Source organism: Coregonus clupeaformis, chromosome 31 (assembly GCF_020615455.1).
Source record: "Coregonus clupeaformis isolate EN_2021a chromosome 31, ASM2061545v1, whole genome shotgun sequence".
In the NCBI taxonomy this organism is placed as follows: domain Eukaryota; kingdom Metazoa; phylum Chordata; class Actinopteri; order Salmoniformes; family Salmonidae; genus Coregonus; species Coregonus clupeaformis.
This window is the reverse complement of record NC_059222.1, coordinates 28,788,224-28,910,119: the sequence shown is the minus strand read 5'-3', so window position 1 is coordinate 28,910,119 and position 121,896 is coordinate 28,788,224. Positions and strand designations below refer to the sequence as shown.

The 121,896-nt window shown below is 43.9% G+C and overlaps 1 protein-coding gene and 1 non-coding gene across 7 annotated transcripts; one reads left to right on the top strand and one right to left on the bottom strand.

The window, feature by feature from the left end:
- Positions 1–4,351: 4,351 nt before the first annotated feature.
- On the bottom strand, positions 4,352–86,969 carry LOC121547421 (protein shisa-6). Of its 6 annotated transcripts, XM_041858697.1 has the most exons (10): positions 86,885–86,969; positions 85,385–86,391; positions 81,169–81,329; positions 75,934–76,035; positions 33,329–33,367; positions 20,627–20,686; positions 18,107–18,127; positions 12,489–12,641; positions 6,579–6,682; positions 4,352–6,452 (listed from the first exon to the last, which is right to left on the bottom strand). In XM_041858697.1, the coding sequence occupies exons 2-10, from the start codon at positions 85,915–85,917 to the stop codon at positions 5,604–5,606; spliced, it is 2,022 nt and encodes a 673-aa protein (XP_041714631.1). In that variant the 5' UTR covers positions 85,918–86,391; positions 86,885–86,969; the 3' UTR covers positions 4,352–5,603. The 6 variants fall into 6 exon arrangements, with proteins under 6 accessions (XP_041714631.1, XP_041714632.1, XP_041714633.1 ...); XM_041858698.1 differs by lacking the exon at positions 18,107–18,127; XM_041858699.1 differs by lacking the exon at positions 33,329–33,367.
- On the top strand, positions 8,929–9,004 carry trnas-uga. Its single transcript has one exon. It is a non-coding gene; the product is annotated as a tRNA-Ser (tRNA).
- Positions 86,970–121,896: the final 34,927 nt, after the last annotated feature.

The window sequence follows — 121,896 nt, the reverse complement described above, 5'->3', positions numbered from 1 at the left end:
AACAGCGCCTCTTCAACCTCAGGAGGCTGAAGAAATTAGGCTTGGCCCCTAAGACCCCCACAAACCTTTACAGATGCACCATTGAGAGCATCCTGTCGGGCTGTATCACCGCCTGGTACGGCAACTGCACCGCCCACAACCGCAGGGCTCTCCAGAGGGTGGTGCGGTCTGCCCAACGCATCACCGGTGGCACACTGCCTGCCCTCCAGGACACCTACAGCACCCGATGTCACAGGAAGGCCAAAAAGATAATCAAGGGCATCAACCACCCGAGCCACGACCTGTTCAGCCCGCTATCATCCAGAAGCGAGGTCAGTACAGGTGTGTCATTCGCATGAGAAAGAGACGGAGATATCGTGGACGTAGGTCATGGTGCCTTATAAGGATCCGACGGCAAGCGAGTAAACTGCCTCTTCCATCAATCCTATTAGCCAATGTTCAATCATTTGAGAATAAATTGGATGACCTAAGATTACGATTATCCTACCAACGGGACATTAAAAACTGTAATATATTATGTTTCACCGAGTCGTGGCTGAACGATGACATGGAGAACATACAGCTAGCGGACTATACGCTACATCGGCAGGATAGAACTGCTGACTCCGGTAAGACAAGGGGTGTTCGTCTGTATATATTTGTAAACAACAAACTGGTGCACAAAATCAAATACTAAGGAAGTCTCAAGGTTTTGCTCGCCTGAGGTAAAATATTTTATGATAAGCTGTAGACCACACTATTTACCAAGAGTTTTCATCTATATTTTTCATAGCTGTCTATTTACCACCACAAACCAATGCTGGCATTAAGATTGCACTGAATGAGCTGTATAAGGCCATAAGTGAACAGGAAAACGCTCATCCAGAGGCAGCGCTCCTAGTGGCCGGGGACTTTAATGCAGGGAAACTTAAATCAGTTCTACCTCATTTCTACCAGCATGTTAAATGTGCAACTAGAGGAAAAAAAACTCTAGACCACCTTTACTCCACACACAGAGACACATACAAAGGTCTCCCTCGCCCTCCATTTGGCAAATCTGACCATAACTCTATCCTCCTGATTCCTGCTTATAAGCAAAAACTAAAGCAGGAAGAACCAGTGACTCGGTTAATACAAAAGTGGTCAGATGATGCAGATGCTAAGCTACAGGACTGTTTTGCTAGCACAGACTGGAACATGTTCCGGGATTCTTCAGATAGCATTGAGGAGTACACCACATCAGTCACTGGCTTCATCAATAAGTGCATCGATGACGTCGTCCCCACAGTGACCGTACGTACATACCCCAACCAGAAGCCATGGATTACAGGCAACATCCGCACTGAGCTAAAGGGTAGAGCTGCCGCTTTCAAGGAGCGGGACTCTAACCCGGACGCTTATAAGAAATCCCGCTATGCCCTCCGACGAACCATCAAACAGGCAAAGAGTCAATACAGGACTAAGATTGAATCGTACTACACCGGCTCTAACGCTCATCGGATGTGGCAGGGCTTGAAAACTATTACAGACTACAAAGGGAAGCACAGCCGCCAGCTGCCCAGTGACACAAGACTTCCAGACGAGCTAAACCACTTCTATGCTCGCTTCGAGGCAAACAACACTGAATCATGCATGAGAGCACCAGCTGTTCCGGATGACTATGTGATGACGCTCTCCGTAGCCAATGTGAGTAAGACTTTTAAACAGGTCAACATTCACAAGGCCGCAGACGGATTACCAGGACGTGTACTCCGAGCATGTGCTGACCAACTGGCAAGTGTCTTCACTGACATTTTCAACATGTCCCTGACTGAGTCTGAAATACCAACATGTTTCAAGCAGACCACCATAGTCCCAGTGCCCAAGGACACTAAGATAACCTGCCTAAATGACTACCGACCCGTAGCACTGACGTCTGTAGCCATGAAGTGCTTTGAAAGGCTGGTCATGGCTCACATCAACACCATTATCCCAGAAACCCTAGACCCACTCCAATTTGCATACCGCCCCAACAGATCCACAGATGATGCAATCTCTATTGCACTCCACACTGCCCTTTCCCACCTGGACAAGAGGAACACCTACGTGAGAATGCTATTCATTGACTACAGCTCAGCATTCAACACCATAGTGCCCCCAAAGCTCATCACTAATAATAATAATAATAATAATAATAATAATAATAATAATAATACTAAGCTAAGCTAAGGATCCTGGGACTAAACACCTCCCTCTGCAACTGGATCCTGGACTTCCTGACGGGCCGCCCCCAGGTGGTAAGGGTAGGTAACAACACATCTGCCACACTGATCCTCAACACGGGGGCCCCTCAGGGGTGCATGCTCAGTCCGTCCTGTACTCCCTGTTCACCCATGACTGCATGGCCAGGCACGACTCCAACACCATCATTAAGTTTGCCGACGACACAACAGTGGTAGGCCTGATCACTGACAACGATGAGACCGCCTATAGGGAGGAGGTCAGAGACCTGGCCGTGTGGTGCCAGGATAACAACCTCTCCCTCAAAGTGACCAAGACAAAAGAGATGATTGTGGACTACAAAAAAAAGAGGACTGAGCACGCCCCCATTCTCATCGACAGGGCTGTAGTGGAACAGGTTGAGAGCTTCAAGTTCCTTGGTGTCCACATCACCAACAAACTAGCATGGTCCAAACACACCAAGACAGTCGTGAAGAGGGCACGACAAAGCCTATTCCCCCTCAGGAGACTGAAAAGATTTGGCATGGGTCCTCAGATCCTCAAAATATTCTACAGCTGCACCATCGAGAGCATCCTGACTGGTTGCATCACCGCCTTGTATGGCAACTGCTCGGCCTCCGACTGCAAGGTACTACAGAGGGTAGTGCGTACGGCCCATTACATCACTGAGGCCAAGCTTCCTGCCATCCAGGACCTCTATACCAGGCGGTGTCAGAGGAAGGCCCTCAAAATTGTCAAAGACTCCAGCCACCCTAGTCATAGACTGTTCTCTCTGCTACCGCACGGCAAGCAGTACCGGAGTGCCAAGTCTAGGTCCAAAAGACTCTCAACAGCTTCTACCCCCAAGCCATAAGACTCCTGAACTGCTAATCATGGCTACCCGGACTATTTGCACTGCCCCCCACCCCCACCCCATCTTTTAACTCTACCCACATGTACATATTACATCAACTACCTCAACTAGCAGGTGCCCCCCGCACATTGACTCTGCACCGGTACCCCCCCTGTATATATAGCCTCCCTACTGTTATTTTATTTTACTTCTGCTCTGTTTTTCTCAACACTTTTTTGTTGTTGTTTTATTTTACTTTTTTCTTAGAAAATAAATGCATTGTTGGTTAAGGGCTGTAAGTAAGCATTTCACTGTAATGTCTACACCTGTTGTATTCGGCGCATGTGGCCAATAAAATTTGATTTGATTTTTGATTTGATCAAAGCTGGGACCAAGAGACTGAAAAACAACTTCTATTTCAAGGCCATCAGACTGTTAAATAGCCATCACTAGCCGGCCTCCACCCAGTACCCTTCCCTGAACTTAGTCACTGTCACTAGCCGGCTATCACCCGGTTACTCAACCCTGCACCTTAGAGGCTGCTGCCCTATGTACACAGACATATAATCACTGATCACTTTAATAATGGAACACTGGTCACTTTAATAATGTTTATATACTGTTTTACTCATTTCATATGTATATACTGTATTCTAGTCAATGCCATCCTATTCAACTATTGCTGTGTATATACTATTCTATCCTACGTATTCTACAGGAATACGAATTATTCTATCCACATACTGTCCATAATGTGTATAAATCCCATATATATTTATACTCTGGACTCCGACGTTGCTCGTCCTAATATTTATATATTTCTTAATTCCATTCTTTTACTTTTAGATTTGTGTGTTGGAGCTAAGAACACAAGCATTTCGCTACTCCCGCAATAACATCTGCTAAATATGTGTATGCAACCAATCAAATGTGATTTTATTATGATAGGGATAGGTGTGACCCCCGCTGAGAAAAACAAGATCACGGTGGCGTGTAAAACAAATTAATCCCACCTCTAATTTGTGTTCGCTTTAACTAATGAAACACTGAATGTTTTTTCACATTTTGATTATTCTATGAGATATCACTTGATTGAATATGTACAGGCAAGTAAAGGCTACAGTCTTCTAATCTTTCTCATGTGTAAGTGTATGAAAACCCCACCTTCAGCTCTCACTCACAGCCCTTTCAAACCCCTGCAGGTATTGATTGGTCATACTGTATGTCAGCTGTACCAACTTACAATTCTATGATTGACATATGCCATTTTTCATACACATCAACAAACAGAGCACAAATATAGTCGTTTCAGAAGTGTTGTCTGTTTAAAAAAATATGGATGGTTTATTTGACCCTACTGCAACAAGCATATAATCCGTCACCATGTTGTCCAACTTCTCAAATTAGTCAATGGAACACAGTTTACATCCAAATATGAACAGTGGTATATTTTCTTATCAACACATTCATTCACTTCTCATTCTACAAACATAGTTGAAAAGACACACGTTATAGTATTCATTTATCCTGTCAAATACTTGGTTAAGTGGGTTTTCTAGTCTGAACTGATCACGAAACAGTGGTGGTTTATAACTTGTTCAGAATCTACTGAAAACATTAGACAGTCTAATACAAAAGCCAACCAGTATGGACTGGTCCATAATACTGCCTCTAGAATTATAGCTTATTTACAATCATCTATGAGCTAGCCATCACCAAACAAACTTATGAAATAAAAAACTACTGAACAGAAACAGAGAATCTCATTAATTGATTGTGCTTTTTAACCCACAAAAAACAATTATTCATAAAAAAAAAAGATATATCAGACTGAGGCGCCAATAAAAGTGCTAGTAACATTAGTTTTGATTTATTTTAAGATCTCTCTACAGCTATGCGTAAGACTGGAGTTATAAACGGTACTTTTTTATATTTATATATTTATAAAGTTATTACAGGGCCATCCCGGTTTCATCACCCGTGGTTGTGTTGTCGTGTCTTTCAACAACAGATGTCATGGAGACATCGATTGGATCAGTCCTTTTACCATGCAAAGCCCTTTGGAGTTGCAGTAGAAGTTCAAAGAAGAAGAGATTTGTATCGGACGGTTGGACAGAGGCTGCCTGAGCCTCGGTATTCTCATATAATCCATGTCCCCTCATATGAATCACATCCCAATTGTGTAGGACAAGGGGAGCTGGTGCTTAGGGCATAACGGGAATAACAGTAGAGTAGTTTGCCAATTTCACAGCACACTACCACAGCTGATCCATGTTTATCTGGAGTCAGTCTTTATGGAGTTTGTGTCTACTGAAGAACTCCAGTCTATTACAGTACAGTACTTGGTTCTGGTGAAGTCCGGAAAGGCAAAGAGATGAGGGTATACCTTTTCATTGACTTAGCAGGAAACTAAGCTACAGAGTGTGATTTCCCACCTTACAAACATAGTCAGTCTCTTCCCTTCCCTTTCACCCCACAAACATACTCCTTCTCATACTAGCGATTAGCTGTTAGCGAGTTAGCATTACCAGTTGCCTCACTACCAAGCTAGCCGTTAGCGTGCTAGCTAGCGTTAAACAGTCACTTCGGTCTTGCTGCCTGTGCGATAGTGCTGCTGCTGCTGCTGTTGCTGGTGGTGCTGTTGGGGGATGTAGTGGAGCTGCTCCACAGTGTGGGTCCTTCTAGAGGCAAACTGCTGCCTCTTATTAGTCGTGTGGTTCATGGCTAGTGTGTTGGAGTGTCCCCCTGGTCCTGGTCCTGCTCCGCCCCCCGCTCCTGCGTTGTTCGAGGCACTGGGATGGGAGTGCATTTTGGTCATCTTGTAGCGGTCCATGAGTGGCGTCGTCGGCATGAACACGTCCGGGTGCGAGATGGCGTGCGACATCAACTTGTCGTTGTTGCCCCGGAAACCACCGGACACACTGCCGACTACACCGCGCTTCAGCGACATCATCATTTTGTCCGGCGAGATCAGAGGATCCTGAGATAGCAGGCGGTCTTGGGAGTACAAGCGGTCTTGCGAGTAGAGGCGGTCTTGGGAGAAGTGCCGGTCTTTAGGGTACATGTGGTCTTGTGATTGTAATAGCCTATCCTTGGAGTACATGCGGTCCTTGGAGTACAGCCGGTCCTGGGACATCAAGCGGTCCTGAGGAAGCAGGCGTTCCTCGGACCTCAGCCTCTCGGCAGACAGTAGCTGCTCATCAGACAGGATTCGTCCTCCATGCTCGGTCATCCCCATCCCGTAGGAGATGCTGTAGTCTTGCTGGGGGCCTCGGTGTGGGGACAGGACCCGGTCCTGGGACATGGCCCTCTGGACTCGGGGAGGCCTCTGTCTCCTGGGGGCCTGCTGGGCCTGGGGCTGCTGGGGTGGGGCCTGGGCCACCTGGGGCTGGGGGGGCTGGCTCTGGAGCTGCTGCTGCTGCTGGAGGAATGGATGAAAATACAGTCAACTCCTGATAAATTCAATGGCTTGGGACTTTTGTAAATGCATGCACTAAACAGCCACCACTGCATAAATAAAATGCAGATTTATACGTAGATACAGTACTTGTTCCTGGTTCATTTTGATGACGTGTAAGGGCAGGGTGCTTCTGGCTGCCAGGTCAGGGAGGTGACGCTTGCGGGTGTAGTAGTCGTCGACATCTTTATCCGCTGTGGAGAGACGGAGAGGGAGACGGAAGAGGTGGATTAGGAGAGAGAAAGAGGGAGGGAGAAGGTAGAGAGAGAGTAGGAGGGAAAGAGAGAAAAGGGAAGTAAAGGAAATAGAATAGAGGGTCTGAAGGTTGCTCCGAGAATATGACAATTCTGGCCCCATCTATGATTCTACTGGCATTTCTGGCGTTGCGTAAAAGTCTGTTAACAAACAGTGTCATACTGCGGAATGTCATACACAAAGGCTAATTGAAATGACGATAGATCACATTACATGGATGAAAATTCATCTGCACGTTCATGTATTATCAAACCAAACATGGATAGAGGTTGTGTACAAGTACAGGTCTAGAGATATGTACATGCCTCCAGATTGTCTTGGCAGGATGTGTGATATCACACCCTCACACCTTGTATGTGTTATAAAGGAGACTCACTGGGAACCATGCTTCAACCATTAGTCATACGTACGGATTTGACATAGTCAGACACACACAATCACATGCGCTACACACACACACACACACACACACACAGACACATACACACAGATGTACACACACACACACACACAAACATCCAGTCAAAAAATATATAAAAACATAATATGTTTTATGGTCACATAATATGTTTTATGGTCACATAGGTGCAGTGAAATGTTTTGTTTTACAGGGTCAGGCATAGTAGTACGGCACCCCTGGGGCAAATTAGGGTTAAGTACCTTGCTCAAGGGCACATCGGCAGATTCTTCACCTTGTCGGCTCCAGTATTAGAAAACACGGTTCCTAGCCCAACGTTCTAACCGCTAGGCTACCTGCCGCCCATGACTAAGTAAAGCTGCTGCAGAAATGATATATATAGAAAAAATGGAAACCTTTAAAGTTCACGCCCAAAAATACAAACGTCACTGGACAGTTGTCTTCCTTGGAGTCTGTTCTTTTTCACTTTGGCTTTGAATGTTTTACTGCTAAAGTGAGATGGAGATGAACTTTAATAACATGAATCCGTTAATAATATTAATTATTCATGAATTAATAATAAAACACCTCTCCAGAATCCAGAGAACAAGAATACACCATTGTAGAATATATCCAGCTGCGTCAATTATGGTCACAAGGCTTCTAATACACCTCAGGCTGATCACTCCTTTCACACAAATGTCAATTATGACAGGGCGCTAAAAGGGGATTAGCTAAAGCGTATTACCAGATGAATAACAAAAATATACATATATATAAAATATATATAGGCTTTTAATTGGCATGAAATATATGTGTGTTATTTAAGAAATTAGTCTGAATCGGTTAAATATACATCTCACTAATGAATAAAAGAGCAAAGAAAAGAAAGATGTCATCATTAATTCTCTAAAGCTGTTTTTTTTAGATTAGTGAAAAATGTAATGCGTTTTAATTCCCTATTGGGAAGAAGGCAAAAACTCTTCTGAAAAAGGAATGAATTAATAACTTATGATATGTACTGTGCAGAGACACTGTATGCTTTACTTTCAATTTATACATCAATTTATATTAATTAGTAGACGCTGAGATTTGCCATTTCATTTTTCCAATAAAGGAAATGTGGCTCTATCTCGCCTCTGGCTCTATCCTACATTATCTATCAGTAGAAAGATGCCTTTTGGCTATTTGCTGTTGCAAATGATTTGCTTTGGAAAAAGATTAAAACAGCTAGGCCGGCATTGCCTGAGGACAGTTTCAAGTTTTAACATGGCGGCAGAGATTATTCTATGGCTTTGACTGGATTGTGGGACTCGACACAATAAAAACTGTTAAACAAATCAGCTTTCCAGAATACCAACAACAACAACATTCACCATGCATTTTGTAACATTACTTATTGAGACAATTTCCCAAGCACTGACATTTCCCAAGCAATGACATAGCATGTTCCAATCAATATGCAGTCCGATTTCTATTGGACATTAACAAGCACAAGAGACACCTGAGACTGGCACATGTATAACGATTTTGACCCACTCTAGAGATAGCTAGCACTGATGGGATCAATTGTAGACTCAGATCCTTCACTTTGGAATACATTTTATGGATTTCAAGTCTCCCCATTAGACCCTGTAAACTCGATAGGTGCTTTTTTTTTGGTTGAATAGATCTCGCATTTGTGTGTGTGTGTGCGCTGTATGTTGACTGAAAAATAATAAAAATCCACTACAGAAGTTTTAGCAGCACCGACTTTGAGTTGTACAATAGATTCAGATCGCTCCCGTTGGTCCCGTGTGGCTCAGTTGGTAGAGCATGGTGCTTGAAATGCCAAGGTTGTGGGTTCAATTCCCACAGGGGACCAGTATGAAAATGTATGCACTCACTACTGTAAGTGACTCTGGATAAGACCATCTGCTAAATTACTCAAATGTAAGTAGGACAGCAATGATGCAATTCCACAAGCCTTAAGGAATATTTGCGTTCCCCTCAATATGAAGAGATGAAGCCAGTGTAGTACACTGAATCAATACATAGCACAGAGCTTAATGCCGTTAAATGCTCACACTGAGAAATGGTGGCTGCTGCTTTTCTAAAGAGAAATCTTTAAGGGGAGAGAGTGACTGTGTGGTGTATTGGAATGGAATACCAGTGACTCACGGTTTTGAGGAGCTGAATGAAATGTGTATTTTTAATTGTCTGTGCCCTCTCATCCAGACACACTGTGCGCTTTCTGGAGTGAATGCTGATACACAGGCACTGAATATTAGGACCCTTTCAGAGAAAGATAACTTAACCTTTATTTTTAAGTATCCTACCAATAGCCTTTAGCCGTATCCTTATTATATTCCTCCTCTGTTCCTCTGGTGATGTAGAGGTTAACCCAGGCCCTGTAACCCACAGTATCATTCCTACTCCCCAGGCACTATCATTTGTTGACTTCTGTAACCGTAAAAGCCTTGGTTTCTTGCATGTTAACATCAGAAGGCTAATCTAGATAGAACTGCCAAAGGGGGCGGAGTTGCAATCTACTGTAGAGATAGCCTGCAGAGTTCTATCATACTATCCAGGTCTGTGCCCAAACAGTTTGAGCTTCTACTTAAAAAATCAACCTTTCCAGAAATAAGTCTCTCACTGTTGCCGCTTGCTACAGACCCCTCTCAGCCCCCAGCTGTGCCCTGGACACCATATGTGAATTGATTGCACCCCATCTATCCTCAGAGTTCGTACTGCTTGGTGACCTAAACTGGGATATGCTTAACACCCCGGCCGTCCTACAATCTAAACTAGATGCCCTCAATCTCACACAAATGATCAAGGAACCTACCAGGTACAACCCTAAATCCGTAAACATGGGCATCCTCATAGATATTCATCCTGACTAATTTACCCTCTAAATACACCTCCGCTGTCTTCAACCAGGATCTCAGCGATCACTGCCTCATTGCCTGCGTCCGTAATGGGTTCGCGGTCAAACGACCACCCCTCAAACACTTTAGCGAGCAGGCCTTTCTAATTGACCTGGCCCGGGTATCCTGGATGGATACTGACCTCATTCCGTCAGTAGAGGATGCCTGGTTGTTCTTTAAAAGTGCTTTCCTCTCCATCTTAAATAAGCATGCCCCATTCAAAAAATGCAGAACTAAGAACAGATATAGCCCCTGGTTCACCCCAGACTTGACTGCCCTTGACCAGCACAAAAACATCCTGTGGCGTACTGCATTAGCATCGAACAGCCCCCACAATATGCAACTTTTCAGGGAAGTCAGGAACCAATATACACAATCAGTTAGGAAAGCAAAGGCTAGCTTTTTCAAACAGAAATTTGCATCCTGTAGCACTAACTCCAAAAAGTTTTGGGACACTGTAAAGTTCATGGAGAATAAGAGCACCTCCTCCTAGCTGGCCACTGCACTGAGGCTAGGAAACACTGTCACCACCGATGAATCTACGATAATCGAGAGTTTCAACAAGCATTTTGCTACGGCTGGCCATGCTTTCCACCTGGCTACCCCTACCCCGGCCACCAGCTCTGCACCCTCCGCTGCAACTTGCCCATGCCCCCTCCCCGCTTCTCCTTCACCCAAATTCAGACAGCTGATGTTCTGAAAGAGCTGCAAAATCTGGACCCCTACAAATCAGCTGGGCTAGACAATCTGGACCCTTTCTTTCTAAAATTAGCCACCGAAATTGTCGCAACCCCTATTACCAGCCTGTTCAACCTCTCTTTCGTATCGTCTGAGATCCCCAGAGATTGGAAAGCTGCTGCGGTCATCCCCCTCTTCAAATCGGAGGGCCTGTTGTCTGGACCTCTGGCAGTCTCTATGGGGGTGCCACAGGGTTAAATTCTCGGGCCGACTCTATTCTCTGTGTATATCAATGATGTCGCTCTTGCTGCTGGTGACTCTCAGATCCACCTCTACGCAGACGACACCATTTTGTATACATGTGGCCCTTCATTGGACACTGTGTTAACAAACCTCCAAACGAGCTTCAATGCCATACAACACTCCTTCCGTAGCCTCCAACTTTGTAAAACTAAATGCATGCTCTTCAATCAAACGCTGCTTGCACCCTCCCGCCCGACTAGAATCACTACTCTCGGCGGGTCTGACTTAGATTATGTGGACAGCTACAAATACCTAGGTGTCTGGTTAGACCATAAACTCTCCTTCCAGACTCACATTAAGCATCTCCAATCCAAAGTTAAATCTAGAATCGGCTTCCTATTTCGCAACAAAGCCTCCTTCACTCATGCTGCCAAACGTGCCCTCGTAAAACTGACTATCCTACCGATCCTTGAGTTCGGCGATGTCATTTTCAAAATAGCCTCCAACACTCTACTCAGCAAATTGGATGTAGTCTATCACAGTGCCATCCGTTTTGTCACCAAAGCCCCATATACTACCCACCATTGTGACCTGTACGCTCTTGTTGGCTGGCCCTCACTACATATTCGTCGCCAAACCCATTGGCTCCAGGTCATCTATAAATCACTGCTAGGCAAATCCCTGCCTTATCTTAGCTCATTGGTCACCATAGCAACACCCACCCGTAGTATGCGCTCCAACAGGTATATCTCACTGGTCATCCCCAAAGCCAACACCTCCTTTGGCCGCCATTCCTTCCAGTTCTCTGCTGCCAATGACTGGAACGAACTGCAAAAATCTCTGAAGCTGGAGACTCTTATCTCCCTCACTAACTTTAAGCATCAGTTGTCAGAGCAGCTTACTGATAACTGCACCTGTACACAGCCCATCTGTAATTAGCCCACCCAACTACCTCATCCACATATTGTTATTTATTTTGCTCATTTGCACCCCAGTATCTCTATTTGCACATCATCTTCTGCACATCTATCACTCCAGTGTTAATACTAAATTGTAATTATTTTGCACTATGGCCTATTTATTGCCTTACCTCCATAACTTACTACATTTACACACACTGTATATATATTTCTATTGTGTTATTGACTGTATGTTTTGTTTTACCCAATATGTAACTCTGTGTTGTTGTTGTTTTTATCGCACTGCTTTGCTTTATCTTGGCCAGGTCGCAGTTGTAAATGAGAACTTGTTCTCAACTGGCTTACCTGGTTAAATAAAGGTGAAATTAAAAATAAAAAAATATTTTAAAAACCTACATTTTAAGGGGTGTATGGTATAATCCTTCATAAACGTATGCCAGTCAAGTAACGAGTCGAGTGACGAATGCAGAGTTTTAACATGCCAGAGCAGGCATTAACTTATGCATTTGAGTTTTTAACATGCAGGTCATTGAGCGAGGCAGTGGGAGCCCTGTCAGCGTTTCTGCTAATGGTGGACTATGCTGTGGCGAGGACCTACTCAGTCTCTTGAGGGAGGAGTATCTGTTGAGGTCGGCCTTGACGGCAGCCTCGTAGGTGGGTGGCAGGTGGGACAGGCTCTGGAAGGAGCGTGAGAAGGACAGGTCATACGGCTCCGTCTGCGAGGTCAGGATGCCACTCATCCTAGTGTTCTCTGGGGAGACACAGCAAAACAAACAAAAGGGAAAATGGGCAGGCTTCCTAAAACATATCCGGAGTCAGACCAAAGGCAACGATGGCAGAGCACAGCTGCTGAGGAAGGGAGGGAGGGGAGTGAGGGGAGGTGGTCATCCAACAGGAACTTGTTTAGAAAGCGTTTGGTGGAGTCTGGGAGGTGGAGGGTGGGCTGAAAGGAGAGGGGGGTTAGGGGACGTGGGTTGAGAGAGGTGGTCATTATGCACTCTGGGATTGTTTGGCACGGAGGAGGTGACAACGGACCAAAAACAACACCACATCAAACAACGGATGTCTGCTTCAGAGTGACCCTGTGGGGTGGGGTGGGGAGTGGGGGTGGATAAGAGGGTGGGGAGAGGGATGGGGAGTGGGGTGGGGTGGAGAGAGGGGTGGGGTGGAGAGAGGGATGGGGAGTGGGGTGGGGTGGAGAGAGGGGTGGGGTGGAGAGAGGGATGGGGAGAGGGATGGGAGTGGGGGGTGAGAGGGATGGGGAGAGGGATGGGAGTGGGATGGGGGAGAGGGATGTGGGGTGGGGAGAGGGTGGGGTGGGGAGAGGGATGTGGGGGGAGGGATGTGGGGTGGGGAGAGGGTTGGGAATGTGGTGGGGGTGGGGTGGGGTGGGGAGAGGGATGTGGGGAGAGGGGTGGGGTGGGGAGAGGGTTGGAGAGAGGGATGGGGAGTGGGGTGGGGTGGAGAGAGGATGTGGGGTGGGGTGGAGAGAGGGATGGGGAGTGGGGTGGGGTGGGGGTGGGGGGAGTGGGGTGGAGAGAGGGATGGGGAGAGGGATGGGGAGTGGGGTGGGATGGGGATGTGGGGTGGGGTGGGGAGTGGGGTGGAGAGAGGGATGGGGAGAGGGATGGGGAGTGAGGTGGGGATGGGGAGTGGGATGGGGAGTGGGTTGGGGAGTGGGGTGGGGAGTGGGATGGGGAGTGGGGTGGGGTGGGGAGTGGGGGTGGGGAGAGGGATGTGGGGTGGGGGAGAGGGGTGTGGGGTGGGGAGAGGGATGGGGAGTGGGGTGGGGAGACGGATGGGGAGACGGATGGGGAGACTGATGGGGAGTGGGGAGAGGGATGGGGAGTGGGGTGGAGAGAGGGATGGGGAGCGGAGTGGAGTGGGGGTGGAGAGAGGGATGGGGAGAGGGATGGGGAGTGGGGTGGAGAGAGGGATGGGGAGAGGGTGGGGAGTGGGATGGGGAGTGGGATGGGGAAAGGGATGTGGGGTGGGGAGAGGGATGGGGAGTGGGGTGGAGAGAGGGATGGGGAGAGGGTTGTGGGGTGGGGAGGGGAGGGAGACGGATGGGGAGTGGGATGGGGAGTGGGGTGGAGAGAGGGGTGGGGTGGGGTGGGAGTGGGGGAGACAGATGGGGAGTGGGGTGGGGAGAGGGATGGGGAGTGGGGTGGGGAGACGGATGGGGAGTGGGGTGGGGAGAGGGATGGGGAGTGGGGAGACGGATGGGGAGTGGGGTGGAGAGATGGATGGGGAGAGGGATGGGAGTGGGAGAGGGAGGGGATGGGGAGTGGGGTGGGGTGGGGTGGAGAGAGGGATGGGGAGAGGGATGTGGAGTGGGATGGGGAGTGGGATGGAGAGGGATGTGGGGTGGGGAGAGGGATGGGGAGTGGGGGTGGAGAGAGGGGGTGGGGTGGGGTGGGAGTGGGTAGACAGATGGGGGTGGGGAGAGGGATGGGGAGTGGGGTGGGGAGACGGATGGGGAGTGGGGGTGGGAGAGGGATGGGGAGTGGGGTGGGGAGATGGATGGGGAGAGGGATGGGAGTGGGAGAGGGAGGGGGTGGGGTGGGGTGGGGTGGGGAGAGGGATGGGGAGTGGGGTGGGGAGATGGATGGGGAGAGGGATGGGAGTGGGAGAGGGAGGGGAGTGGGGTGGGGTGGGGTGGAGAGAGGGGTGGGGTGGGGTGGGGAGTAGGGTGGGGAGTGGGGTGGGGAGTGAGGTGGAGAGAGGGATGGGGAGTGGGGTGGGGTGGAGAGAGGGATGTGGGGTGGGGTGGAGAGAGGGATGGGGAGAGGGGTGGGGTGGGATGGGGAGAGGGGTGGGGTGGGATGGGGAGAGGGTTGGGGTGTGGTGGAGAGAGGGGTGGGGTGGAGAGAGAGGTGGGTTGGGGTGGGGTGGGGTGGAGAGGGATGGGGGAGTGGGGTGGGGTGGAGAGAGGGATGTGGGGTGGGGTGGAGAGAGGGATGGGGAGTGTGGTGGAGAGAGGGGTGGGGTGGGGTAGGGATGGAGAGAGGGATGGAGAGTGGGGTGGAGTGGAGAGAGGGATGGGGAGAGGGGTGGGGGTGGGGTGGAGAGAGGGATGGGGAGAGGGGTGGGGTGGGGGTGGAGAGAGGGATGGGAGTGGGTTGGAGAGAGGGATGGGAGTGGGGTGGGGAGAGGGATGTGGGGGTGGGGTGGGGAGAGTGATGAGGAGAGGGATGGGGAGTGGGGTGGGGTGGAGAGAGGGATGGGGAGTGGGGTGGGGTGGGGAGTAGGGTGGAGAGAGGGATGGGGAGTGGGGTGGAGAGAGGGATGGGGAGTGGGGTGGGGTGGAGAGAGGATGTGGGGTGGGGGTGGAGAGAGGGATGTGGGGTGGGGTGGGGGAGTGGGGTGGAGAGAGGGATGGGGAGAGGGATGGGGAGTGGGGTGGGATGGGGATGGGGGAGTGGGATGGGGAGTGGGGTGGGGTGGGGAGTGGGGTGGGGAGTGGGGGTGGAGAGAGGGATGGGGAGAGGGATGGGGAGTGGGGTGGGGATGGGGAGTGGGGTGGGGAGTGGGGTGGGGAGAGGGATGGGGAGTGGGATGGGGAGTGGGGTGGGGAGAGGGATGGGGAGTGGGGTGGGGAGAGGGATGTGGGGTGGGGAGAGGGATGGGGGAGTGGGGTGGGGAGAGGGATGTGGGGTGGGGAGAGGGATGGGGAGTGGGGTGGGGAGACGGATGGGGAGACTGATGGGGAGTGGGGAGAGGGATGGGGAGTGGGGTGGAGAGAGGGATGGGGAGCGGAGGGAGTGGGGTGGAGAGAGGGATGGGGAGAGGGATGGGGAGTGGGGTGGAGAGAGGGATGGGGAGAGGGGTGGGGAGAGGGGTGGGATGGGGAGTGGGATGGGGAGAGGGATGTGGGGTGGGGAGAGGGATGGGGAGTGGGGTGGAGAGAGGGATGGGGAGAGGGTGGGGGAGAGGGGTGGGATGGGGGAGTGGGATGGGGAGAGGGATGTGGGGTGGGGAGAGGGATGGGGAGTGGGGTGGGGAGTGGGATGGGGAGTGGGGTGGGGAGAGGGATGGGGGAGTGGGGTGGGGAGAGGGATGTGGGGTGGGGGAGAGGGATGGGGAGTGGGGTGGGGAGAGGGATGTGGGGTGGGGAGAGGGATGGGGAGTGGGGTGGGGAGACGGATGGGGGAGACTGATGGGGAGTGGGGGAGAGGGATGGGGAGTGGGGTGGAGAGAGGGATGGGGAGCGGAGTGGAGTGGGGTGGAGAGAGGGATGGGGAGAGGGATGGGGGAGTGGGGTGGAGAGAGGGATGGGGAGAGGGGTGGGGAGAGGGGTGGGATGGGGGAGTGGGATGGGGAGAGGGATGTGGGGTGGGGAGAGGGATGGGGAGTGGGGGTGGAGAGAGGGATGGGGAGAGGGTTGTGGGGTGGGGAGGGGAGGGGAGACGGATGGGGAGTGGGGTGGAGAGAGGGGTGGGGTGGGGTGGGAGTGGGGAGACAGATGGGGAGTGGGGGTGGGGAGTGGGGTGGAGAGAGGGGTGGGGTGGGGTGGGAGTGGGGAGACAGATGGGGAGTGGGGTGGGGAGAGGGATGGGGAGTGGGGTGGGGAGACGGATGGGGAGTGGGGTGGGGAGAGGGATGGGGAGTGGGGTGGGGGAGACGGATGGGGAGTGGGGTGGAGAGATGGATGGGGAGAGGGATGGGAGTGGGAGAGGGAGGGGATGGGGAGTGGGGTGGGGTGGGGTGGAGAGAGGGATGGGGAGAGGGATGTGGAGTGGGATGGGGAGTGGGATGGGAGAGGGATGTGGGGTGGGGAGAGGGATGGGGAGTGGGGTGGAGAGAGGGGTGGGGTGGGGTGGGGTGGGAGTGGGTAGACAGATGGGGGGTGGGGAGACGGATGGGGAGTGGGGTGGGGAGAGGGATGGGGAGTGGGGTGGGGAGATGGATGGGGAGAGGGATGGGGAGTGGGGTTGGGGAGATGGATGGGGAGAGGGATGGGAGTGGGAGAGGGAGGGGAGTGGGGTGGGGTGGGGTGGAGAGAGGGATGGGGGAGTGGGGTGGGGGAGTAGGGTGGAGAGAGGGATGGGGAGTGGGGTGGAGAGAGGGATGGGGAGTGGGGTGGGGTGGAGAGAGGGATGTGGGGGTGGGGTGGAGAGAGGGATGGGGAGAGGGTGGGGTGGGATGGGGAGAGGGTGGGGTGGGATGGGGAGAGGGGTGGGGGTGTGGTGGAGAGAGGGGTGGGGGTGGAGAGAGAGGTGGGTTGGGGTGGGGTGGGGTGGAGAGAGGGATGGGGAGTGGGGTGGGGTGGAGAGAGGGATGTGGGGTGGGGGTGGAGAGAGGGATGGGGAGAGGGGTGGGGTGGAGAGAGGGGTGGGGTGGGGTGGAGAGAGGGATGGGAGTGGGGTGGAGAGAGGGATGGGAGTGGGGTGGGGAGAGGGATGTGGGGTGGGGTGGGGAGAGTGATGAGGAGAGGGATGGGGAGTGGGATGAGGAGAGGGCTAGGAAAGGGCAGCAACCCACTCATCTGACTGATGCGATGAGATGCCAGAGAGAGAGAGAGGGGCATACTGGGACTCTGGTCCCTCTCTCCCTCTCTTTCTCTCTCTCTTTGCCCTTTTCCTTTCAAACTCCCCTCTCTCTATCCTGCTCCTCTCTCGCCTACTCTCTCCTAGCTCCCGCTCTCTCTCCTAGCTCCCGCTCTCTCTCCTAGCTCCCGCGCTCTCTCCCCCTGACTACTCTCTTTATCCCTCCCTCTCTGCATCCCTCTCCCTCTCTCTCTCTCTCTCTCTCTCCCCTGCTGGCTGTGAGTCTGTCACACAGAGCAGTGGGCAGCAGGGTGCGGCTCAAGTCCAGGCTCCAGCAGCCAGATAAAATTAGAGGGATGGGTGACTGCTGCAGGAGAGAGTTGGGGGGGGAATGAGAAGTTTGAGAAGGACAGATGACAGCAGGGGTCCGGAGAGAACTGTGGGGGGGTGAGTTTTGGGAGGACAGAGACCCAGCTGTGAAAGAAGTGTCTGCAATACTCTCTCCACACAGGGAAAATAGACTCACACTGTGACATGCTGTTAGCTACCTCCATAACCAGAAACACACGTCACTGCTAAATCACCACGCACAGTACAGCCACACCACGGACTATGTGGACGGGGGAAGGTACAAAGGTTGAAGGTTGGGTGAGTGTGTGGAAGGGTGTGGGGGTGAATGGAAGGGTGCGTGTGTGAGTTCATATATGTGGCTTTATGTGTGACTTACCCCGTCTCAATGATCGGTGAGCTACCCCACCCAAGGGGAAAACAAACAGTTCAGAAACATGTTGATGGTGTGAAACAGCATTCAGACCAAACCCAACCAACACACACCCCACCAACACACACCTCATTCAACACCATCAGTCCAGCAATTAGCTCTGGATAAAAACCAGTGATGTATATAATTTTTATGTATTTGGAACAGACCAACATCTAATGTGCCTTTAGATATAGTAATAATTCGCCTTATATGGGCAATGAACATATTTATTTACACCCTCTTTAATTGACAGAAAGTCAGCAGTTGCTTCACACACAGAGGATATCAGAGGTTGCACTAGCTATATAGCCAGCCTTATCTAAGCAACACAGCACACTGGCATACCAAGCCCTTTTATGTGGCTTGTGATCAAAGCGTGTTTGTTCGATGTGTTGTCAGAATGGATTTCTCATGTTTCCCATAGAATTCATAGGGATTTCTTTCATGGCTCACTCATCTGGTTTAGCAGTGTGTAATGCAACACACATTGAATTGACACACACAAGCAGATGTGTTACGACTACAGAATCTCCTTAAAACTCAACGGAAGCACTGGAGGGGAAGGCTTCTATGCAGGGTTGAGCAGACACTGAACAAGCCAGAGAGGCCAATCCAATGTTAAACAAACACAAAGACATTGGATTTTCTCTCTTTTTCTTTCTTCTTTATCCTCGCCTCACCCTTTGTCCTTATGCAACCAGCACTCTTCCTCATATCTGTCCATCAGCCTCTATCCCCCCTAAACCCAGCTCTTGTGAATGAATAGAGAAAATTGGCAGAAGAAAATCCGTAAATGTAATGAAGCTGGGGGTGATTTCCTCACAGAGAGAAGGAGTTACAGTAATAGCACTCCATCTTCTAATGACCGGGTCAATCATCTGAGGAGGAACGTGTTCTATGGTAGAACGCTATAGCTGGGACACCTTGACCTTAAAAGGACGTTAACTTGATGCCCAGCCGATCGCATTTCCTTTTAGTAGGTGATAGACAGTGGCTAGGCAGATATTCATTAGTTTTTTATTCACTGCATTCAAAAGAATACATGGTCATGATGATGAAATGTGACACTTCTATGATTCTAGTGTTAATAAAAATATACACTACCGGTCAAAAGTTTTAGAACACCTACTCATTCAAGGGTTTTTCTTTATTTTTACTATTTTCTACATTGTAGAAAAGGACACTAAATGACATCAATAATAAGAAGAGACTTGCTTGGGCCAAGAAACATGAGCAATGGACATTAGACCGGTGGAAATGTGTCCTTTGGTCTGGAGTCCAAATTGGAGATTTTTGGTTCCAACTGCTGTGTCTTTGTGAGACGCGGTGTGGGTGAACGGATGATCTCCGCATGTGTAGCTCCCACCGTAAAGCATAGAGGAGGAGGTGTTATGGTGTGGGGATGCTTTGCTGGTGACACTGTCTGTGATTTATTTAGAATTCAAGGCACATTTAACCAGCATGGCTACCACAGCATTCTGCAGCGATACGCCATCCCATCTGGTTTGCGCTTAGTGGGACTATCATTTGTTTTTCAACAGAACAATGACCCAACACACCTCCAGGCTGTGTAAGGGCTATTTGACCAATAAGGAGAGTGATGGAGTGCTGCATCAGATGACCTGGCCTCCACAATCCCCCGACCTCAACCAAATTATTATAATAAAATATGCCATTTAGCAGACGCTTTTAGCCAAAGTGACTTACAGTCATGCGTGCATACATACTTTTTTTTGTGTATGGGTGGTCCCAGGGATCGAACCCACTACCTTGGCGTTACAAGCGCCGTGCTCTACCAGCTGAGCTACAGAGGATGAGCTACAGAGGACCACATTGAGATGGTTTGGGATGAGTTGGATCGCAGAGTGAAGGAAAATCAGCCAACAAGTGCTCAGCATATGTGGGAACTCCTTCAAGACTGTTGGAAAAGCATTCCAGGTGAAGCTGGTTGAGAGAATGCCAAGAGTGTGCAAAGCTGTCATCAAGGCAAAGGGTGGCTATTTGAAGAATCCCAAATATAACATATATTTTGATTTGTTTAACACTTTTTGGGTTACTACGTGATTCCATATGTGTTATTTCATAGTTTTGATGTCTTCACTATTATTTTACAATGTAGAAAATAGTAAAAATAAAGAAAAACCCTTGAATGAGTAGGTGTTCTAAAACTTTGACCGGTAGTGTATATTTTCAATAAGATAATGGATTTTGAGAAATTGAAGAGTAGGTTGGCATCAGTGGTAGCATATATTTGTGTTTCAAAGTTAATTCCCCAAATCTGGGCTATATTTTTCAAGAGAATGGCCTGGTTTGGAAAAAAAGTGTTTTAGTGACATTTGTCTTTCTACAAATAACTGTGTGGCTCTGTTTCAACATCCACACTAAGTAATGTACTGGGCATGAATTCTAAGTAGTAGCCTATGCTAGAGTGGATATTGGAACCTAACCCTGTGTCTGGATGCTAGTGCTGTTAGCTGTCCTTACCATTCTGGGTGCGTGTTGGGCTACCTAGAACCACATGGTTGTAGTTGTGCTGATGGGTACCTGTGAAAACAGCAATGGAGAGGATCATTCAATGTGCATGAGATAAGCATATCAGATATTGTATCTGATGTAAAGTAATGACATGGTTAATACAAGCAGAGAGCTAGTATTTGGGATCATTAAAGGAATAGCTCATCCCGAAAGAAAAGTTTGTCAGATGTTTTATACCTCAAAAGTGGTCTTTAAACCAAGCTTAATAAAAAAAACATCTGATAAACATAGATTCAGACGTAGAGAATCCATTTAACATCCTCTAGCCAAGGACATGGATATCATGGTGAAGCAAGATGGAGAGAAAATAGTAAAGAGAAGAAGGGCAGGTAAAATAGGAGCAGGATGGAGAGCTGGAGACTCCTCAGTCCCGTTGTAACCTAGCCGTTACCCTGTAAAGAACATTGGAGCGTTTCAAACTGGAATCATTGAGGAGACAGTGCAGAAGAGGAGCAGCATACACACTGAGCATGTCTTAATCACATACACACTGACATTGGACATGAGTGTCCTTGTTCTTTCAAAAATTGTATTATTGAAAATGAAAAAGACACCATAATAAAATAATAATATATCTGAACATCCCATTTGAGTTTGACCGTTCCTCATGATATTATGATCTTTCGATTCAGACATTGTGGGATAACAGTGAAGGTGAGAGTGCTTGGATGAACATGTTGTAACATTGCACCCTTCTGCATAAGCCCCTGTCACTTAACCAACCATCCATCCAGACCATGTGGATTGTTTTGGGTTGAAATTAGATGGCAGCGATGGCAGAGAGATGGCCGCTTTAAAGATCCCATCGTATTGAGTCAGGTGATAAATGGCAGCTATTGTGTGTATATGTGTGTGTGTGTGTGTGTGTGTGCGTGCAGTGTTGGAAAAAGTACCCAATTGTAATACTTGAGTAAAAGTAAAGATACCTTAATAGAAAATGACTCAAGTAAAAGTGAAAGACACCCAGTAAAATACTACATGAGTAAAAGTCAAAGTATTTGGTTTTAAATATACTTAAGTATCAAAAGTAAAAGTAAAAGTATAAATAATTTCAATAGCCAGGGGCACACTCCAACATCAAATGTGTGTTTAGTGAGTCCGCCAGATCAGAGGCAGTAGGGATGACCAAGGTAAGTGCGTGAATTTGACAATTTTCCTGTCGTGCTAAGCTTTCAAAATGTAACGAGTACTTTTGGGTGTCAGGGAAAATGTATGGAGTAAAAAATACATTATTTTCTTTAGGAATGCAGTGAAGTAGAAGTAAAAGTTGTAAAAAATATCAATAGTAAAGTACAGATACCCAAAAAAACTACTTAAGTAGTACTTTAAAGTATTTTTACTTAAGTACTTTATACCACTGTGTGTGTGTGTGTGTGTGTGTGTGTGTGTGTGTGTGTGTGTGTGTGTGTGTGTGTGTGTGTGTGTGTGTGTGTGTGTGTGTGTGTGTGTGTGTGTGTGCGTGTGCGTGTGCATGCGTAAGAGTGATCCAGGTGAAAAAGCAACAATACTGTAGATAGATGGAAGACTCGCCGCCGAGTGCCGCCGCCGTTGCGACGCATTCATTTGACTGTGTGCTGTTGTGCCTGTTTAAAAATGCATTAGTGCCGACTGCTGTAACATCCATTTACATCTGTCACAGAGCTGAGAGGGGAGAGAGGACCCTCGTTCTCACATCATGGGTTTTAATATTTGTTATAGGAAGATGGAATGTGTCATTAGAGTATATGGGCAGTGGGCGTGTATGTGCGTATTTTATTTCTATAAAGAAGAGTTGACAGTTGATGTCAGAGTTTGGTTTCTGGAGAGAGAGACTGTTTGCAGACAAAGTGAAGTCACAGACTTAAGGGCAGGGTTTGTTGAATATATTAATGTATTTAATGTTCTAGGAAAACATCAGACATAAAAACACACACACACACACACACACACACACACCGTGATCTCCATTTTAATTATACTGCTCCATACAGTGAGGGAAAAAAGTATTTGATCCCCTGCTGATTTTGTACGTTTGCCCACTGACAAAGAAATGATCAGTCTATAATTCTAATGGTAGGTTTATTTGAACAGGGAGAGACAGAATAACAACAACAAAATCCTGAAAAACGCATGTCAAAAATGTTATAAATTGATTTGCATTTTAATGAGGGAAATAAGTATTTGACCCCCTCTCAATCAGAAAGATTTCTGGCTCCCAGGTGTCTTTTATACAGGTAACGAGCTGGGATTAGGAGCACACTCTTAAAGGAAGTGCTCCTAATCTCAGCTTGTTACCTGTATATAGACACCTGTCCACAGAAGCAATCAATCAATCAATCTCCACTATGGCCAAGACCAAAGAGCTCTCCAAGGATGTCAGGGACAAGATTGTAGACCTACACAAGGCTGGAATGGGCTACAAGACCATCGCCAAGCAGCTTGGTGAGAAGGTGACAACAGTTGGTGCGATTATTCGCAAATGGAAGAAACACAAAATAACTGTCAATCTCCCTCAGCCTGGGGCTCCATGCAAGATCTCACCTTGTGGAGTTGCAATGATCATGAGAATGGTAAGGAATCAGCCCAGAACTACACGGGAGGATCTTGTCAATGATCTCAAGGCAGCTGGGACCATAGTCACCAAGAAAGCAATTGATAACACACTACGCCGTGAAGGACTGAAATCCTGCAGCGCCCGCAAGGTCCCCCTGCTCAAGAAAGCACATACAGTGAGGAAAAAAAGTATTTAGTCAGCCACCAATTGTGCAAGTTCTCCCACTTAAAAAGATGAGAGAGGCCTGTAATTTTCATCATAGGTACACGTCAACTATGACAGACAAATTGAGGAAGGAAAATCCAGAAAATCACATTGTAGGATTTTTAATGAATTTATTTGCAAATGATGGTGGAAAATAAGTATTTGGTCACCTACAAACAAGCAAGATTTCTGGCTCTCACAGACCTGTAACTTCTTCTTTAAGAGGCTCGTCTGTCCTCCACTCGTTACCTGTATTAATGGCACCTGTTTGAACTTGTTATCAGTATAAAAGACACCTGTCCACAACCTCAAACAGTCACACTCCAAACTCCATTATGGCCAAGACCAAAGAGCTGTCAAAGGACACCAGAAACAAAATTGTAGACCTGCACCAGGCTGGGAAGACTGAATCTGCAATAGGTAATCAGCTTGGTTTGAAGAAATCAACTGTGGGAGCAATTATTAGGAAATGGAAGACATACAAGACCACTGATAATCTCCCTCGATCTGGGGCTCCACGCAAGATCTCACCCCGTGGGGTCAAAATGATCACAAGAACGATGAGCAAAAATCCCAGAACCACACGGGGGGACCTAGTGAATGACCTGCAGAGAGCTGGGACGAAAGTAACAAAGCCTACCATCAGTAACACACTACGCCGCCAAGGGACTCAAATCCTGCAGTGCCAGACGTGTCCCCCTGCTTAAGACAGTACATGTCCAGGCCCATCTGAAGTTTGCTAGAGTGCATTTGGATAATCCAGAAGAGGATTGGGAGAATGTCATATGGTCAGATGAAACCAAAATAGAACTTTTTGGTAAAAACTCAACTCGTCGTGTTTGGAGGACAAAGAATGCTGAGTTGCATCCAAAGAACACCATACCTACTGTGAAGCATGGGGGTGGAAACATCATGCTTTGGGGCTGTTTTTCTGCAAAGGGACCAGGACGACTGATCCGTGTAAAGGAAAGAATGAATGGGGCCATGTATTGTGAGATTTTGAGTGAAAACCTCCTTCCATCAGCAAGGGCATTGAAGATGAAACGTGGCTGGGTCTTTCAGCATGACAATGATCCCAAACACACCGCCCGGGCAACGAAGGAGTGGCTTCGTAAAAAGCATTTCAAGGTCCTGGAGTGGCCTAGCCAGTCTCCAGATCTCAACCCCATAGAAAATCTTTGGAGGGAGTTGAAAGTCCGTGTTTCCCAGCGACAGCCCCAAAACATCACTGCCCTAGAGGAGATCTGCATGGAGGAATGGACCAAAATACCAGCAACAGTGTATGAAAACCTTGTGAAGACTTACAGAAAACGTTTGACCTGTGTCATTGCCAACAAATAATTGAATTAAAAATCCTACAATGTGATTTTCTGGAATTTTTTTCTCATTTTGTCTGTCATAGTTGACGTGTACCTATGATGAAAATAACAGGCCTCTCTCATCTTTTTAAGTGGGAGAACTTTTTTTCCCCACTGTATACAGGCCCGTCTGAAGTTTGCCAATGAACATCTGAATGATTCAGAGGAGAACTGGTTGAAAGTGTTGTGGTCAGATGAGACCAAAATCGAGCTCTTTGGCATCAACTCAACTCGCCGTGTTTGGAGGAGGAGGAATGCTGCCTATGACCCCAAGAACACCATCCCCACCGTCATACATGGAGGTGGAAACATGCTTTGGGGGTGTTTTTCTGCTAAGGGGACAGGACAACTTTACCGCATCAAAGGGACGATGGACGGGGCCATGTACCGTCAAATCTTGGGTGAGAACCTCCTTCCCTCAGCCAAGGCATTGAAAATGGGTCGTGGATGGGTATTCCAGCATGACAATGACCCAAAACACACGGCCAAGGCAACAAAGGAGTGGCTCAAGAGGAAGCACATTAAGGTCCTGGAGTGGCCTAGCCAGTCTCCAGACCTTAATCCCATAGAAAATCTGTGGAGGGAGCTGAAGGTTCGAGTTGCCAAATGTCAGCCTCGAAACCTTAATGACTTGGAGAAGATCTGCAAAGAGGAGTGGGACAAAATCCCTCCTGAGATGCTTGCAAACCTGGTGGCCAACTACAAGAAACGTCTGACCTCTGTGATTGCCAACAAGGGTTTTGCCACCAAGTACTAAGTGATGTTTTTTAGAGGGGTCAAATACTTATTTCCCTCATTAAAATGCAAATCAATTTATAACATTTTTGACATGCGTTTTTCTGTTTTTTTTTGTTGTTATTCTGTCTCTCACAAAAAAATTTATTTATTTTTTATTTAACCTTTATTTAACCAGGTAAGCCAGTTGAGAACAAGTTCTCATTTACAACTGCGACCTGGCCAAGATAAAGCAAAGCAGTGCGATAAAAACAACAACACAGAGTTACATATGGGGTAAAAAGAAACATAAGGTCATAAAATACAACAGAAAATATATATACAGTGTGTGCAAATGTAGCAAGTTATGGAGGTAAGGCAATAAATAGGCTATAGTGCAAAATAATTACAATTAGTATTAACACTGGAATGCTAGATGTGCAAGAGATTATGTGCAAATAGAGATACTGGGGTGCAAAAGAGCAAAATAAATAACAATATAGGGATGAGGTAGTTGGGTGGGCTAATTTCAGATGGGCTGTGTACATGTGCAGTGATCGGTAAGGTGCTCTGACAACTGATGCTTAAAGTTAGTGAGGGAGATAAGAGTCTCCAGCTTCAGAGATTTTTGCAATTCGTTCCAGTCATTGGCAGCAGAGAACTGGAAGGAATGGCGGTCAAAGGAGGTGTTGGCTTTGGGAATGACCAGTGAGATATACCTGCTGGAGCGCAGACTAAAAAATAAACCTACCATTAAAATTATAGACTGATCATGTCTTTGTCAGTGGGCAAACGTACAAAATCAGCAGGGGATCAAATACTTTTTTCCCTCACTGTAGCTGAAAAACCAAAACACTTTCCATTCACTCTTTGTAGTTAATCCACACACAGTGCTGACACCCCAATCACACCTCTGAACTTCAGGCTTGGCCCCACACTGTCAGTGCCCAGATTGCGAAAGCACTGAGACCTTCATAGAGAAATAGAGAGAGCCAGTACTGCAGAGATCCCCATAGAGAAACAGTAGAGAGACAGTAGGCTACTACAGAGAGCCCCATAGACAGAGAGAAGTTCTGCTGAGCTGAGAGACCCTGCACTGCACTGGGCCCTAATTAAGAAGGAAGAAGGACCAGTTCAATGATCCCGCCGTAATCAGGGGACCAATTAGTTGTGTTGGAGAGAGACAACACACACACGCATGTGCACACACATGCACACACACATACACACACACACACACCACAGATAGCACATTGGTTCCTTGAAAGTTGTGGAAACTTATGTTTTTGGTTTCACATTGGTTGTGGGAACGAAGCCATACGTTTCCTGACCAGTAAAATTGAACGTTTTTTAAACGTTCTGAGAACAGAAGTGAAAATTTTGCCTGTTCTGGGAACACTTATTTTTAGGTTGCAGGGAGGTTCTGAGAACGTGTTAGTCTGGTTCCTTGAAAGTTTTCCTAGGAGGTTTTATTAAGGCTCTGAGAATGGAAATTCTATGTTATTTTTAGGTTTTTGAATAACTTCCTTAAAACATTCACGGAATGTTTCAATAAGACTTAATACCACTGCTAGCTTTTTCCAAGCACAGATCGCACATTTCTTTAGGCATTAATCATGCAAACACATTAATTTTTTATTGTGACACAGCATCCGTGAGATTCTAACCTATAATGTGTTCTCTATCCATGGAATTAGTTCACTGCGCCACCAGGATGGAGCTAGCATGCCATGTTTTGTTACACATACAAAGCTGCTCATTTTAGTCTATTCAAACAGACCCCATTTCAAAGGAAACAAGCACTCATTAAGATCAGGTGTGGCCAATTAGTGGGCGCGGCCAACATACCTGAACACACTTAGGATAGAGAGGGTTTTGTTGATGCTGAGAACAGAATGTATATGTTTTTAAATAACATTCTTAGAACGTTCTCTGAACGTTACTAAAGTTTTCTTGTGGCTTTTATGGAAAGTTTTCTTAACATTCTGAGAAAGGAATGTTTGTTTTTAAATAACATTCTTAAAATGTTCTCTGAACGTTACTAAAGTTGATTTGTGGTTTTTATGGAAAGTTTTCTTAACGTTCTTGCAACAATTTTAGAACGACTTTAAATAAAACCATGAGGAAACCTGAAGGAAACTTTTTTGCTGAAATTCCCACAGAAGAACATTGTTTTTTATTTGAGAACATTCCCAATGTCAAACCAGTTGGAGAACGTTCCTAGAACTACCAAAATGTAAATGAAATGTAACCAAGCTATTTTTTTATGAATGTAGCTGGGTTGGGGTTAGATCAAAGGCCCAGTGTAGTCAAAACCATGATTTTCCTGTGTTTTATATTTATTTCCACACTATGAGTTTGGAATAATACTGTGAAAATGATGATAATGCCCTTTTAGTGTAAGAGCTGTTTAAAAAGACCGCCTGAAATTTCAGCTTGTTTTGGTGGGAGTTTTGGCCTGCCTGGTGACATCACCAAGCGGTAAATTAGTTAATAGACCAATAAGAAAGAGAGTTCCAAACCTCTCTGCCAGTAACAGCTAGTTTCCTGTTTCCCCATCTCCACTCCCAGACAGTCCTAGCAAAACCTTTGCTTAAGAACTTGCTCTTGCTAAGAAGCTATTTTTGTTTCTTTTTTACCATTTGATTGTTTTCAATTTTACCAATTGAAAACAATCACAGTAAGGTACTTCATTGTTACCCAGAAATGACTTGTTATTGAGATAAAAACGGCTGCATTGGCCCTTAAAAGGAGTGATGGGCAAAATATTGATTGATTTGAGTCATTGTAAAGACATCTGCCTATTAGCTGTATCAGTTATTGGTTCTGCCAGCTGAATGTGATAAGGAGAGAAGGAGATAAGCACTGGGACTGAGCATGTAATTACACTGTAGATTGATTATTCCTGATTGACAGGTTAACCAGGTCTCCAATCTAAATAGCTACAGTGGGTATTTTGTCTGCATCTTGATAATGCAGCTGTACACTTTGTCTGTTGCCAGTCAGGCAGTCATGTTTTCAGCATTCCAAACAAAACGAGATGAAAAGCGCATATTTATGCCGGCTTGTGTGGTTCCGTGAGGTATTTGACATCATCTCTCTTCCTGTAGGCACATATTGCATCATATTAATCTGCAGTATTTTCACACCTGATACATCCTGGGATACAGCACATGTGAGCCTGCATACTAACATCCAGATGCCCCAACACTGACTCACTATCCTGACATAACTTATCCTATCACACAAATCATAACATCCAGGAATGTGGGGGTGATAAAATGGTGGGTAACATCAGTGGAGATAAGTGGTAAGTTAACCTTAACACTAATGCTAACCACACTAATATGGCGTAATTGGTGCATACACACCTAGTAATGTATAGCCCACCATTAAATATCTTAGCATGACTCTTTCAAACTGAATGCGGCAATTTGAGCACCTTGTTAAAGCTCGGGACTTAAGAATCCTTCTATACTTCCCGTTAATGTTAATGACATTCTGTGAAACACTCCAACCCTCAGTAATGAGAACACTCCAAACCCTCAGTAATGAGAACACTCGATCCATCAGTAATGAGAACACTCGATCCATCAGTAATGAGAACACTCGATCCATCAGTAATGAGAACACTCGATTCCTCAGTAATGAGAACACTCTAACCCTCAGTAATGAGAACACTCCAACCCTCAGTAATCAGTGATCCTTTTGAAAAGAGAGAAACAGAAAACAAACAAGGTCATCAGTGAGCATAGGCTGAGCAGCTGTGTATCTACCCCCTAACCCCTCCCCCTCCCTACCACCCAACCCAGAGATCCCTAACATCCCCCACCCCTCCAGGGCCCCTCAGGGTGCAGCAGAGCTGGCATACTCAAACTGTTCTCCTTTCCTCCTAATACAAGAGACTGTTCGGAAACACAGTCACGCAACAACCTCCACATTCTCAGGCAATTTGAATCCTTTCACATATGAATTTTAGTTTTGGGATGATTTTGGTTGAAGAGTAAAGGGGTAACATAATTGCCTGACAGTCTGATTATACAATTTCGCTTAATATGAGTGAAAATTATAGGATGACATTTGGTGTAATTGCTCAACCCCTGCCTGATCTTTTCATTCTAAATAATGTGCAATGACTTTTTCACAGATGCATCTTAAATGTATATTTGAGTATTTGAATAAACACATGTGTATGTGCGTGCGCGTGTGCGAAAGGGTGTCAGACAAGGGGTCTCTCTATCCTATTGGCTTTGTTGACATCGAAACACTGCCAACACATCTACCCTGCCCTTCTCCACCCGCTGTCCTCCCCCTCTCCTTCCTCTCTTTTCCACCTCACTGCGCCACAGGGCTGAGCCACTGTGGACTTGGCATTTAACAACTGACAAAGAGTTTTAACATTTAATCACTAAATGTTAACTGCCAGCTTCATTCAGTACGGTGGGCGAGGAGACTTTATTTTACATGTGGATGGAACATCCTTTACGTTCTGCTTTCCGCTCATCCCAAGCTGGAAACCGCTTATTTCTGACCCAATTGTGGCACAAGTGATAATGGTTGGGAAGTTATATCTAATCCTGCTGCCTCCAAATTTAGACCTATATAACTAATTTTAGACTCAGTGTGCTTAAGTCTCTGGGTGTTAGACTTAAGTACAGCCAGACTTTTATAGACTATAGGCTAATCATTTAGAACCTGACCTAGATTAACTGGCAGAAGACTATGCCAGCTGACAGGGTAATTAAGTCAATAGGGCAAACATATGTTGTTTATAAAAGGTAGTCATATACAGTAGCCTACATTATATAGAAAGGAGTGTAATAGTAGCCTGTTCTGGAATGCCAGTAAACGATGTCAGAATACCAGTAAGAAGTGGGCGGTGTCATGTAAAAATCTTCCCAGCGTGAAATAGTTCCCAATCGTTCTGATTGTGTTGTGATTGTGACATCATGTTGTAAAGTTTCTCACAGCGTGAAAATGTTCCCAGTTCAATAATTGCACGTGCGTCTCTTTATGTGGATGGCAGAGCTCGTGCAGATGTTTCTCTCACACCCTCCCGTAACGCCCAAGTCTTTGCAATTGCCAAAAATCTCTCCTCACATCAACCCTCAGGACTTTGACGTACGAGTCCGGGTGTTTATACGATGACTTCACGCCTCAACAAGCTTCTGATTGGTCGTGTCAATACTCTTGGCCACCATTGATTGGCAGATGTATGAAGCAAATGGGCGTGCCCACAGAACAGTTTTTCGAGGTTGAGGAAGGGTGTGAGAAACATCCGCACAAGCTCAGCCAACCACATAAAGAGATGCGCATGCAATTATTGAACTGGTTAAATTTTCACACTGGGAGAAATGTTACGCATGACGTTACAATCAGAACGATTGGGAACTATTTGACGCTGGGAAGATGTTTACATGAAAGGCGGCAGGTAGCCTAGCGGTTAAGCGCATTGGGCAAGTAACCGAAAGGTTGATGATTCGAATCCCCGGGCCGACTAGGTGATAAATCTGCCGATGTTCCATTGAGCAAGGATCTTAACCCTAATTGCTCCTGTAAATCGCACCGCAGAAGAGCATCTGCTAAAATATAAGTGTTTGTTTTAGAATGGCAGTAAGATGTGTCAGTTCTAGAATGCCAGTGAGCATTCCATCCTCATCGTCTCATCTCTCTCAATAACCCAAAGGCATTTAAGGCTCACTTGCCTCTATAAATGCCAATCTATGGTGACAAATGTGTGTTCATTTAGCAATATGATGGACAATGAATCATCATCTACCAGAGTGACCCGGTGTTGTCACATTATAAAACGTTTTTTTTAAATCTAGGATTCTAGAGTTTCCCTGACACTTACAGAGACCTAGAGAGACCTCACAGTCTCTCTAGACAATGCAGAAAATAATGATGTTCACAACCATGTCTTGGCCTCCTCAAATCACATATAGATAAATAGACAATGTCAGGATTCAGCAACTGGAAAAAATACCTTATCCTCATATTTTCACACCACAACTGTTCCATTAGAACTATACTGAACAAAAATATAAACGCAACTTGCAACAATTTTTACGATTTTACTGAGTTACAGTTCATATAAGGAAATCAGTCAATTGAAATAAATGTATTAGGCCCTAATCAATGGATTTCACATGACTGGGCAGGGGCGCAGCATAGGCCCACCCACTTGGAAACCAGGCCCACCCACTGGGGAGCCAGGCCCAGCTAATCAGAATGAGTTTTTCCCCACAAAAGGGGTTTATTACAAACAGAAATACTCCTCAATTTTATCAGCTGTCTGGGTGGCTGGTCTGGTGGACATTTCCTGCAGTCAGCATGCCAATTGCACGCTCCCTCAAAACTTGAGACATCTGTGGCATTGTGTTGTGTGACAAAACTGCACATTTTAGGGTGGCCTTTTATTATCCCCAACACAAGGTCCACCTGTGTAATGGTCATGCTGTTTAATCAGCTTCTTGATTTGCCACACCTGTCAGGTGGATGGATTATCTTGGCAAAGAAGAAATGCTCACTAACAGGGATGTAAACAAATTTGTGCACAACATTTGAGAAAAATAAGCTTTTTGTGCATATGGAACATTTCTGGGATATTTTATTTCAGCTCATGAAACATGGGACCAACACTTTACATGTTGCATATATATTTTTGTTCAGTATAATAAAGTAATATCTCTCTCTGTGTCAAATATTTTTACATACCAGCTCCCTCGTAGTCCCTCAGACTGTTGGTTGTGAGGACAGGAGAAGGGTCGTAGTGTCGCTAGCAAGGATAAGCACAGATTTATCTGATGTCTTCTTTAAGTAATAAGAAGTAACATCATTCAAAGCTGCCTTTATCCATACCTCTAGAGACCTCCTCTTGGTATGGTGGGGACTGAGAGAGTCCAAGAGCATAGCACATACAAACAAACATACATACATACATACATACATGGTACAGTACAGTAGCTAGGACCTGGGTAGAAATAGTATTTATATCCCTTCAAATACTTAAGCTGCGCTTGGTTTAGTGGAACCAATTAGATAGTCCCGAAAGTGCCAACATTACCGATCCAGTGTGCTGGGTCAGCTAAACCAAGCATGCCTAATGTATTAGAGAAAACACTGTTTTGACCCAGGCAGTAGGTTAGGAAAAGACGGACAGTATGGGACAGCTTGGGCTTATTAAGGCACAACACAATGGAATAGAAAAACACTTTACTTGTCAGGTCAACTGCAATGAAAATCATCAAGAGATTTTCTCATTTCCACTTGGCTAAGATCATCTGATAGCCTACTAATAGCACTTAAAAAAAATATTTTTACGCAATAGCTCATCTTTTGAGTGGCACTTTTTGGTCAGGTGTCACTGAAAGTGCCACTATGGGTTAGTTGTGCTTGAGATCTTCTCTCTGGTTGATAGACCTTGCAAATCTACTGTGGGTGAATTTAATTAAGGAATTAGCTTTTTCAAAAGTTTCACAATATGTTTGAGATATTTCAATAAGACAAGATAAACTCCTAATCTTTGCAACTGACCCGACATTCCCACACCACTGATCTAGATGGTCGGCAGCGAATGTACACAAACAGACGTCACACATGATCCACCACACACAGTGACAGGAGCTAGAGGTCAGAGGTTAAAGGTCAGATAGAAGTCAAGGAGAGGCACTTCACCACACAGAACACTCAAGGTGAAAGTCACCCCTCACCACAGATCTAGGATCAGATGACCTTACCCCCAATCCTACCCTAACTATTACGAAGCTGATATAAGCTCTGACCATGTATCAGTGGTTAGGAGCAACCTTTACCTACTCCACACACAACAGCCATTCCTACCATGGTGGCTCTGGGAGCGGACGGGCCAATGCTTTTCACCTAGAAGACAGAAGGAACCAGGCACAGTAAGCAGTGGAGAGGAGAGAGTTTACAACATATCAAGCCAAGAGAGGAGAGCCAGATAGAGCAACAAAATACAACAGCTGAAACATCAGAATATACTATATATTTTCTTTTAAACGTCACATGTGCCAATCAAATAAAGACATGGTATTGTACAGATCACTTCATACGATCACATAAGTAGAAATTCATGTGGGATATTTGATCAGCCCTTGGTAAAGGTAATGCCACACACACCAAGTAAAATAGAGCTAACACCTGCCAGGACACTACAACACTAGATGAGGTAAAAGGAGAGTATAAAGGAGATGAAATGAGAGGCGGAATGAAGGTTGGATGAATTACGAGAGAAGAAGGGCTGCAGGTTAAAAGGATGGCAAAGAAGGTACAAATCCAATACTAGAGGAGTAGAAAGTGGGGAGCTGAATGGAGAGATGAAACAGAAGAGGGGGTGTAGAAGTCAGCTGTGTTCTGTACACCATTTTACCAGTGAGGCGTGTGCACACGCACTCACACCCACCCACACACGCGTGTGCACACACATGCATGCACACACACTGTTAGGTGTGTGGCTCCAGCCATGAGACACTTTGAGCCATCATTATCGATTAACCATCAGCTCCACATACAGGCTGCCTCCCACCTCCCACACAGCAACATATACTGATATACAGTGCTTTCGGAAAGTATTCAGACCCCTTTACTTTTTCCACATTTTTTTAGGTTACAGCCTTATTCTAAGACTGATTAAATAGTTTTTTCCTCTCATCAATTTACACACAATACCCCATAATGACAAAGCAAAAACAGGTTTTTATAAATTTTTGTGAATTTACACAAAATAAAAAACGGAAATATCACATTTACATACAGTGCCTTGCAAAAGCATTCATCCCCCTTGGTGTTTTCCTATTTTGTTGCATTACAACCTGTAATTTAAATGGATTTTTATTTGATTTCATGTAATGGACATACACAAAATAGTCCAAATTGGTGAACTGAAATGAAAAAAATTACCTGTTAAAAAAAATCTAAAAAAATTATAACGGAAATGTGGTACATGCATATGTATTCACCCCCTTTACCATGAAGCCCCTAAATAAGATCTGGTGCAACCAATTACCTTCAGAAGTCACATAATTAGTTAAATAAAGTCCACCTGTGTGCAATCTAAGTGTCACGTGATCTGTCACACGATCTCAGTATATATACACCTGTTCTAAAAGGCCCCAGAGTCTGCAACACCACTAAGCAAGGGGCACCACCAAGCAAGCGGCACCATGAAGACCAAGGAGCTCTCCAAACAGGTCAGGGACAAAGTGGTGGAGAAGTATAGATCAGGGTTGGGTTATGAAAAAATATCCGAAACTTTGAACATCCCACAGAGCACCATTAAATCCATTATTAAAAAATTGAAAGAATATGGCACCACAACAAACCTGCCAAGAGAGGGCCGCCCACCAAAACTCACGGACCAGGCAAGGAGGGCATTAATCAGAGAGGCAACAAAGAGACCAAAGATAACCCTGAAGGAGCTACAAACTCCACAGCGGAGATTGGAGTATCTGTCCATAGGACCACTTTAAGCCGTACACTCCACAGAGCTGGGCTTTACGGAAGAGTGGCCAGAAAAAAGCCATTGCTTAAAGGAAAAAAATAAGCAAACACATTTGGTGTTTGCCAAAAGGCATGTGGGAGACTACCCAAACATATGGAAGAAGGTACTCTGGTCAGATGAGACTAAATGAGATGAGCTTTTTGGCCATCAAGGAAAAAACTATGTCTGGTGCAAACCCAACAGCTATTTTCAGGTCTCTCCAGAGATGTTCGATCGGGTTCAAGTCTGGCCTCTGGCAGGGCCACCCAAGGATATTCAGAGACTTGTCCTGAAACCACTCATGCGTTGTCTTGGCTGTGTGCTTAGGGTCGTTGTCCTGTTGGAGGTGAACCTTCGCCCCCAGTCTGTGGTCCTGAGCGCTCTGGAGCAGGTTTTCATCAAGAATCTCTCTGTACTTTGCTCCGTTCATCTTTGCCTCGATCCTGCTTGTCTCCCAGTCCCTGCCACTGAAAAACACCCCCACAGCATGATGCTGCCACCACCATGCTTCATCGTAGGGATGGTGCCAGGTTTCCTCCAGACGTGACGCTTGGCATTCAGGCCAAAGAGTTCAATCTTGGTTTCATCAGACCAGAGAATGTTATTTCTCATGGTCTGAGAGTCTTTAGGTGCCTTCTGGCAAACTCCAAGCGGGCTGTCATGTGCCTTTTACTGAGGAGTGGCTTCCGTATGGCCACTCTACCATAAAGGCCTGATTGGTGGAGTGCTGCAGAGATGGTTGTCCTTCTGGAGGTTTCTTCCATCTCCACAGAGGAACTCTGGAGCTCTGTCAGAGTGACCATCGGGTTCTTGGTCACCTCCCTGACCAAGGCCCTTCTCCCCCAATTGCTCAGTTTGGCCGGGCGGTCAGCTCTAGGAAGAGTGTTGGTGGTTCCAAACTTCTTCCATTTAAGAATGATGGAGGCCACTGTGTTCTTGGGGACCTTCAATGCTGCAGAAATTTTTTGGTAGCCTTCCCCAGATCTGTGCCTCGACACAATCCTGTCTCGGAGCTCTACAGACAATTCCTTCGACCTCATGGCTTGGTTTTTGCTCTGACATGCACTGTCAACTGTGGGACCTTATATAGACAGTTGTGTGCCTTTCCAAATCATGTCCAATCAATTTAATTTACCACAGGTGGACTCCAATCAAGTTGTAGAAACAGCTCAAGGATGATCAATGGAAACAGGATGCACCTGAGCTCAATTTCGAGTCTCATAGCAAGGGGTCTGAATACTTATGTAAATAAGGTATTTCTGTTTTTTTATTTTAATGAATTTGCTGAATTTTCTAAAAACCTATTTTCGCTTTGTCATTATGGGGTATTGTGTGAAGATTGCTGAGGATTTTCTTTTTTATACAGTGAGGGAAAAAAGTATTTGATCCCCTGCTGATATTGTACGTTTGCCCACTGACAAAGACATGATCAGTGTATAATTTTAATGGTAGGTTTATTTGAACAGTGAGAGACAGAATAACAAACAAAAAATCCAGAAAAACGCATGTCAAAAATGTTATAAATTGATTTGCATTTTAATGGGGGAAATAAGTATTTGACCCCTCTGCTAAACATGACTTAGTACTTGGTGGCAAAACCCTTGTTGGCAATCACAGAGTGGCGCAGTGGTCTAAGGCACTGTATTGCAGTGCTAGCTGTGCCACTAGAGATCCTGGTTCGAATCCAGGCTCTGTCGTAGCCGGCCGTGACCAGGAGACCCATGGGGCGGCGCACAATTGGCCCAGCGTCGTCCAGGATAGGGGAGGGAATGGCCGGCAGGGATGTAGCTCAGTTGGTTGAGCACGGCGTTTGCAACGCCAGGGTTGTGGGTTCAATTCCCACAGGGGGCCAGTAAAAAAAATATATATATAAAAACATTTAAAAAAGAATGACTCACTAACTGTAAGTCGCTCTGGATAAGAGCGTCTGCTAAATGACTAAAATGTAAATGTCAGACGTTTCTTGTAGTTGCCCACCAGGTTTGCACACATCTCAGGAGGGATTTTGTCCCACTCCTCTTTGCAGATCTTCTCCAAGTCATTAAGGTTTCGAGGCTGACGTTTGGCAACTCAAACCTTCAGCTCCCTCCACAGATTTTCTATGGGATTAAGGTCTGGAGACTGGCTAGGCCACTCCAGGACCTTAATGTGCTTCTTCTTGAGCCACTCCTTTGTTGCCTTGGCCATGTGTTTTGGGTCATTGTCATGCTGGAATTCCCATCCACGACCCATTTTCAATGCCCTGGCTGAGGGAAGGAGGTTCTCACCCAAGATTTGACGGTACATGGCCCCGTCCATCGTCCCTTTGATGCAGTGAAGTTGTCCTGTCCCCTTAGCAGAAAAACACCCCCAAAGCATAATGTTTCCACCTCCATGTTTGACGGTGGGGATGGCGTTCTTGGGGTCATAGGCAGCATTCCTCCTCCTCCAAACACAGCGAGTTGAGTTGATGCCAAAGAGCTCCAATTTCGTCTCATCTGACCACAACCCTTTCACCCAGTTCTCCTCTGAATCATTCAGATGTTCATTGGCAAACTTCAGACGGGCATGTATATGTGATTTCTTGAGCAGGGGGACCTTGCGTAGTGTGTTAAAAATTGTTTTCTTGGTGACTATGGTCCCAGCTGCCTTGAGATCATTGAGATCACCCTGCTGTGTAGTTCTGGGCGTATTCCTCACCGTTCTCATGATCATTGCAACTCCACGAGGTGAGATCTTGCATGGAGCCCCAGGACGAGGGAGATTGACAGTTATTTTGTGTTTCTTCCATTTGCGAATAATCGCACCAACTGTTGTCACCTTCTCACCAAGCTGCTTGGCGATGGTCTTGTAGCCCATTCCAGCCTTGTGTAGGTCTACAATCTTGTCCCTGACATCCTTGGAGAGCTCTTTGGTCTTGGCCATGGTGGAGAGTTTGGAATCTGATTGATTGATTGCTTCTGTGGACAGGTGTCTTTTATACAGGTAACAAACTGAGATTAGGAGCACTCCCTTTAAAAGTGTGCTCCTAATCTCAGCTCGTTACCTGTAGAAAAGACACCTGGGAGCCAGAAATCTGATTGAGAGGGGGTCAAATACGTATTTCCCTCATTAAAATGCAAATCAATTCATAATACTTTTGACATGCGTTTTTCTGGATTTTGTTGTTGTTATTCTGTCTCTCACTGTTCAAATAAACCTACCATTAAAATTATAGACTGATCATTTCTTTGTCAGTGGGCAAACGTACAAAATCAGCAGGGGATCAAATACTTTTTTCCCTCACTGTATAATCCATTTTAGAATAAGGCTGTAACGTAACAAAATGTGGAAAAAGTCAAGGGGTCTGAATACTTTCCGAAGGCACTATATGCCTATGTTCCCTACCTCTAAATGACTAGCAACACACACACAAACACACACATACCGATTTGTTTACTAGCCTATGGTATGAATAAGTTACAACCCAACACAGCCCTGACCTCACTATGACCGGATACAACCCAGAACTGGTCAGCTAGTGTGTTTGTGTGCATGCATGTGTGTTGAGGTGGGAAGGTACATTGATAATAAAGACATACAAATGCTTTAAGTGACTTGAAGCCTTGACCTAAAGACCTAATGGAACGCTATGGACCGATGTCTAACACACTGAGGTCAGTTTGAGCTGTGGAAAGCCATAGAGAGATACAATTATCCAGCATGGTAACTAAATGGTACCCTATTCCCTTTTGTGCACTGCTTTTGACCAGAGCCCTATGGGTATGGATTTACATGTAAGCCATTGGCTGCGTCCTAAATGGCACTTTATTCCCTATGTAGTGACATGGTCAAAAGTAGTGCACTACATAGGTAATACATTTGGGTCACAGATTATGACTTATATGTAATTCCATATCTATAGAAGTACATTTGTAATTTATTCTATACATAATGTTTCTGCCACCGTCTCTTATGACCAAAAAGAGCTTCTGGATATCAGGAGAGCGATTACTCACCTCGTATTGGACGAAGATTTTTTCTTCAACGAGTCGGACGCAAAGGATATTCTACAGACACCCGACAAGGCCCAAATCACCGCCATTCGCATGAGAAAGATGCAGAGATATCGTGGACGTAGGTCGGGGTGCCTTGTAAGGATCTGACGGCGAGCGAGTAAACTGCCTCTTCCATCAATCCTATTAGCCAATTTTCAATCATTTGAAAACAAATTGGATGACCTAAGACTAAGGTTATCCTACCAAAGGGACATTAAAAACTGTAATATCTTATGTTTCACCGAGTCGTGGTTGAACGACGACATGGATAACATACAGCTAGCGGGCTATACGCTACATCGGCAGGATAGAACGGCTGACTCCGGTAAGACAAGGGGTGGCGGTCTGTGTATATTTGTAAACAACAGCTGGTGCATTAAATCTAATACTAAGGAAGTCTCGAGGTTTTGCTCGCCTGAGGTAGAGTATCTCATGATAAGCTGTAGACCACACTATTTACCAAGAGAGTTTTCATCTATATTTTTTGTAGCTGTCTATCTACCACCACAAACCGATGCTGGCACTAAGATTGCACTCAATGAGCTGTATAAGGCCATAAGCAGACAGGAAAACGCTCATCCAGAGGCAGCGCTCCTAGTGGCCGGGGACTTTAATGCAGGGAAACTTAAATCCGTTCTACCTAATTTCTATCAGCATGTTAAATGTGCAACCAGAGGGAAAAAAACTCTAGACCACCTTTACTCCACACACAGAGACGCATACAAAGCTCTCCCTCGCCCTCCATTTGGCAAATCTGACCATAACTCTATCCTCCTGATTCCTGCTTATAAGCTAAAACTAAAGCAGGAAGCACCAGTGACTTGGTTAATAAAAAAGTGGTCAGGTGACGCAGATGCTAAGCTACAGGATTGTTTTGCTAGCACAGACTGGAATATGTTTTGGGATTCTTCAGATAGCATTGAGGAGTACACCACATCAGTCACTGGCTTCATTAATAAGTGCATCGATGACGTCGTCCCCACAGTGACCGTACGTACCCCAACCAGAAGCCATGGATTACAGGCAACATCCGCACTGAGCTAAAGGGTAGAGCTGCCGCTTTCAAGGAGCGGGACTCTAACCCGGATGCTTATACGAATCCCGCTATGCCCTCCGACGAACCATCAAACAGGCAAAGAGTGAATACAGGACTAAGATTGAATAGTACTACACCGGCTCTGACGCTCGTCGGATGTGGCAGGTCTTGAAAACTATTACAGACTACAAAGGGAAACACAGCCGCGAACTGCCCAGTGACACAAGCCTACCAGACGAGCTAAATCACTTCTATGCTCGCTTCGAGGCAAGCAACACTGAAGCATGCATGAGAGCATCAGCTGTTACGGATGACTATGTGATCACGCTCTCCGTAGCCGATGTGAGTAAGACTTTTAAGCAGGTCAACATTCACAAGGCCGCAGGGCCAGACGGATTACCAGGACGTGTACTCCGAGCATGTGTGGTGCCAGGATAACAACCTCTCCCTCAATGTGATCAAGACAAAGGAGATGATTGTGGACTACAGGAAAAAAAAGAGGACTGAGCACGCCCCCATTCTCATCAACGGGGCTGTAGTGGAACAGGTTGAGAGCTTCAAGTTCCTTGGTGTCCACATCACCAACAAACTATCATGGTCCAAACACACCAATACAGTCGTGAAGAGGGCACGACAAAACCTATTCCCCCTCAGGAGACTGAAAAGATTTGGCATGGGTCCTCAGATCCTCAAAAAGTTCTACAGCTGCACCATCGAGAGCATCCTGACTGGTTGCATCACCGCCTGGTATGGCAACTGCTCGGCCTCCGACCGCAAGGCACTACAGAGGGTAGTGCGTACGGCCCAGTACATCACTGGGGTCAAGCTTCCTGCTATCCAGGACCTCTATACCAGGCGGTGTCAGAGGAAGGCCCTAAAAATTGTCAAAGACTCAAGCCACCCTAGTCATAGACTGTTCTCTCTGCCACCGCACGGCAAGCAGTACCGGAGCGCCAAGTCTAGGTCCAAAAGGCTTCTCAACAGCTTCTACCCCCAAGCCATAAGACTCCTGAACAGCTAATCATGGCTACCCGGACTATTTACACTGCCCCCCCCCACCCCACCCCATCCCCCTCTTTTACGCTGCTGCTACTCTGTTTACTATTTATGCATAGTCACTTTAACTCTACCCACATGTACATATGACCTCAATTACCTCGACTAGCCGGTGCCCCCGCACATTGACTCTGTACCGGTACCACCCTGTATATAGCCTCCCTACTGCTATTTTATTTTACTGCTGCTCTTTAGCTGTTTGCTTTTATTTTTATTTTTATTAATTAACACTTTTTTATTTAAAAACTGCATTGTTGGTTAAGGGCTTGTAAGTAAGCCTTTCACTGTAATGTCTACACCTATTGTATTCGGCGCATGTGGCAAATACAATTTTATTTTATTTTATTTTATGTTTACTACATTATAAAAATAAGTATGTCAGTGATACAGAACACACCGGAGACAGCTCTGACCTTGGAGACATTCTGTTCAATACTAAATGGATTGTATTGATTATTCCATGTTTATTCGTGGCTAACATCTGTTCATTGACAGTTTAAAAGAGTAATGCCCCCTCAGGTTATTGTTATTGTTTAACCATCTGTATCCTTTGTTTCACCTATATCTACTACTGACAGGTAGATATTCACAAGTCAATGGTCAATGGGTTCATTCCAATTGCCAGCTTTGGCTGACTCTTTAGTCTTGGGTTTTCTGTATGTACACTTCAATACATGGAGTCTATAGCTGCACAACAACAAACCAAACAAACCCACTGGGCAAAAACTGGTTGTAGGGGCATCATGCACCCCAGAGATCTGAGGGGACACAAAGTATGTGAGGATGGCTGTGGGGTGGTCCGGAGGGGGGCTAGGCCCCCCGACCGTAAGTTGGAGAATTTTGCATTTTTCAAATATGTGAAACAGCTTTTTCCTTCAATCTAGAGTCATAATCATTATGCTTAATTCTATTAATTCTTGAGCTGGCTGTATCCTCCTGACTGGTGGTTCTTTTTTAAAAAGTAACTAAATATGCTTCACTGCTTCTGCTTCTGCTAAAATCTGGGTAAAAGATTGAAAGGAATGTGAGACTTATTCAGTACATTTAGTAATTGCTTGCTTTTCTAAAGAGTACCAAACTTGCCAGCAGGCATGCCAGATAAGATAGACAGACAAGCTAGCTACTGTAACTTGATTAATACCCTGAAATGGCTTCTTGGTAGCTAGTTATGAGGTTGGGGGATTGCGAACCTATCTGGGCTAGTTAAAGCCAACTTCATCAAATTGCTAGGTGGATAGTAGTATTACCGAGATACAACAACAATTTTTTTTTTTTTAAACAGGACAAATCTGAGGGCGCACATACTCCTGTGCCCCCTATGGGAATGAGGCCTCTGACTGGTTGAATCAACGTGGTTTCAACATAATTTCAATAAAACAATTCAATGTGATGACGTTGAATCAACATGGAAAACTGATTGGATTTGCAAATAGTCATCAACAAAAGGGATTTTCTTATTTTGTTCACCCAACTTTTTTTTGAATTCACGTTAGTTGACAACTCAACCTAATGTAAATCAAAACTAGACGTTGAAATGACGTCTGTGCCAATGGGACTGCAGTGTATGCTATTGTGACTAAAGCAACAGAGATTTCACCGCCCTGAGGGAGACCCTGAAATGGCCAGCCCCCTGCCTGGCTTGTCTACCGTCAGCGAGAGCCAATGTTTGCTAAGATTTTCATTTCCATTTGTGCTCAGGGTAAATACCTCTACAAGGGCCCTGGTGTGTCTCCGCCTGCTACTCCAGCCTCCACAGCAACATCCCTATAAGTCTGATTAAATCAATGAGCTGGAGTTAGCCTGCCTGGAGGTCATTTCAAGAACAAATGTGTGGCTTTTGCAAAACACACACAGATAAAGGAAGATTGGAGAGCTAGATTCTCAGAGCTAGAATAACATTAAAATGCTTCTCTCCTTTTCCCTTCTATCTTTCCTCCTCTCTTCCCAACCTTGCTATTTTCATTTCTCTCTTTTCTTCCTTTCTCTCCTCTACCTCTCTCTCCTCCCCTCTCTCTTTCATTTCTCACTCTTTAAAGTTCAGTCAGTTTGTTCTGTGTGAGCAACACTCGAGAGTCATTCAGCATATAGCATAATCAATTGGCATGGTGATTCTTCTCTCTCTCTCTCTCTCTCTCTCTCTCTCTCTCTCTCTCGGTATAACAGAAGGCAGGCTGGGACTGGGTGTGATATCATGTACTGCATGTGTGAGTGTGTGTGTTTCTGCTTCCCTGCTGAGTGTGTTGGGCTGTTATCTCTCCCTCTGATATCTCATTACATTACATAACAAATCTGCCTGATAGCTAGCATCATCATCATCCAACCACCAGCACCAGCAGCCATGCTACATGATTACATTCTTAATAGCATCATATGTCTTTGATAAAAAACACCACATATGCAGGTGTGTTGGTAGGACTCATATCACACCTGGGATTTGAGTCTCCTGTGGCACAGTTGAAAGAACACATTAAACCAATACAGAAGAACAGCAGTAGAAACGGATGTATTTGGATGGGCTTGAAGGTTTCAGTGAAAATGATTAAGCAAAAGATTTAGCTGCTCGGAGCTCTCATAAAGAACAAATATCCGCCACTGATCCCTACTGTGTAGCTTATGCAAATCATACAAGATTTACAGAGGTTTAGAAGTGTGGCGCTAAATATGCATGTTAAACTGATACAGTGGTTTGGGATCAGTCAGGCATCAAAGCGGATTGTGTTGGTGATAATTAACAACAGCACAGAGCAAATGTGTTGTCAGAGTTTACCAGTCTGCTCTAAAACAAGCTTTCTTCATTAACTCTCCTAGCAGCAATCCCCCAAGCACAAATAGAAGAGAGAGAGAACGAGAGAGAGAGAGAGAGAGAGAGAGAGAGAGAGAGAGAGAGAGAGAGAGAGAGAGAGAGAGAGAGAGAGAGAGAGAGAGAGAGAGAGAGAGAGAGAGAGAGAGAGAGAGAGAGATAAAGGTAAGTAGAGAGGGAGAGCGAGATTCGATAAAAATGTCTGTTGGGTGATCAAAGTGAAAAATGCTGTTTTAATTCCTGGAATCATATCGTCCTGTCGACAAGCTCATTACAGAGAAACACTGCTGCAGGAGAGAGAGGTGGAGGGAGAGAGAGGGGGAGGGAGAGAAAGAAATAGAGACAAGTAGAGCGAAAGAGAGAAACAAGCAATTGAAACCCACAGATGAGGCCTACAATACAGATGCTGTAAAATGGCAGAACTATAATGCGCTCTCAAATGGCAGGACTATAATGCTCTCTCAAATGGCAGGACTATAATGCTCTCTCAAATGGCAGGACTATAATGCTCTCTCAAGCATCAATCTGTGGAAAGAGTCTCTGTGGCCAGTTGAGGAAGTTTCATCTGAGGGGCTTTGACCTCTGATCTGTTGAGACATACAAACATCTCTGTACAGTTTACAGTACATACAGTCTTAATGTACCCAGCCGTGCTCCTAAGACCTGAATGATACAATATTTGACATCTCGGAAAACATCTCACTCTCTCTTTCATTCTCTCATTCTCTCTCTGTGTGTGATCTCTGATGTGTTATGGACAAATAACTCACACCATGGCAGAGAGCCAGCCACCTCTGAGAATATTCCCATTTCACGTCATGCTTGACATGGTTTACATTTCAATGTAATTGGAGATCACATCCAGATTCCGTTTCCTAAAATGACCCCCTACTCACTGCAATCACAACAGTGTCGTCAGGCAAACTACTAGACCACTGTTTTTCCATGTTATGCAATGCTTTCACTTTCGCAGTGGCTAAACAAGTCACACAAACACACTGGTTTGTTTCATTTATTTCCCGTGCTCTCCTTCCACTGTACAATCAAACCCAGCAGGAGCCTCAGTCTCCAGTCTCCTGCCAATACACAGAGCTAATTCCAAACTCATTAATACTCAGACCAGGACAATACCGTTAACAAAGGCAAACGGTGTGGGTGTGCCGTCTGTGGCAGGGAAAAAACACAGGCTTTTCACAGTTGACTGTCAGTCATTTGCTAAGATAAAGGCTTATTTAAGTCTGATAGGGTATGGAAGACCCCTGTTGCAATTTAATTATGATTTGGCAAGAGTCATAGGAGACATAATAATTCAGTGTCATGCCTTGGGAGGATTGGTGAATGAATAAAAAATAGTTTCCACAAAAGACGGGCGAGTGTTGAATTAGAATCTGGATGTATTCATCAAGAGTTCTCCTCTGGCCTTTGGGTGAGTGAGGGAGGACAGACAAAAGAGCTTGTTGGATATTTCTCCAGTCATCTTTGTGTTGTTCGTACCAGTGTCCTGTGTATTGGAGAGAAAAGCCTCTAACCTTTCACACCCTCCAGATGTCCCACTGGCTTTGCTATTTTCATTCACTTTTGTTTTGCTTTGCTTCTTGACACATTTCTGATTTTCATAAGTTCAAAAGGGTGACCTGACCATGAAATTACAAATAACACTCAAAGTCACATTACTTTTGATGAGCAGAATGTCCCCCCCTTAAGAGCCTTGCCCTCTTGGCTCTACGCATCACCTAACATTCAAAAGCAATAACCATACCCGACAATTTGCCGTGGGTACTTTGGATGTTGGGCGAGACAAATTTGAATAATAATTGAGGGCATTTAATCTACCTCGGACCCAATTGATATGCCAATCACACTGGTAAATCTAGTAAACCGTGTCAGTCAGTCAGCCTCCAGTGGGAGAGGAGAGGAGAGGAGAGGAGAGGAGAGGAGAGGAGAGGAGAGGAGAGGAGAGGAGAGGAGAGGAGAGGAGAGGAGAGGAGAGGAGAGGAGAGGAGAGGAGGCCCAAGGACAGAGCTCCTTTCAGTCGCCCTTTAATTGCTGCTGGCAGCCATGACGACCCAGAGTCATTGAGAATCAGCGAGCAGCCCAGGGCTACGGACCAGAACAGCAGCATTTCAAACCGTTTCAACTTGATCAACATTTCAGAAGAGTGCCACAAGCCAAAGCGCCAGGCTTGATCAGAGCATAGTAGATTAGCGTCAGTGTCAATGGTTCATACAATGAACTTTATGAGGAGCACATCATGAGTGGATCTTAATGTTGCGCTCTGAGTCACCATCTGTTTACTCATAGGGGAGTACACACACACACACACACACACACACACACACACACACACACACACACACACACACACACACACACACACACACACACACACACACACACACACACACACCACAGGGGAACTGGAGTGGTAATGTTAATCCTGATGTTATATTACCATCAGTGGAGGGATGAAAATTAATTAAAGTATCTTAATCAATGGCATGTTTGCCTCCTTCAGTCTGTGATGATGATGCACTGTTAACCACCTCCCGGGGCTGACAGACTGAATTAACTGTCTGAACCTCTTAAAAACCATCCTGTAAGTAACAAAACGCATGACTCACCTTGTCAAAATATAGTTAGGAGAGGGTAACGTTTTGAAATTCTGGCTAGATAATTGGTTCAAACCTCTACGAGCAATCAATATGTAGTGTGTAATGAGAGGCTGAGGAGCTGAGGGGTGTCACCGTGGGGGGCCAGGGAAATGCCTGCCAGAGCCTGACTACCATCCAATTTAGTAATATCCCTGTAGAATTCATTTCCCGAAAAATGGAGCCAATTTGTTCTGAAATGAGTAATCTAACACGGTGAATGCAAGGAATCATAAATCACACGTTAAATTTGCTTTAGTGTAAGACCTCCAGTTCCATGAATTTATATAACTCTTTCTCGCGTTATTTGTATTTAGAACTGTCGTACAAAATTGATGTGCGTAGGCCTATGTCTTCTTGTCTTTTGTGTGTTCTTACAACTCTCATTCTGAATGCACTCTTACAAATAGAGTATAAGCCGATTATTATTCTACTTAAATGGGAAATACACATACTACTGCCATTGAAATATCAACAATGGAACAATACCTGTTGAAACCATTAAAAATCAGTCAGCCGAGAAGAGTGATCGTCATACGTGAAGAAATCGTTCAAGAAGAAGGAATATATAAATGAGAAACCAACCATCTTTCTCTCCTGTGGTTTAAAATCAAATTAAGTATATATTCTCATCACAGCGAAATCCCACTGAGATAACACAAACATTTACTCAGCCAGAGCCATGACATAAACAGCTTCACATATTCAATATTTGTAAACAACGAGACAAAATCATATTCCGGCTCTCCTCGGTTGTGATAATAATACTCTTCAAGACAACGGTTAGTCAAGAACACCTGTTACAGTAATGTTTATTTCAACCAAAGATTTGATCTTCAACTTTTTTACTGAAAATGTATTCTGACAGTTTTCTTTGAAGAGTTTGATTTTCTGTTGATGCAAGTGAAATATTTGTTATTGCTTTATGGAATATACTGTCTGTAAATAAATATTGTAAATTAACTTTGATCTGTGTATCTGATTTAACAAGTAGAGTATTTTCCCAGTGAGAATCAGAAATGTCCTCATACTGTAGGTTTCCCTTAGACAAACACAAATCCCTCCAACAAACCCCAGTCAGATCTGTCAAAAACATGAGCTACAATGGGCCTCTGTGAGTATATTTAATTATTATGTTCAGTATAACCTCTCTCTCTCTCTCTCTCTCTCTCTCTCTCTCTCTCTCTCTCTCTCTCTCTCTCTCTCTCTCTCTCTCTCTCTCTCTCTCTCTCTCTCTCTCTCTCTCTCTCTCTCTCTCTCTCTCTCTCTCTCTCTCTCTCTCTCTCTCTCTCTCTCTCTCGGGGCGTCATATTTCACATTGGTATGCATTCAGTCAAAAGAAGGGAATGCAGTTTGATAAATGGAGGGGCTCCAGAGATGAAGCATGTCCCCCGTGATTGCTTCCACAGCCATTACTCACATAGCCTGGTGATTACAGAGACTACATCCCAAATGGCACCCTATTCCCTATATAGTGCACTACTTTTAACCAGGGCCCATGTTTAAAGTACAGAGGAAATGTATTTGTATGAACAAGTATCCTGATGAGACTCTCAACGGTTTTGTGTTTTTACTGGTATTACTGTAATGCCCTGTTAAAAGGTGATTCTTTTTCTAATAAGCACTCTGACATGTCAACTGATCTTGGTACCTTGACTGATCTTGGTATTTGACATTGTAGCTACAGCAGCACAACAACAACATTACTGCCATCATGCTATGTCAGCCTATTTCTCTTTGAAAAGGTTAATTTGCACCCCACACATTCCTACCGCTAGTTAAACAGTCCATTAAGCAAGCGTTAAGCGATACAGCATTTTGTTACTGGTCAATATCCACAGTACATTGCACAATAATATATGCAGCAGTCTGCTTTCAAGTACCCATTTGGAGAATCTATATTGAGCAATTTACAAATGAGACTACATATCTGTACAAGTTCATATTGTGCCTGCAAATAATATACAGTAAACAGACAGCAAATACCTTGTAACCATTGGCAGGAAAAGCTACAGTAATAATTTGTTAAATTAATTACTACACTGATTTACCTGTCTGGGAACACAACTCCTGCATATAAAATGAAAAAAGCCCTCCGTTGACTAGATTTCACCTCGTCTACATGGTAGGATTAGGTACATACAGTATTGGTTTAAGAATAGAGGTACTTGTGAAGGCTTATGCTGCAGCCTCCCAGCAGGACAGTCTGTACTCTATTCAGTAAGGAATGGATTGCTACACTAGTACTGTACTGTATGGCCTCATCAGTCCCTGTCAAACTGCACGGTCAAATTCAATTAGAGCAAATTAGACAACATTAGTTATGCCCTATTAAATTATTAGGGGAAAGTCATATCAAAGAACGGTTACATAAGAAAGTTTTTCCCCTCATATCATTTCCCTTTTTTCTTTACAATGAGATCTTTAACCATGCAAACACATCTGGCCAACCTTAAATGTGGGTGAACACTCTATCCTATATATGTCAGGAAATGCCCATAACCGGATTGAATGTTCAAAATGCAGAATCGAAGGTGGCCACCTCAGGTGGACGATGACTAAAACTTCCGATGTTCCCTAATGAGTGGAGCTAACTAAAGCTTGTTGAGCACTTTCAGAAATAGGTCATGACCTTGGTTAGTCCTCCTTGCCTGACTGAATCCCCAAATGAAAACAACTCTTATTGGTGGGATTTTGCATTATGTTAGCTCTTTGAGAGGATACTAATTGTCTGTTAATAACAGTTCACTACCACTATATGTCAGAATGATGCGCATCATGGACTGAGATAATCTTTTCAGGGGCAGTAATTAATACAGTAGCTAGATAGAGTAGCATCACCGACGCTCCGTGGTGAGCCCACCGGGGGCCTCTGGAAACAGCTCTAGCTAATGGGCTAATGAGCTAGCTAACAGGCTAGCAGTTAATGAGCCTCAAGCACTCCAAACATCATCACTCCAGACATCATCCCCCAGAAACACTTTCCATTTTTGTGACTACATTTCCCAGGGGGCATAGCGGCAGCTGCATGACTGATTCTTCCCAGTTTAATTTAATGCTCTCTTGCTTCCCTAGATTGCTCTATCTGCCAGATAAAACCAGCATGGCTGTGGAGACACTCAAACTCAATCCTCAGATGAAGCCTGTGTTATTTTCTCTCTCCCATGAGCTGACTAAGAAACAACGCTCCATGAGACAGCAGGACAAGATTTTCACATCCAGCGTTAATAAGAAAGAATGTATGCGAAAGGGACTTTAGAATTTCACTGACAAAAAAATTATAAAATATCTGGAGAGAAAAACATTTTTAAAACTTTTAAGCAGTATTGCAGCATCAACTTTTCTCCATAAAGCTAAACTTTAACCAGCACTTAGAAATTGCTGAATTTCAGACACACAAAAAAGATAGAATATTAACTAACTATGGTGTATTACTAATTTATGCCACCTGTGCATACCATATGAACTAAATGTGAGGTCCTGAATAATGCAAAACCCACTTTTGCAGGCAGAGAGAGAGTTGCAAACTTTACACTATTCCTACCCCCGACTTCCCTATCTTTGTGTTTTAGCAAAGAAGGCTGAAGCACAGAACCACACTTCTTAAAACGATCCCCTAATGCAAAGACTTTGGAGAAATTATAAAGCTAGTATAGGCTATAGGGAAAGATCACAGAGTCTGTGACTCACCCTATGGAATGGAGATCAGGCTGTACATATTTTCTTCTAATCACAGATCTAGAGTCAGATTACCCTAGCCCCAAACCTAACCTTAACCATTAATGGGGTAGAAAAAATCTCTCTCTCTGAATCAGTGTTTAGGCCGTTAGAGGCAATTTCTTCTACCAGCTCCCTGTTTCCCATTACATTACATCTCTGTAAGTGAGACGGGTAACAGGCCAGGGCTGAGAATGAGTCTGATGTGGTATTGATATTGTTGATCCAGTCAGCTTGGTCGGTCAATGCTTTCAGGAGAGAGATCAATGGCTGTGTCCGTGAGATGAGAAATATAGGAGAGGAATAATGTAGCAAGTCATCCAGCCAGCCGACACGGCAAATTTAACCTTCCACTATTCTGTGTTGTGTACCATGTGTGGAGCTCAGCTTGGCTGATACAGTATCTGTCCATTAGCAGCCCTTCTCCTTTCCTCCCCCTCTCCCCCTCCTCTCCTCCTCCTTCTCTCCTCCTCTCCGGCTGAAACATGCATTGTCAGGACTTCCTCCTACAACTACAACTACAACAACAACAGCCTACACTGATGCTGACCAGAGATGATTTTGTACTATACATCCAGTCACGAGTCGGTTTGTTTATGTGGACAAGTGTGTCGTGTAATGTCACAACATCTAACATCACAGACATGCTTCTGCTGGCTCCCAAGCATGTTTAAGGTGCATTGGAGGCAATCGAACGACTAATATTGTAAGACCGACTGAATACAAAAGAGAAAGCCAAGAAGATGAAGCTTACAGAGTTGACAGAGTTGACTTTGTGTTTACGTTGCTGGAATAGGAGAGCGCACACCTACAGTTCCACTGGTGGGCTGCTAGCCTTTAAGGTTATTGCCTCTGGCTTTCTGACTGAGCTCTCCATTGAGGGCTTCACTCTCAGAGCCACTCCCAACCAGCACACAGAGAATCTGGAAAATTGCCTGGAACCATTGGAGTTTGTGGAAAGATACGACAATCCATCATTGCCTTTTCTCAGAATGTAAAACACACACACACAAAATAACTGAGCAAACAAATGTATCTCCATCTGCAGTCAGTCAGTCAGTCAGTCAGTCAGTACAGTACAGTATACAAAGTGCCATTTGAGTCCCAGTATATAAAGCACTGAAGGATCACCATCTCGACACAGACCCAGTCAGCATTCCCCAAGGACAGGGCTTTGGAACGTGACCCTCGACAGACCTCCGATAGACCCTACAGCCAATCATAAGAAAGAGGAAGAGGCAGGGAGAGAGAGAGAGAGGGAGAGGGAGAGAGAGGGAGAGAGAGAGAGAGAGAGAGAGAGAGAGAGAGAGAGAGAGAGAGAGAGAGAGAGAGAGAGAGAGAGAGAGAGAGAGAGAGAGAGAGAGAGAGAGAGAGAGAGAGAGAGAGTGACAGAAAAGAGATAGAAGTGAGAGGGTGAGCAAGCTAAAAGGGAGAAAAAGACAGAAAAGGCTGAGGAAAAGAGGAATATGTCAAACTACGCCTCTGAACCGCCTCTCTGTACAGCCCCAGCATATGGAGCCTCCCACTCTGTCCTGACTGCCTTCAGGGGGTTCTCCCTTGAGCGATCCCTCCTCTTTCTCCTCCTCTTTCTCTTCTCTCCTTCTTCTCCTCCAGGAGTTGTTCCCTTGTTCCTGTCATCCTGAGCATGTTTCCTGAGGGCAGTGCTCTGCTCCGTCCTCCCATAGCTGCCGTCAGTTACCTCTGTCCCTGTGTCTCGTTTCAGTCCCTGGCTCCCACCACGCACGCACACACACACACACCACACGCACATGCACACCAGTGGAGGCTGCTGAGGGGAGGACGGCTCATAACAATGGCTGCAACGGAGCGAATGGAATGGCATCAACCATGTGCTTGATGTATTTGATACCATTCCACTCAATCAGCTACAGCCATTACCACGAGCCCTTCCAACCTCCTGTGGCGCGTGTACTCACACACACACACACACACACACACACCATCTCTGTGTCTCTGTGCTGTCCCTGGGTCCCACAGGCTCAGGACTACAGTACACTACTGCGACTACACCAACTGTAGTACAATTAAGATAAGGAACTCGAACTCCCTCACAACAACACAGAACACACAGTTGGGAAGTGGATTCAAATACCAATATGCTGGGGTGAAGGTAAGGCGGTAAGGTCCGGTATGGCATCCCGACAAAATAAATAGTGGGGTATGTGGTACTGGTAAAACATGAGCCTATCACAATAATTAAAAGAAAATGTCAAGAAAACTGTAGCTTATTACATCACTATTTATCATTAGGCTACTGCATGTCAAAGGCATAAAAAATTACTTGAAAACAGGTGGTATATCTTACGCTCCAAAATGCGATGTGGCTCGACGAGAACACTGACATTTTGCCAAGGCAGAGATGAATGCCTGACACCGAGACTCGCACGGACAGCAGTGGATGCATAAATTCTGGCCTAATGACAATCCCCAAAATGTCATTACACTTTGTGGTGTTTTGTGTAACAGGTGTCTCTTTCCATTCATCACTGTTTGGAGGCTGGAAATATGTTGAGAGTGGATGAACGTGCGCAGGTAGCCTATTAAAGTAGCCCTTTCAAGTGATTGTTTGACAATCAGATGAAAACATCATGACTGGTTGTGTTTATGGCACAATTAAAGGTAATACATTTTAACGGCGCACTATGCAGAAATCGCTCCGCCATTTCCAGGTTGCAAAAATTCTAATAGTTTGCCTAATTTCAGTTTATGTGACAAATCAAGCAAGTAAAGTGTTGAGAATCATTGTTGAATCTAAACTGCTGTGAAATATATTATATACTTCATCCCTCCAGTCAGTGAGATGTTAACAGAGCCTGAATATATGTATGATCTCCCTCTTCCTCCTTCCTTTCTCCCCTTCGTCCCCCCTCCTCCCTCTGCTCTACCACTAATAGCCCCCAGGGAAACTTCATTATTTATCGCTATTGAAGTGGGGCTTTCAATTATAATACCTAACCCCCCCCCTATTACCCCAAGCTCTGGGCCTGGGGAGTGGGAGAGGAGGGGCATTGATTACCTGTAGCCTCTACCAGACATGATTCAAGTGGGCTGCGACTGAGGAAAGTTCACGGGATCAACGACAATGACGGTAATGTGAAGGTAATTTCTAATCAAATCCAATCTCATTTTATTTGTCACACGCTTCGTAAACAACAGGTGTAGACTAACAGTGAAAAGCTTACTTACGGGCCCTTCCCAACAATGCAGAGAGAAAGAAAATAGAGAAATAATCTTAACGTAATAAGACGTAATAATAAATATACAATAACTATATACACAGGGTACCAGTACCGAGTCGATGTGCAGGGGTACGAGGTAATTGAGGTAGATACAGTGCCTTGCAAAATTATTAATCCCCATTGGTGTTTTTCCTATTTTGTTGCATTACAACCTGTAATTCAAATTGATTTTTATTTGGATTTCATGTAATGGACATACACAAAATAGTCCAAATTGGTGAAGTGAAATGAAAAAAAAAACTTGTTTAAAAAAATTTGAAAAGATAAATAACGGAAAAGTGGTGCGTGCATATGTATTCACCCCCTTTGCTATGAAGCCCCTAAATAAGATCTGGTGCAACCATTTACCTTCAGAAGTCTCATAATTAGTTAAATAAAGTCCACATGTGTGCAATCTAAGTGTCACATGATCTCAGTATATATACATCTGAGTCTGCAGCACCACCAAGCAAGCAGCACCATGAAGACCAAGGAGATCTCCAAACAGATCAGGGTTGGGTTATAAAAAAATATCTGAAACTTTGAACATCCCACAGAGCACCATTAAATCCATTATTAAAAAATGGAAAGAATATGGCACCACAACAAACCTGCCAAGAGAGGGCCGCCCACCAAAACTCACAGACCAGGCAAGGAGGGCATTAATCAGAGAGGCAACGAAGAGACCAAAGATAACCCTGAAGTAGCTGCAAAGCTCCACAGCGGAGATGAGAGTATCTGTCCATAGGACCACTTGCTAAATGACGTAAATGTAAATGTAATGTAATGTTTAAGCCGTACACTCCACAGAGCTGGGCTTTACGGAAGAGTGGTCAGAAAAAAGCCATTGCGTAAAGAAAAAAAGAAGCAAACACGTTTGTTGTTCGCCAAAAGCCATGTGGGAGACTCCCCAAAGATATGGAAGAAGGTACTCTGGTCAGATGAGACTAAAATTTAGTTTTTTGGCCATCAAGGAAAACACTATGTCTGGCGCAAACCCAACACCTCTCATCACCCCGAAAACACCATCCCCACAGTGAAGCATGGTGGGGGCAGCATCATGCTGTGGGTATGTTTTTCATCGGCAGGGACTGGGAAACTGGTCAGAATTGAAGGAATGATGGATGGCGCTAAATACAGGGAAATTCTTGAGGGAAACCTGTTACAGTCTTCCAGAGATTTGAGACTGGGACAGAGGCTCACCTTCCAGCAGGACAATGACCCTAAGCATACTGCTAAAGCAACACTTGTGTGGTTTAAGGGGAAACGTTTAAATGTCTTGGAATGGCCTAGTCAAAGCCCAGACCTCAATCCAATTGAGAATCTGTGGTATGACTTAAAGATTGCTGTACACCAGCGGAACCCATCCAACTTGAAGGAGCTGGAGCAGTTTTGCCTTGAAGAATGGGCAAAAATCCCAGTGGCTAGATGTGCCAAGCTTATAGAGACATACCCCAAGAGACGTGCAGCTGTAATTGCTGCAAAAGGTGCCTCTACAAAGTATTGACTTTGGGGGGGGTGAATAGTTATGCACGCTCAAGTTTTCAGTTTATTTGTCTTATTTCTTGTTTGTTTCACAATAAAACATATTTTGCATCTTCAAAGTGGTAGGCATGTTGTGTAAATCAAATTATACAACCCCCCCCAAAAATACGTTTTAATTCCAGGTTGTAAGGCAACAAAATAGGAAAAATGCCAAGGGGGGTGAATACTTTCGCAAGGCACTGTATGTACATATACTGTAGGTAGGGATAAAGTGACTAGGCAACGGATAAATAATAAACAGTAACCGCAGCGTATGTGATGAGTCAAAAAAAGTTAGTGCAAAAAGGGTCAATGCAGATAGTCCAGATAGCTATCTACACTGCTCAAAAAAAAATATACAAAAATAAAGGGAACACTTAAACAACACATCCTAGATCTGAATGAATGAAATAATCTTATTAAATACTTTTTTCTTTACATAGTTGAATGTGCTGACAACAAAATCACACAAAAATGATCAATGGAAATCAAATTTATCAACCGATGGAGGTCTGGATTTGGAGTCACCCTCAAAATTAAAGTGGAAAACCACACTATAGGCTGATCCAACTTTGATGTAATGTCCTTAAAACAAGTCAAAATGAGGCTCAGTAGTGTGTGTGGCCTCCACGTGCCTGTATGACCTCCCTACAATGCCTGGGCATGCTCCTGATGAGGTGGTGGATGGTCTCCTGAGGGATCTCCTCCCAGACCTGGACTAAAGCATCCGGCAACTCCTGGACAGTCTGTGGTGCAACGTGGCGTTGGTGGATGGAGCGAGACATGATGTCCCAGATGTGCTCAATTGGATTCAGGTCTGGGGAATGGGCGGGCCAGTTCATAGCATCAATGCCTTCCTCTTGCAGGAACTGCTGACACACTCCAGCCACATGAGGTCTAGCATTGTCTTGCATTAGGAGGAACCCAGGGCCAACCGCACCAGCATATGGTCTCACAAGGGGTCTGAGGATCTCATCTCGGTACCTAATGGCAGTCAGGCTACCTCTGGCGAGCACATGGAGGGCTGTGCGGCCCCCAAAGAAATGCCACCCCACACCATGACTGACCCACCGCCAAACCGGTCATGCTGGAGAATGTTGCAGGCAGCAGAACGTTCTCCACGGCGTCTCCAGACTCTGTCACGTCTGTCACATGTGCTCAGTGTGAACCTGCTTTCATCTGTGAAGAGCACAGGGCGCCAGGGGCGAATTTGCCAATCTTGGTGTTCTCTGGCAAATGCCAAACGTCCTGCACGGTGTTGGGCTGTAAGTACAACCCCCACCTGTGGACGTCGGGCCCTCATACCACCCTCATGGAGTCTGTTTCTGACCGTTTGAGCAGACACATGCACATTTGTGGCCTGCTGGAGGTCATTTTGCAGGGCTCTGGCAGTGCTCCTCCTGCTCCTCCTTGCACAAAGGCGGAGGTAGCGGTCCTGCTGCTGGGTTGTTGCCCTCCTACGGCCTCCTCCACGTCTCCTTATGTACTGGCCTGTCTCCTGGTAGCGCCTCCATGCTCTGAACACTACGCTGACAGACACAGCAAACCTTCTTGCCACAGCTCGCATTGATGTGGCATCCTGGATGAGCTGCACTACCTGAGCCACTTGTGTGGGTTGTAGACTCCGTCTCATGCTACCACTAGAGTGAAAGCACCGCCAGCATTCAAAAGTGACCAAAACATCAGCCAGGAAGCATAGGAACTGAGAAGTGGTCTGTGGTCACCACCTGCAGAACCACTTCTTTATTGGGGGTGTCTTGCTAATTGCCTATAATTTCCACCTGTTGTCTATTCCATTTGCACAACATCATGTGAAATGTATTGTCAATCAGTGTTGCTTCCTAAGTGGACAGTTTGATTTCACAGAAGTGTGATTGACTTGGAGTTACATTGTGTTGTTTAAGTGTTCCCTTAATTTTTTTTAGCAGTGTATTTAGCAGTCTTATGGCTTGGGGGTAGAAGCTGTTCAGGGTCCTGTTGGTTCCAGACTTGGTGCATTGGTATCGCTTGCCATGCAGTAGCAGAGGGAACAGTATATGACTAGGGTGGCTGGAGTCTTTGACAATTTTTAGGGCCTTCCTCTGACACTGCCTGGTATAGAGGTCCTGGATGGCAGGGAGCTCAGCCCCAGTGGTGTACTGGGTCGTACGCACTACACTCTGTAGCGCCATGCGGTCGGATGCCAAGCAGTTGCCATACCAAGCGGTGATGCAGCCAGTCAAGATACTCTCAATGGTGTAGCTGTAGGACTTTTTGAGGATCTGAGGGCCTATGCCAAATATTTTCAGCCTCCTGAGGGGGAAGAGGCGTTGTCGTGCCCTCTTCACGATTGTGTTGGTAAGTGTGGACCATGATAGATCCTTAGAGATGTGGAGATTGAGCTCTACACCCGCTCCACTACAGCCCCGTCGATGTGAATGGGGGCGTGCTCGGCCCTCCGTTTCCTGTAGTCCACGATAAGCTCCTTTGTCTTGCTGACATTGAGGGAGAGGTCTCTGACCTCCTCCTTATAGGCTGTCTCATCATCGTTGGTGATCAGGCCTACCACCATTGTGTCGTCAGCAAAGTTAATGATGGTGTTGGAGTCGTGGGTGAACAGGGAATACATCCCTGGTTAGATGGAGGTAGATCGGCATGCCGTATTATTCATGTAGTACCGTGAATAGGATTTAATGATGTCTAAGAGATGGAGAATGAGAAAGACGAGGGTTTTTCGGTAACCCTGGACATGGATGAGAGAGTGTATTTGGAAAATGGTGCACAGTGTTCCTCTCAAGATGTTCCCTGCAAACCTTGATTTCAAAATGGCATCCGGTGTCAGATCTAATGAGGTGATTATGGTGTCTTCAACCTGACTCCTGCTGCAGGAAGGAAGGCAGCGTCAAAGAGACAGGAGAACACACTTCCTGTCTTTAAGAGTGGCATTGTCACAATGAGGCAAAATGGGGGGAGTTTAAAGAGAACACAACTACATAGTAAACCATATTTAAAAGAAGGGACAACCTTTACACCATGTGATAAACACACTACTGGTGTAGGATCTTAATTTGATCATTCCTGCTTCATGATTTACATAAATTCACTGAAAGCCCACAGCAACACACGGTTATATCAACAGTGTAGCACTTTTCATGTATGCTCATTTTGGCCAGCGATTGCAAGCAACATTACATAGGCGGTAGTGAGAGCGATTAAACAGAATATTTTTTGGGGGGTGGTTATTAAAAAATCTGACCAACGTCGGTTGAATTACTTGAATTCCATTTCGTTTTTTTGCTCAGTGCTCTCTAGAGAGAAATCAAATCATTCACGAGATAAATTAAATCAAGAACGAACTGTGGGACACAGGGCTGTAGGGAGTTGTAGTTTTCACTAGGCAAATACTCAACCTAGTTCAACATAGAAAACGTGGTAATTAACTACAATGACCATAATCCATTGCGCCTGTCTTCCCGGCTCCGGACAGAGGCGGATACATGCAGACCACATGAGACCGTATGAGAGAGGAATGTAGAGAACAGGTAACAGGTAGCTCTACCTGATTGATAGTTGTAGTAGTTGGTAATAAGCCGGTCTTAAAGTATTTCTTATCTACTTTGAAAAATGTTTCATTGTCACATGCACCAGATACTTTCCCATGTGTATCAAGAATGGTCCACCACGCAAAGGACATCCAGCCAACTTGATACAACTGTGGGAAGCATTGGAGTCAACATTGGCCAGCATCCCTATGGAACACTTTCATCACCTTGTAGAGTCCATGCCCTGACGAATTGAAGCTGTTCTGAGGGTAGTTCATCATCATGCCATTTGTCAGAATACAGTATTATTAAAGCTGTATGTTTCTGTGTACAATATTTACTGCAGAGAGAGACATTAGCTGATATAATAAATACTTGATGCCACACCATCCGAGACCAGCACCTCAGGCTCAAGATCAATACTCTAATATATTCGCATCAAAACCCGACATCTCTCCAAAATGAATTAGAACATAAATAATGGACAACAAAACAAATACTTCCCTTTCCCCCCTTGTCATCATTGCCCTTTCAATGTTTTTATCTTCAGGAAATAGATTTGGAGATGGATCACATCTGAAGCTGATGAAGTTTAATTTAATCTCTTCCCATGCATCATTATTTGAACAATACCATCAGCGTTTCAGAGAGAGCTTGTGTGCTCTGAATGGCAAGTCCGGCAATCATTCCATTTGTGTTCCCACATAATGGAAGCAAGGAGAATAGGAATGAAGGAAGAATGGAGGGAAGAGGAGGGGAAGAGGGAGGAGAAAGAGGAAGAGAGAGAGAGAGAGAGAGAGAGAGAGAGAGAGAGAGAGAGAGAGAGAGAGAGAGAGAGAGAGAGAGAGAGAGAGAGAGAGAGAGAGAGAGAGAGAGAGAGAGAGAGAGAGAGAGAGAGAGAGAGAGAGAGAGAGAGAGAGAGAGAGAGAGAGAGAGAGAGAGAGAGAGAGAGAGAGAGAGAGAGAAAATTGAGAAAGTTATCTCACTTCCCCAGTCTTCGTCTCTCTGGCTCCTCTCTCTGAATAATAGATTAGAGATGAGAAGTGTAGTTTGCCTTGCAGGGGGGACAGCCAAGCAGCATACTGATGTAGCTATGAGGTCAGCTCAGTACCGGCAAGATCAGCCTGCATATTTAAAGGCACTTCAAGAAGCATCCTCAAATGATTAAGTAAAATAATGGAATTATGAAATATAAATATTAGGACGAGCAATGTCGGAGTGGCATTGACTAAAATACAGTATAATAGACTACAGTATATACATATGAGATGAGTAAAGCAGTATGTAAACATTATTAAAGTGACTAGTGTTCCATTATTAAAGTGGCCAGTGATTCCATGTCTATGTATATAGGGCAGCAAATTAGGAATAATAACAGGCTACATTTTCTACCTAAAATGGCATTGGTGGTGTGGATATGGAAAAAAACTCAGACTGACTCAAAGAGGAGACGTTGTCCTTTTGCTGGGGATTTCAAGTCGTCAGATCACCAAACGCCTCTAGTGAGAAAGCCTGTTCGCTGCTCATGTTCCGTCATAAAAAAATCAATTAAAACTTAACATGGCATTCTATGCCCTCCACTCGTGCTCTGAGGCCCTGGTGTTGATTTTTTTTATTGGACCCCCTCCGTATGTTTGACACCCCTGTTCTAATGCATTCACATGGGAGCTAGCTCTCAGTTAGCTAGAGGAGGCCTCTTTCGGGATACACAAGTTCATTCTTTTTATTTCACAGACTGGTTGTGGCATTTGGAGAAAGCTTATCAGGACCTGTCGCCGGTCAAGAGGAGCCTGGAACATGTGAGTCTTGAAATGTTCCCCATCAGGGCCTCCTGAGAAGCACAGAGGTCTAAGGCACTGCATCGCAGTGCTAGAGGCGTCACAACAGACCTGGGTTCGATCCCAGGCTGTATCACAACTGGCGGTGATCGGGAGTACCATAGGGCAGCGCACAATTGGCCCAGCGTCATCCGGGTTAGAGGAGGGTTTGGCCGGTGGGGCTTTACTTGGTCGCGCTCTAGCGAATCCTTGTGGCGGGCCAGGTGCCTGCAGGCTGACCTCGGTCGTCAGGTGAACAGTGTTTCCTCCGACACATTGGTGCGGCTGGCTTCCGGGTGTTAAGAAGCGTGGTTTGGTGGGTGATGTTTTGGAGGATGCATGCCTCCCGAGCCAGTTGGGGAGTTGCAGCAATGAGACAAGATCGAAACTGGGGAGAAATACAATATAAATTAAATGAAATGTTCCCTGGGGGATAGAGGCAGAGCCTGGCTCTATTTCCAGAAACTGGCAGTCTCTATCAAAAGGATGAGACTAAATAAGAACAATATATTCCTGAGAGAGATAGAGAACAGACAATGTTCTATTCGGAAAACATTGATGAGAGAGATGAGTTACACCATGTCAGTCCTTAATTCTAATAACAGTCTCTTATGGGAAGGCTTGTCATTCAACCATAAGAGGTTGCTTCGGTATTAGATTGTGTTCTATTTCCAACATAAGTGGATATGCAAAATTCCCGAGCTGCTAAATAGTGTTTCAGCACTAAAAACAACATAGATTAGCTCTGTATTGCCTCTCTCCAGTGCATTTGACTCAAAGATGATGAATAACAAATATAAAGGAGGGAAATTAGCATGAAAAACTCCTCTCATTTCAATCGATGCATAAAATATCTGCACTTACTTTAATGAGCAGCAATAAAAGTTGCCACGTAGCACAGCGGAGAGAAGAGGAGAGGAGAAGAGAGCATCCTGATTGATGTTGCACATTAGAGTGGTAGCCTCCCTAACCGAGCAAACATCACAGCATCACATTATCACAGCCTCCTCATTGTCCTCTCTCCCCTTCCTTCCTGTGATAAAGCTCTGAGGTAAACCCTGACATATGTTTACCTGTGATAAATAGAAAAAGAACACACCCACTCAAGTACAGGTGCCAGTTAGCTAGCTCTGCAGCTCTACAATTAACACATTCCGCATTTCTCCACCATCACACGTTTTTCCCTCAATTCCAACGCCATATCTTCTCCACTCCATATTCAGCTGAGAATGCACCACCTGAGAGCAACAAAAATGGAGATGCCTACCATTCTCTTCACTGCAATTGTGTAAGAGGAATCTTGCCCTAATTAAGTCCTAGCTGCTAATGAATGCTCCGGCCCCATCACTCTCTGAAGGACCATATTAGCACGACATTCATTGGATATTCTGCACAGCGCTCATCTGGCAGGTCAGTGACACCACCACCCAGCACCTGACCTCTAATATGTGAGGGGAATGCACAGAGGAGCCAGCTTTCAATCAAATGCCAGTTTCAGGTAGTAGTGCTTGTGTAATGGGTAACCTTGCCTGAGATCTTAAAGTGGAACTGTACATTGTTTGCTGCCCTCCACCCATTCGGATGCACTGTGTCAGTTTCAATGAGTCAATATATTGGACAAAAACGGGCGAATGTAACTAAGGCTGGGAATGTCAATACAATCAAACTAGCAAGGGCAATGATCACAAGTCAGTCATAATGTGGCTAATAGGCTAGCATATCTATTTATGTAGCTCTTTATTTAGCGAGCTAAAAACACGGAATCCTCACATTAGCTAGCTAGCTGCTGAGAGGATGTAATGTCATTGGAGGAGTGGGTGAGTGACCAACTTTTCCCCCTCATATAATTTTGCGGTGGCTACAGCTAGATGAAGGTGTCATTTGGTTAGCTAGCAAACAATGAGAATCGCTTTGCTAGCTAGCTAGCTATGCTGAATTTAAATGACTGTTATCCAGTTAGCATATCGCTTTCATTCATAAATTCACTCTGGCTATCTACTCCAATTTCAGAGCACTCTCGTCTGAGTGTGCCAGAGCACAGAATAACTGATTAATTTACGAATGCGCAACACCCGCTGAATATGACCGGTGTCAGTAGCTAAACGTATGCAAAAAAAGTAACAGTAAGTCACGAACGCTCTAGATAACATGTAAACAGCCTAACCAGCTCTGCTAGGGCGAGTAAAATGGTCAGAGTGAGGTGTTCTCTCATTTGTGTCAGGAAGTACTGTAGCTAGCAATCTAGCCAACTTTAGCCAGTTAGCTTGTGTACTTGACTGCCATTGTGAGGAACGCTCGGATCAACCCTACTCCTCAGCCAGTGCGTTCAGTGTCAATCGTGCAGTGTACGCTCGGAGAGCGAAAGGCTCTGAATTTACAAACCGACAATCTGACAATGCTCTGAATTTACGAATGACCCAGAGCACACTCTGACACACTGGAGGCAATTCATGAACGTACCCTTAGCTAGTTGTCAATCAAATGTATTTGGCATTGATCAGGCAAGTTCCCATTTAGTTGTGGGTTGGGACAAGCACGCATTGGCAGGCAAGCTGCAGAAGGACAAGCAGGCTAATATTTCCCATCGTTTATCAGTGCAATTTTGATGGCCAATTAGCTGAACTAGTTTGAGAGGGTTTATCCCTCGTTAGATTTGAGCTCATCTCTCTCTGACTAGCATTAGTTGTTGATCTTGTTGTTGTTGATGTGCATAACAAAAGCCTTACTATACGTCATCCCCAAACATTCTAACAATTTATGAAAACGTGAAAATGACCATATCTAAGTGCTCGCTTGTCAGAAAATGTAAAACAAATGTGTCATTGTTCCTGGGGGTGTATATGAACAGATTTTAATAAGATTTCATGTTGCTAAAACGCTGACAGTTCCACATTTAAGACTTGTGTTATAGCGCCCAGTGCTCTATGTCTTAGCTCAGTGGGCTAGCACAAACAGTTCACATATACAAACAGATAATGTCCTTTATTAGCATCTTTGGAGACTCTATACCAGGGGTGTCAAACGTCCGGCCCGCGGGCCGGATCAGGCCCGCAAACGGGTTTAATCCGGCCCGCGAGATGATTTTGTAAAGTATAAAAATGAGCTGCAATTTTTCAATAAAAGAAACTGCTGTTCCAATTGTGTCCACTGGATGGCGCAATATCAATTGTGTTAAGCAAGCAAACTGTTTATACCGGGGCAGAGCAAATAGGTCAAGCAAGTGCAGCCAGTCCGGATGAGCTACTTTGTTTTGCCCGCAATATTTATTACGGCTTCTACTTTTAACATTATGTGCTTTGGCACCCTCATTGCCCCAATATGTCTCTGTCAAAAAGAGAAAAGTGGACGCAGAGTGCAGAGTGTTCCAAGAAAAATTGTCATCCTTCTATTTATTCACGGAATTGAATGGGAAAGCTGTATGTTTGGTGTGTTCACAGCATGTTGCAGTGCTGAAAGAATATAACCTTCGTCGCCACTATGTGAGTCTTCATGCCGACAAATATGACAACTTTCAAGGACAGCGGAGAAGAGAGAAGGTGAATGAACTGTTGGTGGGTCTGAAGAAACAGCAGTCTGTGTTTACTCACAGCCGAGACATCAGTGACGCTGCAGTGAAAGCTAGCTACCTCATTGCTAATGAAATCGCAGTGGCTTCAAAACCATTTAGTGAGGGTGAATTTGTAAAAACATGCATGATGAAGGCAGCAGAGATTGTGTGCCCTGAAAAGCACCAGGCTTTTGCAAATATCAGCCTGACAAGAAACACAGTTGCAGACAGGATTTCCGATCTTTCAGTGGATTTGGACAGCCAGTTGAAGCAAAAAGTAAAGTCATTTATTGCGTTTTCGGTTGCAATTGATGAAAGCACGGACATTACAGATGTTGCACAACTGGCCATTTTCATCCGCGGAGTTGATGACACATTGACCGTCACCGAGGAGTTCGTGGAGTTGGTGCCGATGACGGATACAATGACAGCAGCTGATATTTTCACTGCACTCGTCGGCGCGCTGGACAGGGTCGAAGTGGACTGGTCCTGCGCTGTCAGCCTGGCTACAAATGGTGCGCCCTCAATTATCGGGAAAAAAGCAGCGTTGTGACAAAGTTCAGAGAGAAAGTGCAATCTGCAAATGGAGGACGTGATTTTTGGACTTTTCACTGTATTTTGCACCAGGAGGCTTTGTGTTGCAAGTCATTAAAGATGGATAACGTCATGAATAAAACAAAGCTGCGCTCAAGGCTCACGCACAAGCACTTGAATCACATCCTGAAGTTGGCTGCCACTCAGGATGTGACGCCTGATATTGATGCGCTGGTGAAAGCTAAAGATGCCAGGTATCAGGAGTCAAATAAACTATGCAACCCCACTTAAAGTGCTGCATGAGACACCCTGATATAGTTCTGTGATCTGTGATATACTTCTGTGAATCACTGAGGCATTGTGTGTTTGTGTGTTGTTTGTCCTCAGAATTTCAAATAACTTGAGGTGTTTTATGATTAATAGTGATGTTGTGCTTTTGGACACACTGTCCTCAGGCTCCAGCTTTATGTTTATATGTTTTTATGTTGATGTGCTATTGTTTTTAATTGATTTTATTTTATTTGTATATTTAACCTATTCTTGACTCTGTGGTTCTTGCACTTGTTTGGGGAACAGGATTTCATTATTTGTATCTACATTTCTGCCTGAGAAATGACACCCTGATATAGTTCTGTGATCTGTGATATACTTCTGTGAATCACTGAGGCATTGTGTGTTTGTGTGTTCTTTTTCTTTAGAATTTTCAAATAAACTTCAGGTGTTTTATGATTAATAGTGATGTTGTGCTTGTACTATTTTGGACACACTGTCCTCAGGCTCCAGCTTTATGTTTTATGTTGATAGTATTAAAACAAAGAAAACAATCTGAAGTTGTTGTTTTTAAGTTATATATACCATGATTTTACCGGTCCGGCCCACTTGGGAATAGATTTTCCTCCATGTGGCCCCTGAGCTAAAATGAGTTTGACACCCCTGCTCTATACTATGTATTGAGGCAGAGGAGGAGGAAGATGACTGATTGGGTTGACATCAAATCTGATTCATTCCAAGTCTGATTCATCTGCATCTTGGAGATGAGTGTTTTAACAGCAGTGGGAGTTTTTGGCAATGAGGGAATCATCATAATTCTCAGAATAAAAAGTAAGAGAGATTTAGAAGAAAACATCTGTCAGTATGACAACACAACTATATGAAAGTAGAAAATGTCCTTTGGCAGTATTCCTCTCACTCCCACCTCTAGCCCTCTGATCGCTCTGAAAAGGTATTTTCCCACCTCTTAAACTATTTCTCTGTTGTAACTTATGATATTCGAAACTCCACATCTAGTCTGGGTAAAAGGAGTATAGGAAATGTTCTCATATAAATTGTAGATCATATGTGCTGAGAATTCACAGTAAACACAACAATATTCTTTAAAACTGTCTGCTACCATACTGATTGATATAATTATATCTATCATTATATCAGCCATACCAGACCCACATCATATTTACAAAAACAATCCTCCATTGCCATGAAAACCAATTTGAGGCCATCACCAACTGGAATTAACTCTGGGCTTGGCGAGGTAATGAGGTTAGAAATAAAAGATGTGGGATTTAGTCTTTGTCTAAAGTAATTACTTCTATTCAGGACTGTTCCGGCCATGGCTGAATGTCAAATCATCCTCACTGACTGACATATGGAAGCAGGAAATTAAAATTACTGTCTTCAACCAATCAAAGCCTCTAAGTTGAATTTGAATGCTTTATCGAATTTGCATGCCTAGCTAGCTGTCAATCTATTTGCTCTCTGGACTGTAGCGGAAAATTTCAATCAATCAAGGTGGAATTATAATTTCTCCCCGTAATTGACATGGATTTTCAATCCGGCTACACAGTGCTGAGCTTTATTATTCCCTATGGACTTCCTAGCTTGGCTAAATATGTGTGACACATCTCAAAGACTCTGGTATAATGTGACAGTGATGTACTGTACTGACTTCTCTTCAGGACAGTAGCTGAATAAGAAAAAGGCTAGTCAATAAATACAGTACAGTACTTGTGACAGGCCTTGTATTATTTTCTACTTTAAATCACAGTCATGAATACAGTTTGTTATGGGAGGCTTGCAAATGTTTTGCGTCACCAACAGGCTCTTGAACAACTTCTATCCCCAAGCAATATGACTGATAAATAGCTAACAAAATAGCTACACGGACCAAGTTTATATTGTATCTTTATTGACCTGTTATTTCAGTATTTGCAGTATTCTCTATGCACACTCAAAGGGCCCTACACACTCACACACACTGTCACTCCAACACACACACACAAACACTCACTCCATTTTTTTCTCACTCACACATACATACATTTATACTGACTCTACACACCCGCACACCCACTCATATGCAAGCTGCTGCTACTCTGTTTATCTTTTATCCTTCTGCCTAATCACCTTACCCCTATACATATCTACCTCCATCACTCCAGTATCCCTGCAAATGTAAATATGGGATTGGAACTGACTTTTTAAATATTTCCTGTATATAGTATGCTTACTTACTTACTTTATTGTGTATTTCAAATGTCTAATTCTTATTTCTCGTGTTTTTCTTTTTCTTTTGGAGTAATACATTGTTATTAATTATTGCATTGTTGAGTTTTGAGTTTGCAAGAAAGGCATTTCACTGTACGTGTGCATGTGACATTAAAACTTGCAACTGAAACTGAAACTGTAGGAAGCAGAAAGTTAAGAGCAGCTCTTCTGATATGCTCTGTTTTCTGGAGATATTTTTCAAAAATGTTTATTCGAATTACAGCATTTACATATACTTCATTTAGAAGACGCTCTTAGCCAGAGTGTCAGCATACATTTTCAGAACTTTTTTGTACTGATCCCCTGTGGGAATCGAACCCACAACTGTGGCGTTGCAAGCACCATGCTCTACCAACTGAGTCACACGAGACCACCAAAGATGGAGATTGAAGATCAACGACAAACTGAATTTTTTATGTGTTTTTTGATGTATACGTATTTCAGAAAATATCTACTGCAATAGCGTGGCTGAATGTCACTATTACCATTCACAGGACGCAAACAGACTTTTACAATTCTATTTGATAAAAAAAGGCTCAGACTATACAGGGAATAAGCTGCCCTTTCGGAGACAGTCTAGGACAAAACAGGAGCAAAGGAATTGAAAGAGGCATCTTGGTCGTCCAGCCAGATGGCGGAGACAGGAGTGTCTGTCTCTCAGAACGATAAAGTCCAGATAGAGAGAGAAGCCCAGTAGGAGTCAGAGCCAGCACAGATAACACTGACTACTGAACAGATGGCTACTCACCCCTCCGAATACACCTGTCCTGTCCTGTCCTCCTCACACAGATACAGGAAGTGGAAGGCTTTTGAGGTGTCATGCAACGCAAGGCATAAAAATGGATGTGTACCAACATAAATGTCTGTCAACGAGCTGGCAGGTTGCCGGGGACAATGCAGGTCGGACAAGGTTCTTGAAGGTTATATACTGACTGGATGTGAGTGGGTGTGACTTGGAGTTTTGACTTCTTGTTCTATAGGAGTAAATGAAAGATTGGTAAAGCGGCGAAGTATGTAAATCCAATCCATTAGTATGTGTGTGAATGTTGTAGCTATTGAGCGACTCGGTGGACCGATGAAATATAAATAAGTGGGAGTTGACACATGAAGCCAATAGTTGAAGGCAACTCTGTATACGAGTGTGCGCGCGCGTGTGATGCCTCAAATCAGTATTTAAAAACGAGCATCAGTGTCTCTTTGAAAAGCTAATCTACAGTCATACAGCACTATCTATCTCTCTCTCTCTCTCTCTCTCTCTCTCTCTCTCTCTCTCTCTCTCTCTCTCTCTCTCTCTCTCTCTCTCTCTCTCTCTCTCTCTCTCTCTCTCTCTCTCTCTCTCTCTCTCTCACGCACACACACTTTGTACAAGGTTAAGACAGAGTTAGCCTATATATAATTTAGTCTTTGTGCTCTGGGTAAAGGCTATGCTTGAACTCCTTTGAGGTGGACCCAGTGTTGTGGTAAACCCTAGCAGACAGATGTGAAGCTTCCAGCCCCTTTGACCTCTGCTATAGTCCCCAGGGAGACAACAACACACACTGCCTGTAATTATCTACTAAACACACACACACACTGTAATTAACTAGCTGAACAGATGCCTGCTTATTCAATATCAGCCCTGAAAACTAAATCATGACTCTATAATAACCTTTTTACTCAGATTTTGGGAAATCTGACTAACTCAAGAAATATTGTTGTTTTGGTCCAAAGCGTGACTCAGTGGTCTGTTCTAGCTTTTAGCCACGACCAGTAGAAATCAACTAAGAGGGCCGGGCTAGTTCGTTACTGTACATTAGCAGGATGTTAAGAGTGATATCAAATGAGAAAATTCTCCAAACCGAAGTCAAAGACAAGCAGGGGATTGATCTTGTTATTCAAGCCTGCTGCTATGTGAATATCATGTGCCTCGCTGCAACTGGATAAGCTCCATAGAAAGAGCCCTGTGTTAACAGCTGAGGGAGACAGAGGGACAGACAGAGTAATAAAGCCAGACAGACAGACAGAGAGAGAGAGAGAGAGAGAGAGAGAGAGAGAGAGAGAGAGAGAGAGAGAAGAATGAGCAAGACAGAAGAGGAGAGGGACTGCATGACAAAAAGAAAGCTAAACTGAGACAGAAACACATTTACAACATAGAACTACTGTAGCTGTAACAAGACCTAGTTTGCTTGTGTATATTTTCCGCAAGCTAGCCCAGGAGACCTGTTATATTCTACGTGCTAAGATCCCAATCTGGAAATGTGTTTGTTCGGCGCCAAAAAATATCAGACTACCCACTGTTACAAAACTCTGGGTTTTGCTAAACCATACCCCATGATGCCTCACAAATATACAGCTGGGGATGGAAGCAGAGGAAGCATCATCTATGATGTTGGAAGAGAGAGACTAAAAACAAAAAAAAGAATACCAGATATATAATGTAGCAGCGATTCGCATTACTCATGTTTCATGTTTCATGGGGGAACTACAAAGAGAAGGAGAGAGAGAGAGAGAGAGAGAGAGAGAGAGAGAGAGAGAGAGAGAGAGAGAGAGAGAGACTTCCTCTGCAACACTTTAGCCATTCTGGATGAATACCATTGTATACAGTCCTACCCCCAAGGACCACAACACACTGAGACACAAAAAAGTAGCAAAGACGGAAACTGCTAATTTTATGTAAACAATAAATCCTCTTTCTCTCATTAAAACAACAGAAGCAAAGAGTCTTCACAGATGGAACAGAATAGGTTGAAATATACATTTGAATCCCTCTCTCCATTCCTCTGCAGTTGGTTGGCCGAGCCAAACCGTGAGACCTCTCGTGAGGAAGAAGGATGTTGATTTATTGGAGCATCACCCAATGGAGGCCTGTTCTGGTCCAGCTCCAACCTCCAACCCTTCCTCCAGCCCCACAGAGAACAGGGTTTATGGGCAGGCAACAGACCAGACGTCAGCCAAACCCAGGGATAAATGTGTACTGTGTAAATCTGCAGAGCCGCACAAATTAAATCAATTACATGTTCCTCATCTGATATAATGAATATGATGAACATGGATTCAAGAAGTATTGACGCTGTGAAAATAGATGATATAAATCTCCCACTGTATAATCATTTACATAACTTTTCCTATCCTCTCTTCTACTGTACTGCTACCGCCCAAAAGGGACCAGAAATCATGACGACAGGACAAGATTTGGCTGTGGCTGTTGGCTGTGTTGACTTCATGCAGTAAAGCTTCTAATAGAACAGATGCAAAGTATATGTACACACTAAGAAAAGAGGGTTCCTCAAGGGTTGTTTGGGGAGGGTGATGGTTCTATGTGGAACAATAATTACTCATAGAACACTTTGAGGACTTCAATGGTTCTTTGCAGTTCATAAAAGTGTTCTTTCCTCATTAATGATAACTAAAATGTAGGCGGCAGAGGCTCATTAGAATATTTTGGTGCGTGGTTTTCACACAGCTCTTTTTTGTGCAACCGTGAGTGAGAGTGTCATTCCAGTTGATCTAATATGTTATGTCATTACATTTGAAATATAACTATGTTTAGTGATGGTGTCTTGTGAAAGACTCATGTATGGCTTTGAGTCAATTGAAAACAGTTAACTAAATCAGTGGTTCTCAATTCTCTCCTCAAGAGCCCCCAAAATGTTCCGGGGCAAACACACATGCTTCGACATGTCAAATACAACAATGATAACACTTAAGGAATTTTACCAATATAATATGCCTAACCAGAATTTAAAAAATGGTTATTCAAAGAACCTTTGAAATTAAGACAGGTTATTTGTAGAACCATTCTCCATAAAGGTTCTATAAATAACCATAGGTTCTATATAGCCACAAAAAGGGTTGTAACCATAGCGGAACTCTTTTTTGGCTCTTTATAGAACTATTTAGAACCCTACGAGCATGGTTCTTTATAGAACCTTCAAAAAAAGGTTCCATATAGCACCAAAAAGGGTTCCACTCTGGTTACAAGCCAATTAACCCTTATTTGGCATATACAGAGAGCGAGAGAGAGAGCGAGAGAGAGAGAGAGAGAGAGAGAGAGATACAGCCTTATTCTTAAATTGATTTGTTTTTTTCCCCCTCATCAATCTACACACAATACCCCATAATGACGAAGCAAAAACAGGTTTTAGAAATGTTTGCAAATGTATTAGACCCTTTACTCAATACTTTGTTGAAGCACCTTTGTCAGCAATTACAGCATCGAGTCATCTTGGGTATGACGCTACAAGATTGGCACACCTGTATTTGGGGAGTTTCTCCAATTCTTCTCCGCAGATCCTCTCAAGCTCTGTCAGGTTGGATGGGGAGCATTTATGCACAGCTATTTTCAGGTCTCTCCGGAGATGTTAGATCGGGTTCAAGTCCGGGCTCTGCCTGGGCCACTCAAGGACATTCAGAGACTTGTCCCGAAGCCACTCCTGCGTTGTCATGGCTGTGTGCTTAGGGTCGTTGTCCTGTTGGAAGGTGAAACTGGAGCAGGTTTTCATCAAGGATCTCTCTGTACTTTGCTCCGTTCATCTTAGCCTCAATCCTGACTAGTCTCCCAGTCACTGCCGCTGAAAAACATACCCACAGCATGATGCTGCCCCCATGCTTCACTGTAGGGATGGTGCCAGGTTTCCTCCAGACATAACACTTGGCATTCAGGCCAAAAAGTTCAATCTTGATTTCATCAGACCACAGAATCTTGTTTCTCATGGTCTGAGAGTATTTAGGTGGCTTTTGGCAAACTCCAAGCGGGCTGTCATGTGCCTTTTACTGAGGCGTGGCTTCCGTCTGGCCACTCTACCATAAAGGCCTGATTGCTGGAGTGCTACAGAGATGGTTGTTCTTCTGGAAGGTTCTCCCATCTCCACAGAGAAACTCTAGAGCTCTGTCAGGGTGACCATCGGGTTCTTGGTCACCTCCCTGACCAAGGCCCTTCTTCCACGATTGCTCAGTTTGGCCGGGCGGCGAGCTCTAGGAAGAGTCTTGGTGGTTCCAAACTTCTTCCATTTAAGAATGATGGAGGCCACTGTGTTCTTGGGGACCTTCAATGCTACAGACCTTTTTTGGTATTCTTCCCCAGATCTGTGCCGCGACACAATCCTGTCTTGGAGCTACATTGACAATTCCTTTGACCTCATGGCTTGTTTTTTGCTCTGACATGCACTGTCAACTGTGGGACCTTATATAGACAGTTGTGTACCTTTCCAAATCATGTCCAATCAATTGAATTTACCACAGGTGGACTCCAATCAAGTTGTAGAAACATCTCAAGGATGATCATTGGAAACAGGATACACCTGAGCTCAATTTTGAGTCTCATAGCAAAGGGTCTGAATACTTATGTAAATAATGTATTTCGGTTTTTTAATTGTAAAAATTTGTTAAATTTCTAAAAACCTGTTTTTGCTCTGTCAATATGGGGTATTGCTGAGGATTTTTATTTATTTAATCCATTTTAGAATAAGGCTGTACCTTAACAAAATGTGGAAAAAGTCAAGGGGTCTGAATACTTTCCGAAGGCACTGTATATAGAAATGTGTGTGTATAAGCTACAGCATACATTTAGCTAGACAAAAGAGTGGGAGGAGATGGACACACATACACACAAAATATATACCGTACCAGTCAAAATTTGGACACACCTACTCATTCAAGGGTTGTTCTTTATTTTTACTATTTTCTACATTGTAGAATAATAGTGAAGACATCATAACTATGAAATAACACATGGAATTTGTAGTAACCAAAAAAGTGTTAAACAAATCCAAATATATTTTATATTTGAGATTCTTCAAATAGCCACCCTTTGCCTTGATGACAGCTACGCACACTCTTGGCATTCTCTCAGCCAGCTTCACCTGGAATGCTTTTCCAACAGTCTTGAAGTTCCCACATATGCTGAGCACTTGTTGGCTGCTTTTCTCTGCGGTCCAACTCATTCCAAACCATCCCAATTGGGTTGAGGTCAGGGGATTGTGGAGGCCAGGTCATCTGATGCAGCACTCCATCACTCTCCTTCTTGGTCAAATAGCCCTTACACAGCCTGGATGTGTGTTGGGTCATTGTCCTGTTGAAAAACAAATTATAGTCCCACTAAGCCCAAACCAGATGGGATGGCATATCGCTGCAGAATGCTGTGGTAGCCATGCTGGTTAAGTGTGCCTAGAATTCTAAATAAATCACAGACAGTGTCACCAGCAAAGCACCCCCACAACATAATACCTCCTCCTCCATGCTTTACGGTGGGAATTACACATGCGGAGATCATCCGTTCACCCACACCGCATCTCACAAAGACACGCGGTTGGAACCAAAAATCTCAAATTTGAACTCCAGACCAAAGGACTAATTTCCACCAGACTAATGTCCATTGCTTGTGTTTCTTGGCCCAGGCAGGTATCTTCTTCTTATTGGTGTCCTTTAGTAGTGGTTTCTTTGCAGCATTTCGACCATGAAGGCCTGATTCACGCAGTCTCCTCTGAACAGTTGATGTTGAGATATGTCTGTGACTTCAACTCTGTGAAGCATTTATTTGGGCTGCAATTTCTGAGGCTGGTAACTCTAATTAACTTATCCTCTGCAGCAGAGGTAACTCTGGGTCTTCCATTCCTGTGGCGGTCCTCATGAGAGACAGTTTCATCATAGCACTTGATGGTTTTTGCGACTTCACTTCATGTCTTAATGTGATGATGGACTGTCGTTTCTCTTTGCTTATTTGAGCTGTTCTTGCCATAATATAGACTTGGTTTGACTGATTGGCTCAAACGCACTAAGACGGAAATACATTCCACAAATTAACTTTTAAGAAGGCACACCTGTTAATTGAAATGCATTCCAGGTGACTACCTCATGAAGCTAGTTGAGAGAATGCCAAATGTGTGCAAAGCTGTCATCAAGGCAAAGGGTGGCTACTTTGAAGAATCTCAAATATAAAATATATTTTTATTTGTTTAACACTTTTTTGGTTACTACATGATTCCATATGTGTTATTTCATAGTTTTGATGTCTTCACTATTATCCTACAATGTAGAAAACAGTCAAAATAAACAAAAACCCTTGAATGAGTAGGTGTGTCCAAACTTTTGACTGGTAGTGTATAACTCTTATTTTGTATTTTATTTTTGAATTTAATATCATATCTGATGTTGTTCTTGTTTATTAATGTTCTATATTTGGACCCCAGGAAGAGAAGCTGCTGCATGTGCAGTAGCTAACGGGAATTATAATAAACTAAACTAAACTAAACACTTGCGTGCGTGCGTGCGCACACACACACACACACACACACACACACACACACACACACACACACACACACATCAGGTTAAGTAAGTTGCATTGCAACTTCTAGAAGTGACATAGCCCTAGTGTGCGCTATATGGGAGGTAAATGGAAGAGAATGAATCACAACAGCCAGTCTACAGTGATGCATACTAATCGGTATTTAACCCACGGAGAAACTCAGGGCCTAGCTAATGACATCCATCTGGAGGAGGTGTGTATGTGTGTGTGTGTGCGTGCATGTGAGTTTGTATGTGCGTGTCCTCTGTGGGTGTATGTAGATGGCAGGGTCATTGTTTCCACCCCACGCTCTAATCCAGGTAGACGGTAACATCGCTGTTTTTCTGTGCATTAAATTATGAAGCACAGATAGGAACGGATTCATATGAATTATATGAAAGGAAACTAAGCCGGGAAATATTTCATATACACATGTCTTGACATCAAACAAAGATGTAAACCGATAATAATGTATATAACATGGCAGAGGTACAGTATGCATGGGTGAGGCTGGGTAGTTCCAATAGAATGCAAGGCCTTTTGGGTTAGAGAATGAAACTGGCCACATCAACCAAGGGGGTGGAGGTGGAAGGGTGAAGAGAGAGAGAAAGAGAGTCAAATCAAAATTAAACCAAATCAACGTTTATTGGTCACGTACACAGTTTAGCGGATGTTATAGCGGGTGTAGCGAAATGCTTGTGTTACTCTGTGTGTTTGTATGTGAGAGAGAGAGAGAGAGAGAGAGAGGGAGAGAGGGGGACCATACTTGCGTTCTAAATAGTAAGTATTTTGGGTATGCGAAAATAGAAAGCTTTATAGCATGTGAAATTTCAAAAATGTTGCATACTTTAAATGCCAGGATGTCATACTCATTTAGGCTTTTCATCTAGTAGAATTCGTTGCACATTAACATTTACATTTACATCATTTAGCAGACGCTCTTATCCAGAGAGACTTACAAATTGGTGCATTCAACTTATGATAGCCAGTGGGACAACCACCTTTATATATATTTTTTTTGTTTTCTTTTTTTAAAATATTTTTTATATTTCTTTTTATTTCTTTTTTTTATGGGGGGTGGGGGAAGAAGGATTACTTTATACTATTCCAGGTATTCCTTAAAAAGGTAGGGTTTCAAGTGTCTCCGGAAGGTGGTCAGTGACTCCGCTGTCCATTAAGGAAGAGAATCGCCTTTCGAGACCCACGTGTGTTTGACAACAGCTTATAACCACATGGCTGGAATAATGGCTGGAATAATGGCTGGAATAAACGCAACTACGCATTAGATTACACATTCTCAGTATGGACGAGCCTAGTATGTTGATATTTGGTGCTTACTAAGTTAGTTTCCACTAAACAGTGCATTCTAAATAGTATGTAGTACCATTAGTACACAGTAGGTAATCATAGGCAAGACAGATTTCGGACACGGCCACAGAGAGAGAGAGAAAAAGAGGTAAAGAGGGAATGAGAGAGGAAAGCAGAAGAGAATGATGTATCATTGTTGACTCAGCAGAAGGAGCCTCTTGGTCTGTGTATGGAGGGATGGTGATTGGTGGATAAGGGGTTGGATATAGTTATATAGAGAAGCTTTATAAGGGTAAGAGGTTAGATAGAGTTGGATAGATAAGATTAAGCGTTATATAGAGCTAGATTGATAAGATATAGAAACTGTTGTACTGTACCTTTGGGCTGGCCGCGGCCCAACGTGACGAACCCAGAAGAGATGAAAGTATGAAGGTCGTGACCCCCACTGCTGCGGATGCTCTCCTTCCCGTAGTGGAGACCTGCAAGAGCCAATCACAGAGTCAGAAACCTGGTGTAAACCTATAGGGACATCGAGGAGGAGTCTTCCAAAGACTGCTTACTTGCAAAGTTTCTCTTTTTGACTGATGTAATAAATCTTTGGTCTACCGACTTTCATCAAAACCTTTTGAATCACCTGAAAGCAGCAGATACTTCAGATTACTTTGATTCTCACTATCACTGTTGCTATCAGAACCCCTTGATCATTCTCTCTTTAAACTACAAAATGGAAGAAAACTAGTCTTCAAATAAATAAATAAATAATAAAAACATCCAAATAAAAAGCAATATATTTGATCTACTCACAGGAAAGAACCCAATCATGCTTCACTTACCAGAGGTTGCCATAGCTGCAGATATCATGTCTTAGGCCTACTGTATGTCTCGCCTGTATTATCCTCCCATTCCATTACCATGGTAATTGTGTTGCGAGCACTCACACACACACACACACACACACATACACACACACACACACACACACAATATCATACCCGATCCTTCCTGTCTAACCTTTATCATGGGTAGGCCATGTTCCTGACCCTAGAAGACAACCTGTGAATCTAAAGGACCTCTTCAAACCCAATCCCCTTCTCCTGATTCCTTTCCCAACTCATTAAGATGAGCTAGTGTGAAGCGCCGCCAAGGAAAAGGCTATGCATTACGAATTTATTGTCCTTGATATAAGGATACGTGACTTTCACCTCCAATGATCACCTTATGCATGTGAAAGATGTATAAGGAGATAGAGAGGTACCTTTTACACGTGCTAACTTTTTTCTTTTTTTTCGTACCTTCTCTAGTTCCCGGCTCTATATTATTTTGTGAGCAGAGAATGTAAATAATCGGATAATTTCATTATGGAATGAGAGGGAGAGATGTGGTGTTGTGTAGTTCGGAGAGACTGCAAGGTTATTCAACTCCAAGGGCGATTAAGCTTTACCACAGTGAGACAGGCAGGGGTAATTTACATGGGATAGTGATTTTATAGCATTGTCAGCTCCCTATCTACTGTGGAGTAGACATGGTGACATGCACATCATCTTTATCATGTACTGTATGTACTGCTCTCTCTCGCTCTCTCTCTCGCTCGCTCTCTCTCCTTCGTTCTCTCTATCTCTCTCAACCTCTCCTGCAGAGTAAGCTCTCATCCTTTGTAACAACCAATCTACCCATGTTATACTGTGCAATACTTATTTTTCATGTCAGAATTGTTGATCACTCATGAAACCAATGGGTTAAACACTGTGTTACCTAGAACACAGTAGTGAATGCATTATGTCATTATGCAAAATAGCTTCTAATTAACAAGAAGTAACTGTAGGATGCTACACTTAAAGGTCTTCATAAGATTAATTACACCCTCACTCCTGCAACGCCACCCACATACCTCTCACATACACACACAACCACGCACACACATACACAAACACACATGTGCATGAGCACATTCATGCTCTGACACACACAACACAGGAACACACAGGAGCACAGACACACACACACTCTGGGTTCAGAGGTCGTGGTGCATAATAAGTGTTAATGATGAGAAGTAGCTGCTGGGACAATTAGCCTGCTCTCCATGATGCTGTGGTTTGACACAGGTGCACATAGGAGGTGGTTTATACTAACCATGTTGACATAGTCAGCATTGAAATACTCCTCTTTAAATGGAGGAGTTGATTATCAAATCCACAGGGAGGGAGAGAGGGAGGGAGGTCACTGAGGAGATGTTATAGCCGTGCAGTTTTAGGATTAATTGGTGGAAGATTAGGAAAACAGAAAATGTAGAAAAAAAATGTGCAGACTGAATCTGATTATGAAAAGTGCCTATCGGTGAACCATATCTTAATTAAACTAATTAAATCATAGTTTAATGCTCTCTGAGCAATAGACACACACGAACACACACATACGCAGAGAGTGAGACCCACACCCATACACAAATACACACATATACACGCACACGCACATGCACATACACACACACACACACACACATACACACACACACATACACACACACACATACATACACACATACACACACACACATACACACTCACATATACACACACACGCACATGCACATACACACACACACACACACATACACACATACACACACACACATACACACACACACATATACACACACAGCACTAAAGAGCTGTGGGAAATGTCCCAAGGTCATATCAAAACAAAGTTGCGTAAAAAGCAAGAAGGTTAAATGGTTGTCATGTGAATATAGTCACCATTAGCTGTTTGTTTATGCAGCAGAGTCATCATTAGACTTTGAATGTCAGAGAAACTGTTGTTGTTGTTGAGTCACAAATAGGACCACTGACCCTAAGATGTTAGAATATGGATACTGGACACAGTGAAAACAGATATTCTCCACACTACAATAAACATAACTTCATCTATTCATACTGGACTTAATTCACATTTTTGAACAACAACCAACATAATAAAACTATGTTTGCAGTGTAATGTAAATGTTTTTCCCTGTGAGAGCTGTATGGGTCAAAAAAGCATTATTCAATGAAGTTTTCTTTCTTTTTTTCTCTCTCTTTGTTTCTTTACTTCAAACCTAGAAGTATGTTTAAGGTCAAATCTACTCAAGCCCTCTAAAAGAATCAACTTTCAAGGACTTTTCCTTGTTGTGGCTGCAGGGTGTATAATGTTTACTCCCAGACCTAAAAACAGGCTCTGAAACGTACAACTCAAGCAGAGTGGATGCCAATATAAATAGCATGGTATCCTATTCTGCTGTCTGCACGGTATGCTCCAGGATCTGTTTTTAAGAAATGTATCATTCTAAAAATGCCCGGACGGCGGGACAGGTTTTTTTTAGCAATGCACCAAGGATATCTGTGACACGCCCCACCTGCATTCATAAATACTCTGAGTGTATTTTTAGGAAAGCGCCTAAAACTACGGTAAGAAAATCATCTGTTTTTTGGCAAAGTGGGTTGTATTGTTGTGACGGGGAAAACCACGGCATTCCATTTTAGGATCAGGGGGATGGTGATGTCATTTTATCTCTTGGCTCAGTTGGAGAAGGTCCTCTTAAGCCTTTCCAGACCTTTAGCTGTAGCTATACCTGGTTAAAGAGGACTCTGGGCCATCTGATTTAAGAGACCTGAGTAGCTAGTCTTGGAAGGCTTCAGTGTGTGTGCAGGGATTAATTTTTTATTTCATTCTCTTTCTTTTTTTCTTTCCGTTCTACATGTTCTATCTATCTAACTGTGTCATCCTCAGTAGGGACATCTCTAACAGAAAGAAAACTTCTCCTCAGGAGTACTGCTGTATTATACTGGATGTGCATTTGGCCACACATGAATATGCATTTTCGTGGTGCTATACCACCGATCCTGATCCCGTTAGTGCATAGAATAGCAACTCCCAATTTATACACACACATTACCCACACCTTCTCTCCTCTGCCTGTCACTGCCTTTCATGTCCAAGACCACAGGACTGCCTGGTCCACAGTGTAGGGAGAGCCGGCCTGGGATGGGATAAGCTAGCTTACATGATGAGCTACGTTCACTAGCTAACACTAACAACAACTGTGTGCAGGAAGGCAGGCAGACAGAGACACAACCAAACAGGCAGACAGAAAGGTATAGAGAGAGAGAGAGAGAGAGAGAGAGAGAGAGAGAGAGAGAGAGAGAGAGAGAGAGAGAGAGAGAGAGAGAGAGAGAGAGAGAGAGAGAGAGAGAGAGAGAGAGAGAGAGAGAGAGAGAGAGAGAGAGAGAGAGCGAGAGAGAGAGAGAGAGAGAGAGAGAGAGAGAGAGAGAGAGAGAGAGAGAGAGAGAGAGAGAGTGATGCTTGACCTCCACTGAGTATGACATCCCACAAGGTCACAGTGAGCAGTGCAGCCAGTCGGGTGGGTGCATTCTCCCTGTGCCCTGCACGGCTTGTTGGGCCACAGCATTAGGACTAGATTGATACAGTGAATCAGGGGGACAGACGGGGCCGCTGACTGGGAGTAGACTGGGGTCGACAGACTGGGGTCGACGTGGCCCACCCCGCTCTGCAACCCAAATGAGCTGGTCTGAAACCTGACACACTTGTCTAGCCTGCACATCTGTTTGTCTGTCCCGCTGTGTGTCTCTGCATGTCTTTTGTCCAATGCGAGTGGATTTTTAGGACTTTCTCTGTCTGTCTGTCTTCCCTTTCTCTTGTTGTGTTTAGGTACGGAAGTACGGGTATTCGGATACGGCCACAGTCTCTTCCTCTCTTAATCACATTTTTTTCGGACTTACTGTGTATCTCTCAAACACCTTTCTCTGTCTGTCTGTCTGTCTTCCCTTTCTCTTGTTGTCTGTTTCTTCCTCTCTCTCAACTCAGACCTGCCTCACACTCCCAATCCTGCAACCACAAACCTTTCTCATGTTTACTGTGTCTCTTCAGAGATTCCATAACCCAGATTTACACCCCCTGTCAGTGGTGTTCTGTTCCCACTTCCCAGCCGTGTGGTTGAATCCCATTCCCCTGCGTGCTGAAGCGGTCACAGTCCCGCTGCAGGCTCTGTGTGCCAGGGTGTCATCCTTGGCTGATTCACCCACTGAACCACTCAGCGTCCATCGTTTCCACCCTGCCAGAGACGGCCCGCCCCTGTTCCCTCGCCAGCCACAATTATCTACACTAACAGGGCCTCTTTCTGTCTTTCTTCCCCTCTCTCTCTGCTGTCTCTATCCCTCTCTTTCTCTCTCTCCCTCTCATTCCCACTCTTGCACAAATCGGATGATTATGGGATGTTAACATAGGAGATTACACCACTGACAGGGAGAGCAGCATGCCGTAGACACACAATGTGTGCACTCTTACACAAAGAAACTGTATAAACACACAATGGGAGACACACACACACTCATTCACTAAGACCACTGACACATATCAATTCAGAAACAGTCTCATGCAGATGATTAAGCAGGTCAAAGTCATGAAGCATAATGATGATGCACCAACACATTCACACACTTCACACAGTATTCCTATACCTCTTCACAAATTTGCCTATTGCTGCCACTTCACCAATTTGTCTTTGAAGATATGTACCCAAAACAGTAGAATATATGTACCATACTATAAAGGTAATGTACCGTGGTTGGACTTGGACTGGTGGACAGGGGTGTAGTGGTTCTTGGAGGAGGTTCGTTGGGGAGTGTTGTCTTTGGGAGAGCCGTTCATCGCTGCAAAGTTCTCACAGTCGTACTGAGATATGGGAATGGGCCCCTGCTGCCTCAGGATGTCTGCAAGGGCCCTGGGGACACACAGAGAGAAAACGTCTGATTTTGATAACATTTTGGGCACCAAAGGTCACCAAAGGTTACTACTATTTAGCTTACTTCTCCAAGCATCTACACTACACTCCAAGGTGAGTGAGTGTTCTTGGCACTGAAAAGTTATAGAGAACCCTTAATAAAACAGTAGAGCTATAAAAAATATACTAATACGCAACAGAAACAGAAACAGAGTTGTGTTTATGAGAAGCAGTTATAATTAGGTTGAATTGTAGTGTTTTTCAGGCCGACCACAGGTGAATATGAAGGTATGGTACCCTCGGGGATGAGAAGGAGAAGGAAGAGAGGGGATGGAAAAACTCAACAGCATCATGAAAGAAAATAACAAAAAAACATGTTTTTTTTCTGGCAGCAAAATCAAATTATGTTTGCATTGCTTCGGTTGCTCAAAGCCTTGTGCATGACATATACAGTGGGGGAAAAAAATATTTAGTCAGCCACCAATTGTGCAAGTTCTCCCACTTAAAAAGATGAGAGAGGCCTGTAATTTTAATCATAGGTACATGTCGACTATGACAGACACAATGAGAAAAAAAAATCCAGAAAATCACATTGCAGGATTTTTCATGAATTTATTTGCAAATTATGGTGGAAAATAAGTATTTGGTCAATAACAAAAGTTACTCAATACTTTGTTATATACCCTTTGTTGGCAATGACACAGGTCAAACGTTTTCTGTAAGTCTTCACAAGGTTTTCACACACTGTTGCTGGTATTTTGGCCCATTCCTCCATGCAGATCTCCTCTAGAGCAGTGATGTTTTGGGGCTGTCGCTGGGCAACACAGACTTTCAACTCCCTCCAAAGATTTTCTATGGGGTTGAGATCTGGAGACTGGCTAGGCCACTCCAGGACCTTGAAATGCTTCTTACGAAGCCACTCCTTCGTTGCCCGGGCGGTGTGTTTGGGATCATTGTCATGCTGAAAGACCCAGCCACGTTTCATCTTCAATGCCCTTGCTGATGGAAGGAGGTTTTCACTCAAAATCTCACGATACATGGCCCCATTCATTCTTTCCTTTACACGGATCAGTCGTCCTGGTCCCTTTGCAGAAAAACAGCCCCAAAGCATGATGTTTCCACCCCCATGCTTCACAGTAGGTATGGTGTTCTTTGGATGCAACTCAGCATTCTTTGTACTCCAAACACAACAAGTTGAGTTTTTACCAAAAAGTTATATTTTGGTTTCATCTGACCATATGACATTCTCCCAATCCTCTTCTGGATCATCCAAATGCACTCTAGCAAACTTCAGACGGGCCTGGACATGTACTGGCTTAAGCAGGGGGACACGTCTGGCACTGCAGGATTTGAGTCCCTGGCGGCGTAGTGTGTTACTGATGGTAGGCTTTGTTACTTTGGTCCCAGCTCTCTGCAGGTCATTCACTAGGTCCCCCCCGTGTGGTTCTGGGATTTTTGCTCACCGTTCTTGTGATCATTTTGACCCCCACAGGGTGAGATCTTGCGTGGAGCCCCCAGATCGAGGGAGATTATCAGTGGTCTTGTATGTCTTCCATTTCCTAATAATTGCTCCCACAGTTGATTTCTTCAAACCAAGCTGCTTACCTATTGCAGATTCAGTCTTCCCAGCCTGGTGCAGGTCTACGATTTTGTTTCTGGTGTCATTTGACAGCTCTTTGGTCTTGGCCATAGTGGAGTTTGGAGTGTGACTGTTTGAGGTTGTGGACAGGTGTCTTTTATACTGATAACAAGTTCAAACAGGTGCCATTAATACAGGTAACGAGTGGAGGACAGAGGAGCCTCTTAAAGAAGAAGTTACAGGTCTGTGAGAGCCAGAAATCTTGCTTGTTTGTAGGTGACCAAATACTTATTTTCCACCATCATTTGCAAATAAATTCATTAAAAATCCTACAATGTGATTTTCTGGAAAAAAAATTCTCAATTTGTCTGTCATAGTTGACATGTACCTATGATGAAAATTACAGGCCTCTCTCATCTTTTTAAGTGGGAGAACTTGCACAATTGGTGGCTGACTAAATACTTTTTTTCCCCACTGTATCTCTACAGCATAACCTTTGCTGCTCTATAAATATTGTTCCTGTTTTTTAGTTATTTCACACCCGTGTTTTGCAGTTAGGTACTTTATCATTGGATTTGGTGTGGTGCAGACGTGTCAAGCAACTATAATGATACTTTAACCTTAACGTGATACATTATTTACTGTCTCTAGATTACTCCTGTGTTGAGTCATACATGTATGAAAGAACCATGCGTCATAGAGGGAGAGTACAATGTTTGTCAGCGGTTGCTCATCGATGTCTGCTCTCCAACATGTGTTGTCCACTAGTGGCAAAGCCCAAAGGGAGCCGGGAAACAGCTGAGAAACACACAGAAGCTTACACACATAACTACAAACAGCTACTTGGTGGAAATCTCCAACATAATGCTGATTTACCCATGTCAGTTCACCACTACAGGCTGAGAATGCACACACCACCACCACCACCACCACCACCGAGAGAGTGTTGGTGTTGGTATGATAGGTGTTATGGGACTGGAATAGAGGTTATTTTATTTTATGGTCTATGACAGTCAACTGATGACAAACTGGTTTGACTTGACTTATCAAAGGCCTTGACATTTTATGGGTATTTTACAAGGAAAATGTGCATAGACATTATGTGTCTGGATTTATCCGTTAAAATGTTAAGTGATGATGCACCATCAGTGCTCTCCATATTATTACATTGGCTTGACTTTATGATGCAGAAACCAGATTTATCACAACATCTGCAAAGAAACACTTTAAAAAAAACATCAAATATGCATCAGTAGCATCAGTAGGATCATACCCTCACCCACACACCTGATTTGCCAGCCAAAAAGACAGCCTACCCAAACAATTTAAATGTTTCCCTTTGAACACCTCTGCAATTAAACCTCCGTAGGTTTGCAGTGTTTCCCATCGCTGGGGTTCGGATCAAAGAACCATACAAAAGGGTTCTTTATAGAACGTTTAGGGGTGCCATATATGGAGCAAGCAGAGCCAGAGCCATATACAGTGGGTCCGAAATGATTGACACTCTTGATAAACATGAGCGATGACTGTATAAACAAATAATTCAAATACTGAGCTATATTGTATGCTCAAAAAAATGGGGAAATGTTATTATTTTATAGTAATACAATTGCTCAGAGAAAGAGATTTGTTTTTTCTCAAAAAGGTATGGGTCAAAATAAAGAAAGTAGTCCAAAGTTTAGTATTTGGTCCCATATTCCTAGTACGCAATGACTACATCAAGCGTGACTCAACAAAATGCATTTCCTGTTCATTTTGTTTGTGTTTCAAATTATTTAGTGCCCAATAGAATTAATGGTAATTATTATAATGAATGGTCATTAAGGATTATCCTTTATCATGGTAGCATCCACATTCATGTAGAAGTGTTTAGAAACATATTATATTCTTATTTACAATAAAGGTGACTCCAAAATGACACAATACATTATTTACCATTCATTTCTATTGGGCACAAATCTAATCTAAAGCACATCTAAATCACATCTAAAGTTAATGTTTTAAAAGTATGAGAATAGCCATAATTCATACACATAGAAAGGGACCCATTCATTTCAGACATAACAATTGACATGTGACACCTCACAGTAGGCTGAACTATGACCTCTGACCCATAATTGCCATGTAGTAACATAGTCAGTCTACTGTACAACTCTGTTCCAGGTGCGGCTAGTGTTCTTTGTTCAAGTGTCAGACCTCTTGGTATATTGGCTTAGACAGCTGGGGGTTGTAGATACGCTCCATATTAGCTAGGCTATATTATATGGAAAACTGAAGATTTCAATTTACAGGTTGATGATCCATAACATATTTTATACTGCATGCTAACATGATTTCATTACAGTATTATATGTTTAACGACATTGCCATTTTTCTCTCAAGACATTAAAGACCAGATCATTTTGCGGCACACATAAGAGGGGGCTTTGCACCCAAGCAGGCATGTATATTAATTCATTCATTCATTCGGACTTACCTATGGATATTCATTTCCTGAGGGGGCTCTGTGGCTTTGTCATAGGCAACTTTAGCCGAAACTCCCACCACTAAAATAAAAGCTAGGATCCCACAGGTGATGTACACCGCAGTGTTCGTCTGGTCCATACTCGGGTCAAAAGGCTGTCCTGTCGAGGCTGGCGACGGGGCTGGCGTTTTCACCCAGTCCGGCGTGTTGTAGTTTTTACAGCTTGACTGGTCTACTCTTTTTTCTTTTTCCTGGCAGCAGAACCGCAGGAAGCAGGACCCGCAGCAGTAGCGGTGAACCGTGTTGTTACACGCAAACTCTCTATCAAATTGTCCGCTCACGTCGTAGTAACCGGTACACATATCGTAGTCCTTGGTCGTGTTCTTCTGCGGCGCAGCGGTGGGGACCGCCGCGGTGATGTTGGCTTCTTTTGCCTTGGGAGTCCGCTTGGTCTCTGTCTTCACTTTCTTGCCCCCAGTTGCGGCGCAGAAAATGCTCAGAGGATTCAGGTATATGAGGAGCAGCAAAAGGTGCCGTATCCCCATGGTGTGTCTAACTTGTCAATTAACTTCCGACGCGACGCTTGTGTTCTATTCTGACTTGGTACTTGAAGTGAATGTGATAGGGCTCTCAGTCTGACAAGACTGTTGCAACCCTGGCATCCGCCACTCGCGTTGGTCCCCTCAGTATCGATACTGTTACCATACTGGGTAGAAGAGTGAGTATCATCAGTATCGAAGACGCCATTAGTTAAGTTTATCATTAATAGCAGAGCTTCTGCAACCCATTGCGCTCTGATAGAATGAATCGTCATTCACTGAACTGCATGTCTTGGTTGCGCTCTAGTAGGACAGTCGAGTGCAGGGGACTCTTTGTGCTTTCCGCCCGGTTGGAGGTGCTGAAATCGGCCGAGTGTCGCTGTCCAATGTCCTGATTTCTGATTTCTGTGGAGAGCCTTGAGTCGAGTTGTCTTTAAACAGCAGGGTTTGTGCTCACATCTTTCTGTGGTGAAAGTTGCGCTATAGAGGAAACAAGCAAAACGCTTCATTAGCCATTATCCGCACGTCAAGGGGGGCCCATTAAGTCTACCAGTAATTTATTTGGAACAGCGGTATTTTTGTCACATCCCTTTCGTGAAGTGTTTGAAATTCAGGGCTTCTGGGCTTATCATATTGGCTGCATGCAGTCAAGACGTGCTTGTTTAAATCCCTTTCAATGCACAGACATTGCAACTGGAACTATCTAAATGCATAAAAAGCTTTAGAATGAAATTCTAATAGAGTAGAAGCAATACATACACAACTGTTTTAATTGCAGCCAAATATTTGTTTTCACTCAGTCAAATATCGCCAACGAATAGCCTATTTCAATATATTAGGCTGCTTAAAAGTAGGCTATTTCATTATATCTTACAGGAAAAAGCACAACACAACGCAATGTAATGTAGATATCTGCATTTTAAGCTGAGGCATAAGCAATAGGTCAAAGATAAGGTTTGGTGATAAAACCTACCTGTGTCAAGATTGCTGTTGACTTGCTTGCTCTCTGTCTGGCGCGGGGAGAGTGAATAGAATATCAGAGCTCAGCAAGAGACCCCTTTCCACTTCCCCCCTCCCTCCCCCCGTCTCTCTTTTCTTCTTCTCCTCCCCCCCTTCCTTCGTCTCCCTCTCAAGGCGTCCACATAAATTACATAGGTTCGGTTTGCTTCTAGCAGAACTCAGCTAGGCGAAGAAACCATCTGTGCTCTCATACTCCCTAAAGACCTTCGCATGAAAAACGAGAAATAAGCGGCAATATTACTGTTGTTTGTCGCTCTTGGGCTACCGTAGTCACAACATAGCCAGAAACATGGGATAAATATATTAATTTAGATGTCAGCATCATTTTATTATAATTCATTTTGGAGTAGAATGTCATTTTAAGAAGTCACCAGAACTGACCTTCTCACAGTCATTCTCCCCCCAAAATTGCAGGTCCCTCCGCAACCTGTAGAATGCCGTGATATGTGCTTTTGTCAGTATATATTGTTGGCTAGTATACACACACATCTATTGGGCTCACTCAATCAAATTAGATTAAGATTCTATGAGTTTTGCATATTAGTGACACACTGAGAAAACACATAAGACAGTGTGTGTGTGTGTGTGCTTGTGTGTGCTTGTATGTGTGTGTGTGTGTGTGTGTCAGAGAGAGAGAGAGACAGATCCACACATGCCTGCAACAGTTGACTGATCACAAAGCCGGGAAGCAGTTGCTTAGTAACCACTTTTTACTACGCCATCCATACTTGTTGTGATAAAAAAGTAAACCTCCCCCTAGTGAAGAGTTCCTCTGGACTTTAGAGGGATGGATGTGCTCGGAGACATATGCACGGTCTCAGAAGCATACTGTACTGTACTCTATATGCATTTTATACATATAGTAAACAGCACAGACTGCTGCTAAAGCACAATGAAGTAATGGAATAGGCCAGTTGCTAAACACCCCTCTGAAAGCATAGGTTTCATGAGTGGGCTACAGTGAGGGAAAAAAGTATTTGATCCCCTGCTGATTTTGTACGTTTGCCCACTGACAAAGAAATGATCAGTCTATAATTTTAATGGTAGGTTTATTTGAACAGTGAGAGACAGAATAACAACAAAAAAATCCAGAAAAACACATGTCAAAAATGTTATACAATGATTTGCATTTTAATGAGGGAAATAAGTATTTGACCCCCTCTCAATCAGAAAGATTTCTGGCTCCCAGGTGTCTTTTATACAGGTAACGAGCTGAGATTAGGTGCACACTCTTAAAGGGAGTGCTCCTAATCTCAGTTTATTACCTGTATAAAAGACACCTGTCCACAGAAGCAATCAATCAATCAGATTCCAAACTCTCCACCATGGCCAAGACCAAAGAGCTCTCCAAGGATGTCAGGGACAAGATTGTAGACCTACAAAAGGCTGGAATGGGTTACAAGACCATCGCCAAGCAGCTTGGTGAGAAGGTGACAACAGTTGGTGCGATTATTCGCAAATGGAAGAAACACAACATAACTGTCAATCTCCCTCGGCCTGGTGCTCCATGCATGATCTCACCTCGTGGAGTTGCAATGATCATGAGAACGGTGAGGAATCCGCCCAGAACTACACGGGAGGATCTTGTCAATGATCTCAAGGCAGTTGGGACCATAGTCACAAAGAAAACAATTGGTAACACACTACATCGTGAAGGACTGAAATCCTGCAGCGCCCGCAAGGTCCCCCTGCTCAAGAAAGCACATATACAGGGCCGTCTGAAGTTTGCCAATGAACATCTGAATGATTCAGAGGAGAACTGGGTGAAAGTGTTGTGGTCAGATGAGACCAAAATCGAGCTCTTTGGCATCAACTCAACTCGCCGTGTTTGGAGAAGGAGGAATGCTGCCTATGACCCCAAGAACACCATCCCCACCGTCAAACATGGAGGTGGAATCATTATGCTTTGGGGGGTTCTGCTAAGGGGACAGGACAACTTCACCGCATCAAAGGGACGATGGACGGGGCCATGTACCGTCAAATCTTGGGTGAGAACCTCCTTCCCTCAGCCAGGGCATTGAAAATGGGTCGTGGATGGGTATTCCAGCATGACAATGACCCAAAACACACGGCCAAGGCAACAAAGGAGTGGCTCAAGAAGAAGCACATTAAGGTCCTGGAGTGGCCTAGCCAGTCTCCAGACCTTAATCCCATAGAAAATCTGTGGAGGGAACTGAATGTTCGAGTTGCCAAACGTCAGCCTCGAAACCTTTATGACTTGGAGAAGATCTGCAAAGAGGAGTGGGACAAAATCCCTCCTGAGATGTGTGCAAACCTGGTGGCCAACTACAAGAAACGTCTGACCTCTGTGATTGCCAACAAGGGTTTTGCCACCAAGTACTAAGTCATGTTTTGCAGAGGGGTCAAATACTTATTTCCCTCATTAAAATGCAAATCAATTTATAACATTTTTGACATGCGTTTTTCTGGATTGTATTGTTGTTATTCTGTCTCTCACTGTTCAAATAAACCTACCATTAAAATTATAGACTGATCATGTCTTTGTCAGTGGGCAAACGTACAAAATCAGCAGGGGATCAAATACTTTTTTCCCTCACTGTATGTGTTCTCATTTCTCATTAATTAGCCTTTATTTTACCAGGTAAGTTGACTGAGACAGAACACATTCTCATTTACAACAATGATCTGGGGAAGATTTGTAGGGAACTGGAGAGGTTTGTCGAATGAGCCAATTGGAGACTGGTGAGAATGAAAACCATAACTAAACCACATGTAAAGATAATACGTTTTATCAAACTTGAATTGGCTTCAGTGCTCATGGGGATGTGTGAAACTTACTTCTGACCAGCCATTTACACCATGAAAGCGGCACTCGCTTAGCCACGCTAGCCTCGCCCTCATGTGCGTGCTAACAAGCTAAGGGTTGGAAGCTATGGTGAGCTTCGATTGGTCACCCGTGTCGCGATATCAAGGAGGATTTGAATAAAGTTCAGCTTTCCCCAACTTTAGTACCGCCCTGTTCAGCTCCCTTGCCCATGTTCGCATCGCTCAACTTTCCCCCCGCCCACTCCGCTTCTCTCGCTTTCCATCCATTGAAAGTGAATTGCTTCCGATGTTTCATCGCGCGATGTCGCTTCCTAGTGTAAATGGCCCGTCAGCCCGACGTGTCCCCACTTGCGCCAGCGAAAAGTTAGTAAGATGCTTCAGGAGGGTGGTCAAGTGTGCTAGCAAGGCAGAGGTCCTGGGTTCGAGCCTTGGTGTGAACCGAATCAGGAGGAAGTGGTATTCGCTAAGCAAGCAGTTTGATGTTCTTTACCCTCACATCTGTTTTCTAAAGATTACAGTGAAATGCAGCTCTCCCAGCTAGCACATTTGGTTCCTTGGAAGTTGTGGGAACGTGAGTTTTTGGTTTCCCATTTGTTCTGGGAACGAAGCCATACGTTTCCTGACCAGAAAAACGGAACGTTTTTTAAACATTCTGAGAATGGAAGAGAACATTTCGCCTGTTCTGGGAACGTACATTTTTAGGTTGCAAGGAGGTTCTGAGAACATTTTACTCTGGTTCCCTGCCATGTTATTTTCAATCATACAAAGCTGTTCATTTTAGTCTATTCAAACAGATCCCATTTCAAAGGAAACAAACACTCATTAAGATCAGGTGTTACCAATTAGTGGGCATGGCCAACACACCTGAACACACTTAACAACATAGAGTATAGAGCGAGTTTTGTTGATGCTGAGAACAGAATGTATATGTTTTTAAATGACATTCTTAGAACGTTCTTTGAACTTCACAATTTTTTTCTTGTGGTTTTTATGGAAAGTTTTCCTAATGTTCTGAGAACATTACTTTAAATAGAACCAAGAGGAAACCTGTAGGAAACGTTTTGCTGAAGTACTGAAATGTCCCCCTAAGAAACATATGGTTCTCAGAACGTTATGTGCTAGCTGGGCTTTCAGTTGTATCTCATCAGTTCCTGCAATACACATGATGGGACCCAGTTTCAGCTGGTTTGGCTTAGATGTAACAGCACCTTTCCATGTGGGTGGTAACAGACAGAGATTGATAGCGGTGGGTTTTGGTAAAATGTTTGTCATTTGTCATCTTCTTTTGTGCCAGTTTATTCCCTGAGCAGAACATTAAGAGATCACCTGTTCTATTCTATACTCACAATCATCCTCTCAATGCTCTCACTTTCAGAGTACTGTACAATCCAACCCAATCCATTTCCAAACGGCCTTTAAATTTGCCCCAGAAACGTAATCCTCATCTCTCCCCACTCTGAGGCAATGGAGAATAAATGACTATAAAATACAGACATATCTGTGAGTGAGGCTTCATCTTCTGCTCAGATATGTTTTCCCTGTACAAGACTGCAGTTACAGCGCTGACAAAGCAATGAAGCGCAGCCCCATCTGAGATCCAGAGAACCCCCCTCCCATTCCTACTGTTCCATGTAGAGCAATCCTTTATGCATGCCATCGTTCTCCTGCCGTTACTATGACCCATTTTCTTTTGAAAATGCTGGTTCCCAAATTACGGTAAGAGCCCAGGCTGGTACAACTGAAGGCTTTTAAGAGGAACTGTCTGCTTGAATTTGGCTGTGTGTGCTACCACCGCGTCCTGCTGGAGAAGTGCTTTGTCAAGGGCTTCAGATAATACTCCAGTTGTGCCCTCTGGGCGCTAGGCAGAGAAAGGAACTGTTGAGGCTGTGGGGTTGGAGAGTGGGTGCTTGGACCGAGTATTAAAGCACATACACAGTGGTATAACTATGCAGGGCTCCTTCTTTATTCTCACACAAAGCAGGCGACCTTCTACAGGCGATTGTGGTTTTATTGTATCGGCAGGTTAATGATGTTGGCAAACGTACAATTAAACTGCCTGTCAAGTTGTTAGCGTCCATTTTCAGTACAATAGAATGTGATGATATAATACCCAGCTAGCACATAACGTTCTGAGAACCAAATGTTTCTTTGAGCTTGGTGAGAGAATGGTTGTCCTAAAGTAACTTTGCATACAACCTTCCCACAACATTCTAGGAATGGTGCAGGATACCCAGCTAGCACATAACGTTCTGAGAACCATATGTTTCTTAGGTGGTAATTTCAGTACTTCAGCATAACGTTTCTACAGGTTTCCTCATGGTTCTATTTAAAGTGATGTTCTCAGAACATTTAGAAAACTTTCCATAAAACCATAAGAAAACATTAGTAACATTCAAAGAATGTTCTAAGAATGTTATTTAAAAACATATACATTCTGTTCTCAGCATCAACAAAACTCTCTCTATCCTCTATCTTGTTAAGTGTGTTCAGGTGAGTTGGCCACTCCCACTAATTGGCCACACCTGATCTTAAATAGTGCTTGTTTCCTTTGAAATAGGGTCTGTTTGAATAGACTAAAATGAACAGCTTGAAAAAACATGGCATGCTAGCTCCATGCTGGTGGGGCAGTGGAATAATTCCAAGAATAGAGAACAGAAAATTATAGGTTCCAATCTCACTGATACCGTGCCACAATAAAAAAGAAATGTGTTTGCATGATTAATGCCTAAGGAAATGAATTCCCATGTGTCCTATCTGTGCTTGGTGTTCAAAACAGTTAACCCAAACTAAGCTAGCAGTGTTATTAAACATCTTATTGAAACTTTTTCTTAGAAAGTTATTTACCTTAAAATAACCTATAATTTCCATTCTCAGAACGCTAATAAAACCTCCCAAACCAACTTTCAGAGAATCATAGTAAAACCTTCTCAGAACCTCTCTGGAACCTATAAATGAACATTCCCAGAACAGGAAAAATTTTCACTTCCATTCTCAGAACGTTTAAAAAACATTTTGTTTTGCCGGTCAGGAAACATATGGCTTCGTTCCCACAACTTCCAAGGAACCAAATGTGCTAGCTGGGTATTGATAGCAAATGCATAATGGATTGCATTTGGAGGACATGGCACTTTTTCAAGTACTATATGCACATTTTGTTGTAAATTTGAGAGTGAGTGTGTGCGTGTGTGTGTGTGAGACTACTCCAAGGGGAAAAGCATGCCCGCTCTCCGTCCTTTCCCAGGTGTTATCTGGCTAACTGGCTACAGCTGTAACCACTTATATTTCATTTACACCTTCTGTGCACCTGATAAATATTTGGATATACTGTCTCCCCAGTACGTCTCGGCTCCAGGGAAACAGTATCTAACCAAAAGGGAATTATTACACTTAAAACAACGTTAAACATTGATATTACTTATACATTGTGTGATTTCAGAATCATCTTTACAGTGTCTCAACCCCCACATGGTTTTCCTTAGATGTTTCTCCCATTATTTGTGCAACTATCACTTGTTAGAACATATACATAGAGAGGTAACCTACCATAGAACACACACACATACACAGTGTGCGTCAGAGAGGGGAAAACAGTGGCAGCTGAAAAAGTAGTCCTCAGGGAGACATAGGCATGATTTGCGGGGGATTGCACCATTTCCAATAACCCACTGCAGTATAGAGTATGTGTGTGTGTTTGTGTGTGATTGTGTGCGTGTGTGTGTGTGTGTAAAAGTGGGTCACAGCTGCCAATAAGAGCACACAATGTCGATTTTTTTCACTTGAGGCAGGGGCTTTCCTTTAGGCGTAAGTGAAAATGAGTGTGCTTATTAACCTTTTCTTTTTAGCACCTCCTCCTGACAACACACACCTCCCATTTCTGTGTAATAGGAGTGGGACATGCATAAGGCTGAATGTCAAATGATTCATTTGTCAAATGTGAAATGATGCTGACACGCTTCGTCACTCTTTGTGTCTCTGTCTCTCTGCCTATATATCTCTCCATCTCTGCTATGTCTACCCTTCTCTCTGTCTCTATCTCTGTTTCAGTTTCTCTCTTTCTCTCTCTCTCTCTGTATCTCTCTCTGAACGTACACAATTGAACAAGTCGAGTGAGGTTAGCACCCTTTTCTAAACACAGTGTGTCAGTGTGAGGTTCAGAGACGACCATCGCAAAACTGACCCGACACGATGGACTCTACATACATAATTTATTAAACTGACACATTTATGTCATATACATCAACCACATCTTCATTAAAAGCACCATCTGTCTCTGTAATCTTCATTGTATATTCAACCATTTAGTAGTAGTAGTAGTAGTAGTAGTAGTAGTAGAAGAAGAAGAAGAAGAAGAAGAAGAAGAAGAAGAAGAAGAAGAAGAAGAAGAAGAAGAAGAAGAAGAAGAAGAAGAAGAAGAATTGAATCCTTACAGCTCTCATTGATGTGTCTGAAGAATACAATGACAAAATCCTGCAAGGCACTGAATACTGTATACTGTGAAGCTAAGCACATCAGTTCCCTATTGGGCTACAATGGTTGAAAACACATGGGACTTCTGGCAGTAGCTCCCAGCTTTAAGAGATTCAGAAAGTACATTTTATTTCCATCATCCACACATATCTTCATGTCCTCTAATATGCCATAAAACTCAAATGCAATAAACATCAACTTTGAGGCTGTAGCTATCCCATAAACAAAAGGGTTGCTCGCAGGGCTACTTATGGGTTAGCCTCTGCCGAGTCCCCAACAACCGGATGTTCCGGTTTTCAGGGGAAATAGAAAGAGAGCCTGTGATGCGATCTTAACTCCTCCACATATCATACTCCAAATATCATACTGTAGCTGGATACCTTAATCATGAAGAGATGGAGAGGGGAGCGAGAGACAGAGATAGAGACAGAAAGAAAGACAGAGAGAAAGACAGAGAGAAAGACAGAGAGATCAAAGGTTGTAGCCATCAGCAAGGACAGGAAACAACCTCTTCTGCCTGAACAGGCATGTTCCCGTTGAACTACACTAGATCTGTGTGTGTGTGTGTGTGTGTGTGTGTGTGTGTGTGTGTGTGTGTGTGTGTGTGTGTGTGTGTGTGTGTGTGTGTGTGTGTGTGTGTAGGCGTCATACCCATAAGGGGCACAGGGGCACGTGCCCTCTCCTCTTTTTTTGTATTTGTATTTAGCAACTCTTCCTGGGGTCCAGCAAAATTAAGGCAGTTATACAATTTTAAAAACATTACAATACATTTCACAACAGACTTCAAAACATATTAAGTGTGTGCCCTCAGGCAACTACTCTACTACCACATATCTACAACAACAACAAAAAATCCATGTGTACGTCTTTGTATAGTGCGTATGCACTGGTCCCCTGTAGCTCAGTTGGTAGAGCATGGCGCTTGCAACGCCAGGATTGTGGGTTCGTTTCCCACGGGGAGCCAGTATGAAAATGCATGCACTCACAAACTGTAAGTCGCTCTGGATAAGAGCGTCTGCTAAATGTAAATGTGTGTGTGTCTGTGTGCGTATCTCTTCAAAGTCCCCGCTGTTCCATAAGGTGTATTTTATCTGTTTTTTTAAATCAGATTTTACTGCTTGCATGAGTTACTTGATGTGGAATAGAGTAGCTCCATGTAGCCATTACTCTATGTAGTACTGTGCGCCTCCCATAGTCTGTTCTGCACTTGGGGACTGTGAAGAGACCTCTGGTGGCATGTCTTGTGGGGTAAGCATGGGTGTTCGAGCTGTGTGCTAGTAGTTTGAACAGACAGCTTGGTGCATTCAACATGTCAACTTGTCAATACCTCTCACAAATACAAGTAGTGATGAAGTCAATCTCTCCTCTACTTTGAACCAGGAGAGATTGACATGCATATTATTAATGTTAGCTCTCCGTGTACATTGAAAGGCCAGCCGTGCTGCCCACAAGACTGGACAGTAGTCCATGTGCGACAAAACTAGGGCCTGTAGGACCTGCCTTGTTGATAGAATTGTTAAGAAGACAGAGCAGCGCTTTATTATGGACAGACGTCTCCCCATCTTAGCTACTGTTGCATCAATATGATTTGACCATGACAGTTTACAATCCAGGGTTATTCCAAGCAGTTTAGTCTCCTCAACTTGCGCAATTTCCACATTATTCATTACACGATTTAGTTGAAGTTTAGGGTTTAGTGAATGATTTGTCCCAAATACAATGCTTTTAGTTTTTTAAATATTTAGGACTAACTTATTTCTTGCACCCATTCTGAAAGTGACTGCAACTCTTTGTTAAGTGTTGCAGTGATTTTACTTCCTGTGGTAGCTGACGTGTATAGTGTTGAGTCATCAGCATACATAGACACAGAGCCACTGGCAGGTCATTAGTAAAGAAGTAAGGGGCCAAGACAGCTGCCATGGGGAATGCCTGACTCTACCCAGATTATGTTGGAGAGGCTTCCATTAAAGAACACTCTCAGTGTTCTGTTAGACAGGTACACTACATAGACCAAAAGTATGTGGACACCTGTTCGTCAAACATCTCATTCCAAAATCATGGGCATTAATATGGAGTTGGTCCCCCCTTTGCTGCTATAACAGCCTCCACTCTTCTGGGAAGGCTTTGCACTAGATGTTGGAACATTGCTGCGGGGGCTTGCTTCCATTCAGCCACAAGACCATTAGTGAGGTCGGGCACTGATGTTGGGCGATTAGGCCTGGCTCGCAGTCAGCGTTCCAATTCATCCTAAAGGTGTTTGATGGGGTTGAGGTCAGGGCTCTGTGCAGGCCAGTCAAGTTCTTCCACACCGATCTTCCACACCGATCTCGACACTGTATGGACCTCACTTTGTGCATAGGGGCATTGTCATGCTGAAACAGAAAAGGTCCTTCCCCAAACTGTTGCCACAAAGCTGGAAGTACAGAATTGTCTGGAATGTCATTGTATGCTGTAGTGTTAAGATTTCCCTTCACTGGAACTAAGGGGCCTAGCCCGAACTATGAAAAACAGCCCCAGACCATTATTCCTCCTCCAGCTAACTTTGCAGCTGGCACTATGCATTTGGGTAGGTAGCGTTCTCCTGGCATCCGCCAAACCCAGATTAGTCCGTCTGACTGTCAGATGGTGAAGAGTGCAGAGAACGCGTTTCCACTGCTCCAGAGTCCAATGGTGGCAAGCTTTACACCACTCCAGCCGATGCTTGGCATTGCGCATGGTGATCATAGGCTTGTGTGTGGCTGCTCAGCCATGGAAACCCATTTCATGAAGCTCCCGACTAACAGTTATTGTGCAGACGTTGCTTTCAGAGGCAGTTTGGAACTTGGTAGTGAGTGTTGCAACCGAGGACAGACGATTTTTACACGCTACGCGCTTCAGCACTCGGCGGTCCCGTTTTGTGAGCTTGTGTGGCCTACCACTTCGTGGCTGAGCCGTTGTTGCTCCTAGACGTTTCCACTTCACAATGACAGCACTCACAGTTGACCGGGGCAGCTCTAGCAGGGCAGAAATTTGCCAAACTGACTTGTTGGAAAGGTGGCATCCTCTGACGGTGCCACGTTGAAAGTCACTGAGCTCTTCAATAAGGCCATTCTACTGCCAATGTTTATCTATGGAGATTGCATGGCTGTGTGCTTGATTTTTTATACACCTGTCAGTAACAGGTGTGGCTGAAATAGCTGAATCCACTAATTTGAAGTGTTGTCCACATACTTTTGTATATATAGTGTAACTCTCGATCCACAATATAGCAGGGGATGTAAAGCCATAACACATAAGTTTGTTCAGCAGCAGATTATGATCGATAATGTCAAAAGCTGCACTGACGTCTAACAAAACAGCTCCCACAATCTTTTTATTATCAATTTCTCTCAGCCAATCATCAGTCATTTGTGTAAGTGTCGTACATGTTGAATGCCCTTCCCTATAAGCTTGCCGAAAATCTGCTGTTAATTTGTTTACTGTGAAGTAGCATTGTATCTGGTCAAACACAATTATTTCTGAACGTTTACTGAGGGTTGGTAACAGGCTGATTGGTCGGCTGTTTGAGCCACTAAAGTGTGCTTTGCTATTCTTGGGTAGCGGAATGACTTTTGCTTCTCTCCAGGCCTGAGGGCACACACTTTCCTGTAGGCTTAGATTGAAGAGATGGCAAATAGAAGTGGCAATATCATCCGCTATCAACCTCAGTAATTTTCCATCCAAGTTGTCAGACCCAGGTGGCTTGTCATTGTTGATGGACAACAATAATTTTTTCACCTCTTCCACACTCACGGAATTTACGGAATTCAAAATTACAATGCTTGTTTTTCATAATTTGGTCAGTTATGCATGTAGGTTCAGCATTTGTTGTTGGCATGTCATGCCTAAGTTTGCTAATCTTGCCAATTAAAAAATAATTAAAGTAGTTGGCAATATCAGTGGGTTTTGTGATGAATGAGTCATCTGATTCATTGAATGATGGAACCGAGTTTGCCTTTTTGTCCAAAATGTTATTTAAGGTGCTCCATAGCTTTTTACTATCATTTTTTATTTTATTTATCTTTGTTTCATAGTAAAGTTTCTTATTTTTGTTCAGTATATACTACTAGCCACCTAGCAATTTTATGAAGTTGACTAGCTAGCCCAAATAGGTTTCCAATCTCCTAGCTACCAAGAAGCCATTTCAGGCTATCAATGAAGTTAGAGCGGCTAGCCTGTCTAACCACACGTAACTGCCAAAATAAAGGAAACACTAATATAAAACGTCTTAATAGGGCATTGGGCCACGACGAGCCAGAACAGCTTCAATGCACCTTGGCATATATTCTACAAGTGTCTGGAACTCTATTGGAGGGATGCGATATCATTCTTCCACAACAAATTCCATAATTTTGTGTTTTGTTGATGGTGGTGGAAAATGATGTCTCAGGCGCTGCTCTAGAATCTCCCATGAGTGTTTAATTGGTTTGAGATCTAGTGACTGAGACTGCCATGGCATATGGCTTACACATTTTTCATGCTCATCAAACAATTCAGTGACCAGTCGTGCCCTGTGGATGGGGACATTGTCATCCTATGGGGGCATAGCCATAGTAGCCAAAATAATGACCTGCCCAGCATTTTTATAAATGACCCTAAGCTTGTGAATTGCTTAATTAACTCAGGAACCACACCTGTGTGGAAGCACATGCTTTCAATATACTTTTTATCCTTCTTTTGCTCAAGTGTTTCCATTATTTTTGGCAGTTACCTGTATTTTAGCTGGCATGCCTGCTGGCAAGGTTGGTAGACTTTAGAAAAGCAAGCAATAAATAAATGTACTGAATAAGACTCATTAATTTCAATCTTTTACCCAGATTTTAGCACAGATGCATAAAAGCATATTCATTTTCTTTTAAAAAAGAAACACTAGTCAGGAAGATACAGACAGCTCAAGAGGTATGCTTAGATATGCAGAAAAATATACCGATTTTTTACATAGAATGAGCATACTGATTATGGCTCTAGATTACAGGAAAAAGCTGTTTCAGGTGAAAAATGTTCATATCTGGTGAGAGTATATAATAGAATATGATGAAACATTTACATGGATGCACAGGCATGTACACATTGATACGAAAGCTTTAAGGGATATCAAAATCAGCGCTGTGTTGAGACTTTGTGTACAACCCTACATGAGGCTGTGTGTGCTAGTATGTGTGTGTGTGTGTGTGTCTGTGTGTGTGTGCGTGCGTGCACGCGCGCAATGCTTGTGTATGTCCGTGTGAGTGTGTGACATTTTTATACGTGTGTGTTGAGATTCCGGCCCAGAGGGTCCTTGGAGGAGACTATTCCAAGCAGGAGAAGATCCTTAGGGTCACCGTTCCTCTACGCACAAAAGGCCTTTCTCCTTACCGTATTGTCTCCAGCCAATACACTGTTTCTATGCTGAAGGACACAGAAAAGGCCCACTCATCTAGAATAGCATCGAGCTCATCAAAAGAGCTCCACAACACCTTGATTTTGGAGCATCTCATACTTTTGTAGTGGAAGAAAATTAGCATACAATAGGGCTGGCTCAGCATCTTTCCCAGCCGCGGGGATCAATATCATTGGTATGTATGGCTCGCCATACCTCTCCCTAAGCCTGCAGGCATCTTCTTCAGCACTTTTCAATATGGGATCAACAAGAAAAAGTGCAATTTCCGAGTTTGGTTTTATTATATATTTTTTATAGGATAGAGATATGATAAGAGTCATCAGTCTCTGGCTGTCAGTCCATCAGCGGTTTTTATCTCATCTCATCATTACGTGATAGAGCGGATTAATGTTGTAGACATACTGAAGAAAAATATAAACGCAATATGTAAAGTGTTGGTCCCATGTTTCATGAGCTGAAATAAAAGATCCTAGAAATGTTACATAAGAACAAAAAGCTTATTTCTCTCAAATGTTGTGCACACATTTGTTTACATCCCTGTTAGTGAGCATTTCTCCTTTGTCAAGATAATCCATCCACCTAACAGGTGTGACATATCAAGAAGCTGATTAAACAGCATGATCATTACACAGGTGCACCTTGTGCTTGGTACAATAAAAGGCCACTCTAAAATGTGCAGATTTGTCACCCAACACAATGCCACAGATGTCTCAAGTTGAGGGAGTGTGCAGTTGGCATGCTGACTGCAGGAATGTGCACCAGAGAATTGAATGTTCATTTCTCTACCATAAGCAGTCACCAACGTTTTTTTTAGAGAATTTAGCAGTACATCCAACCGGCCTCACAACCAAAGACCATGTGTAACCACGCCAGCCCAGGACCTCCACATCAGGCTACTTCACCTGCGGGATCGTCTGAGACCAGCCACCCGGACAGCTGATGAAACTGTACGTTTGCACAAACAAATAATTTCTGCACAAACTGTCAGAAACCGTCTCAGGGAAGCTCATCTGCATGCTCGTCGTCCTCACTAGGGTCTTGACCTGACCGCTGTATCGTATGGGCAGGCATAAGCTATGGACAACGAACACAATTACATTTTATCGATTGGCAATTTGAATGCACAGAGATACCGTGATGAGATCCTGAGGCCCATTGTCGTGCCATTCATCCACCACCATCACCTCATGTTTCAGCATGATAATGCACAGCCCCATGTCCCAAGGATCTGTACACAATTCCTGGAAGCTGAAAATGTCCCAGTTCTTCCATGGCCTGCATACTAGACATGTCACCCATTGAGCATGTTTGGGATGCACTGGATAGACGTGTACGACAGCGTGTTCCAGTTCCCGCCAATATCCAGCAACTTCGCACAGCCATTGAAGAGGAGTGGGACAACATCAACAGCCTGATCAACTCTATGCGAAGGAGATGTGTCACGTTGCATGAGGCAAATGGTGATCACACCAGATACTGACCGGTTTTCTGATCCACACCACTACTGTTCAGTGATAGGTAGGAGAAATCAAATCATCACAGACTATGGTTGTTGTTGCTGTATTTGGACTGAATCTGATAAGACTTTACTTGGTCTTCTGATGTTACATAAACTAGAAGGCAGCTTCTCTGAGCTCTGATCTGTCTTTCTCCCAAAATTATGACTAAGGAAAGAAGGTGTTTTTGATGCAAAAACAATATATCAGTACGACATGAAAATGTACCTGAGCTATGGTTACTCATGGTGCATCAGAACAACAGTGGAGAAAAGCAGTAGGTAAACTCACCTCTCTTCTCCTTTGAAGTGATGCACCAAGGCGGTGATGTAATGACATAGAGTGTTACTTGTTCTCTAGAAAACGAGATGAAAGATCCTGGAGACATTTGCGTCATTTCAGTTTGTCATTGTTGCGGTTCAATCTGAGTACAAAACCCATGACACATGTCATAGGCTGAAGAGCACTCTCAGGGAAATGATGGAGAATTAGAGACAGGAAAAAAGATGGAGAAATTGAGTAATGGTTCTAGAGGCTCAAGGATAAGGGCTAGAGGGGTTAGGGAGGCTAAGGGTTGATTTCAGACTTGACATGTTTGATACATGCCCTCGTTCATAGACGGAATGGACTGCAATCCGTCTTCTTCCCAGGCTCTGCTTCTAACACCACTGACTAGAGAAGGAGAGAAGGAGGTCATCCTCCCCTCTTCTTTCTTTCTTTCTTTCTTTCTTTCTTTCTTTCTTTCTTTCTTTCTTTCTTTCTTTCTTTCAAAGAGCATGACAGGGACAGATTCAGAATGGAAAATCTGTCCCTGTCATGCTCTTTCTCTCTCTCTCTCTCTCTCTCTCTCTCTCTCTCTCTCTCTCTCTCTCTCTCTCTCTCTCTCTCTCTCTCTCTCTCTCTCTCTCGCTCTCCTCACCAATTACAGTATTAAACTGAACACCCACACTGAGTCACAGACGTACAGACCCCAGCACATCTCCTCTGTCACTCCTAATCTAAGACTAATGATGACTGTAACACAGCCCTTTAAAGACCCATTTGGTCACACATACACACACACACAGCATGCATGAACTTAGCACACACATAAACACATGCAGATGCAAGCACACAGACACACACAAACACACACACACACAAACACACACACATACACACAGGCCTTGTGTTTTGCGCACACTAAACTTCTCCATTAGCTGATTACTGCAGGCTAGTTAATAAATTATAAAACACAGACCTGTAAAGACCACTTTTTATAAGCAGTACTCAGACCAGCTATACTCCTCTATCTAGAAGATGGATAGAGGAAGCTCCCGTGTTCTATCAGAACTATATTTTGGGTCTTGGAAAATAAAATTAAAGTTATGGCTTTTTGTTGCTAATCACATTGATCACTTTAAAGGATGAAGTTGAATTAAGACCAATTTAAACACCAGTTTTGTTAAGGTTAGTATTCGGAGAAGGTAAGCTGATCCTAGACCTGTGTCTCTGGCAACTTTAACTTTAAACTTTAATCAGGTAATCAAAACATTGCATTATTATTCACTGTTTGTTCGAGTGAGAGAAATCCATCAAATTCTGTTTGCTTGAGGGGCATTTTCAGATCACTTTCAGCTCCTAAGAGTACAGTAGATTCTTGCAGGTACAATGATACCTGAAAGCCTGAACTAGAAGAACCAGATGGTCTTATAACACATTGTAACAGCAAAGATATAATTTGGCCACACTTCCATGCTTCCCTTTCACAATATGCAAAATAATGGGCATCTCAATCAAGGGACAGTTTATCTGCCAACAGAGGACTGCCAAAACCAACTGAACCATCTGTTTCTGTTAAGGGGGGAAATGAAATACAAAACCACTTTTCTCATTTATCTTATTCGGCTGGGAATTGGCTCGAGGTATAGGTTCCCCCTATACAACAGATCTAGGATCAGATCACTCTATCGCCAATCCTAACCTTAACAATTCAGGGAGATTAATGAAGATCTGACCTTGGGTCACTGGTTAGGTGTTACCTCTACCTTCTTAAAAAAGTTGTACACTTTTCTTTCTAGAACTAATCTTGCTGACAGGGGCTATTTTGGAATAATTTTTACTTGTAGTGATTAATTTGTCTTGCATACTGTAATTGAATGCACATACTGTAAGTTGTTCCGGATATGTAAATATAACATGTAAATATGAATGTACAGTATGTATAATGCGGGCATTAACAACAGATGGCTAAGCGGCTTCAGTGATTGTACAACACATGACAATGGGATAGATGTGAGGTGTAAACTGCAAGCTGTTGACACAATCTGTGACCTTTCGTTGTGAAATAATAAAAATAAAAAAACAGACAATAAATTAGGCTACTGTCGCTCGCTATTTCACCATTTAACTTTTAGGCGCAAGTCATAAAGAACAAACTGTATCTGCTGAAAATATTCAATCCCTCTTGAAGGAAAATGTAAGCCAAATAAAAATGCGTAAGTAATTGTATTCTTTATTAAAAATAATAATAATGACTGTTGAATGGAATGTACTGTACATCTGAAATGGATTGAGTACACCAAAAGAACATGACTCATACCTTAGTAGAAATCTGACAAAATAAACAGCATATCAATACACTTTCCACGTCATTGGAGAGAATATTGAGTTCTTGCAAGTTGTTGAATGATTAAACTCGCTTTCGTTTAAAAACTAAACTAAGCCTGCAGAGCCTAAAAGGCGAACTTGAGCGTCTGCTTGACTGAGCAGTGAGCTTGAATCACCACCCCAAACCAAGCCTTCTCTTCAGAGATACTGTAGCTCACGATGTGATGCTTGTTATCCATCCAGACAGCAGCTTAACTGGGTTTAATTGATTCAACTCTGAACTTCCACAGCTCAATTGCGCTAAGATACAGAACAGAGAACACAACTGCTTTTTGATAGCGTGTAAATGCAGATCACTTTTAATCCACCAAATAACTCTGAAGTGCCCACTCTTAGAAAAAAAAGGTGCTCTCTAGAACCTAATATGGTTCTTCGGCTGTCCCCATAGGAGAACCCTTTGAAGAACCCTTTTTGGACCCAGGTAGAACCCTTTTGATTCCATGAAGAACCCTTTTCACAGAGGGTTCTACATGGAACCGAAAAGGGTTCTACATGGAACCGAAAAGTGTTCTACCTGGAACCAAAAAGGGTTCTACGTGGAACCAAAAACGGTTCTCCTATGGGGACAGCGGAAGAACCCTTTTGGAACCCTTTTTTTCTAAGAGTGGAGGAGACCATGATGATGATTATGCTGTAGCCTAAATGTGTGCCTATGCTCACTCACTCTCGTCTCACGATATCTGTACACTTGCGGCATCGTCTAAAAAGGACATATTTGTGTCAACTACTGTACAATCAGTGTGTGTGTGTGCGAGTGCGTGTGTGTGTGCAAGCATACATTATCATTTATTACTGTGTCTCAGAAGCATCAACACAAACAAATACACTCATGAAAGTTTCACAAACTATCACCTCCCATTCATCATCCAGCTAACAGAGCTGTGTTCCTGTGTGTTCCACGTCACCGGAGGCCCTTGTTACCAGAGCCTGTTTATTGCTCTCCCAGGCCCAGTTCTGTCTCTGTGTTTCCCGGTCAACAGCTGAGGAAAGGCTCCACAATAAATCCATCTGAATTATGCATGGCTTCTTATCTGTCGCCCGCCTGGTGGAAAGGTCCCTGACATCACACAACTCCATCACACCCCTCCATCACTTCTGGGACTGAATGGATGGATGGCGGAAGAGAGTGTTGGGAAGCCACACAGGAGTTAGGGTCAGGAGGTTTTCCTATCAAATTTCTGGTATCATTTGGATGGTGGGAGGAAAGAGCTGAGAACCCACAGGACGTGTTTTGCGGCCTGTGTTGGAGTACAGAGTACCCATATGTGAAAATATGTTTTCCTCATACATCTAACTGCCACAACAGTTGATACAGTGCATGCATGCAAAAAAGACGGGGTTTTTCTCGGTTTCCTTCAAGGACAGATTGAGATACAGGCGGTGTTGCAACAGCTCCAATAATAAGATATCCAATACGCAGTTCCAATATTGAGAATCTTTCGAGGGATTATCAAACGTTGCCTAATAAAGCATCCCGCTAATTAGCTTCACCGCAGTGCCAATTGTTATTTATATAGCTGAAACTGGCGCCATTAACTCATGCAAAGTCCTCATAATACATATGCTCGCTGGCCGACTCGCTCCCTAGCTGCCAAAACATGGCAACAGTACGTTGCCAGTTAGATCGTATGTGTAGGTTTTTAATCATAGCTAATCATAACTGGGGAACTCATTTCTCATGTGAAATGGCAGTGGAATTCTCCTGTCAATCCTGTCATAAGAGGATTTTTTAGTTCTTATGGCGACATGCAAACTCCAATAAAACTACTGCTAATAAGCATCAAATAATGAGTATTCATTCAGATTCTAATTAATAAACCCACCCATGGAGTGCATTTTTAATAAGTATTATTTCTAATAGGTGCAAAAATGGCTTCCGTGGCATCACCTATAGTGGGTACTACACATTGGTGGTGAATGGGGAGTTTCCACCATACAATGTATGGAGCATCTGGAAAAGGCCCATATAAATCCAATCAATTCTTGTCAATATTGTGACTTCTTTTGGTTCCTTCGCTAATCTCCTTTGCGTCATCATGTCCACTTATCTGAAGGACTTGACGGGCGAAAAGCAATAAGCAATATGGTGGAACCCATCCAGTAAGCTGTTAAGGATTTTGAAGGAAAATTGAGGCTATTGAGAGTTAGAAGATGATTCCTACAGTTTCAGAACACACACATGCACTAAACAGGGAAGTCACGTACCATAGCTGAGATCTCAGGACTCGCTGGGGCAGATAGGAGTTGTGCTCATCGTATTGTACACGTGGAAGTTAGATTCCACTCAGAGAAAGGTTGCCTTAGAGATTTGGGGGAAGAAATTTGCTGCACGCTTGGTTTGGTTCTTTAATTTAAGGATCCTAACAGGAGAAGTGGTGCTGTATGGCTCAGTGGCTCCATCCCTCATTATAAAATGGCTGCCTGACTGTCTCACTCCGCAGAGTAGACTCCGTCCTATTACTCTCACTGTTTCAGACGAAGGTTATTAAAAATGTTCGGCAACTTAGTGTACTCACAACAGGGCAGTTGTAGTTTATAAAGTTATGTGTCTTTAAAAAGTTGTGTGCGTATGTGCGTGCGTGTGTGTGTATGTGTGTTATCTTCCGTAACCAGCCAATACTGCACTTTATAAAACACCCTCATTTTCTATTACCCAATTTCATATTTCAATTGACTGGCTTCCCTCATTCCATTTACTGCCAAACCTTTAAAAATCCACTCCTCTCTCTCCCTGCACAGTGCTCCCATCTTTAGTGATATTGCCTTGTTTTATGTCCATGCCTCTTGCCCTGGCCCATAGCCTACTCTACTCTACTCTGCTTCACATACACACACACATATACATGCCCGCGCGTGTGCGCACACTTTTCAATCACTCTGCTCCTGGATGCGATCCAAGCGCGGGCCGCTGAGGAGGGCAGATAATGCATCCAGATAATGCACCCAGACAGTCTATTAATCTGATGACCAGGACAATGATGCCTCTGATACTTCTGACCCATTTCCATGCAGCCCACCATCTCTCTGATACGTAGCTATAGGCCTATAGAAGAAATACAGGGGGACTGCGATTGGAGCTCAGAGAGTGGGATAGGATAGAGTGGAGCGTGTGGAAATGAAATGAAAGAAGCGCTATAGGGGAGATGTACCTGTGCTTTGTTGTTGGTTTGGGTTGAATGGAGGTTTTGAAGTGTTTGTTTTCCAACAGTTTCTGATCATGGTGATGAAATGGCTGGCAAGGTGGTGGATGTATAATTTTTTTTTACAGGAAATTGAGAGGGTATAGTCAATCAAGAGAATTCTCACTCTATACCTTTCTCTCTTCTCTTCTGTTCTCTCTATCTTTCAGTCTTCCTTGTCACTCCATCCTCTCTCCCTCGTTCTCATTCTGTCTCTCTGTCTCAACTTTTCTCTTTTTCACTTTCTCCCACTCAATCTCCCCCTCTCTCTTCCTCCCTCCTTCATACTATGGCAAAGGGCAGAGGTGTCAGGGTTAGACAGGATAACTTTATCAGCCGTGTCTGGCCCTGGTAGTTCATATACGTATGGCTACACTTAAGCACACTCAACCCTGTCTCCTGATATTACCTTTTCACTACCACATCATGCTATCCCCACTTAGAAAGCTATGCTGCAGGTTCCATTGCTTCTGAAGGCTGGAGTGTGGAAGCCAGAGTAAAGGTTAGACTAATACCAGGGTCACAGAGTTAGGCCTTAAAGAAAAACCACATGATTTCACATGTGAAAGTTCATGTGAAATCGTGTGAAAACATGTTTTTTTGTGTAGTTCCATGTTATCACATGTTGCTTTACATGTTGTCACATGTTATCACATTAACTTCACCTAAGATCAGATGTGTTTACATGAAAATAGGTGTTTTTGGAACACTTCACATGTGATCACTTGAAATTCATGTGGTTTTTCCATAAGGGAAGGCTTTTCAAACCCTAAACAAGCTGTTCTCTTATTTAGTGGTTCTTCAAAACAAGAAAAGTGCATGCCATGCTTTGTGCTCATGCTTTGTCCTTGTCAGTGTCAGTGCCTTGCATACGTGAGTTACTCTCAGGCATGAAAGCCAGTCCCCAGCTAATTGATAGGCTGTGTGTTCCAGACTAGGGAAATGCTGATGGGTGTGTGCAGTCATTAGCTGAAATTTGAGGAATAATCATTTTGTTCCAGGGCTTTGAGCCAACAGGAAGAGAAGGCCCCTGGTTATAATCCTTGAGCCAACTGAGCTAAAAAGCCAGAGTGAGATCATTCTGGACACGATCCAAAACTTGGCCTTGGAAGTCGGACTCTCCTTAGTTTATCAGAGACAATCAACAATATGCTCCCGGGTTGATCTCCATAGCAACCGGGATCGTTAAGCTGAAGTCTTGGGAGCAGGTTCAAATGCATTTTATAATCAGAGCAATGAAAAGCGTATTCGTATTCCCCCATCTGTCTCGCACACCATTCTCCTTCTGTAAATTGCATTTTGGAGCACTCGGCAATGTACGGCATGTCATTTTCATATGGTAATGATGATGATTTGTCCAACTTTCTTGGCTATGTATCGTTTGCTAATCTAGCAGCATATAGTTGTACTCTCCTTTGAAGACCATCTTGAATGCATTTTCGACTTGCATTTTTATTTGAGGAATATTATTGAAAATACAGTACATTGCAGCTTACATGACACAAGCCGTGAACATGCAGTTGACTGTATACATCTTATAATGAAATATCATACATTGAGCAGCTCTTACACAACTGGTATAATATGTCTTAATTCAAATAGCAGGGGCTTATTATGTCGCAACCCTTCTCCATTTGCACAATTTGTCTGGTAGGAAAAAGGCTAAGCGCTGTGAAAAATTGCCTTTGTGCTATGGCTTTTTATACTGCACAAACCCGAGAGAATTGGGTCAAAGAGAAAATATGAATGAAACAGAGCGATGAGAAAGAGCAGGTTTGGTTGCCAAGGAGTTCCAGTGACGCCTCGAGACAGAGAGAAAAACAACCAGGATGCGGAGAGAGGTAGACGAGTGCGATAATGTGTGTTAAGGAGGTTATAATTTTAACCCAGGGAGAATGAAGCTCTCACATTATCTCTCTCTCTCTCTCTCTCTCTCTCTCTCTCTCTCTGTGTGTGTATCTGTGTGTGTGTGTGTGTGTGTGTGTGTGTGTGTGTGTGTGTGTGTGTGTGTTTTGACATATCTGCTCCTGTTGTAATTGTACTATGAGAAAAATTATGTGTTGTTCAAAGCAATGGAACCACTCTCATCTTTGAATAGCTCATCTCCTAGTGACGCTACTCATATTCCAGTGCACGTCATTGTGACCTTCTTATAGTTGAATCTATTTTGTACATGTACTGATAAGAAAGCTTCCTGATAGATGTTGGTTGACCCTAACCCTTCATGTCCATAGCCTGGTTCAACCCTCACCCTAGCCATAACCTAATCCTAACCCTAGCTTAATGTCCACAACTTAGTTATACCCTAATCTTAGCCATAACCCTAATCCTAACCCTTACCCTAGCTTCATCTCCACACCCTGGCTGAACCCTAACCCTAGCCGTAACCCTAACCCCCTAACCCTAGCCTTAACACTAATCACAATCACATACTGTCCTCAACTTTAAGGCTAACTTAAAGGCTAACTATTTTCAGTTACTTTCAGGCCTGGACACAGATATGACTTTGGTTCCAGTTGGGACTCTGACGTTTGAGTGTGATAACGGTTTGAGAAGGATATAGATGATACAGCAATGACTCGCATCAAGTTGGAGGACTGTTTGCTGACCACATAAAGGCAACTGGAATTGAAATCAGAACTGAAAGCTATCGCTACTTTAGAGGAGTGAGAATTAAATAGAATATACACACACACACACACACACACACTTTTAAGCCGAAATGTTTCATGAGTAATCCTCTCCTTTTTAAGTTAATACAAAGTTGATGCTCGCTCAGATGCAACACACACAACCAAACACACACAACCAAAAACACACACACACACACAGAGAGAGAGAGAGAGAGAGAGAGAGAGAGAGAGAGAGAGAGAGCGGGTGGGCAGTAGATATGGGTGATTGGTGTAGTCTGTGTCTTTGAATGTCCCTGCTATCTCCTAGCAGATATATGTCTGCTATGGCTTGATAAATGGATGAATCCCTGTCATCTATTTTCATTTGTTCCTCTTTCTCTTTCTAGTCTTTCCAGTTATTTCCTGCAAACCAACATTTGTCGTTAGGACGTCCCATGAACGTTACGAAATTGTTGCTTAAAGTCGTCAGGATGTTGTGTCATGGTCCTGTGCAGGTTTTGTCTAGTTTCCAATTTGTTCCAGGGACATCCCCAAGGATGTTTATAGGACATTCTTTAAAAGTTTTGTCATGGTCCCCTGCATGTTTATGTCTAGTACCCTTTTGTTCCGGGGACGTCCCCAAGGACATTTATAGGACGCTCTTAGAACGTTCTGTCATGTTCCCCAGGAGGTTTTTGTCTAGTTCCCAGCTTGTTCCGGGGACGTCACCTGATGGTCGCAAAGAAACATCCCCCCCCCCAGAAAAAAAATTGGCCCAGGGCACACACACCCTATTTTCATTACACATCACCCCTTGTATTTATTTATAGAGTCAATATTATTCAATATGTCCACACCTGGGATTTGAACTCACAACCTCTTGTTTCACAGCATTCCAATCATCCTGCTACACCACCATGTCTGTGTCAATGACTGATTTCACCTGTATTCCTACACTTTGCACTTCAAATTAAATCTCAGCTCTGTTAAAAATACACTCAAGAAGAAATATTATATTTATCATAGTGATTCAGGATTAACATTAAAACAGAATAATATGCCCCACCAACATTAGACAACTATACAGGAAACCCTAAAATTGCTGAAATAAGTAAATTAAATCAATGATTAGAGAATAGTCAAATTAAAGCTGTGCTATGCAGGAATCGTTCTGCCATTTGCTGGTTGCTAAATTCTAATAGTTTGCCTAATTTCAGTTTATGTGACAGAACAAGCAAGGATAGTGTAGAGAATCATTGTACCATCTAAACCGCTGTGAAATACAGTATCTTTTCCATAACCCAATATATTGTATTTTCAGCTGTTTGAAGCTGGTGTACAAAACTGAAAGTAAAAGACACAAAAACGGAACTTAAGAATGGGAAGCATAGAAATAGCGCACATAAAACAGATCTACCGCTTCTTAGACTTGCTTTCAATGAGAATGACAGATCTATAACTCACATTTCTATGTGAATTTGGTCGGGTCACCCAAAACGTTACATATTGCAGCTTTAACTGATATTTAAAATAGCAGTGCAGACGGCACTCTTTTGCTAAATGCAGAGATGTATTATAGGTAGGTAATGAATGGTAGGGGACTTCTGAGAATGCTACAGACTTTGTGGCGCAGCAGAAAAATCAGTGTACTCTAAATCCAGATGTTGTGAGTTCAAATCCCAAGTGGGGTCATATTGAAAAGTCAGTACTAAGTGATCATGTCAAATGTAATCATAATGTTGTTGATTAAAGATTTTTACAATATCTTACCTTAAAACCCCCATACCATTTCATCATTTACATTTACATCATTTAGCAGACGCTCTTATCCAGAGCGACTTACAAATTGGTGCATTCAGCTTGTAGCCAGTGGGATAACCACTTTACAATATGTTCTTTTCATTTTTTTTTTTTTGTTTTTTTGGGGGTAAGGGTGGGTAGAAGGATTACTTTATCCTATCCCAGGTATTCCTTAAAGAGGTGAGGTTTCAAGTGTCTCCGGAAGGTGGTGAGTGACTCCGCTGTCCTGGCGTCGTGAGGGAGCTTGTTCCACCATTGGGGTGCCAGAGCAGCGAACAGTTTTGACTGGGCTGAGCGGGCTGAGCGGGAATTGTGCTTCTGCAGAGGTAGGGGGGCCAGCAGGCCAGAGGTGGATGAACGCAATGCCCTCGTTTGGGTGTGGGGACTGATCAGAGCCTGAAGGTACGGAGGTGCCGTTCCCCTCACAGCTCCGTAGGCAAGCACCATGGTCTTGTAGCAGATGCAAGCTTCAACTGGAAGCCAGTGGAGTGTGCGGAGGAGCGGGGTGACGTGAGAGAACTTGGGAAGGTTGAACACCAGACGGGCTGCGGCATTCTGGATGAGTTGTAGGGGTTTAATGGCACAGGCAGGGAGCCCAGCCAACAGCGAGTTGCAGTAATCCAGACGGGAGATGACAAGTGCCTGGATTAGGACCTGTGCCGCTTCCTGTGTAAGGCAGGGTCGTACTCTCCGAATGTTGTAGAGCATGAACCTACAGGATCGGGTCACCGCCTTGATGTTAGCGGAGAATGACAGGGTGTTGTCCAGGGTCACGCCAAGGCTCTTCGCACTCTGGGAGGTGGACACAACGGAGTTGTCAACCGTGATGGCGAGATCATGGAACGGGCAGTCCTTCCTCACTTTACTTATAATGGTTTGGGACCACCTGGGACCATCACGTGACGTCCTGATGACTGGTAAAATAAATGTAAAGAGAAAATCTCACAAACTTCGTAACATTGTCCTCAATGACGTTCTTGGGATGTTCTGTCACGGTCCCATGGAGGTTTTTGTCTAGTTCCCGTTTTGTTCCTGGGATGTCCCCAAGGACGTTCTCGGAACGTTGTGTCATGGTCCCCTGGAGGTTTTGTCTAGTTCTCGGTTTGTTCCAGGGAAGTCCCTGAGGACGTTTTTAGGACGTTCTTGGGATGTTGTGTTATGGTCCCCTGGAAGTTTTTGTATAGTTTGGGAACAAGTTTCAAGGATATCTTTAGGACATTCTTGGGATGTTGTGTCATGGTCCCCTGGGGAAATCCTAAAGACACATTTTTGTTTGCATTGTTATGAATTCCCTGCCGGTGACTTAGCATACCATCTCAGCGACAAAATCGAACTTTCCAACTCTTGCAGTAGGCTCCCCTCCCTACTAGAGCCTAGCAAGCAAGCCAGGATCATAAATGTCACGCCTAGGGCCCTGTCCTCTGGTTGGTTGCTAGGGCGGTTGCCAGGGCAGTTGCTAAGCTGGTTGTTAGGGGGCCGGACATCTGGCCATCCTCCTTACTCTGCAGGTCACACACTTTTCACAGACATTACATTGGGACCATCACAAAACGTCCTATTGACTAAGAAAATAAAAGTCCTGAGAACTACCTAAAAAAGTATTGACATGGTCCTTAGTGACATTCTGGTAACTTACAGGGAACTACCTTTGGGACCATCATGCAATGTCCCCTTGACCATCATAAAACGTCTCCTTGTGGTCATTGAATGTCCAATGGATAATGTCCTATCAGAACCAAATAGGAACCTATTCGTAACGTTAGCTAATGGACATCAAAATACCTTATTATAACGTTATACTGCGACCAAACCGGGGCCTGTGCTGAACGTCCTCCTAGGTTAACGTCATGTTTTAATGTTCCTAGGACGTACTCAGAACATCAGTGGGATAACGTCTTGCTGAAACCCTTAAAGGGACCTAATGGGAACGTCGCCTAATGTCCTAAGGATGTCCCCTGTTTGCTGGGTTGTCTCTAGGTTTGCTCAAGTCAGAGACTTTCGGCAGGAAGAAGTTACCTGAGTGCAGAGCAGTGAATTGTATGTTTTTTTACTGGCTTCTGGTTGTCTAGAATAATCTCAGAGTTGAGGGTTTCAGTAGCCATAGCTACAGCTCTACTGTTTATAGAGTACAGTCGTGGTCAAAAGTTTTGAGAATGACACAAGTATTGGTCTCCACAAAGTTTGCTGCTTCAGTGTTTTTAGATATTTTTGTCAGATGTTACTATGGTATACTGAAGTATAATTACAAGCATTCCATAAGTGTCAAAGGCTTTTATTGACAATTACATTAAGTTTATGCAAAGAGTTGTTGACCCTTCTTTTTCAAGACCTCTGCAATCTGCCCTGGCATGCTGTCAATTAACTTCTGGGCCACATCCTGACTGATGGCAGCCCATTCCTGCATAATCAATGCTTGGAGTTTGTCAGAATTTGTGGGTTTTTGTTTGTCCACCAGCCTCTTGAGAATTGACCACAAGTTCTCAATGGGATTAAGGTCTGGGGAGTTTCCTGGCCATGGACCCAAAATGTCAATGTTTTGTTCCCCGAGCAACTTAGTTATCACTTTTGCCTTATAGCAAGGTGCTCCATCATGCTGGAAAGGGCATTGTTCGTCACCAAACTGTGCTTGGATGGTTGGGAGAAGTTGCTCTCGAAGGATGTGTTGGTACCATTCTTTATTCATGGCTGTGTTCTTAGGAAAAACTGTGAGTGAGCCCACTCCCTTGGCTGAGAAGCAACCCCACACATGAATGGTCTCAGGATGCTTTACTGTTGGCATGACACAGGACAGATGGTAGCGCTCACCTTGTCTTCTCCGGACAATCTTTTTTCCGGATGCCCCAAACAATCAGAAACGAGATTCATCCGAGAAAATGACTTTACCCCAGTCCTCAGCAGTCCAATCCCTGTACCTTTTGCAGAATATCAGTCTGTCCCTGATGTTTTTCCTGGAGAGAAGTGGCTTCCTCGCTGCCCTTCTTGACACCAGGCCATCCTCCAAAAGTCTTCGCCTCACTGTGCGTGCAGATGCACTCACACCTGCCTGCTGCCATTCCTGAGCAAGCTCTGCACTGGTGGTGCCCCGATCCCGCAGCTGAATCAACTTTAGGAGACGGTCCTGGCGCTTGCTGGACTTTCTTGGGCGCCCTGATGCCTTCTTCACAACAATTGAAGTTCTTGATGATCCGATAAATGGTTGATTTAGGTGCAATCTTACTAGCAGCAATATCCTTGCCTGTGAAGCCCTTTTTGTGCAAAGCAATGATGACGGCACGTGTTTCCTTGCAGGTAACCATGGTTAACAGAGGAAGAACAATGATTTCAAGCACCACCCTCCTTTTAAAGCTTCCAGTCTGTTATTCTAACTCAATCAGCATGACAGAGTGATCTCCAGCCTTGTCCTCATCAACACTCTAACCTGTGTTAACCAGAGAATCACTGACATGATGTCAGCTGGTCCTTTTGTGACAGGGCTGAAATGCAGTGGAAATGTTTTTTTGGGATTAAGTTCAATTTCATGGCAAAGAGGGACTTTGTAATTAATTGCAATTCATCTGATCACTCTTCATAACATTCTGGAGTATATGCAAATTGCTATCATAAAAACTGAGGCAGCAGACTTTGTGAAAATTAATATTTGTGTCATTTTCAAAACTTTTGACCACGACTGTACACTCTCAACGTACAGTGAAGGTACATTTATGTTTCCCTAGGTAAAAACATATTATGTGTACCCTTAACTCTTGATGGTACTGATCTGTACCTTTGCTTATCAGAAAAGCAATTTGTTTATTTTGTTACTTTACAGCCTTATTCTAAAATTTATTAAATATTTTTTTCTCATCACAATATCCCATTATGACAAAGCGAAAACAGGTTTTTAGAAATGTTTGCAAATTTATAAATAAAAAAAAACTGAAATACCTTATTTATAGAAGTATTCAGACCCTTTGCTATGAGAATCCAAATTGAGCTCAGGTGCGTCCTGTTTCCTTTGATCATCCTTGAGATGTTTCTACAACTTGATTGGAGTCCAGCTGTGGTAAATTAAATTGATTGGACATGATTTGGAAAGGCACACACCTGTCCATATAAGGTCCCACAGTTGACAGTGCATGTCAGAGCAAAAACCAAGCCATGAGGTCGAAGGAACTGTCCGTAGATCTCCGAGACAGGATTGTGTCGAGGCACAGATCTGGGGAAGTATACCAAAACATTTCTGCAGCATTGAAGGTCCCTAAGAACACAGTGGCCTCCATCATTCTTAAATGGAAGAAGTTCGTAACCACCAATACTCTTCCTAGAGCTGGCCACCCGGCCAAACTGAGCAATCGGGGGAGAAGGGCCTTGGTCAGGGAGGTGACCAAGAACCCGATTGTTACTCTGACAGAGCTCCAGAGTTCCACTCCACCAATCAGGCCTTTATGGTAAAGTGGGCAGACGGAATCCACTCCTCAGTAAAAGGCACATGACAGCCCGCTTGGAGTTTGCCAAAAGGCACCTAAAGACTCTCAGACCATGAGAAACAAGATTCTCTGGTCTGATGAAACCAAGATTGAACTCTTTGGCCTGAATGCCAAGCGTCACGTCTGGAGGAAACCTGGCACCATCCCTACGGTGTAGCATAGTGGTGGCAGCATCATGCTGTGGGGATGTTTTTCAGCGGCAGGGACAGGGAGACTAGTCAAGATCAAGGTAAAGATGAACGGAGCAAAGTACAGAGAGATCCTTGATGAAAACCTGCTCCAGAGCGCTCAGGACCTCAGACTGGGGAGAAGGTTCACCTTCCAACAGGACAACGACCCTAAGCACACAGCCAAGACAATGCAGGAGTGGCTTCGGGACAAGTCTCTGAATGTCCTTGAGTGGCCTAGCCAGAGCCCGGACTTGAGCCCGATCGAACATCTCTGGAGAGACCTGAAAATAGCTGTGCAGCGACGCTCGCCATCCAACCTGACAGAGCTTGAGAGAATCTGCAGAGAAGAATGGGAGAAACTTCCCAAATACATGTGTGCCAAGCTTGTACCGTCATACCCAAGAAGACTCAAAGCTGTAATCGCTGCCAAAGGTGCTTCAACAAAGTACTGAGTAAAGGGTCTGAATACTTATGTAAATGTGATATTTTAGTATTTTATTTGTAATACATTTGCAAACATTTTTAAAAACCTGTTTTTGCTTTGTCATTATGGGGTATTGTGTGTAGATTGATGAGGGGAAAAAATGATTTAATCCGTTTTAGAATAAGGCAGTAACGCAACAAAATGTGGAAAAAGTCAAACGGTCTGAATACTTTCCGAATGCACTGTACATTCCACTGGACACACATTGGTTGAATCAATGTTGTTTACACATCATTTCAACGAAATTACGTTGAACCAATGTGGAATAGACGTTGAATTGACATCTTTGCCCAGTTAGATATTTGTACCCACCATAAGGTACAATGATACATTTTGGCCACATAAAAGAAACTAACAGCCTTTCATGCAACTTTTTTCAAATCATCATTAGAGTCGCATCATAATGCCTTAGAATGTATTAGAAATCAATACATATAGCCTAAGGTTTGTATCATAAATAACGTTTCATATACAGTATAACTCTAAATTAAGCATATAGGAGGACCTGTTTCAAATGATCACTTTGTTAACCGCTCAATTTGGAATAGCCGCATGTGTGCACTTTCTCCAAAATTGTTTGGGAAAAATATCCTTTCTATTTTATTGAGTTATGTTCAATTGTACTCTTCTTACTATAAAATAATATTACCATGAGACCGGCAGTTATTTGCATGACAGTTACCGGTTGACAACATTTAATGACCGCCACAGCCCTATACTGTAGGTACAGTACATCCCACTGGGCACACACTGATTGAATCAATGTTGTTTCCACATAATTTCTATGAATTATGTTGAACCAACGTGAAATAGACGTTGAATTGACATCTGTGCCCAGTGGGATATTTGTACCCACCATAAGGTACAATGATGACTTTTGCCACCTAAAAGGAACTAACAGCCTTGTCACTGGGATGGTACCCTAAAAAGGCATATTTTTACCATAATCATTATCACGTATCATATTTCCCAGCATGCTCTTTGCATGTACATTGATTTGATTAATTAATCTTATACTACACAAAGATAAATAACATACATTTTCTAAACTAATCCAATCAGTTAGTTAGATTTTCTGTACCCGTTACTGAAATGGTTGTTCCAGTTTAAATGGCTAATGTGTCCTCACAATGTTCCTAATCCTGGTAGTCATTCTGAATGCAGGTTGTAGGGGAATATAAATTCCAAATGTTGGATATCCTAACTTTGGGGAAAGTTACTACTTGCATGCCTGATGTGGCCTGTAAACCATGACATTCAGGCAACTGTATTCGGGTAAAATTAGGCCTCAAAATAAGGCCTTATGAGATATGTAATATATTGTCATACAGAGTTTAATTTGAATGATAACTTACACCTAGGAACTCACTTGGTGAAGGCCACAGGACTGAAAATGAATGAATTCAAAAACCATGTCTCTATCACTAACAAATACAGTCATGGATGGTAATTTACTTGAAAGGCAAGGCACACTGGGAAATTACATTGGAGGCATGGCTAAATGGGGGCGGGGTTTTCAGTTAGTTATTTTTGGCCACCTACGATTGGAAGTGTACCAGTTTAAGTGGTCTATGGTACAGGTTCATTTTTGCCACTGTCAAGGAAAAAATTGTGTTGTCGCTGTGGTGGTTCCCTTTAAAGGCTAAATGTACCTTTTCTAAAAGCACACTTTTGTACCTGTGGACCTTAGATAAGAAAGGTACTATCTGAGGAATTAACTTGGGTACAATTATGTACCTATAACTAAAGGTACAAAGGACATACCTTACAGGGTACCACCCCAGTGGCAAGCGTTTGTACCCCTACTTTTTTTTTGTACACCTGAACCTCCCGAGTGGCGCAGTGGTTTAAGGCACTGCATCGCAGTGCTAGCTGTGCCACTAGAGATCCTGGTTCGAATCCAGGCTCTGTCGTAGCCGGCCTCGACCGGGAGACCCAAGGGGCGGCGCACAATTGGCCCAGCGTCGTCCAGGGTAGGGGAGGGAATGGCCGGCAGGGATGTAGCTCAGTTGGTAGAGCGTGGCGTATGCAACGCCAGGGTTGTGGGTTTGATTCCTACGGGGGGCCAGTATGAAAAATAAAAAAATTATGTATGCACTCACTAACTGTAAGTGGCTCTGGATAAGAGCGTCTGCTAAATGACTAAAATGTTTTTAAAAAATGTAAAAATGTCTCGTGTCACTATTCTATGTGTTCTGAATTCTATGTTACATTGTTGTGTATTCCAGGAGGTAAGATAGTCTTGGCTGCCATAGTAACTAACACTGGCTTGTTTATCTGGAAGCCTAGCTATCTACCACCCTTAAGGGCATGGTGGTGTGTGTGTCTGGGCCCCACTGAGAGATTTTTGATGTAACAGCTGCTGGATATGAAACACTCTAATGGATAACAACAAAGCCCATTTCACAGCCAACGGAGCAACAGGGAAACAATATTGTCTATCTCTTGGTGGCCTCCCAATGTGGAAATGTGCCTCTCAACATTCAACTTCCACCAGCTCACGTTAAAAGACACATCATCACTCAAAAGGTAAACACTCTCTATGAAAACTAAGCCTACATCAACATGGCCACAAGCAAGAGTCTAGTAGTGTTGCATTTATATAACTTGTGTATATGCTCCTAATTGGATACAGCAGAGCAACCACCCATACACAATTTGGCAGAGTAAATGTTTGATTGGTGTGGGGTGGCCTCTGTCACCTGTTATGTACCATGTTTAATGACATTGTTCTGCTGTGGTCTCTAATGCAAGAGCGACACTGCTTTATAACGTGTGTGTGTGTGTGTGTGTGTGTGTGTGTGTGTGTGTGTGTGTGTGTGTGTGTGTGTGTGTGTGTGCGTGCGTGCGTGCGTGCATGTGTCACAATCCACACCTTTGCAGACATTGCAGACCCGATCAGACAGATAACTAATTTACATGGGATTCATCTCATATTTATTTTCTTATTGCGTATTAATGCCAGCTGATGAATTATTTAGTCAGCTTTTCTACTTCCCTGCAGGGTCAGACTGCAGGCCACTTCCCAAATACCAAACACACACACACATACACACACACACACCCTTATCGCGTGAATAGATTACCTCTCACAGGAAGGCCTCACGCTGAGAGACTCCTGACCTTGCTGACGAGGGAACTCTGGGAAGAGATGACATCATAAGACGAGGATGTGCTCAGGCCTTCTGAAGGGCGACCATTAAACCCCCCAAAAATAATTACATTTGCACAAATTGTGACTAAAACACTGAAAAGCTTTGCTAAAACTTAGAAATGTTTGGGGGTTCTGTGAGAAAAAACGTAAGAATGGAAATGAAAATGTCAATGTTGTAACAAGCTGAACAGGCACTTTAAATGTAATACATTTCCAAGCAAAAGCAACCACAGCACTCCGGATATGAGTACAGGTGCGAGTACAAGTAATCAAAAGTGACGGGGCAGCTATTCCTGAATATCAATGTATGTGGCAGCTAGAGTCATTATTAACTGTTTAAAGACCCATTATAAAGCCTTGGTACTGACGCACGCTAATACAAAGTGTCAGAGCAGCCTTGAAGCAATGCAATTTCAAGGTACAGAACTATCCCATTACTGTTCCTCAATAAATGGTAATGATAACAATCACTGAGCTTCTGTCGTTCACAATGAAAACCATTCTATAGCCCCTATAGCGTTATTTTTACTCACAGCACGAACACAGACCTCAAATCCATGTCTAGAATCCTCTACCTAATGTTCTATTCACACACACACACACACACACGGGACGTGGCTGCTTCTTAGCAACCATAGCTTTATGAAATCGGCTTTGCTTTCAATAATGTTTTAGCCTTCTCCCCTGTGGCCCTGGAGTTGGCAGTTTGGAGGGCTCTTCACAGTGTGTGTGTGTGTGTGTGTGTGTGTGTGTGTGTGTGTGTGTGTGTGTGTGTGTGTGTGTGTGTGTGTGTGTGTGTGTGTGTGTGTGTATGTGAGAGTCAGTCAACTCTCCATTATGGTTGTGATTAGTTTTAAATGAAAAAGAGGTCTGGCGCGATGGTCAATTATTTCTTACACAGGTTGTCTTCAAATAGAGACACTGTTGTGCTCTCTCTCTTTCACTCGTCACTTTCTCACTCACTCCATCTCTCCTAACTCTGTCTGTCTTTCTTTCAGTGCCTTTCACTCCATCTCAAAGTCTGGCAGTGGCTCTATCTTTCCTTCTCCTCTGTTCTATTCTCTTTCTCTCTCACTCTTTTTCTCACCCATTCCATCTTTCCTTCTAACTATCTCTATCTTTCTGTCACTCCATCACTATGCTTCTAACCCCCCTCCCTCTCTAATCTGGCCGATGTGACGGACACCTCTTCTACATTTGATAACGAGCCAGAGTTTAATATCCACTTAACTCATCTCATATCCCCACGGGACCGGTCCAAGCCCTTGTATCCACAGAGAGAATGAGAGCGAGAGATAGACTGAGGGATAGAGATAGAGAGAGAGACGCAGCACCTGAACCATGATCTGCCATGTCTCAGTCAGTGTGAGGGTAACACCTGATCCCCCCCGCAGTGTCGGTAGCTTGTTTGTGCCCGTAAACAGCATTCCCACATTCCGATGTGTCACCTATTCTCCACGTCTCCGGGAACGCTGTCTGTTCCCAAGGCTGCATCCCGCTAGTCAATTACAGTGAGGACATGAGGAGACAAAGCCACTTCACACCATTGAGATATATCCCCTGGAATTTCCAAACGCTCCGTTTACCTCCCCTTCCTTTCCCTCCCATTTTCTCTCCAACCCCTTTCCTCACCCTTACCCCCCTGTTACCAAAAAGGACTTTGATTTCTTCTGAGCAAGTGAGTAGAGAGGAGAGAGAGGCGATGCATTAAAACGCCTTTGCTGTGTTGCTGATAACGCGTTGCTGCCTCAGGAATAATAGAGTTGATTGAATTAGCCATCCATTTCTGCCTGGTGCTCATAAATCTAGAAACTCCTTGATCCCACTGGCAGTCACAAAGCCCTGTGATGGAGGAGTAGATACTTCACAGCTCTGGCTAGAGAGGAGAGAGAGAGGATCGAGAGAGAGAGAGAGAGAGAGAGAGAGAGAGAGAGAGAGAGAGAGAGAGAGAGAGAGAGAGAGAGAGAGAGAGAGAGAGAGAGAGAGAGAGAGAGAGAGAGAGAGAGAGAGAGAGAGAGAGAGAGAGAGAGAGAGAGAGAGAGAGATGGACAGGGAGGAGAGAGAGCGAGATGGACAGCGGGGAGAGAGAGAGAGATGGAGTGAGAGAGAGAGAGAAACATGGAGAGAGAGAGAGAGAGAGAGAGACATGGAGAGAGAGAGAGAGAGAGAGAGAGACATGGAGAGAGAGAGAGAGAGAGAGAGAGAGAGAGAGAGAGAGAGAGAGAGAGACATGGAGAGAGAGAGACATGGAGAGAGAGAGAGACATGGAGAGAGAGAGGACTATGTGAATCTGGGAAGTATTT

Coding starts and splice junctions, on each gene's coding strand:
- LOC121547421 (XM_041858697.1), bottom strand. CDS start 85,917: ATGGGGATACGGCACCTTTTGCTGCTCCTCATATACCTGAATCCTCTG. Junction 81,330..85,384: donor CAGGAAATGAATATCCATAG/GTAAGTCCGAAT, acceptor GTGTGTCCCCAG/GGCCCTTGCAGACATCCTGA. Junction 12,642..18,106: donor TCACCGATCATTGAGACGGG/GTAAGTCACACA, acceptor GTGTCTCCCCAG/AGAACACTAGGATGAGTGGC.